Consider the following 118,953-nt stretch of genomic DNA (forward strand, 5'->3'; position numbering starts at 1 on the left):
CTAGAAAACAATACTGAAATCCTGGATTTGCACACTAAGCAGTCCCTTCAGTGGGTAACCTCAAAGTGGCCAGCAGTACAAAATATCATGTGCCATGTCCACACACAAGAACAGGGTCTGTGAGGGGAAATCCTGTAAAATGGGGGGAGATTCTTGGGAATCACCTGTGGAAGTGGCTCTTTGTGTGAGTCACAAAAGGCGTGGGCCTTTCTCAGGAGAGGCAAAAGGCGATTTCTCTGCAGTCGCTTTCTGTGGTGCCATTGCCTCTGCCAGTGCCGGGAGAGGAGGTCGGAGGTGGCTACTGGAGGTGTGGGATGCTCCAAAGGCCGTTAAGGAGCACTGCCTGAAGTGAACCCCCTTTTTTTTTCTGTAGAGATCGAGCAGGAGGGAGTCTCAGGCGGCCGGGGGAGTGCTGATGTAGATATTTATGTAAGTGTATAATTTGTATTTTATACGTGCCGATGTCCTTTGGGCTGAGGCACCACCTGTGTGCGGGCGCCACCTGCCGGCCGCAGCGCCCTTCCCGCCTTTTCCCGCCGCTCTGTGGGACACAGGGATGAGTCGTGAGGGGGATGTGGTTGAGGAGGGAGCCGCCGGGCAGGCTGCAGGTGTTTTGAACTGTGGACAATGTCCACGTGCCGTGTTACATGTCACCCGCATTTATCCCTCCTTATTTTTAAGTTTCTCTAAGGGAGAGCCAAGCTCTCAGCCCCAGAGGAAACATCTTCCCCTCAGTGGAGATGCCCGGTCATCTCTCACTGTCTCCGACTGAGTTAATCCAGAAGGGATTTCTTTTAGGGCACCCTGTGCTCCATTAGCAGTTTTTCCCACACAGGTTTGCCCTCCCACTGCTCCCAGCCTTGGTCTCTGGTTTGGGTGCTGAAGTCACACATTGTTCCAGCCCTCTCTGATGGGAACACACAGCCACGAAAGGTCTGGATTTGCCCTGTGTGCCCCGTGGCACGGCTGGCCTGAAGCAGGGAGCCCTCAGGCGGGGCTCTGTGAGCTGGGGATGCATCCAGAGGGTTCTGGAGGGCTGAGCCATCCTCTCAGACCCACACTCGTCCCATGGAGCACTTGGAGCGACCGGCTCCGTGTGGGCACATCGGGATAAGTGGCAAAGGCTGGGGAAGAAAAGTCTGGGTCAGCATTTCTTATCACAGACAGGTACAGAGCAAGTTTATTTAAGCTGTATTGGATGTACCTATGTAAAAACCAGAGAGGAATATAGCTCTAGTCTCCTCAGTACTATTATGTTTTATTTGATGCTTTATGTCTAATTTCTGCAAATCTAGTGCTCATATTAATTATTTTTGAAATTTTCAATGAGTAGATCCGGGGTTGGTTTGTTTGTCTGCTTATCCCCAAGTAATGTTTATTAAATAATAAATGCATGCAGTTCACTGAGCTGACTGAAGTCACTCCACTGCTGTTTCCCTACTTCCCATGCAGTACTTCTCATGGACAGATGAGGCTGCTATGGAATTGGTTATTTCAGCTGGGGGAGTGATACTTAGGGGACTGTCCCCTCCCTGCTAGTTACTTGCTGAGGGCTCTGAAAAGCCTTGACACAAGTAGTTACTGGTGCCTGGCTTCTTCTAGTCTTGGTCTCTATCAAGTGGAATAACAGAGGGCTGGCTACCCTCGTCAGCCACTTGGAGGCTTTAGGTGATGCTGAAGGTGACCATGAGTTTCACAGTGTGACACTGTACCAGTGCTTCCCTGTTCTGTGCCAGTGTCAGCTCCCTGCCACGGACACATCCAAACTTTGGTTTGCATTTAGAGGGCACTGGGCTGCCTTGAGAGCTGCTTCTCCCTTCTGCCAAGCATTCCTGCCTGGACTGCTCCTGCTGTTTTTTACCATAGCATTAAGCTTGTAGATATTAAAGCACTGTCAGCTGAAATCCCTGGCTCCACCACTGACTTTCAAATTTGTAGCCTGGCCTTAACCTTAACACAAGCAAATGCTTATTTAGGTTGTTTTGCAAGTGTGTGATTTAATGACATTACCAAATTTCTGGCTAATCAAGAACTTTCCAGAAACAACCAATAAATGGCAACAAAGCATATCCTTAAGTAGATTTTATGTACAAAAACTGGGCATTAGCAATCTCATTTTCAGTAATGAGATAAAACCCACAGATTCAGCTTTTAGGATCAAAGATACATCTTGTTCTACACATAACAACACATAGTATGGGATGATGATGTACCACAAGCAGCACACCTGACACTCCCTCAATGAAAAGCAGTGTCTCCAGGCAGAACTATTTGGTACTCTATAAATCCAAAAGAAAATCAGGTTGTATTGGCCCAAGAAAGAGCATCTAGTTAGAGCAGACCCAAACGTTATTTTCCCCAAGGGAGCATGTTGAAGGAACCACATTATTCTCTAGATAATGGACAAAACCCTTCTTTATTATGAAAACTTTATGGCCTTTCATAAGCATTAATAATGCTGGGGGTGTGTGGGTGGGAGAGCAGGTGGGTAGGAGTGCTAAATGGAAAAGCAAAAAGCAGACTTATGAGGCTGTAATTTCTTATGAAATGTTGCTCCATATGATACCTCTTTGCTTTAGAATATTTTAATAGAAGAGAAATACTTTGCATTCTTTAAGTTTTTGCTGGATTTTGTGACTGCAGTACTTCTGAAAGGCAATGGGGAGAGGATAGCTTAGGAAAGCCTTTATTTATCCCAATGATGTACAGTACCAACAGCAGTGGAAATTTCCTTGTGCTCTGGGCCAGTGCCTGAATCTTGTCTAAAATAATCTCCTAGGCTCTGAACAATGTCCCTCTCCAGCTCTCCCCAGCCTCCCGAGATGGGACTCATTGCTGCTCTTCCACAAACATTTTCCTGTGCTGTAGAAATTGGGTTTTCCCTCATCATCCTCTTCGGAGGTCACAGGGTGATAGTGGCACACAGGGATGGATTCAGGGGGATTCCTGGGGTGGGCTCCATGTCAGAGTACCTGGAGCTCTTCCATCTTCTGTTTGCTTGGAAAATTCTGTCATTGAATCTGATTCCTACATTGTGGCTACCAAATGTTCTAGCTGCACAGCTCTGGCTCATGTGGCGGTAATGGTGCTGGGGGTTTTTTCCAGTTTCAACCCTTTTGCCTCACTAATGCTATTGTAAAATTGTAAAATATTCCCCACACTTACTAGTAAGGGTTTAGGATTGACCTGTTCATGAGAATTCCAATGAGAATTTCCATTCAGGGTTCAGAAAACTTTATTAGCACAGTTCTTCCATGCGCAGTGTCCAGAAACTCTTTTATGGAGTGATCAGATTGAAACTTGTCTTCACAGTTGCACAGCTTTTTCATGGCTGAAAGTAAAATCCAATGGGCTGGAAAATTCAGTATATAGACCTCACCAGCCAGCTTCTATATAAATTAAAGAAAGGCTCAATTTTAAAGAATAATAACATTATAAAAAAATAATTAACACGAGAATGAATATTTGCAGCCCTATTAGTCAGAAGCGGGAGAGGTAATGAGCAAGATTAAAATCAGTGCTGGCCTTTCCTCTTTGAAGTTTATGGGCATTTAATGAATTTAAATGGGAAAAGGAAGCTGATAATTGAATTATTTGTAAGAACTTTATTCAGCAGGGTTTGAGTGATTGCTGTTGGCTTTCACTGCTGTGCTCCCCTTTGTCACCTCAACCTGTGCTCTGGAAGCACTGGATCTATATTTCTTTATGTAATCAGGCAAACATGAGGAGTGTGCTATTGATTGCATTGACTGGGAACATGTAACCAGCACCAGGAGAAGGGGATTGGAACAGCAACCAGCTGCTCAGAGCTCAACCTGAAGAGTCAGACAGGAGCAGAGAAGTCTTTTGAAAGAAGTAACTTTTTCAAGAGCTGTCAGGCTGGAGAAATGCTTTTGGCTCTCCACACTGTAACACTCGACAGTTATATGGGGATGTGTGGGAAAAAAAGGGATTTCTGCAGGAAACTCTGGCTGGGCAGTTTGCACTGGTCCATAAAGGAGGGCAGAGAACAGCAGAGCAAAGGCAGGCTCAGCCTACACAGCTAGCAGGGAAAATGCTGCAACATGAATTAATTTTCATTAAAAAGGTGCGTGGAACAGCAGGAGGACAAACTGCAAGATGGGAAGGGCAGTGGGAGGAAGGCACCAGCAGGGGAAATGCTGCAAATTGGTGTTTTGGAGAAAAGGCAAATGTGTTCACCCTGTCAGCTGTGGGAGGTTTCTGTTTATTGCAGGCTGTGTGTGGCAGCTAATGTGTGTGGCTCCTCGTGGCTTTGGGGATTGTTAGTTGGGGTTGGGTTTAGTACCTGAAAACCCTCAAAAACTGTTGGAAAAATCTAACAACTGTGAGTTATCCAGACACTGACATCCCTGCAGGCCAGTGGGCTGCAAAGAAACCCAGAAGGAACTTTTCCCTTCTCACAAAGGTCAATCCGTTTGCCACAAAAACAACAGATGTTGAAAGGAAGTAATTTTAAACTGTAAGGTTTAAATTGGCAGCAGGGCAAGACAAGTTGCCAAAATGTGTCTTTGTTTTGTGTTTCTGAAAGCCTCAATTCCTCCTAGTGGGAGACTTCCACGTTTGGCCCCTGCACAGATACACTTGTATTTAATTTAATCTGCTGTGGTGCAGTCTGAAGGCTCTGGCTAAAAGAAATGTCCTGTGAAGCAGATCCAGAGCAGCTGGCCCATGGAGAGCCCTGCACTGCTCTGCTTTTAGCACTAGAGGTGATTTTTGTGGTGCATCAGTGAGGGCTGCACTCACCAGGTATCTGCTGGGGGTGTTTGCCATGTGGGAAGAAGCAGTGGGATTTGGTCCCTGGAGCTTCCCAAATGCAGCTTTTCTGTCTGGGTGTGAGCACTCCAGTAGCTGCAGGAACTTCACAGTACCCCTTGTGCATGAGCAAAGCTTCAGGAAAAAGGGATTACAGAAACACAGATCTGTGGAAATAGCTAAAAAAGCAGAATTTCAGGGACAATAGGAGAGTAGATGTGAGTTCTCAGTGTACAGGACAGCTCTGAAACTCTAAAATTGCTTTGTAATAAGTTTTACAGGATCCTTTCTAATTATTACACACACGTGCAAAGAAGTGAGAAGTGTTTTGTAAATGTAGTGGTCAGATAAGGAGAGTAATTGAAATGTTAATTCTAATCATATGCTATGCTCATGCATTGATTTTTTAATTCGTGTTATCCATTAATTAGTTAATGCCTGTAAAGTGCATTGAAGATAGAAAGTGCTAGAAATTACTCTGGACTATTGTTACTGTCATTATCCACTAAGTTTAATTAGTTCTTGTACATTTTAAGTGGATTATTGAGATGTGAACTTGGCGAAGATGATTTCATACCAGGGGCTGTGCTCAGAATCCTGGCGGAGCCAGCAGCTGCAGTGCCCATCCATCCAAATCAGGATTGTGCCTTGTTGGTGCAGATTGGTACAGAAATCTTCTGAGGTTTGTCCTGCATGAGCATTGCATCTGATGGCTTCCCTCTCCCCCAAAATGCTCCCTGTTCAGGGCCAGGCTGGCACAGGCTCAGCCCAGCCTGCTGATGGAATTGCTACAGAGGGATGTGTCAGGGGCTGAGCAGTGATTTATGTCCTGGAAGACAAGAAACAAGATTATAGCACAAAGATGAGAAGGTTTTTAATTTCCCTGTGGGACCAGCACATTTCTGTCACCCTTTGAAGAAGGGGAGTTGTCTTTAAAGCAATAGTATCTTTAACAGGATCTGGTTGTAGTTTGTTCTCTTTTCTTTTTATGTCTCTAATCATGATGAAACCCTCTGACTTTGTCCTTCCTTCTTGTCTGAGCTTTGGAAGGTTGTATGGAAAATAACTGTTTCTATTCAGCCTTATTTATTTATTTATTTATAAATAGCTGCTTTTGAGGGAAGCATCAACATCTGATCCTCTTGGAAGAAAACCTTTGGAAGTTTTCCTTTCAGTTTGGTCCAAACTGCTTCCCCCTGCCCCTGTGATAGATCAGGGATATTCTGGGTTTGTGTGAAGTTGAAGATGGTCCAGTTCCAGAACCTGCTTTATTTCCAAAAGTAATTTCTCAGCTGCACATCTTCCCGTGCCTGTTTGCAACAGGGCTCTGTGTTCTGCATTTTTTCCAAGTGTTTTGATTTTAATGGTTATAAGAACCACTGTTAAAAAATCTCCCACCAAACAAAAAAGGCGTTGTAGTGGTAAAAAGAATGCAAACACATTTGCTCTTTTTAAAAAGACATTTATCAAAGCTCAATCAGCTGGAATTTTCTGACACATGGCTGACTTGCAAAATTCTCTTTAACATCTTTGCATTTTTGGCAACATAAGGAAGTACCACTTGGATAACTGCAACTGTGTGAGGATTTTAGTTGACAAGAGAAAAAAGCAGACAATGTGATTTTTTTTCCCCCTAATTATTTTTTGTTAGCTATTTCTCTCTTTTAATTTGTTTCTGTCATTTTCTTTGTCTAAATGTCATTCTGCTGTTAAAAAGAGATGAGGAGCAAGGTTGGTAAGAAGTGATTGAGCAGGTTATGAGTCCAGAACTATTTGCAAATATTGGAAAATTATGTTTTGGAGCCAGTGAGTTTTGGGACAAATTCTAAAATATCTAACTGGTCTCTGCCTCCGTAGCACTGAATTCCTATGAAAAATCAGTGAAGTTTGTTTCCTTTTGTAATCATAACTTTCTGTTGGTCAGTTCTGGGGTCTTGGGTGGTGGCATCATATCCCCAGTGCTTCAGGACTGAGCCCAACTGTCCCTGTGCACAGAGATTAGAAAGCTGCAATCTGTTCTGTAGCCTTGGAGAGCATTGGCTGAGCCAGCCTAGGGAATCTCACTTCAGGGCTGGATCCTCCCTGCTTTCACATGGTGCCGAAGCTGCAGGAGCTTGCTGTGCAAAGATCTTTGTGCACATTGTTTATCTAGTGCTACAAACAGAGAAAATGCTCATCCTCTGAAGATTGGGGGGTGGGGTTTTTGGTGTCCAATATTTCCTTGTTGGAAACAATTGTTTCAACTGCAGTGTATCAGTTTATTTCCAGAACCACTTGCCCTTGGCATTTTTCATACCTCAGCCGTGACAAAATGTACAGCAATGAGATTCTCTTTCCTCTCCCTGTGTATTCCAAACATTATGGTGTGTCTCATCCCAAATTGCTGGGAAGTGGCTGAGGTCAGCAGGATTTTGCTGGCCATTCTCAAGGAATGGTTTGTGCTTTACTTAGATTAAATCTTATTTCTTGGAATTGCTAAGTTGCCTTCTCTGTTTCATTCAGTTTAGAGTTTCCACTCTGGTCTGTCATGCCTGTGGCTGTGCAAGCCATACACAAGGATTTTCTCTACTTTTCTCTAATTCCTGCTCCATTTAAAAACTCAAACAAGCCAAAAAACCCCTCACTCCAATGCCCAGTTTCCTGAGTTCATGCATCTCCTCTGGAATTGATTAAGTAATAATAGCTCAAAGGAGGATGCTTAGAATAGAAATCCTGATTTGGGTGTTCCTTTTTGTTTTGCTGTTCCTGTTCATAAGCAAATAGACAAAATCTCCAATAATGTGCATATCATTGCAGCACAGTGTTGTAATGATGCAGCATGTAAAGTTAGCACTAGATAGAGTGGTTCACTTACCTAATATATTGAACACAACCTAATTAAATATTTAATGGATTTTTCCTGCTGAGAGGAATCAGCAGAAAAACTAAGGAGTGTGTTCCTGGAGATGAAGGTTGCAGAGGAAGGTGATCTGTGGGGATGTTCATTCAGTAACCTCATGAGCTGCCTTTCCAATTACTGTGTGCCTTCCTTCCGAGAGGGGCACTGCATACATTGGGGTGTAGGTGCATCTCAGTGGCCTGAAACCAGAAGAAGAACTTCAAAGCCTTACTGCATGACGTGATGGTAAATGTTCAGTTGATTACTGTTTGCTGAACTGACAATAAATGTGTGTTTTTTTCTTTCTTTAGTTTAATGCCAGTGCAGCTTTGCAGTGAGAAATGTCCACATGTTAAATGGGACACTCAGATTTAACTAAGTCTGCCCCTTTCCTTTGCAGGAACCAGAGGTCTAAAGGTGTATCTCGTAAATTCTGGGGGCACTGTCTTTTTATGGACTGTATTGAGGACAGGCCTCTCCTTTAGGGGTTCTACAGCCCCAGCTCCAAGGGATCCCACTCCGTGGCTGGGGTCTCAGGTGCTATTGCAGTGCAAATGAGTAAGTGAGGCTCAGCATGGACAATACCCTGCAGTCTTTATTCCATCCTGAATGGCACTGTCAGAGCTGATAATTAATCAGTTTCTGCAGCCACTGGTGTCTGCACAGGGCTGGAGCAAGTGAACAGTTTATCTGTTAGCAGGCAGCTTCCTTCTGCAGTCCTGTAGTTTCCAGCTGATGTGAAGGCAATGACTTTAGATCCAGCTGGGCTTTAATTCCAGCTGAAACTTAGAGCTCCACCAGACATTGTGATAGTTTTACTGCCATACCCTTAACTCTCCTTTTTTTGGCAATTTGTCTGGTTTTTCTCATAAAAAACTAATCTGTAGATAGCAATTAAAAATTGGCAAAAGGTGTCTGCTGTCCTGGTGAGGCTCTGTGTTCACTGGGACATTGTGCATGAGCCCAAAGGGCTCTGAGCCAGCTCCCTCACCCCTGTTATTGCCAGCTTCCACCAGAGTCCTGTGAGGAATTGCCAGTGAGCTGGAGACCCAGGGCTTGCTCACATGTGGGATATAAATATTTCCTAGGAAATATTGCAGTCGTTTTTGAACTGCTGGAGCAGCACAGGGAATGCACTCAATAGGAAGTGCCATGTTCCATTAGATAAGCTCTGAATGCTTCACTTCATAGGAGCCCAAACATTGGAGGGTTTTGTTGTTCTTGCTGTTGGGTTTTTGTTCTGTTCTTTTCCTTTTGTTTGTTTGTTTTTTAATTAAAAAGGAATGGGAAAAAAAAAGCACCCAGTTTTAAAGAATAGGGATAAGGAAATGGGAATTATCAGAGTTGCAGCTGGTATAAAGGAAATGAATGTTATCACAGCCACATCTGCTGGAGAGGTTGTGTTACTCCTGCTGCCTTTTATTATCTGAAAGTTAAAGAGCTTTTGTCTTGGAATTCTTCCTTACAGCAGGGGCTGTGCAGAGCTAGGCACCCCTCAGATGAAGGCTGGCTTAGGGCTGGCAGGGCAGCATTACAGGTTCACTTGTCAGGGAATGAGCTGCTCCTGAGCTGCTGTCCTGGCTCTGGAGCCCACACAAGGAGGGACATTGTGGAGAGCAGCACTCCAGCTGCTGTGGCCTGGCCACTGGCTTTGGGAAGTGCTGAGATGGACTTGGGCTTGCAGTGAGGACACGAGACTGATATGGACTGATGCTCAAATGTCTCCTGTGGGTGTTCCTTAGTTTTAGGGTTTGCTTTCCTTACTGGGTTTCCAGTTTTGTACTCAAGGACCCATGCTTAGCTGGATGAATGGTTTTGTTTGTGTTTTTAAACCAGTGTAGTATTTAAAGTGACTCCAGGGAAATCTTCAAAAGAATCTAATTTTGCTTCTCTGTAAATAGGTAATCCTAGTAAAGATGTGGAAACCTTAGGATGGGAAGTTTGGATAATTTGGAAGTCCCTGGAATTGTTTCCCAGTGAGCTGCAGTGTGGAAGTTGTCAGTCAAGCAGCAAGAGACAGGGAGAAATTGGCTTCTGCAACAGAACACTGATGTCTCTGTGACAAAGTGAGTGGTGAATAAATAAGCAATGATTTCACAACAGAGCCCACCATACTGCAGGCAAAACCTGAAATTTTGGGAGATCTGTTGTAAATGACAAAATCCTGCCCTACCAGGGAAGGAGCTGGGTATAAAAGGCCATCACATAACCATGAGTCAGCCAGAGTGAGTGGACGGGTGACTGATTTAAATATTTTTTGCTAAATTAAGATGATTCTAAATGAAAAACAGTGTTACAGACCATTGGAGGTCTGTCCTGTTATAGATTAGTTTTACTTAGAGCACCCAAAGCTTTATAAACAATGCAGTGAGTAATCACTTTTTGTAAAAAGGTTTTATTAACAAGTATCAATAGTGCCTTAATCTCATTCCAGTGCTTACTAAGTATGGTATAAATGCTTAAAGCTCTATTGATGTCTTAGAGGAGGACAGAAGGTCTCCATGTCTGTAGATTCTGTGCCAGAATGTGCATTCTTCCAGGGCTGGGGAAGCAAAGGATGATGCTGTAGGACCTGCACCTTGTCTCACTCCCCACCACAAGGCCATGTACTTTATTGCCATGGAAAGAAGCATCTGGCCCCTGATTAACTCACTAATCAAGTATGAACAGGAAGCAAAGTCCAGTGTTACCAAGTGAAGAATGGGAGCACAATTAAAACAAGCTCACAGATGCTCTGGTTATGTGTCTCTGTTGGATCCCAGCCAGAACAAACTGTCAGCTCTGCAGAAAAGTTGCCAAGCCCTCCACGATAAAATCAACCCCATAAAAATGTTATAATTAATGATTTCCCTCTAACATCTATGGATGCCTTTAAGTTATTGTCTCAGGAATGTTTTCTGCTGAGTTGGAAAGGTGCCTGTTTCCATATTTGATATTGTCTCTAAGGATCAGCCATCAGCCCACTTGTTTAACCTTGGGCAGTTATGAAGCATGTTCATTTACATGAACCTCACTGAGATTAACAGGCAGGTTCAGGAGCAAGGGCCAGCACCTGCAGAAGCAATTTCCCGTCAGTTTGAGTGGCAGTATCTTTTCCTGGCTCAGGAAAAGGTCTTTTCCTTACTCAGCTCCTGTGAGTAATCCCTGATTTGGGGATCCTGGGTTTGCCCTGGAGGAGGCACACACAAGTCTGCAATTGAAATAAAAGGCAAAGTGCCTACGTGAGACCTTCCAGGAGTTTTCATTCTGTTACAGATTCCAAGAGAAAGCTGCAAGTCTGGCTGGGCCACAGGCACTGCCTAAGCTTAAGCAGGACATTCCATTGGTCTCCTCTCCTCTGGGACATCTTTGGTGGCTGCCTGAGTCAGGGTGTGTTTAGTCTGCTCCAAATGCAGACTTCTCTCAGCAGGGATGGACTTGCTCTGTCTCCATCCTTGGCCTTGTGCGTTCCTTCCACCTCCCTTGCATCCCATACAGCTTCTGTGAGCCAGATCAGTGCAGCCATCCAAGGGAAAACCAGTTATTGTTCATAAATGGTGGATTTTAACATTATTTTTTCATTGACTCACAGAGCTGATCCAGCTTACCACACACTTGCATGGTCGCTGGACTATAAGGAAGGTGTAGGTGGCAGCAGGAAGAAGTTCACAGAAAACTTTGCTTTGTGAGAATTTCTGAATTTTGAAATATGGAAGTAAACTTCTCAACAATTTCAAGAAGAAAAAACTTTTTATGTAGCTAGTTTTCTCACAGAATAAATAGAAACTATTCACTACAAGTAATTAAGTAAAGGGGTTTAAGTTGCAACTTCTGAAGTTTTAAAAAGCTCAGTGATTAATTCAAACTGAGTGTCCTCCCTCTCTTCAGACTATTAATTTGAAAACATTTTTTCTAGATTTCTCTTACATTTTCTCCTAGTTGGAAATACATTTATTTCTTTCTCTCTCAGAAGTATTTCTGGGATGAGAAAAGTGCATGTTGCCTGGTCTGGTTTGCTCAGAGTTGGCCATTTACTGTCACCTGGGGTCAGCTCAGGAGCCATTTACTTTCACCTGGGGTCAGCTCAGAAGCAAAGGACAAGGATTCCATCTGTAAAGGCTTTGAATACAAAGGTGTCTGGAGTGAAGGATTTTGTTTGTGGGCAGCTTTGGCTGGATGGCATTACCCATAGCATCCTTTGTGCAGTGGGAGTGGGCATGCAGTGAAGTAGGGAATACTGTGTGGATGGCCTGGTGTCAGACTATTAACCTTCATATGCACCAACACTCTGAACACTGCTGGAGACTGCATTAGGAGGAGTTGATCTATGTTGTATTGTAAAATGCATTATCTAATTTATGCTGGTACAGTGCCTACAGGAGTGGCAGTCCGGGCTGGAAAGTGAATCCTGTGATGGTGAAAGAGCTGGAGGAGGAGTGAATGGATCTTGTGGCCACTAAGTGCTGGCACAGCTGGCACTGACAGCAGGGATCTGGTTTTTGTGACCATGGGACCTTCTTTGAGTGTCAGGGACACTTAGGAAGTGTTGAGGTGGGATCCACCCGGCCAAATGAGGCAAAAGCATTTTTGCCAATGTGCTGGCAAAGCTGCTGGGCCTAGGGATGGACAGAGAGCTGATGACAGGGACACAATGAGGGAACAATGGCAGGCAGGAGACTGGTAGGCAGGAGATGCATGGCTGGGTGGAGAGAGACTCTGTAGGGACAGGACGGGAAGGTGAGGAAGGGGAACTCTCTCCTTGCTTAGGGATGGGGAGCTCTGCCCAGGGAGCAGAGAATGGACAGGCTGTGCTGGAGAGCAGCTGATGTTGGGTGACAGCTACAGACACATGACTGATGGGAAGAACATCTAGAAGCAACTGTAACTAAAATTACTTGAACTTTTCATTTTTAAAACTCTCTCCACTTCCTTCCAATTTGGGAATGACATTTTTCAAGTCTGAACTCCTCTCAAAACTATTTTTGGAAGGTCTGAACAAAAACAGTTTAGCCATCTTTGTGTAAAATGACTGCTAGGCAAGTACTTGGCTATGACATATTTTTGGCAGAGAGCTATTGAACAGCTTTAGGGCCTCATTGGAAATGTCCAAGAGTTTAAAATCATCAGATAATTATTATTGGTTATAATAATCCTTAGAGGCTCCACCCATCAGTCAGGGATTTAAAGCACTGGAGGGTCTGCAGACAGCAATGAAAAGCAAGTCCTTGAACATACGCCAGAGAAATATTCCAGCAACAATTCCTTGGTATCTGCATATCCAGGCATGAGCAGGACCCAGCAGTGAAAATGTTACTGAGCTGGCAAAGCGTGGTCAGCCATGGAGATTTGGTTGGCTGTGGATCCACACTGCTGCTGGCATTTGGCACCTGGTGTGAAGGAGCTGGAAGGATGGACAGGAGCTGCCATCCCCACTGGACAGAGGCTGCAGCAATCCCAGCCCTGCACTCTCCAAACTCATTTGCCCAGACTCTCCATTTCAGGCTGTGGATGAGAATTATTCAGGGGAGTGTTGCAAAAATGCAGCTTTGATGTGAAAATCAGAGTGTTTGTTTTGGGGCAGTTGCGGTCCTCACCACTGAGGTAAAGCCCAGGAGCAGGGAAGCACTTGGCATTTGGGCAGTGAGGTGGGCTGTCCAAAAGGAAAGTTTTAAACTTGCCAGGAGATGGGAGTAATTATGTTGCACTTCCCAGTCTGGTTTTGATCTTGTTACACCAGCGTGAGTGAATGTGAAATTAGATCCTCTCCTTATAGAAATGTTCCAGATTAGTTTCACTTGATACACTTTTGCTTTCATTATTAGAGCTACATTTGTCCCAGAGCTTTGAAGTTTGAACTACTCCCAATGTCCATGCTCCGTGAATTCCCCTATCTCACAGGTGCCTGTAAAATAACACTGAAGACACAAATGTGGAGGTGCTTCGTGTTAGTGGAGAACACGGTGTCCCCTGGAGCTGTTCATCTCAGCTCCCTGCTTTCCATGGCTCCTCGTGATCAAACTGTGAAATGCTGCTCCAGAGGAACACTGGTGACGTTGAGGCAAGTGGACACTCTTCCCTGAAGCTTCTGGACTTTTTCAGTTAACTGTTTATTTCATGGATGGATATTAATTTGAACTTTTAAAAATCTGACATCATGTGACCTTTCAACTCATACACTGCTGAATTAGAAGAAGAAAAGCCTTTATTTATTGCTGCCAAGCTGTTCTTTTTTCAGTTGCATTAAAATGAAATATATTTGGGCATAAAAGATGACAGCTCCTTTTCATGGCCTCTTACTGTATTTTTGCTGTGGCTGGTCAATGCTTTTATCTCAAGCTTTGTTGTTTGCAGTGGAAAAAAAATCAGAGGATTTAAGAGAGTGATAGAGTTTGCAGAGAAAATAAAATTTTCACACAATACTTGGCGCTGCTCAGGAAATGGGATTTCATGCTGGCAAAGCTCTGGGCTTGGTTGGAGCTCTTGTTGACAGTGATGGACTTTGGGGCTCCTCCTGCAGCTGAGCCAACACGCCACCCTCCAGGTATTCCTTGGAACAGGGGCAGAGGATCCTGAGCAGCAGGCTGAACCTGTGAGGGCAGCTCAAGCAGGGTTCCTGTGCCAGGACCCATTCTGGATGGAATCAGAGTGTCTGGCATGTGCCTGGGAGGCTGGAGAATGGACCAGCTGGAAGAACATCTCTTCATGACAGTTGGGAAGGGATAACATGGGAGACTTGAGTGGGGAAAAGTGCAAGTGTTGCCCATGATGGATGGGAGCAGGAGAACTTTTATTGTGGTCAAGTACAGCTGGAAGTTTGAGGAGAGCATTAGCAGTGAGAACAAAGGAACAGCGTTTGATTTAACCATTCTAGCAGCAGCTTTTGGACAGGACTAAGAGCAGAAAATGGTCCTTGGGCTGGTCCTCTGGCATTGGCAGGAAAATGCCAAGGGAGCCAGCTGGGACAGCAGCATGGGACAGGTTCTGCAGCTGCCTGTGCAGAGCCAGCTACAACCTTGTGATCTGCCGGTGCTGGCATTAACTACTTCAATTTTCCCCTCAAGAACTAGAAATCTTCTTTAATGCTACATAATTCTAAAATTGCAGAACTGGAGGTAGGAAAGGCCCATTAAGCGAGGCAGCCTCCTCTGCCCGCAGGGGGGTTGTTCAGGGGGAACTTTGTGATTGAAAAACAGGGATTCAACCAATTACTCACCTAATAGTTTCAGCTCATCCACCTCTGCCTCTGAGATCCGCCGTCTCATCTTGCTTTGTGAGCAGCATGAATGGATTATCAAGTTTCATTCTCAAATCATCTGCAAGGCAGATTTATGCAGAGTCTTTGTATCTCTTAGCGAATTGGGGAATGTGAGTGACTCTCTTGCTACACTGCAGCTGAATATTCTTAAGGAAGGTGTATAATCAGCCCAAGCCTAATTCCTGTGAGGGGTTTAGCTCACGGCATGCGACCTTCAGCCGGAGGAAGGAGCTGCCCCAGGCTCGGTGCGAGCCCGTCCGTGCCTGCGAGCAGCGCCGAGCCCGGGCGGTGATGTAATGTGCGCCGGAGGCACCGCGTTGCTGCGCGGGCGGCTGCCTTTGTGCCTCCGTTCGGCGGGGCGCGGCGCTCACCGGCTGGGACGCGGGCCCGGGATGCCGCCGCAGGTGTGTCCCGGCCGCGGGCGTGTGTCCGTCCCTCGGGTGTGTGTCCGTCCCTCGGGTGTGTGTCCATCCCCGGGACGGCCCGGGCCGCGCTGGCGGGCATCGGCCGGCAGGGGGCGCCCGGGCAGCGCCCGCTCCGCTCCCGCCGCTCCGCTCCCTCCGCTCCCGCTCGTTCCCCGTGCTGCCCGCCGCCATGGTGCGCGGCACCGGCGCTTGGCATCCTCCCCTGCATCCCGCAGCCCGGGGGCGGCGGGCGCGCTGAGAGCCAGCGCGCATCCCTGGCGCTGCGGCGGGCACCGGGCGCACGCAGCTGGCGCTGACCTGTTGCAAGAGCCGGGCTCGTCTCGGGGATCTTTTGTCTAGGTCTTTTTCCTATTTTTTTTTTTTCTCCTTCTCGACGGGGGAAGTTTGCTCCCAGCCCGTGGCCCGGCTTCCTCCACACCCTTTCCTCCTCCTTTTCCTCGTTTTTCCCAGGATCCGCTCCCGGGGCCAGAAGAGGTCTCCCTCGTTACCCCCGGCCCAGCGCTGGAGCCGGGGGCACCCCGCGGGCTCCGGGCTCGCCCTTTCCCCCGGCGGCCCCGGGAGTGCCGGGAGGCTCCGCGAGTGCCCCGGGCTGCCGGGCCGCCACCATGGCCAAAGTGGCGGCGGAAAGTTGCGGAGCAGCGCCGGCCGAAGACTTGTCCAAGGTGTCGGACGAGGAGCTGCTCAAGTGGAGCAAGGAGGAGCTGATCCGCAGCCTCCGCCGCGCCGAGGCCGAGAAGATGAGCGCGATGCTGGACCACAGCAACCTCATCCGCGAGGTGAACCGCCGCCTCCAGCTCCACCTCGGCGAGATCCGCGGCTTGAAGGTAGCGGGGAGGGCAGGGTGGGACCCCTGAAGTTTGTGCGGTGTCTCCCGCCGGGAGCAGTCTCCTCAGGTGGATGGGCTGGGAGGAGCCGCTCCCAGAACCGCATGAAAAGCGGATGAGGACCGGGGTGAATAATGTCTGATCCCGCTTAATAATCAAACTGTCTGGCTGAGGGATGACCAGCTGTTCGGCAGGCTGTGGGGCACAGCTGGTTTATGCTCTGCCCTGGTATTCTTTTGGGCTGATAAAAACGCTGAAGTCTTGTCAGCTTTGTGTTAGACTTCCTTGGTTGTGAGCGAGGTGAAATGATCCTGCCTGAAGTGCACAGAAATAAAGGTTTCTGTAGCTCACGCTGCTTTCTGTCACTATTTTCAGACAGACTTAGTCTGTCAGGCAGGCTGCTGGAGAGAGCTGGTCGTTTCCAGGATGCAGTGCAGCCTGTGGCAGGTGATGGCAAACCTTGGGCTCGGGTTTGGGATGATCAGAACCAATCCCTGATGTCTGAAAGCACATCTGCTAACACATCTCTGATCAAACATTCTTAGCTGTGTGCTCGTGCAGGCTGCAGTCAGAGGCAGACCAAGTGGCTTATCTGTTCTTAATTTCGCTCTCTTGGTGGATGAGAAGCTTAGTCCCTAATGCTTCCTTCCCACTTCTGAGGACTGGGAAGAAAGTGTGGCTATTTACAGAGCAGTACCTTGCTTGTGGATTATAGACCTAGAAAGTTACCTTGGAGTAGGCAGGACTACAGAGCATTTTCTGGCTTATTGCTTTGAGAATTTTCAGGAAATCCCTTCAGTGAGGTGAGCTTGGAGGGAAGGAGAGACAGAGATGCAGTGTGGGCTTTTGAATTATTACAGGAAAGTGCATTAGAAGAGAGTTCTTCTCTTGTAGAATGGCTTTCAATGACAGAATTATTGAGAAAATGTCTTTGATAATAGCATGGCATAAAATAAATAGCTTGTGGGGGAAGACAGTTCCTGCCTCCCAAATTTTTGTGTTCTGCAAAGAATGTGTGTCCCTTTGGTGGTGTCTGAGGGTAAAAAAGACCCACCCATAGTAATATTGAGTAAAACTGAAGCTTATATTTTAAATGAAAGCTCAGTTACAACAATAGTATATTTCTCTCAGTCACATGCAAAAGTATCTGGATTTCTGCATCTTCCAGATAACAAACCAAACACACACAAATTCCTCTCTCAGTTCCAAACTCCTTGAGTCTTGTTTGACTTCCACCTTTTGTTCAGATGCCTCAGCTGGAGCTTTCAGAAAGAATCTGGGACAAGGAGGTTTTTTGAGCCCCATGTTGGTGTCTGGGATCTTCCCTCCTTTGTCCTGTGTGAAATCACTGCTCCATGAGTAAGAATGACCAGCTGGGTGGGTGTCTCCTGCTTCCTGACTGAGGAGTTGTGGACTTCCACAACTTTTTTTATTCCACTGTGTGATCATTTCAAATATCTCTTGCTAGCTGAGGTTTTTAAGGACACCTTAAAGCCTCACTGAGATTTTTTTCCATTGTCAAGTACAGGTTGAAATTGTTAAAGTTCCAAGTTACTTAGAGGCAAAAATCAGACAAACACAGCCATTCATGCACCTAAATCCAGTGGAGTTAGAAAAGCTGAAATGGTGTTTCCATAAGACTGACTTTTTAACAGCTTTGGCTCATCTCTGGTTGTAATGCCATACATAAGGAATGGATATGTAGAATGAAGGGAGAAAGACAAATATGGTCACAAGTCCAAACTAGAAGGATAAAATACTGAGAATTCCTTTATTCTGCTGAAGTAATACTCTGAACATTTTTACTTCAGAGCATTTGCTTCAGACTGTTCCTCACTTAGGGAAGGGCATAGAATGATGTATTTCATTTTGTTAAGGGTGAAAGAATCTATTTAAGCAGATTATTTCGTTTCAGAGTGGTTGAAGCGGTCCTGGTCAAGTGGCAAGGCTTTTTGTGCCAATCAGAAATAAAGTCCAGCAAACCCCATTTCAGAGTGGTTGAAGCAGTCCTGGTCAAGTGATAACTGGCAAGGCTTTTTGTGCCAATCAGAAATAAAGTCCAGCAAACCCCTACCTTTAAAGAAATCTCTAAAATGGTCATCTTTATATGTGACTATGCTTTAGGGAGTAGAGAGGATAAATGTTAATAATTAATTATTTAAGAGAAATTTCAATTTCTGATGTACCTTGCACTTTTATTTAGCAATAACTCACAGGTGAATATTTCTCAGGGGAGCTAGATCATCATGAGAGCACTTACAATCTTTGCCCAATTTGGGAGCTAAATTACTCAGATATTTAGCATGAAAATTAATTAAGCGCCTGAAACTTTTCTGCTGTATCAGATGTTAGAAATTAGCTCCAAGCTAAGGAAAGTTTTTGCTGGACAGCAGCTTTTTTTGCTCAAAGCATGGGGCTGTTACCACATGCCAGATCTACACATGGAATTATTTATGCCTCACTGGAGTGCTTAAACGTGAGTTTGCAGCCGTGCTGTCCACTGGCCTGTGTAACAGTTTAACCTCAATTCCTCTAGACACCCCTCTGTCATGATGATCTTTCTTTTAAAGGACATCAACCAGAAGCTGCAGGAAGACAACCAGGAGCTGAGGGACCTTTGCTGCTTCCTGGACGACGACCGGCAGAAGGGCAAGAGGGTGTCCCGCGAGTGGCAGAGGCTGGGCAGGTACAGCGCCAGCGTCATGCACAAGGAGGTGGCCTTGTACCTGCAGAAGCTGAAAGAGCTAGAAGTGAGGCAAGAAGAAGTGGTGAAGGAGAACCTGGAGCTGAAGGAGTTGTGTGTGCTGCTGGATGAGGAGAAGGGCGGAGGAGCAGGCAGCCGCAGCTCCATCGACAGCCAGATCAGCCTGTGCCAGCTGACTGCCACCAGCGCCTACATCAGAGATGTTGGGGATGGCAGCAGCACCTCCAGCACGGGCAGCACAGACAGCCCAGACCATCACAAACACCACCCAAGCACCAGTCCAGAGCACCTGCAGAAACCTCGGGGGGAAGGAAGCCCTGAGCACCAGAAGCACAGGAGTATCAGCCCCGAGCACCTGCAGAAGCCCAGGAGTTCTGGCAGTCCTGATCATCACCTGAAAGGGCCGAGCCCTGAGCACCACAAAACCATTGTCAAAGTACCTGAGCAACAAAAGCACAGCAGCAGCAGTCCAGAAACTATCCCAAAGCACGTTTTGAGTAGTAGTCCTGAACACTTTCAAAAGCAGAGGCCTGGTGGCAGCCCTGAGCACCAAAAGCACAGCGGTGGCAGCCCAGATCACCTTCAAAAGCACACGCCCAGTGGAAGTACAGAGCACCTGCACAAGGTGAGGGGTACGAGCCCAGAGCACCTCAAACAGCACTATGGAGGGAGCCCAGAGCACCTCAAACACCTCAGCGGAGGCAGCAGAGAAGGGACCCTCAGGAGACAAGTGACAGATGAGCTGTCCCCTCACCACAGGAGTTTGTACAACGGAATGAATGGTGGGTCAATACTTGGAGCGAAAGCTCACTTTGAAAATTGCTAAGGTAGTTTGGGTGTTATTCCAGCTCTTTCTGCAGCAGGAATGATGTTTGATGTGCAATGAAAGGCAACGAGTCTGGTGTTACCATTATTCCTTCAGCAGATGATTTCATTGAAGTACACGTTTGTCCATCCAGCAGGTGTGGGGTAGATTGAAGTAGTAGGGGGAAAGTGCATTTTGAGTGTTGGTGTAGGGTATCAAGGAGAAGCTCTCAGCCCTGACCCTGCTCTGGGGCTGGTAGATGTAAACTGTTTGTCCCTAGGTGGATTTGTGTTTGTAGAAGAGAGGAATTGCATTATGTTTCTTGTCCTGCTTATATCTGAGTCAGCAGAGTGGAGGTGAGTGTCTCCAATTTAATTTCCACCTTCCTAATCTGCTTTGTCTGTAGCTTTAAAGATTTTAAAATTTCCTGTTTATTGATTGAAGGCTTCTTTTATCCTTATCCATAAACTTTGGAAAAGACCCCAGATGAAGAGTAGGCTCAATAGAAATGAATCTGATAGTTCCTTTCAAAGCCTTGAGTTTGCATATTTTTAATCATAACACATTAAAAATTTAGGAAGATCAAGAAGGGATTTCTTTGCTGTTATTGCTGCCTTTTAGAAAGGTTTCCAATGAACATGCCTAGTTTTTAAGTGCAGTGTATCCTGACTGATGAAAATAAATTATTTGTCATAGGAGAGTCACAATGTAATCTTGTTATTTTGAAAGCTACAGAGTTCAGACATCCTACTCTGCTGTAGAAATAACTCATTTTAGACTTAGCAGAATCCCTATAGCCTGCTACTTCTTATTTCTTCCTTGTGCTTTGGGATGTTCTCATGAAGGCAGTTAGTGTCCTAGTTGAAAACCCTTTTCTCAGACCTTTACACTTAGATTTGAAATCCAGCTCTGCAGAAAGTGATGATTTTGCCTTAGCAAATTGTCTTGGATGGAGCTCATGTGTTTCCATTTCATAAGCAGCTGTGAGAAGCTGTGTTGGCACCAGTGGAAGTGACCACTTGTTGGATCTGCTGATGAGATGGGTGCTGTCCTCAACCTGTGTCACACTGGTCCAGTTACTGTTGGGATTAACTTGCACAGTGCCTTCAGTTAGCCCCTCTCTGCAGGGGCAAATCCACATTGTTTCCAGTGAAATGTGTATTTTTGACAGGGCTGACCAACCCCAACATGGTAAGTGTGGAGACTCCTCTTTTCAAAGACTTGGAAATGATTAAAAAGGTGAGTGTGGGACAAATATGTGAAGATGGGCAATGCAGAAGTTATTCAAGTTGGTCTTACACAACTTCCATTAAATGCTGTATTTTTCTCCATTCAGTTTTTTTGTGTTTATTATTGACCTTCTGTAAGTAGCACAAAGTATGGAACCAAACTTCCTAAAAATGACTTGTTTATTGCACCCATGATGTTCATCAGTCCACCACAGTTTATGCAGGAAGGTGATCCAAGGTTTTAAGTATGTATTTTTAAAACTCCCTCACAGGGGAAGGAAGAAATGGGTTTTCTGCTACCAGCACTGTAGGCTTTCTGTTTGTTTTTGATTTTTTTCCCCTAAGTAGCCTTGTTAAGAACCATATTCTAACAGTGCAGTGAAAGCAGTTGTTACTTTATCCCTGAGTTGACTGGCATCCATTGTGCAGCATATTTCAGCTGTCAAAAGATTGGACTCGGGCCACGAGGTGCTGGAGAGGGCAGCTGGTGCTCTGGGAGGCTCTTTATTGACTTTAATCAGAACTTTGCCTGCCCTGTGCTTTATGGAATCACTTTTACAGAAAAGTCCTCTTTGGTTTGACAACTTCTCTCACCAGAAAGTTGTCAAACCTCTCTTCTTTCATATTTCTATAATTTGATGCAAGCTTGAGGTTTAATTCTGACATCTGTCTGACCTTGATCAAACTTGGTAAGACTCTTGACAGCTCTGCTGTGAAGAAAAGGCTTTAAACTTCAGGGAAATACTTGGTCTTCACAGCAAGGCTGGATCCTTCTGGCTACTTTGTGTTCTGATTTTGTCAGCTATTGTAAAGTTGTGGGGAACAGTTAATAAGGAAGTGCTGGTCATTATAAATTGTTACTGTTGTGAAAATAATGTGCAAATCTGCATTTGGATGTTCTGTGTGTACCTAATCCTGCCAGCTGAGTGTAGGCAATAAAAATCCTGAACTTGTTGTAAGGAATGCTGAAATTGTGACAGTGGGAGTTAGGAAATGGCCTGGAAACCTGGCCCTAAACTCTCATGAGCAATAAAAAAGGACAATATTTAGTTGTGATCCCAAAGCCATGCAGAACATGCAGTATTATATCTCATTGGTGCAATCCAGATTGTTTTCAGTTTTGTAGGATCTCTAGCTGGCAGATGTTTGCACATCTGTGTCATGAGTTTGCATAAGTTCTAAACTTATTGTAGCTCTTGTGGGCTGTCACATGAGCAGCAAGAGTGAAGTGCTGGTGCCCCTAAATGATGAATGGCAGAGACAAACATGTTTTGATATTTAAAGGAGTAAAATAAAATATTTTAACTATGTAGTCAGACTTTACCAGAGTCAGTAGGAGCCTGTCCCATCTTCCTTGGTCTGAGCTGGGCTCTGAATCATGTCTGAGAGGAGAAGTTATTCCTCTGCATGCCAAACCTCATTCCAAAAGTGCTGTACTCTACCTGGTACTGCTGTTCCTAATTGGAAGCATGTTTGGGAGCAGCCTGGCTATTCCTGCAGAAATGGGAGCTTCCAGCAGCTCCCATTTATCTGGATTTGCAATCCTGTCAGCTCCTGGTGACCACAGGGAAGCAGTGCATTCCACAGGGTGGTGTTACCTCTCCCGGAGCTGGGGCTGTAGGTAAAGACATGTGGGATGGATCAGAGGGTCTGCAGGATCCTGGCAGAGTGGAGCTGCAGTCGGAGCAGTTGCAGTACAACATTCCAGTGCCATCAGAAATGTGCTGTGCAGCTGGAGCTGCTTTGCAGGATGTGTTTATGCATTAATCATTGGCCTTCATGCATGTTTTAAGCTATGGGGGAAGTTACCTCAGCCTCTCGCTCACAGGCACAGCTGAAGGAGTAAAGGATGAGGTGATAACATTTCCTTTCATAATTCTCCTCATCTTCTATGCTCAAAGGTTTGATCTTGGTATTTTTTCTTGTATGACATGTCAGCTTTCATTTATAAGATTTATAAGGCTTTAAAAATACCCTCTACTTCATGGTTCTCCTACATATTTTCCTGAAATGAGTGTCCTTAGACTTTGGAGTGACAGAAAATGGGATGGGAGAACTAAATCTGGCTTGATGCTTGTTAATTGAAAACACATGTATTTAATTCTAGAGGTTTTAACCAAATAAAACATGATAACAATCTCTTGCTGTAATCACACCTAAATATTCTGGGTAATGAGAACAGAAGTATTTGGGATAGAAAGACTGCTGAAATTAGATGAGAAAATACCAGCAGTAAAAACATTTTGAATAAAGAGCATTAATACACCCTAGAAGAATACTTGACAGTTTAGCTCTGACACAGATATCTGGGGTGTAAGTGCTTCTATAAATTGATCTGCTTTCAGCATTTGCAGTCTAAGTGTTGGTTTTTTAATCTAAGTGATTTATTTTCAACTTTCTATTTTAAGAAGTCCTTTGTTTTACACTGAGCTTTGACTTTTGTGTGAAAGGAAGGTATCCAAAGGCTTTCATGTGTGCTGCTTGCTTCCTGCTGAGGTTATTAATGAAGAGAAGTCAAACTGCTGACTAACACCTCCTGTACTGCTGGAGCTGTGAGGGCTCTTACAGAACAAATGCAGCATCACCTCTCCTTGGGCAAAGGTGTTTGTAGGCTAAACAGAGACTCAGCATAAATTTTGGACACTTTCCCTTATAAATGCACTTGTGAGAAGGAAAATTAAATTAGCAAACACTGCATTGAGTAAAAAGGGGAAACTGCAGTGTGACTCCAGAGAGAAAAAGCTCATAACAATGTTACTGAGTTAACTGATACCCTCTCTGTGCAAGCATTTTCCCTTTGCTGGCTGAAGAGTAGATGATGTCATGTTTCCATGTATGTTTTCTCACACTTCGTGTTTCTTAAAGTTGAAATGCAAATAATCTGCCTGTCATTAATGGCACTGCACAGCACTCTGTGTGTGATTTGACCTGTCCTGGTGGCAGCCAGGGCTGCACAGCTGGGAGCTGGGGCAGCATTTCTTACTTTTCAGAGTGAAACCAAAGGCTACAAGGATCAGTAGAATTTTTTCCCTTGGCAGTATGAAGTGATGTTGTGTTTATTGCAGGTATTTAATGAAGAAGTGTGGAGCTCTGAAGCTTTGTCAATCAGTCTTTCATTTCAACTCTGTAGGTTTGATGTCAGACTTGTAAATTGGTTCTGGCTGCTACACACTGTAAGAAAACTGGGGCATGAGTTGTGAATATGGATGTGACTACAGCATGCTGCATTTATTACCCAACTTGCTTTTGGGGAGTGATTTATCATCTTGAAAATGTGTTTTGTAGTATCAAAACAATGAACCTATAGAAACCCATGTTGTAGGACTTTTGGGAGAGGTTTGCAATTCCATGTCCTTAACTTCTCTGACATAACTCCTTTTGATGTGAATGTTTTGGTGTGCAGTGGATCATCCTTCCAGCAAAACTCTGGGTGTGTTAAAGGCAGAGTGATGCCTCTCCTGATGGAGAGTGGCCTGGTTTCACAGGTTGGATGTTCAGCGCTGATTCCTGCCCAGCTCAGGGGCTGATCCCAGCTGCTGGGGGCAGGGCTTGCTCTTGGTGCTGTGGCACTGCTGCCTGCAGTGGGGTGTGCAGGGGGACTTGGCTGCACAGCCCCTCCTGCTGCAAGACTGAGAGCACCCCAGCACCTTCTGGGGAGTCCCTGCTTCCAAGTTTTATTGGCTTTTCCTTTCTCCCTGGGGCTGCATATCCTGCTACACAGGCGGCTCTGTTTTGCAGTGAGCGCTTAATGCGAATTCAGCCGCTCTTTGACGGGACAGGATAAGAGACATTCCCTTTAAGCCATCTCCAGTGCACCTCGTCTCTCTGGGAGCAAGGTCCTGTTAGTTGGTGCTGCCAGGGATTTGGGAACGGGTCCCGTACTTCCCACAGGGACAAAGAGGGGGAGCCGTGCTGGCTCCGTGACTGGGGACATGTGGCCATCTCTCGTGTCTGGAGTGTCCCTGGAACACCCCTGGCACCCGGGGCTCCGGGAGGGACCGATCGTGTCCCCACAAACCCCCTGCAAGCCCCAGCGCCTGCTCCCAGCTCCGGGAGGGAAAGGCGGGACCGATCGTGTCCCCACAAACCCCCTGCAAGCCCCAGCGCCTGCTCCCCCCGGCTGTGGGAGTGGTACACCTGCGATGGAGCTGACATGTTCATCTTTCTTCTTTATTTCGTTGGGCATTTCTGAGAAACAGTGTGTTTTCTCAGTGGTGAGTGGGAGTTTGTTTTGGTGCATACAGAAAACACTAAAGAAGATGTTTTCTTTTTCATGGAGATTGGGTCAAGGTGTGAGCCACTTGCCTTTACCTCAGAAAGCTCATCAGGAGTTTGCAAGGCTGTTGGTGTTGTCTGCCTGAAATAAGTGGACACATTTGTATATTTTATTTTTTTAGTGCCAGAATGGCAAATCCTCACATTAAAACCTTGTCTGAGTCCTTGCATAGAGAGAGTGCCTTTAACCTGAGCTCAGGACCTTGTGTATCAGTTCTTCACAGAGCTTTTTGAGTTAGTGTTGTGAGTTTAGAACAGTAAAACATGAGTTTAGAAATATTAGTGATTAAGTTGTAAAATCCTCCGAACTATAGCACTTATGCAGTCAGTATATCACAATAATTTTTGGTGAGTGTTGCTTGTTTAAGACATTCCAGTCAGAGTGTCCTGTCTCTTCTGTTCACCTATTAATGGGGTTTTTTTGTTTATTTTAAATTTTTATTATGAAGTTAACAGTGGAGAGCTGTGCAGGGGTTGGAGCTGAATGGGTTAAGAGTTAGGGAAGAGCATGGCAGGCAGTGTAGTGTGGGGTTCAGATTTTGTACTGCCACACACACAAAGTGCAGGGATGTTGACAGGAGTAAGGGACAGCAAGGCACTCCAAATTACAGGGTATTTAATGAGGTATAATAAAGCCTTGTATACATAAGAAAATGACTGGCAATGAAAATTCATTGGCTTCTGAGCTAGTAAGTTATGTCTTAATTAGTAAACTGAAGCACAGCTTATCTTGGGTCATACTGTCATGTGCAGAGATATATAGTTACTGAGGCAGCACTGAGAATTATCTTCAAGTCATGATCTTGATGTAAATCTTGTCTGCCTGGGCCTCTTCACTGGTTCAAGGGTGGTCTCTGTGAAGAGAATCAGCTAGGACTGAAACATAGCTTTGAATTTTGCTTATTGCAGGAAGCAGTACAATAATCTGTTTGAGAGGGAATGAGTTATACAAGTGTAACATGGGGGGTGAAGGGCATAAACTAAAATTGCCTTTAGAAAAATAAGCAGTAATGATATTACTCTGTGCTTATTTAGTGGACTTGTACATTTATTTTTTAAGTGTTTTTAATTCTGCAAGGCACACAGAGGAGGGCCAGGATTGTAACCTGTGTCCATGAGCATTTGGTATGCAGCATACAAGTGTGTGCAAATGTATTGATTGTGAATGGGAAAGCTGCTATCTTGAGCTAGGCTGTCTTAAAAGATGAACAGTTCTGTGAAGCCTGTGAATAACAAATAGTCTTGGTTCTACTCCTCATTTCTGCTATAAAATTTTGGGCATATTTGCATTGTTTCTGTAACGTTCATGGGGAGTGAAGAAGGCAGCAGCTCTGGGCCTGCGTAGCTCAGCAAGGACATGCTGCTTCTACCCTTTATTTTTTTATTTGCATGATTCATGTGAACTTTACTGGTTTGTAAAAGCCCATATAATAAATGAAGTGGTTATTTGGACCAGTGAAACAGCAGAGTTCAAGCACTGTCAAGAGTAAAAGTTGTGTCAGCTGAAAAAGCACAGTGAGCGACGTGGCGACCAACAATATGGAATGTCTCCTAAAGGTCTCCATTTTAGTACTTCCTCAAGGTTACACAAATTATTCCAGAGCCTTTATGCCTATAATATTAAACATCTCTAATCTGATCAGTAGTGAGATAGCTACTTCAGATCTTTGACCTCAAAACTCACCAGGTTTCTTTTACTGCATCTCTCTAAGCTCCTGCAAGCTGTGAAAATTTGCCTTGATCAACTGTGGAGCCTGTACCTGTGACTTGGATTCAAAGAAAAATATCAGTGCTTTCTGCCAAGGGTACAAGGCTGATTCATCACTCTGTGATAAGCTCCCATTTAGGCCAGGTGCAGCTAAGCCTGGAGAAAAGCATTGATTCCTGACCCACATCCCCTCCTGGCTCCTGAGTTTGTTTTTGGTTTACAATGAACAAACTTTAATGATGTTCAAAATCCATCTTATGACTTTTGTGGTCAGCAAACATTGCTGAGGACATTAAGATGAGCCTCTAAAAATAGCGTTGGATTATGAGAAGCAAAAAAAACATTCCACTGGAGGCAGATGAATCTATCAAGCACAACCACATGACTACTGTGAGGCAGAACCTGCAGATTGACTCAGATTCTTCCAAGGATTTGAGCACTTCACTCCTTGCTGGCACCTGACTTGCACTGAGATGGGATGCCCAGACAGAACATGATACTTAAATACCCCTGCTCATGCAGTGCTCTCAATGAAGTCACTTGTCTGTCACTGTCATTCACCTCGTTTGTTTGGGTCCATTTTAGGAAATGATGTAACCTGAAGTTAAATTTTGAATTTTAGGTTTTTGCAGTGTCACTAAGTCCAAAAAGAAAACATGACAAGAAAGCATTCCAGCAATGATTTTTTCCTAACCAGCTCTCCAGCCACTGGGACCAAAGGCTCTTCAGTGTTAACTGAGCAGCAGAAGAGACCAAATCTGTCTCCTCCAGGTACAGGTGCTGAGAACTCTTTGATTCATTCCTGTTGTTGGAATTTGATGTCTGGCCTATACTCCAGTCCACACTGCTGAAGGCTACGTTGTGATCACTTACAACCATAGCATGTGCACCTATTTTGGAGAAAAGATCCTGAGTTTTTATTAAAACAAATCCTAATTTCAGTGTGAAGACATTGGGATTTTATGTGTTTTAGTTTTATGTGTTTTAGCTTCTCCATGAACATAATCAAATGCTAAGGTTTTTTTCACTTTTGAGTGGACTGAAATGTTCTATTCAGCCTGAATTTCTGGATTGGCCAAGAGCTTGGAAGTGGCTGATCAGACTGTCTTGGAAGCGCAGATCCCAGGGTTTTGTGCTGTCAAGCTACTCCATCATCCTGGATTTGTCAAGAATGAGTTGAACAGGGTTGATGCCTTGTATTGATTGCAATATTGCAAGTACAGCCAGTTGTATCCATGGAATCCTGAAAAGGTGGCTGGGGAGCTCCAAAAGGAGATGTAGCACAAAAGGACTTGCATGACCCACTTTCTACAGCAATGCAAATTCAATGTATTTACTTATCAGCTGCCACCTGAAGTTGTCCTTCAGACACTGAAGTCAGTGTCCTGGGCAACATATTCTATTCCACCTTTCCTGTTTCGTGGTGTTTTTATTTTATTCCTTTTTTAAACTAAGGAAACCTGACTGTTGATTCCAGTGTCACTTTGGAAAATGGATATTTGAAGGATTGGTGAAGAATATTTTAATGAGAAACAATTTCTATTGGTGTTGAGAGCAAAATACTGCTGAATTTATCACTGAAAAGCAATGTAGCAAACCTTGCCTGTGTCTGCTTTGTGCTTTGTAGAGCTGCACTTAGCACATGGATTTTAAAGTCAGTTGATGTTAGATATTAATCCTGTGTGTCACTTAAACCAAATATAAGATTTTTGAATATTCCTTGTCCTTGTTGCAGGGGAAACACGATCTTGACTGCAAAGACACAGTCAGATGATGCTTGTTCTCAAATTTAACATTTTAAGTGCCTTTAATACCTCCCCAATTTTGTTAGATTTTGATTTATTTGTTTGTGCAGTGCTGCTCAGAAACACATAATGATGCATAGGAAGCAAAGAGGCTCTGGAGAATCTTGGGGAAGAATCTGTAGTGAAAGATAAAAGTTTCTAGTAGGTTTTTACTCCCTGGAATGAGAAAAATCCAGATAGTATTTGCATTTTGTTTATTAGGAAATGCTGTTCCCCAGGGAAGCAGGAGCACTTTCATGCCAAGCACTGAGGCTTGCTGGTCTGTGGCTTTGCTCATCAGGTGGCAGGAGAGCTGGCTGCTGCCTGAGCCAGCTGCTTGATTTGCATCTCAGCTCATGGAACTGCTGATGTGGGGCCCAAGTGCCAAATTTGTGTCCCATCCTGTCTGTGCACCCACAGTGGGAAGAGTTCTTTGGGAGTTTCTTCACTGCTCCAGAAGTCTCATCAGCAGAGCACAGTCTCAGTTCAGCCACACCCAGAGACAGCTGTTGCAAACATAGAGATAAATTTCAGCAAGCACAGATTTCTCTGTTTTAATGGTGTAAATCAGAAGTGGCTCTTTGCCCTGCAGATTGCAGGTACAGTTCTGTTTCTGAGCACCATCCCCTCCAGCAATCTAAATTCAGGGTTCAGCTTCTGAGGGCTTGAGCCAGCTCAGATCTGTGGAGAACCAGGGGTGGATGGGATTGTAGACCTTTGCTTGGCATGATGCTGGCCTGTCACCTGTGGGTCTGTCCATGTCCAGCTCCATCTGTGTTTATTCCCCATGCCATGGAAAGTGTGCCCTGATAGCAAAGCAGTCAGCTGGGCTAGAGGCTGACTGTGGGGAGTTGTAGGATTTTGGGGAGAGCTCATCAGACATGGGGATAATCAGTCCTTTCACCCCTTTTTGCTCTGGTTTTGTGAATATGTGTTTTTATGTACGTGTTGTGCAGAAAACTTCTCCTTCTGAACACAAAGCCAAATGCTGAAAAGCCCAAACCGAAGTATATGTCAGATGTGAAAGATAGCAAAAGAAATATTCAGTGACATCTATTTTCACAGATTCACAACTTATTCTGAGTTGGAAGGGACTCACAAAGATCATTGAGTCCAACTCTTTAGTAAGTGGCCTGTGTGGAGGTTGGACCCACAGCCTTGGTGTTATGTGCTGAATTCCTCATCAGAGGGAAGGACTAAAAGTCTGTAACACATTGGTCATCAGATTAACAGCATTTATGCCTCTTCTGGAAATGGCCCTTGCAGTATGTCTGTCCTTTTCAGGCCCAAAAGCTTCTGCCTGGTTCGTGCTGCAGAAGCTTTCTGAGTTCCACGGAGTCCTGTGAGCTTCTGAAAGGTCCAGAGCAAGTCTGTGACTCCAGAGCTGGGACTGGGGTGCCCAGGGCAGAGGAGGACATTGCTGTTTTCCTTTGCTCCCTTGCTTGCTGTGGAAAGCCATTGGCAAATCCTGTCCTTGCTCCAACTTGTAATGCTGGAGTTTGACTCTACAGAGAGCCTGGGACCAGCCTTGTGTGACTGAGCAGAGAAAACATCTCTGCCCAGAGAGTTTGGCTGGATTATCTCAGGGAGGTCTGGCCCTGGAAAGCTCCTGTGTGTGGGCTGGGACAGCATCGATGTGTGAACATCGATTAACGTGTGTGAACCCTCCCCTGGTGGCAGCCCAGTCAGAAAAATGGCTTTATGAAGGTGAGACCTTGATGTGTGTAAAGAGCTGTGGGTGTGCTGTTACCCTGAGGAAATGCTTACACCTGTCAGTAGTGCCTGCTTCCTGCTTGCAGCTCTTATCAATACTTCTGGAAGCAATTCACCAACCACAGAAACAGTGTCATCATCACCTGTGTGTTAAAAACATGAGCTAAACAAAAGACAAGACAGGATTAATCAGCCACCACTTAGTGCAGGTTTCCTGAGGTATTGCTGCTGATTATTCCATTGCATCATGTCAGTTTTCTAACAGTTTTATTCTTAGATTAGTCTGTTTTCAGCATGGTGTAAAAACTGGGGCTGAAGTTACTCACGTGCCTAGAAAACACCTTTATGAACAATCAGCTCGAGACAAACATTTTCAATGTGTTTCCTTTCAAAATCAACTTTTAAGGCAATGCTTCCTTCCTTCCTGAATTTCCTGAACTGGGCCACTGGGAAACAAAGCTATTTTTAATTCTCTTTTGTCTGTGCAGCATTCCTGTTAGAAGCCATTAATCTACCTTTTGGATTTACAGGGCTGCTGAAAAGTGTCCTGGCACACAAAGTGATTTACAATGGATCCACAGCTGAAGGGCTGTGGTAGCTTTACTAGAAGCTCTGTTTTCTGACCTGTTCCTCATGGCCTGTTTTCACTCTTACAGAGTAGTTTTGTAGCTGTAGTTGTCTTGATTTGGGAAATGAAGATGCCAGTACCAACCAGAAGCATGGACAGCTCTCTGCTGTGGATTTTGGGCTGCTAACTGGTAAAATCCAGATGAACATTCATCTTCCATCAGAATAAAATTTGAAAATGAACATTCTTGAGCTTAAAAAAAGAGAGAACACAGTATTTTGGCAAGATGGTCATCTGGCCCTCAGCATCCATCAAACAGCGTGGCATATTGTGACTGTGCCAGGGAGGGGGAAGTGGTGCTTAGCAGATCTAAATCTCCACGGCGAGGCTCAGGCTGAACATCTGTGACTTGGCAGATGTGGAAGGGAGGAACTCGGGGTTTGGAGCTGTTCTGGCTGCGTGCCGGCAGACTCTGTTCTAGCAGGTAGGTGGCTGCTGCTCTCTGTCAAACACTGCGGGCTGAAATGTTTGCTCAAAGTCCTGCAAAGCCGGGGCTGCGTTCGAGGGAGCGCTCGGGCAAGGTTCTCCCTGCCTGCCAAAAGCTGGAGCTTTCCTGTGCCGGGCCACCGAGGCAGGGGCACTTCGAGGAGGGGTTGGCCCCGCTCAGGGCTCGGTGCCGGCTCCGGAGCTCCCCGGTGCTGTGACTGCAGCGAGCCGGGGTTTGACATCCCGGGATGGCAGCCCCGGCATTCCCGGCCAGGGAATGTGCTGACAGGACAGCAGCAGCAATCCTGCTCGGGAGCAAAGTCCCTGCAGCTGCAGCAGCTCCTGCCCTGCCAGGCAGCCAGCCCTTACTGGCCCTTGTCAGCCAAAATGTGCTCTGAGTGCAGCCCCTGATTAAAGACACTTGGTACTGCTGCTATTTTCATCTTAATTACAAACCAGAGCAAACACCAGGTTGTTTGTCCTGAGCATGATTTAGCAACCTGTTAGTCTTTTAATTGCTCTGATTGTTTGGTACTTGAAATAAATGTGTATTTTTAAAATCTCGTGGCAGTAACTTTTGGAAAAAAGTCATTGCTTTTCATTTTGCAGGCGTTTTGTCTTTCATGCTGAAGTACAGGAACATATGGTGCTACTTCTGAGGTAGCACTTGTTTAAATATCTTTCCTTGTAAAAATTTCTGCAGAGCCATATAATCTCCTGTAAAAATATTCCTACTGTGTTTAACTTGTTTTATAGCTACTTAATGGGATTATCATGTTTTTATAATTGCAAACTTTTCATGGATGTGGGTCAAGAAATTAACCTCTGAACCCTGAATAAGACAAATGAGCAGTAAGCAGTTAGAAATGCAAAGAGAGTAGTAAGAAATAGTGGTAATAGTATAAAGCAAATAAAATAGTTTATCAAAACACATCCCAGGTATTTTGAAAGGGTCAAAGCAGTAATTTTATTTTTAAGCTGAGCTCTTGGGCTATCACTGGCTGTCAGTAGACTTGGAATGCTCTAATACAATGTCCAGAATCCTCACATGGAAGCCAGTTACATCTCTGTTTGTGTTCAGTCTGGTGAACAGGTTTCCCGAGTCATGGTGTTCCTTCTGCCTGAGCCATGGGAAGCTTGAGGCAGGAGCATGTATTAAAAAATGTCAACCAGCAGCACATTCATCTATGTACAATGAAGGGAGACTGGAAATGTTCCTGAGTGTGGCACAGCCAGGAGAGTCAGAGAAGTGGAATAACTGGAATATTCTGTATATTTTTTGTCTACATTGCTAGACTCTTACCCAGCATGAGAGATGATTAGTGAGAGGCTAATTGGCCTGTTAAATAAACATATTTAGAAATGTATAAAGATACATATCTCGGGAATGATGCAGATCTCAAACCCTTCTCACACAGCAGTGGGAATGCATTCCAGGGGCAGTGTGCCAGGCTCCCTCTCTGCTGCCTTGGACACGCCGAGCCGAGGCTGGAGCTCTTCACAAGGCAGGCACCTCTGGGAATGCTGCAGGGATGAAGCATCTCCGTCTGCAGGAGAGGAGGAGCTGCTCACTCCTGCCTGGGGCAGAGCTCTCTCTCCCCCTGCAGATCCCAGATGGAGCAGCAAAGGCACAATTGCTGGAAGCGGAAAGGCAGGAGTGGGATGGACTGAACAGGATCTCCCTTCTCCTGCAACCGGGCTCGGGGCTGATTGCCATCTCTGGGGAAACATCACTCGCATGTGGAGGTGACTTCTGGAGCTGTAATGAGAGCAGGCTGTGTTTGATGCTGGAGGTTTGGAGGCGCACCCTGCTGAGAGCAGACAATAGAGTTGCTCAGAAAATAGTTTCTGAGGGTTTTTTTGAGAAGAAGAAAGTGGATGAGGTCAGACAGATTCGGAGTTTTATCTAAGAGTGCATAGGTTGTGAAGTGAAGGACTGAAAAAACAAAAATGTTAGAAGGACTCTGGGCAAGGGGAAATGTCATAATCCAGTTGCCTAAAGTTGGATTATGTTGCATTTGCCATGTTTTTGAATAGTATTCCTGCTTCCTGAAAATGGAGCTGTGGGAGAGCAGAATTAGGTTACAGGATAACCAAAGCTCCAACATTTCCAAGTTTGAAATGGTAGGAAAAGCTGTAGGTAATGACAACTTAAATATATCACTTGTTTATGGGTGCTGAACACAACAACTGAAGGGTTTTGTTAATGGCTGCAGTTTTTCAGCCAGTCACAGGTATCAGTTTGGTCTCCTGGCCACCTGATTCTGCTGGCAGGTGGAGAACAGGACATTTATCCCAGTGCCAGCCATGGTGGAGTGACCCTCATGGTGCTGCTGGTCCTCACCAGCTCCCAGGGCTGCTCAGGGTTTCTATTTCCACGGCACCTCTGAGCTCCCCTTGGCTTTTGGTGTCCCCAGCACTTGGAGGAGCTCCTGCCAGTCTTTGCTCATGACTGGGAATGGGGTTTTGGCAGCCCTGGCAGCTAATAGTCTACAAAAGTGAATTCCTTTTTGTGTGGCCTCTCCTCCTCTCCTGGAGTTCTCTGTGAAGCAGGATTCTTCCTCTCTGTGCTGGAAGGCAGAAATCTTTCATTATGGAGTATTTAATTTTTCAAATGACTGCTGCCACTGTATCAGTCTATGCTCTGTGTTAGTTGATCTCTGCTGCTGAATCTGAGCTTTCCTATTAAAAAAGGAGAAAGCAAAATATTTTTTTTCTATTCACTTTTACTAAATTAATCTTAACGATTTATGCAAGTCGTTACTATGAGTCCTTTGATTATTATTCTGGTGGAAAAGCAATTGCATTGGAAAACCAACTAAAAGTCAATTGTGAGATTAAAACCTACAGTTCTAGATCTTTTCCTTTATTTATTTTTGATTGTGGGTGATTTATTATTGAGAGTGAGACAGGGATCTAGGAATTCCTCCTTGTTAGTCCCTGCCTAGCAGCTGTTTGAAGCTTATGGCACTAAGAAGTTCCTACAGGTGCTTTGGGGCTTGGAAAAAAATCCCAGGTGAAGTGAATCTGTAAGGATCTGATGGTTCATTTGATATGTGGCCATAGAGGGTAGCAGCTCATTTAGGGGACCACTTGTCTCATTTCAATTCAGCTAGAAAATGCTCACTCAGCTGCACAAATAGGACTATCCATCTGTACACCTGTTATGGGATCAGATTAATGAAAGTAAAAGCAGTGAATTAACTTCAATTAACTTCAGTTACAAAGGCTGCCATGAATTGCTCAGTAATAATTTAGTCCTATGTTACACAGGTAGAAGGCACCTTTTAGCTAACATGTTAAACTACCCATTTCTGATCCAACATGAATTTTGAGGGGTTTTTATTTTGTTTTCAGCATTGTCAAGGAGCTTAGCTAAATAGCCTTACAAAGGCAGAAGGTTTGAAAGCTTTATTGAATAATTTTTGATGCTTAGTTTTAGCCTTAGGATTATTTCTACCTATAACCCGAAGTACTTTAATCTCTCAGTTTGTCTAAATGCTAATTCTGATAAATTTAACATGAATCAAAGGTATTGTGGGATGGAAAGCTTTCCTGGAAGGTTACTCAGAAAAGAAATAGGTTTGGTTTTAATTGCACAGGTTAATATGAAACTGCCTTTCTGGTTTGCAAACAGAAGGTGATCACCTGTTGTTTCCTGGGAACATCCATCCATCCATCCATCCATCCATCCATCCATCCATCCATCCATCCATCCATCCATCCATCCATCCATCCATCCATCCATCCATCTCCATCCATCCCACTGCCAGGGTGTTTGTGAAGAGTCAAAATGTTTATCAGGGAGGGTTTTTGTATTTCCAGTTTCACTGGAAGGTGCTATGTGCTTTTCAGGGAAATACATGGCTGTGGGCTGCATTCATTCACAGCCACCACACCCCTTTCCCTCCAAGCTCCTGTGCAGGGCTCCAGGTTGGATGTGAAACTCATGGTGGGAAATTTCAAGTCTGTACCCAAGGGACAGTCAGTGCAGGAAGGTGCACTGGGGGTGACATAGAGCTTGTTCTGGAGCTGTACAAATCAGCTCAATATTCAAATGCACAGTCTCTCTGAGATGCCACAACAAGGGAGAAAATAGAATTAATACAAGTGTTGCCAATCCATTACTGTACTGAGGGCAGGCAATCAGCCCTGCTCTCTGCCACAAAGGGATGTTATGGAAGTCTGGGAGCCATCCTTGCTGGGCACCAGGCTCTGCCTGGTGCTTCAAAGAAGAATTGTGTGAGACAATCCATGATTTTCTGGAGATTGGAATTGGGTTTTTCCAGCTTCCTTTTGACATCACTCTAGTGACAACTGGGGGCCAGCAGTGATTGCTAAAGAGATAATGGTAGGCTGACAGCTCTTCTTGAGGAAATGCAGATTTTAGTCACTGATAATTAAAAATTACAATTACTGTGTGATCTTGGGTGGTTTGGAGCTTTTTTTCTCTTAAGCTAAGGAATTTCTTAAAGCATTTCACTGGAAAATGGAACTAGTTGGAGAAACATGGTGATGGTTAAATTGTGGAGAGATTGAAGCACAGGATTGTGCAACCTTTGCATGAAGATCTGCTGTGTTGCAATTACTCCTGTGGGCATCACAGGAACAAACATGGTGCAATGGTAAGCCCAGAATCTTGAGGGTAAATAATTTATTGAATGTATCCTAACATGAGATGTTCTGGTGTTTAAATTTCTTGAATGAAAAGTTTCAGTCAATCCTTTCACTAAAGTTGTAAAAAAGAAAAATCCATATACACTTACAGCCTAGGCTATTTCTTACACATGCAGGAGAGAGATTTGAAGTAGAATCAAGGAAATACTGAACTCAGATTGTTGAGCCTGTTTTCCTGCCAGCAGTGGAGTCCTTGAAGCAGGAATAAGAATTAGGATTGCCAGGAGCAGCAACTGACCTTTCAACACTTGGGGTGCTGTAAGTTGGCAGATCACAGGGGTAGTTCCAAAGCAGAGTTCCCAGCCTGTTCAACCCCATTTTGGTGAAAAATGGGATGTCAGAGGCAGAGGGGACATTTATCTTTCTGCAAAGAACCATTCACACAATGATTATCTTGATTTTATTTTCACAGGAACATATGTTTCATGTTTAATTGTCAACACCTTCCTTAAGTCTTTGCTTCCCACCATAACTAAAGCATGAAAAATCAGTGGGAATGCGGTGAAGGAAACAAGTGGGATTGGAATAAACCTTGGCACAGTTGGCCACATGTAGAACATCTTTTAGAACATTAACAGGGGCGAAAAACTGTGGCCAGTATACCAGAGGGGGAAGGGACAGAGGGATTTGGCTTTAATTTCATTTTTAGTGGGAAGAAGAAATGAATTTGAATGAAAAATTGATCATACACAGTTTGATCCTCTTGCAGAAATATTGCCATTGATTTCTGGAGAAATGGGATGTGCCACCTTGTTTGTCTGTGACTGCTTTTCTCTTGGAACAGAGCAATTCACTGACACTCCAAAAAGCCCCAACCCAAACAAAACCCACCACAAATAAACAAAATCTACTTCACTGCATGGAGACTAAATTAGCTTTTAAATCTCTAATATGATTGTTATGGAGCCATGGAGGCTGAGGAAAGATTCTCTTGAAATTTTGCTGCCCAGACTAACTCCACACTGTTCAGTAGTGGCAGCGGTTAATTCATTTTCTAAAGATCACGTAGATACATGAGGCTGAAACTTTGTGATTTATTTTGAGCTCTGAGGAATATAATGTGAAAACCTATTCAGGTTTTAGTGGCTGGCCAGAGACTGTAGTCAGTTTAATGAGACACAGCTAAATTTACCATGATAAAGTGCTGCTTCGTGCACAAAATAGATGTTGTGGTCCTGTGCTGGTGATTGATGATTTATTACCTTCAAAACTGTTGAACCAATGAGCAGAATTAATTTTGAGTGGATTATTCATTGTTTTTATCCCCTGGAATCTTGTGTGATTGATAAACATAATTTAAAAGAAAGAAAAAAACCCAAACTCAAAAATTAACTATGAGAGATTTTAAGGTTGTGCATTTTAGAACATCCCCCTTTTCCCCTGAGATGTTTTACAAACCTAATGTAGCACCAGTTTTGTGCTGCAGAAGATGTTTTTAGCTCACTTTATTTTGTTCCTTATCAAATTAGTGATCTGTGAAGCTCTCCAGGGACTGAGTGAAGCTCAGTGTATGGATGCTCCCTGTGTGCGTGGTCCTTCATTCCCAGGCAGTCCTGGGCTGATCCCAGCTGACAGCCCTCAGCTTGGAGCCCCGGGCACTGGGACTCCACTCACAGGGAGATGCCCACAGCAGGGCTTGAGCAGCCAGGGGAATTTTCAGCTCCCAGTCTTGTAGCTGCTTTAACCCTTTAACTTCTGGGGAGAAAAACCTGCTCAGGCAAAGGGTTCAGAAAACTGAGAGGAGAATCCAGCCAGCAGGAGATGGAGAGGGGAGAAGTATGTTAGAGGCAAGGAAAACAATTAAATGTGCTGTGGTTTTCTCCCTGTGACAAGCACCCCACGACACAGAGTTTTGGGATTTCTTCTGGTGCAAGCAAGCCTTGAGCCTTCCTCTTGCACTGTGGGGATTTGAAAAAACCTGTGCTGCTCCTCCCGTGGTTCCTTACACTCAGGGCTCTGGAAAAATCCACATTTCCCTACTAGCCTGTGCTGGAGGTCTCATTTTGGCCACGTTGGGTCTCTAAGCTGAGCTGCTGATGGGCAGCTCTGCCAGAGCCCTGCTGGAGCCAAGAGCAGCTCAGCTCAGCAGCGTCGGCCTCGGGGCGTTCCTGTCTGCTGCTGCAACATCAGCTGTGCTTCCCAAGTCCAGGGAGTCAGGCAGCACAGGATGTGTGCTCTGACAGGCTCCACAGCCACTAAATGTTGGATTTAGGTGGAATCTGTTGGTCCTTAAGCAGTTTTGGTCCTTGCCCTACAGAGCTGAGTTGAGCTGATGACTTTGCTTTGGGAGAGGTTGTTTCATAATCCTCCTTTAGGCTCGGCTCCTGTGCAGGTTTGGGGTGACACAAGGGCTCAGCAGTGTCTTAGCTGACAAAAGCAAAGGCTGTGTTTCATTTAATCCTTTATTTATTTAAAAGGAAAGAAGCTGTACTTTTGCAAGCAAGGCTCTTCTCAGCATCTGAAAGCTGAGCAGGGTCAGTCTGGATCGTTACCTGGATTTTTAACCTCTGGAAAGAACACGGGTGAGCTTGTGGTGGAAAAACCATTATAAATACTGAGAGGGTAAAGGTTGAAATATTAAACTGAGATTCTCTCTACTTGCTCTTTGAAATAGCAAAGACCAAGAGCTTGAAAGTTTTTCCAAGGCTTTCTGCAAACATTAGTGGTGGAATTATCATTCATTTTTTGTCAGGAGCTGCTGTGCAGTGCTGCCCTGTGCTCCAAGCAAACACAGCCCTGTATCCAACTCTCCTTTGAGTCCTGAAGCTGATTTGTGTTCTCTTCTCTCATCACAGCACCTATTTATTTTATCACAACCATCCGTACTTCTTCTCTTTGGGCCCCTGTCCCTGCCCCTCTGCTGGTGGTTTGGTAGATAAAATAGATTTAATTACAATCAAAAATGCCTGCTGAGGGTGGGCATGGTGCAGGACTATGTCAAGAAGAATCATTCCATGCTGAGGAGACACCTCCCTTCTCTGACCTGTTTCCTCTCATGGAAATTCTGTTTCCCTTATGCTTCCCTACACATCTTCAGCAACTTCAGTGCTAAAGAACTTTATGATCTGTAAGTCAGTTTTTTGGCCTTCATCTTTAAGTAAATAACTATGAGGTGACTGTGCTGCTCAGACTTGGAGCTGCTCACAACTCCTCTCTCCATTACAGACACCAAGCCCTACAGTGCAACAATCCAGGGAATATTCTGTTGGTAAAAATCAATCATCATATTTTTTCTACATCTCCCTGTTTTGTTATCTGTCACCTTGAATTCATCAGAATGATCCATGTTTGGGTTTTCATCCCGAAATCTGGCCAGGCTGTCTGACAAACAACTGTGGCCATGAGACAGTTTCCTTAAAGGGCTGTTGGCACTCAGTCTTCACCCCTGGAAAAATTGTGAAAAAATGAAAGATGTTGTGGGAGACATGGGTTTGTTTTCAAGGACTAAGCTGTATGCTCAAGGTAGTCATAGAAGAGTGCTTTCAAATTACTGATGTCTGGAATGTGAAATCATCAAACTTCTACTGTGGAAAAATCTTTTTGTATTGGAGAAAGGTATCTGAGGTCAAAAGTATTTTTGTCTTCCTCAGCAGCCAAGCCTCTGTGGGTTCTTTGTAGCTCTCTGAAATGATCCTCATGTGGCTGGACTGGTGCTGTGTGCTCCTCCCTGGGCAGGACAGAACAAACCTGCCCAAACTGAGCCCTGTTTGCTGTTCCTCTGGAAGAGGCTTCCCACATCTCCTGGAGTGTTCTGCCTTATCATTCCAGGTGCTCAAGGCATGAACTTTCAGCACTTCTCAGCCTTGGCTTTGCTTGCAGTGGTAAAACACATTTTACTGATTTCTTTTGCAAATGCTGCTTCAGTTTCTCTTCTGTCTCCATGGTGTACTCCTCACTTTCAACAGAAATAAAACTTTCTATTATTATTGTAGTAATGGGGAAATCAGCTTAGTTCTTAATCTCATGGTAAGTTTAAAATCCCTTATGGGTGCTGTTAGAGGAGACACCACAGTTTGTTACTATCCTTGAGACAGGAGCCCATGTTTATCAAAGCCTTGGAATCTCATGGTAAGTTTAAAATCCCTTATTAGGGGAGGAGACAGCACAGTTTGTTACTATCCTTGAGACAGGAGCCCATGTTTATCAAAGCCTTGATGGGTGATGGTCAAGCTTCTCTTGCTCAGGAAGTGTGAGATGTGACTGATTGAACAGTTGGCAGGCTGGGCTTCATTGTAATGTCAGAGAGATGCTGTGTGTTTCACTGCTGGTAAAGTGTCCCTTCCCTGGATGTTTAACAAACAAAAATGGTTCCTCAAGGTAGGAAAAAGGATAAAACAGCCTTTGGCCAAGAACAGCATATGCATAAAAATGCTACTTTTTGGAATGTAATTAATTAGTAGAATTTGAACTCCTAAAAAGCTGAGTGTTGTCAGCAAGGGATGAGAGATGATCTTGAAACGGGATAAAACTTTGGGATAGAAAACACTGAAGGATTCATAACCTAGTTTAGATGCCTTTAAAAACAAGAAAAGGAGATTGATTATACTTCCTAAAGCCACAGGTATCATTCCAGCTTCTTGTTCTGGAAATTCAGATGGCTTGAGCTTTGTGGTCTTGATTAAATCTTGACAAAGTTCTCTCTCTCTTTCTGATACACTCGCAGAAGCTTTATCCTTATGTCCCAGGGCAGAATTTGAGTTTGATGCCTCCCTGAGGATATATTACATGCCCACTTTGGACTGCATGCTTCAGTTTAGCTTTTCCTGGTTGAAAGGCCAAAAAAATGGCAAAAAAATAGTAGAGAATGAATGAATGTCTTATATTGGAAATCCAGAACAAATCTGAACTGACTCTGTGAGTGTGTGAAGTTGTAGTCCCTCTGTACCTGCTGTGGTGGAAGGCTTGGTTTTAATCCAGAGGGAACAGAAATGAAACTCTTGTACATGAATGAAACAAAAACCCCAAATGTTGGCCTGACTAACGAGGAAGGCAATTTGTTTAATGGTGTGATTTCTTTTATTATTATTATTATTATTATTATTATTATTATTATTATTACTATTTTCCTTAGAGAAAGCAAACTGAAATCCTTCCCCCAGCTGAGGTTGTGCAGGTGGGCAGTGTCAGCAGGAAGGAGAAGTCTCTGAAGGACAGGAGAAAAGGGCACTGTAGGGTTTCCAGGCAGTATTCCTTACATCTAATGCCACGAGTGGTTAAAACAATAAGCAGGTTTGGTGTCAAGTTCTGGAGATGTTGTACCAGAGCCAAGAGAAGGGGAGAAAGGCAGGAAGCACTGGAATGTGCTGAGGGTGTTTCTGTCTGATAGAACACATAAATAGGAACTGTTTCAAAGGGAAAGTAGAGCTGCAGAACAGCAGAACTCTGGATTGCTGTCAGGCTGCTTTGAGTTGTGCTGAGTGTGCAGGCCCTGGAAACACGTCCTGTGTCAGAGCAGGAGAGGAGCACTCTGCTCAGGGTGATTATGCCTCAGCTTTTAGCTTTTCTACTTTTCAGGTTCTATTCTGCTTTAGTGTGTAAGTCTAGACTTCATATTAGGGGGTGGTGAGCTCTCTCCACAGAACAGGTAGACAAAACAATTCCTTCTCTAGCTGGGGACCCAAAGACAGCTGATCCAGATCTCAGGCCCAAGAGCATGAACAATGTGGACTGAAGAGAGGAAACAAGGATGGGACTGCATGGGCTAAAGCTGGAATGGACAATGAACTCCAATATGCAAATGGACCAAAACTTATAAAAGTGTGAGACCCTGTGACCTGTCATCCATTTTGTGGCCATTTGGGTTGTGCTGCCCAAGGTGGATCTATTGAGGCCTGCTATAAATCCCTACTTTATTCTTTAGCTCCATCTAGTCTCTGCTCTGGGCCAGCCTCCACAAGGCATGGAGGAGTCCTGTCCTCCTTGGAGGGGCAGGCTGGGGCTTCCTCGGGACAGATGGCCCATCCCACATCCCTGCTGCAGGGTCACCTGCCGAGGGCACAGCCTGGCCCTGAGCTGCAGGGATGCAGCAGGAAAGGGCCAGGAATATGTTGCAGTGAAGTAGTCTTGCTGCTGACACTGTCTTCACTTGCCTAGGCAGCATCTTGATGAAATCAAGAAAGGCTGAATATGTTTAAAGTTTTGAAGTGGAAAGGAAATAATAATGATGCTTTTCTTGAGGCCAGTTCTTTTCTCAGCCATTTCTTCACTTCTGTCCTCAGTAAGAGTGGGGTCTGACTGCAGGAGCTGGTTTAATCTGATTAGTAACAGCTGGAATACAGAGATTTTTTTGTTTAGCTGTTTATGCATCTTAATACATCTTGTTCCTTTCACTTTCTTTCTTTTTTCTCCCCAAAAGAGTTTTAACAAATGCAAAGACACTGTAATGAGAAGGGAAGAAAATTACTCCTGACCACAGAGCTGTGGAAATTAAATCTCTCCATTCTTTTTCCTTCCCTCTTGCTAGAGAAGGACCTTGTGGATGCGACTGTGCAACCAGCCCCCTGCAGCCACAGGGGATGGGAAATGGTTTGTGTGGGTGTTCCAAATCACCAGATAAAAGAATAAAAATGGAACAGATGAGATGCCAAACCCTTAACTAATTTAAGGTGACATAATGCAAAGGGCTTCTGACTGATGGAGAATTTGGCTACATTTTCAGATCTTCAAGGCATTTCATACATGACATCAAATAGTGACAGCTCTTCTGAAAGCTGCAAAGATTTGGATAGTGGCCACCCCAGCGGCACAGAAGTTTTTCTTTTCCCTCTTCCTTCTATATCCTGACTTTACTGCTTAATAAAATAGTCCATTTTACCTGGTAAGCTCAGCCAGTGTATTTTATGCAATTCCTGATATGGGTTTGACTAAAGCTGTGCTCTACACAGTGAATCTGTTTACCAGGTGCAGCAGAACTTCAAAAATGAGATGAATTAAACTGTGGGGGGAATTTCCTGGGTCTGACCATTCAGCTTTGGGTTTCTAAGTGCAGGAATTCTAGCTCCATACCATACTTCATGGGTTCTTTTATTTGGAAGTAAACAGCTCAGCTGGGATCTCTTAGCCTGGTACAAAACTCCAGCTTGATGGTTTTCTGATAAATGGTCTGTCTCCTGGCCTTTGCTGAAGCTCTAGGAAGAAATGCAAGCTGCATGTAAAGCTGCAAGCAGAATAAGCTGTATTTCACTTTTATAGGGATTTTTACCAGCAGTTATTTTTATTGTGCTCAGACATTAACACCACTAATTTTCCCTTTTGTTCCTTACAGGCTTAAAACTAAAGCTTATCAAAAGACAACAGATTTTCCAATATTTCCTGGGAAAGTAAAGGAAAAGTTTCATGAAGGGGCATCAGTTAGAACAGGATATCCATCATTTTACATCTGGTGGGCTGGGTATGTTGCTTCTGTTTGAGCCTCTCTCTGAGCTGCAGCTTGGGCTCTGTAGGGGTCTGGGTGGGCAGAGCAGTTTTGTGACAACTTCAAACAGGTGAGGGTGTGATGCACATGGGGTTAAACACCTCTGACTCACAAGAGCATCTCTGTTGCTCTGCATTTGATTTGCACCCGAAAATATAGGTGCATGGGCTTGTATAAACCCTGACTGTGAGGTGGTCCTTACTCTGAGTTTGGAATAATTTCATTAAAGAAAAGGAAGCAAATATGTGCATATCTGTGTAGACAGATTTTCCTCTAATTTCATCACTGGGAATTTGCCCTTCACTAAGTGCAGGAGCAGGTCCCTGCTAGGGCTGAACCAGTGAAATAAATGCCTGCAAGTTCCCCCAGAAAGTGGTTTTTGCTGTCAACAAAGTGTTGGAATATTGACCTTGCAGAGGAGTGGGAGCTGCTGGTCCCTTGCTGCTGAGTGCTCCTGCTGTTGTCTCCTGTGGGCTTCACTGGGGAAGCAGTGGCATTTCAGCTGGGGAGGAATCCTGCTCCTCACCTGGAGCTGCCATCAGAATCCCAGGTATTCATAGCAATGCACCCCTGTGGAAGTGCTGCTGTTGTATTTGGGACACTTCAGGTCTATATTTAGCTCTGTTACCTCCAGTGAAAACCCTCACATTCTGCCTGTTAATTTTCCTCAGCTTGCTCACAGCTCATGCCATGTGTCACTTCCTTTTGCCTCCAGACAACTACTGCCATATGTCTGTGGGTTCCAAAACAAGGAGAAGGAAAGAACTTTCAGGCAAGTGATGAGATTAAATTGACACAGTGCAGGACTGGAGCTGAAAGTGTTAGACTGCTGCTGTGCCTTCTCAAATGCCCTTTTAGCAGCTAAGAAAATCTGCCTTTAAAAATGGTTGGGACATGAAAAGAGAGTGACATTTAAAAGTGAGCAGAGGGAGCATCTGCAGAATTCACAACCAAGGTGTGAGTGAGATCAGGAAGAAAGCCCAGGTAAAGCAGTGATCGACCAGAGGTTTTTCCCAGAGGAGGTCACAAATATTTGTCCTTCTGTCACTATTTTAGCAAAAGATTTAAATGTCTCTGGGAGTAAAACCACACTCTGGATGGTGTTTGTTTTAGAAGTGAGTCATGCCTGGGAAAACAAACTTACTCAAGATGCATCCCAAAGCAAAACAAACTTACTTGAGATCAACTTACTTGAATATCATAAATTAGTTCCAGGTCACTAGAATTTTATATCAGTTAACCTAAATACAAATGTATGTGTTTTGTATAAGCTTCATTGTTAATAATAAGTGAAGCTCTGGTCATCTCCTCCTTGGGGACAAAAAAGAATTAATTGGTCAGGGATAACTGGAAAATACTTTATTTCTGAGGAGAGGCAGGGGGGAAAGTGAAAATATATAAACAATGAGTAACTGCAAAAGACAGATTGAAGCTTCATTTTACTTCTAGAAGATATTGGAGCTGCTCTATGAAATGCAGTAGCAGGAAATTCAAATGCAATGAAAGAAAGAAAGATGTTGTTTGAACACATAAATAAAATGTGATACTTAGAAGCAATTCATAGTAGCAAAAAGACTGAAATGTGGCTGTTAAGAGCTCATGAGTGACAGAGCAATCTGGCTGTAGCTCAGTGTGCCAACTCCTGTGTGCTGCAACATCAGCTTGGGTGGACCATTTAAAAGCTTTACCCATTTAAAAGCTGTCTTTACCCTTTTATACCGAAGCTTCATTTCATCCTCAAGTCCTACCCCATCAATTGTTGGTGGTTTTTTGATAGATCAGGCACAGAGCTGTGTTTGTTTGGAGGGGATCCCTCCATGCAGAGCCTGCCTACATTTGCAGTGCAGCCACAGGTTGTGTGCCTGGTTGGACTTGCACTCCTGTGAGCTCACCCTGAGGACGCTGTGGTTTTAAACACTGAGCTTTATTTTAGTGCCCTGGCTGGGTATAATGAAGGGAATTTGGAAGTGGAAATTTGTTTGGGCTAGAGGTGCAGATGTAACACCACACAGATTGCATTCTAAAGATACACACGTACCTCTCTTGTCAGATTGTGGCTGAGCAGTCAGGGAAGAGGTTGGGCAAAAATAAAATGTGAAACAAGGGAGGAGCTCTCCAGCAGTGTCTGTGAATGAGAGCAAAGGCATTCCTTCCTACAAATGCACCAGGATCAAGAGGAAAGAGGCCACAGCACTGTGGGGTCTTGTCTTTTTTTTTTTTTGTTAGGGTTGGGATTAAATGTGTGAGATGGTATTTCTTGTTTGGACTTAGATGTCCAAACAGATCCTAGTTCTGTCATTCAATTCTGGAAGTTTTCTTTACAGCCTCAGGTCAAATGCAGTGTTTTCTTGGGGCTCAGTGCCTGTCAGCACAGAAAGTCTAAAATTCTCACTAACCAGGGTTCCAACACGGGACCATAGAGGAAGAGGTGCAGTATGTACAACCCCATCTATTTTTACACTCACTTGTCTTCCACTCCCCTACCTGCTTACCAGCCTTAATTTGTTTCATCTGAGTAGATTGAAATGAAAAATTAAATAAAAAGGGATTGAGTCAACAATTTTGCCTTGCAGCTTCCTGCAGGGTATGGATTTGGGTCATTTGAAGGAATTTAAATTCTTGACTAGAAGCAGGTGAAAGGTTGGTGTTTTGTCTGTCATTTTGCTGGAAGTGTAATAAACCCCAGGTATCAGGCGAGGATGTTATTGCACTCAGGTTGATAAAGTCTGCATGGGAAGTGCTGCTCAATTCCTTTAAATTACACAACTGCCAAATTATAAACAAGCTCCGTGGAACACAAGGAGTTCTTATGGATGTTATCTCTTTCATTTTGCCATGCTCAATATCCTGCCCTTTATTAAAGCACCTAAGGGATGGACAGTGAGGATCTCTTGCTGTTGCCAGGGGCCTCCTCCACCTCTCAGTTCTTTACTCCTTGTTTAGAATAAAGCTGCTGGCTCTCATGTAGGAACGGCGTCGTGCTGCCAGACACACCTGCAGGGAGGGGAGGTGGCACTTCCACTGATGGGGACATGCACACCATTCCCCCGTTGGTGTCTTCTGAGGGATATGAACACCATCTCTGAAGCACTGGAAACTTTCCTGCTTTGTGCCTCTTTCCCATGGATGTGGGATAAATCCCATCTTGAGACCTCACCGCGGAGCGAAGCCATGAGCAGCGCTTTGGAATGGATTCTGGGTCACAGGGGTTTTTTAAATTTTATTTTATTTTACTTCTTAAGATACAAATTTAGAAACTCATTAAAGCTTTGTCCTTATGGATTAGACATACTTAAAACAATGGCAGGATTTTCTCCAAAGGGTATGATGGAATTTGTTGACAAGATTAAGGACAGGCGAATGGTGTCACCCGAAGCCCACAGGAGTTACTGAGAAGTTCACTGATAAAGGATTTGGATCTGGCCTCCTGAATTTTGCACGTGGAAAGAAAAAAAAAAAGGCAGCTTATTTTCCTTCTTGGATAAGGAATAATTCATTGCTACTTCCTAATAGAAACCATGGGCATTGATTTTCCATGGATTTATGTGTGGTGGTTTACAAGACTAATTTTTACAAATGGTTTCTCTTGGCAGATGTAAGCAGCCTCCTGCTGCACTGGCTGAACAAATGCCATTAAGCAAATGGTTGTCATTAGCAGGTACTTTTTTTAAGCTTCATTTTGTTTAAGCATTTTTTTTTAATCCAAATATCTGTAGAATTGCAAAATGGGGGAAAAAATCCATATCTAGCTCAAATTGCTGAGAAATCTTTGGGAAATTGGGAAATTTATAAAGCATCTTAAAAAGATGGACACAGCTGTACAGTGTTGACTGTGTAATTCTAAATATAATTCTAAATCCTATTAATTCTAAATGCAATTTCGTGAAAAGGAAGCTCAGGAAGAAATATAAATGCATGGGATAAATGGATTTCTTAAATACATAGACATTCCACATGGAACTTACCTGCCCTGAATTTTTAATTCAGTGATAGATCTCTCTTTTCAGCAGTTTCTTTTTAGAGCAACACCTTAGCCAAGGGAATGTGAAAATTATAACCTCAAAGTTCTATTTCTGGAGGTTTCTAACTCAACTTTCAACCATTTATTCTGAGGGGAGAGCTGCTGTGTGAGGTCTCTGGTGTCCTGCCTGGCAAGTTGGGCTCTTCCCTTACCTGCAATTTGGCTTATGGGATTTTCACCCAAATATATACACCTGAAAAATATCTGAATCAGCAAAAGCTTCTCTGCATTTTAGGATTTACCTGATACCTCTGTAGGAGTTATTTTAGTAACAATTATTTGCTAGAGGTCTGTCAGTGTTACCTTTGCCTTGAGGACACTGAAGTTCTGTTAGTTCATGGGAATTGCAGCTGCTGATTTCAGCTCTTGGAAGTGCTGAAAGGGATTTGTGGACTCTGTCTCTCTGGGTGTACCAAAACCTCTGGGTGCTGAGGATGATGTGCTAGGGATGGGATGGGAGATACTTCTGAAATGAGCTGGGATTATTGAAGGAGTTGGGTTTGTCCTGGGAACTATGATCCACAGTGAGACCTTTGCTCTTTTGATGCCAGCTCTGAATGTGTGCTCAGCTACTGTTCTACATTCTTTTATGAAAGTAAAAATTACTTCCTGCAAGTGCTTTACTACACTTTCATAAAACATATACATGATGCTATTTTCATCACACCTTGTTCATTTAAGGTATGTATTAATATCTTCCTAAATATTCATATAATTTAAATTTTACATGCTACTGCCACAAGACAGATACTTCTTCTTTGAGAAACATTTTGCTGTTGTGTATTATACTTCAGGGCAAGGTTAAGACTCAGTCATTCTGCCTTGTTTCTGGATTTAAGAAACAGAAGAGTCATGCATTCAAGAAACAGAGAAGTCATGGATCTCAGCTCTTTCTCTCTTGCTTCTTTTGGTTTTCACATCTGTTGTAGCTTTAATGTGAAATACCTGCAAACTGCAAAATTTCCCTTGATGTAACCTTGAAGAATATTTTTGAGTGATTTCAGTTTCTCTAGGCTTATTTTGTTTCAGTGAGGTTTTGCATCTCAATTGTAGAGCTTTGAAAAGTCTTGAGTCTTCATCTGACTCTTGTGAAATCAAGGGAGATTTTTCTTTATGGCTTCAACGGGAACAAAGCTGGCACTTGGCTGCCTTTGAAAATCAGACCCATAACTTAATAAACAACAAGTGACTGTCAGCATTTGCAGTGGCTGTAAAGAGCATTTACACCATAAATATCCCCATTAGGTTAATCCTTACAGAAGTGGAGGGTTACTGTTAGTCCAGGTTTGCCTGGATGCAGAGGGCTCCTTCCTTGGGAATTTGTCCTGGTGGTGTGGTCACTGTGTTTTGCAGTGTGAGGCTTTCTCTGTGCTGAATGGGGTTGGCTCTGGAGGAGGGAAAGAGCAGTGGAGAGCTCCTGAGATTTACCAGTGTCAGCCCAAGAGCAGCTCCCATGTTTGCTGATGCAGTGACAATGTGTGTTCTGCTCTTGGGAACATCTCCTGTCCCTTCTGCCAGGCTGTGCTTCTTGACTCCAGCTAGAGTTCCTCTAATGGTGCCTGGAGCAATTATTAATGCAGCAGTTGTGTGAAAATGCAAATAAGTGTACTTATTTTGTATGGTATCTAGATAAATATTGGAGCAAAAATCAGATTTGTGCTTTCCCTGGGCTGAAGTGGGAGGAAGCAGAGAACAGCAGTGGCTGTGCTGCAGCAGGGCTGCCCTGTGGCATTCTCCTGTGCTGGGGAATTCCCTCCTCAGCCTTCTCTCTACCCAGGGAGCCCAAGTCAGTGCATCTAAAGAGCACAGTTTGGATGTGGCACCCTGAGTTCCACCCAAATCCTGCTAAAGGTGTCTAAATCTGTTTCAAATCTACCTTGAACCCAGAGGCACCTGTGGGTGGCAGTCACTTGATGGCCACTTGCATGTCCCTCTTCAGAGCCATCACTGCTGCTCCAAGGGTGCAAGTGGCAGGTCCAGACCTTTGGGAAGAGCTGTGGCTCTGCTGTGTTCCCATTTGCCAGGTATTGTGTTTGCACAGTTCCCAGACGAAGGAAGGAATGATGAATCTGACTCTTATGTTCTCAGAAGGCTAATTTATTCTTTTATGATACTGTCTTATATTAAAGAGTGCTATACTAAACTATACTAAAGAATACAGAAAGGATACTCACAGAAGGCTAAAAGGATACTCATTAAAAACTCGTAACTCTCTCTTCAGAGTCTGACACAGCTTGGCCCCAGTTGGCCAATAAGTCAAAACAATTCACATGAAACCAGTGAAACAATCTCCAACCACATTCCAAAGCAGCAAAACACAGGAGAAGCAAATGAGATAACATTGTTTTCCTTTTTCTCTGAGGCTTCTCAGCTTCCCAGGAGAAGAATCCTGGGCAAAGGGATTTTTCCAAAAAATATGACTGCCACAGCCAGGGGCCCAGGGGCTGGGGGCAAGGGTGTTTGCAGATTGTTCCCAGCTTGGGGACAGCTGTGACCAAATTCTCACAGCACGTCCAGGACGGCGTTGGGGCAGCATCCATCATTTCAGGCACTGACTTCACAGCTCCTGCAATATAAAGCAGCTTTCTTGTGTTGGCTTTTCATTTTCCTAAAAGGGAAGTTAGAAAGCTTTTATACCAGAGAGAGAATAAAGAAGACAAAGCTTTTCCTGCATTTTTGGGGAAAATTGCTTCTCTTCACACCTGCTTGCATTGAGTAATTCAAGTAAATCAATCAAGACCAAATTTTCACTCATCCCCTGCATATTACTCATCCATACAGCTTCCTGTTGTGGCTCTTTAGGATGGGGACCTTCCTTGTGCTGGTTTATTAGGGAAAATGTATGTCATGGTCATTCACATCATAATGCTTATTACATTGGGGACACGATCAGAATTAAAGCCTTTAGAAGAAAATGCCACGAGTACTCACTTGCCCTGGAGCTAAATGAGTGAGTGAATAATCTCTGAGATGAACCGAGTAATTAGACATTTTCTCTCAGGAGATGGGACAGACTCCAGGAATAAATATGGGCAATTCCCATTTTGAAAGGAGCATTTGGAAGGGTTACCATTTGTTCCTGTAACAAAACAGACCAGTAAGGAGCAAAACATGTGGGGGACAATTGCTGAAAACACCCGTGGAAAGAAACAACCCTGGAGTGCCTGGCTGGCTGCAAAGGGGATGCAGAGCAACACTCAAAATGCCAGAAGTACCAGTGACATGTCACACAAATAACAGAAGTGACAAGCCACTGATGGCCCAGGACAGCCCCTTCTTGTGCTGGATTAATTAAAGCAAGATGGTTCTGTGTGAATTCTGACCCCTTGAAAAAGGCCCTAAATGGCACCCTTGGAAATGGACTGTTTCACTGCTTCCACACTTGTCCCCTCACCTTTTTTTGCTACAGGATCTAACTTTATTGGAATGTTATTTTTTTATGAGGCAGTGAGATGTCATTATTTAAAACAAAATATTTTGCTTAAATAAATCTTAATGTTAAATCTTCATTCATATGGCCTCGACCTGGCTGCCTTTTTCAAAGCATATTTCTCTTCTGTGGGTCCTCCAGCTGCAAAAATATACAATGTGAATATCTGCCCCAGGGTCAAAGTGATGCTTCTGAGTGTGAAGTTGAGCAATGTGCATATTTATCCAGCTGATAAACATGTCAAATGTAAGAGATGTGTTTGACAAGGAGAGGGGAGCAACATTTTGAGGACATGGAGGCAGATGTCCACTCTTCCTGCTGTCTGTGGCTTTCAGGTGTTTTTGTTGGCACATCTCTAAGTGTTCAAGGTAATAGCTTATGTTAATGGGTGATATGAAGATGTAAGGAAGTTAATTACTTAGTGAATAATTCCCAGTCTCAGAAATTATCAGGCAACGAGAGTAATGAGAATGGGGAAAAATCTGAAGAGAATTTCAATAAACCCAGAGTAAAAACTGCAGAAGGACTTGGGAGTTTGCTAATTGATTGTCTTCATGGAGAGAGAAATCATGTTTAAAATTGTCCATGCATCATTTGTTCTAATGTAATAACCAAAAACTATATAAAAGTAATTTTATTGGGGGGCAAAAAGTAATTAACCTGTCCTGTTACAATGAAACAGATTTTTTTCTAGAGAGAATTCTGCTGGGGACAGCAATTCTACCTTTGATTATGTGCTATTGCATTATGAAAACTGCAATTCAGTCATATTCATCTTTCGTTCAACAGATTTTCAATTTAGTGTGGCGTGAGCTAACTGAGCTTAAACTTGGTATGAGGCTCCTTAAAGGTGACATTTCAAATAAACATATTTTTTCTGCAGTGCTTTCACAGAGGAGCTTTAACAAATGAATGGCAGATGTGAAATAATCTCACAGTCCAGAAATATGACCTGGATGTTTTGAGTAACAACATCCTTAATTTCTCTTTCACTTGATTAACTTTTGTATTGTGGTTCCCAGGAGCAGGAGGAATTAATTCCAGTGTGAGGAGACTCACGCCCTGTGCTCTGGGAGCCTGAGCCCAGGTGAGAAGGGTTTTGGGTCCCTCAAAGCCAGGAGCAGCAGGTGAGAGGCAATTCCTGGTGCAAACTGGGAACTCCCCGGTGAGCAGGTAAAGGCTGGTGTTTGGGACCTGGCTTCCAGCAGGATGAACAGGTACACCAGTCCATAATATCCATTCCAGGCTGCAGGAGAGGGAAGGGGATTGTCCTGGCAGAGCTGGCCCAGCCCTGCTCTGAGGCTGCAGCTCTGAACCTCGCAGTGTTTACAGCTGGTGGGCACGAGGGAGAGGCCACAGTGGTATCTCCTTTTGCTCCCTGCTTTGGGGACCTCAATTGGATTTGGAAACTGTGGGAGGAGGGAGCCTGGCCTCCCCTGGGGCTTGGTGACCCCCAGGTCACAGCAGCACTGGCACAGAGAGCAGGGCTGTGTGCCCAGCTGCCCCATAAAATACATACAAAATACAGATATACACACGATATAAATGTCCTATTTCCACCTCCCTCTGCCCAGGAGTCCCAGAGCAGCTCACTCCTCCCTGTGCTGTGCTCACCTGGCTCCCTCCTTGTGCCAGCTCAGCTACAGCTCCTGGTGCTCCCACCCCCATCATCTCCAAAGCTCCCTGAGCCACTTCCCTGCCCTGTGCCAAGGGAAGTGCCTCGTGGCACTGCACCCTGCCAGGGTGCCAAGGCAGTGGCTCACACAGATAGGCATCAGCAAGGGGAAGTGGAATTGAAACTGCCTTTTAATTTGTGCTGAGACGTGAGCTGGGAGTTATGGAGCAGCAGCATTCAGTGAAATCCTCTGTCCTTAATAGACTGGGAGGGGTGCTTAACATGTAGGGCAAAGTAAGTGCTGGATCTGATTGGATTAGTGGCACATTTAATCTAGGGGATGACTCTGCTGATTCAACAGTATACTTTTTTCTAGGATCAAAGTGACTTTGGCTCGACATGTGATCTGCTCAGTACCCTAAATGAACTGTTGGATGGGTTGGATTTGGTATTTCAACAGGGAAAGGAATTTGAGAAGTTGCAATGTACAGAATGGGAAATTATCTTTTTACAGCATGGGAAAGCTTTTCTGTGATGCAGAATTTCCTCAAATATGCTCCCCAAGCAGCAAATAATAACTCACAAAGATGTTTCCCCAGAATATCAGCACTTACTACAGAATTTGTGAAAACTTGTGGTTTCCATTATATTCTTCAAGCCTGAATCTAAAGGACAAATATCCTTTTTCATGTAAAGAGGTTTATCTGACTCAGCAGATTTGACTGAATGTTCTTACAACAGGAAGATGAAAGACTATGTAAATAGGTTAAGCATGGGCTGAATTTTAGTGGGAAAAGCCTCTTGAGACTTCAGAAGCACTTTAAAAATTGATACTCAAATCACAAGTGTCCTGCATTAGTCCTAGGTCAGTGTGTTAAATATTGAAGAATGAAGTGTCTCTGATTAAAGACTAGGAAAACTGATTTGGATCTTGAAGTAATTGGTGTCTATGATGGGATGTCTTGTTCCCAGGAAATCCCTGTGACACAGGGAGGATCTGAACACCTGGGAATTATGAACTGAGGCAGCTGTTGTTGCAAGGGAAGAGCTTTCAACAAAAACTATTTCCAATTTATTTTAATATATTTATTGTGTGGTTCTGAAATGTACTCTGTTGCTCAGACTGTCCTGTGGGTCAATGAAAGAAACTGCTTTGGTGGCCCCAGCCATGGATGTTGTTTGGGCTTGGGCAGGAACGAGGAGAACAGAGTAGGAATTGACACGACACAGTGAACAATTACACTGAGACAAAATTGCCAACATTTACCCTGTCCAGTGGTAAATGCTCGATGCTCAAGGGATTGTAGACTCTGGATGTAATGGGTGGCAAGGAAAAAACACAACTTCTTTACAGAGAATTCTTTACTGCCACAGAAGAAACACTGTTTATGTTGAGAATGAGGTAGTAAAGATAAGGTTATTTTCTGAAAATAAGATTGCTGATTGTTACTCACTTCCTCTGATTTTACTTTCCCAAACAGGTCTGCATTCCTCTGACTTCCACAAGGAGAGATTTGTCTCACTTGTTAGTTTAAACTGAGGTCAGGTTTCCTTTCTTTGACTCTGCCACCCTCTCTTTCCCTTCCAAAAGCTTCAAATCCAGGTGTGAGTCTCTCCTTCAGTCTCTCTTAGTAAAAGTTCCGGTCCTTTAGATATGACCCTCATATTCTAAGACAGAGCATTAACTTGTGTGTTCATACTTAACTCAAGGAGAAGGATTTTTATCAAAATATAAAATGTCCTCAGTAAGGACAGTAATCAGCAATCAAATCTGGAAGTCCAAGACTTGCTGGCTTTTAAATAAAGCTCCTGATGTTTAGGTGGAAATGATGTCTCACTAAAATGTTGGCCAGGCAGCTCTCAGTCCTTATTACTTAGGGACTTCACCAAAAAAGGCTGCCACAGTCATACACCTGGGTGAGCCTGGTGGGATCCTGATGTTGCTTTTCCTCTTTCTCTGATGATGGGAAGCATCCCTTGGAGTCAGAGTTCCTGGGAGTGTGGGTATAACCCTGCAGAGCATGCTTGGATCACTGACTAAAGGAAGGACTCTAAAGCCAGGAAAAGCCCGTGGCCCTCTAACAACCCCCTTTTCTCACCTCGTGTGTTCTGCAGTGGGAGCACTTTTCTTGCTGTCCTGCCCAGTGTAAATTGTCCCTGTGTGCTGACTGTGGAGCCAGGCCCTGGTCAGCATAGAACAACTCTCAGCAAAACTCAGCCAGCTGTGTCAGCTGCCTCTGCAAGCATTCCCTTGCCAAAAAGTGAAAATCAAACAGGGAATATTGTCTTTGAACAAACAGGTGTGGGAGCAGGGGGAGACTGAGGTGGGAAAACTCACTGGTGCTTCCTGGGGTATGGGATGTGTTCAATGCCTTTTCTGCCTATTTGTAACAGTGGGACAAAAAAAGGTACAACCAAACCAACCCAAAGGTCGACAAACAAAACAAGTGGAGCAGTTCCCATTGCTTCTCACTCCACTTGCTGCCCAAGTGCTTTGGGCGCAGTTTGGTTGATGAGGAATGGTGGGGCTTGCCACTGCTGGAAGAGTTCAGTTCCCACCAGAGCTGGGACCTGAATTTCAGCTGTCCCAGAAAGTTCCCTTTCCCTTGGGAAGAGCAGGCTGGGTAGGGAAGTGTGGAGCTCCCAGTGGCTGCTCTACCAGAGGAGCTGCTGCTGTTGTTTTTCAAAGAACCTCCTTGAATTGTGTTTATTCTACGGGAAAAGTGAGCTTACAATTCCCTGAGCTGCTGGCACCTTTCCAGGAAGGCATTGTTTTGTGTGCCAGCTCTTTCTGGGGTCGGTGTGTCATCGTTGCTGCTCTGGGAAGAATGGGAGGAAAGGAGATTCCTTTTAAGTCTCCAGCCCTGGGCTCTGTTTTTCTGTCAGTCTTCCTTAGGACTGGAAGCTTCTGTGGCCTTTGAAGCTGAGGGCACTTCTCTGTACCCTTAGTGAGACCAGGATTGCTTGTTGCCTTCTGGGAGATCCCAGGGGCGTGCTGGGGGTCATCTTTTGTCCAAGATTTAGGGATGTTGGAACAGCTGTAACCTGCCAAATCTTGGTGCCACAGAGGCAATTCCATACCCATGTAGAGCACGTGGATGCAGGAAACACTGTGGGATGTTCTGTGGTTTTCCAGCTGGGGTGGATGGGTTTCCATCTTGTGCTCAGTGTGCTGTAAAAGGAGTGACAGAGGGGAAATGATACAGGTTTTCTCCTGCAGGTAATTGATACAGGTTTCCATAGGTGAGCATGAAAGCAGGGTTGTTTTAAGGAATGGCAAGAAATAGTGCACATGGATTGGAACTGCTTGTCAGGCTCACAAACCCCAGGAAATATATAATCCTCCTGCAGTAATTTATTGCTACAGATCTTATGTTCATGTCCTAAGTCACACAAAAAACCTCATTCATAAATTTAATTTTGGTCCAATTGTTTCTGCCAAGATTTTCTTTACAGGAAAAAGCCCACAGATTTCTTTCGACCATATCCACTTCCAGCAGTGAAAAGGAAACCAGGCATTCCTGGAATTATTATCAAAATTCCTTTGTCTCCACAGGGCAGGAAGCCAGACTGCTTTGTTTTAATAGCATTTTTCTAGCCTTAAACCTCTGAGGCTGTCTATATGTCTCAATTTTCTCCAGAAATTTTGGGATGCTGTCTGCATTTTGTTACAGCAGCTGCCCTGACAGCTCATTTATACACTGATTTTACCTCCCTTGCCCACAGCACTACAGTATCTGAGCTGATCCCTCTGTAATAAACTGTAGGCAGGCTGCTTTGCTCGTGTCTCTAACATGACTTGCTGTGGTCATACATATGTAATACAATGGGATTTGGAATCCCCTCCCCCCTGACTGTTTTACTTGGAGTTTTCCTGCAGTTTGTTGTTACAGTCACTTCTGTATTTTGTGCCCAGAACCCTGGGAATAATTCTTTTTGTCTTCATTCTAAAAATTCTCAGGAGATTCAGTGCTACTTTGCAAATGCCGGTAGAGAAAAATGTCAGTATTTTTTTTAGTTTTATAGAATTTATTCTATTTCACAACATTACTATATTTTAGTTTAATTAGTTGTATTAATCAGATATTGTAAATGAGACAGTACCACCTGCTTGGGAAATGCTCACCTGTCTGTTTTTGATTTTTACCTGCTGATGAGGCAAATTCTTCTCCTGTAACCCTATAGAAGAAACTTTCAGAGTGTCCAGAATGAAATCCTGGTAATTTGAGGGCAGGTAGTTCATGGCAAAACCCTCCCCTCACATGCACGTGTCCACACAAACACATGCACTTGATTTTTGAGTGTGACTCATCTTTCAGTGCGTGTTGAGTGGCCCAGGGGGGCAGGAGAGGGCCCTGAGGAGCTCCTTGTGCCAGGGGCACGGGTTAGTCATGGGCTGCTTGTAAACCTCAGAGAGAAGGACACGACTGCTTCCAGCAGCCTTTGGAACCAAAAGCCCTGCACGATTATTATTTGTGTGTCTGGGGAGAGGAAATGCGTAAATTGCTTTCCCATTAGTGAATAACCAGGAAATAAACAGAGGAGACCTTGTTTAAAATGTTTGTTTTGTTCTGATGGTGCAGATAAGCAGCTGGGAGAGCTCTCAAGTTGGACTGCTCTCCCTGAGTCATCCCAGCTTTGTCTGGATGTCAAAGGCCTCGTGCTGAACACAGCACTGGAGCCCTGCAAATGGATGCAGATGATTTAGAAACTTGAGGAATTATTGCAACTGCTGATTTGCCATTTTCAGGTTCTAGAGCACTTCCTGCATTTGGCTGATTTCATCCCTGTTGCATGAAACGGTGCTTGGAACATAAAAGAAGGCACTGGGGCAGCCAGCAGCAGTGGCATCAATTCCTGTCTTTGAGGGACAGCTCAGAGGGGATGTGGATTTGGGAATGGCTGTGCTGGGAGCCTGATCTGCATGGACACACATCCACAGGGGTGGACAGACCATTCCATGGAAGGCAATTGAACTCCTTTAGTTAGGACTACATGGAGAGCTGGTTGAGTCTTGGAAGGGTAGTAAAGTGAAAGTGCTTCCTTTTACTCTTTGGTCAGGAAGATGCTCACGTTTAAAGCCCAAGGATCAGCTCCACTAACACTAGGGAGACATCCCCTCAGTGGGGGAGCTGCCACATCTGCCCTGCTGGCATCTGTGGGATCACTGGAGAAGTCTCAGGTGCAGCCCAGGGAATGGGCAGCTGGTTGTTGGGTGTGCTGCCTTGGGAAATCTCAGCTGGCTTTGCTGCAAAGGCATTGCAGATTCACAGCCAGCAGCAAAGGAGAGGGCAAAGGGCTCCATTTGCCATGTCAGGGGGTAAATAATTATAAATCATTAATTCAACAGCTCTATAGCAGGTGTATGTGCCTAGTACAGCTCTCAGTAACACGTGCTGTGCTTTGTTGCCTGTCTTGAGATTACTCTTAAATTATGAGTGTTTTAATCAGCATCATATTAATATAACAGCAGTGTATGTTGATTGCAGTGAGATAACACTGAAAAGGCACTGAGAAACCAGAAGTTGTTTAAGTGGAGCATTTGGCTTCCTCTGAAGCCCTGGCAAAACACGGGTTCCCCTCTCACAAGTGTTGTTCTGCATCAGTCCGTGATGTGGGTTTGTATCTGTGCACTTTCACCAAATAAAGCACAGGCTCATTAGTTCCCAGGCCCTGCTGCAGCAATGTAGGATGCAGCCACAGGAATCTCAGGAAGGCAGCAAAGGCAACAAGGCAGGGAAAAATGTGGGTTTAGGACAGAAAGAATCTCACCATGTGGATAGGGAAATATGTAAAAGGTCCCTAAACCCCATCCCTAGGAGAACTTGGAAGCCTAAATGTGGCAGGTTTGGCTTGCAGCACTGGGAGTCTCTCTGGAATAATCCCATAATCCCAGCATCATATCAGGAGCACAGAGATACTGATCAGACATGCAGATCTTTAGAAATCAGAGAAATAATGAGCTGAAACTGGGGCAGTATCCTCTGTTGTGTGATGTCTGGTCTGCTCTGGCACATGAATCTTTCTGCCCCTAAGGTCAGGATGTTTGGGCTATCAGGAACATGCAGGAGACATCTGTAGAGTTTTCCTAAGTGCTGAAGTAGCCGAGTGCTGATTTCAGCCAGAGCTGGACACTTAGGCTGATTCCTCATCTCTTGGGGCTTCCCCTCCCAGGGATTTTGTCTGGAGGCACGGATGCTCCAGCTGTGGAGTGAGCAGCCCAGGGGATGTGAGTCCCTAGAGAGTGACATGCTTGCACTGATAGATTTTAAATACATTGTCATTTGATTATTTCTTGTCATTATCCCTTCCCCAATCATTCCAAAAGAGGCTTACAGAGGAGATGGAGACTGCACCAACAGCCCTTCCCTCTGCTATTGTGTAGCTGCCAGCTAAAATGGATAGAGCTAATTTTTCCTTGGAATTAGGTTCTGTGCTGAGATTGCTGGTGCAGTAATTTTACAAAATGCTCATCTTTCCTGCTTTAAATGTGCCCAGCTCAGGAGGGACAGGCAGGTGTTACTGTACCACAGCCCTTTAATGGGCTCTGGAGGCAAGAGGGTGGTTTCAGTCCCCAGGACATATTTAATCTTGTAACATCTTTTACTGCATTTAATAGCCTGTCCTACATCTTAATCACTCAGTGTAGAGAAATTAATCCAAACCCTCCTTTTGTCCTGATAATTTTAAATCTCCACTGAGTTTGCCCAGGTTGGCCTGTCTTCCTCTGGCAGTTCCCCAGCTTCTGCCCATGCTTGCTCATGGGAATGCTCCCCATTGCTCCTCACAGAGCTGGGTAATTGTGCACATCTTGCTGCTTTTCCCCTTGGATGCTTACTGCTTTTGTAACTTTTCCTGCTGTGTTCACAGGAGGCTTTGGATGCTGTGTGCACACCACAGTTCATGCAGGATGCTCCTATTGCAGGGAATGAAGCATCAGCAGGATCAGAAATGAGGCAAGGAGCTGGAAACAGAGCCTGAGAGTGGCCCTGCTGCCCCTCCTGCTTTCCTGGCACTGCCTGCTGCCCAAACATCTCTTGGAGCCCTGCATCTCCATCCAAATTTACCCCACGTACACCCAGAACAGGGACTGTTGGCTTCACTCTCGTGGGGAGGAGGAAGAGTTGTGGGCTGGCTGTTCCCCCACATATTCATGTGGCTATTGATCTTTGTTGTGAGTTTTGGCATCTCTTTTGTAGTTGTAACAAGAAAATGCTCAGTGGTTCAATGGTTTCAGTAATGAGAGAGCTTCTATTTCTGTACTCTCAGGAACATTGTTTGAATTTGGGATTGAGTCCCTCAGTTACCCGTAAAAGAGGAGGTTACAGGTTGGATAACTGCCTCCTAACAAGGCACTAGATGAACATAAAAATGATTGAGAGGTTTGGTCTGATTCAGAATTCCTGGAGATGTAGTTTTCAGGTTTGGCCTAAGCTGCAGTTTGCCAGGAAAGCCAGTGTATTATTAACTTGAGATTGCTGTACCAGTAGTGAAATTCTCACCTAAATTTTCTAAACTATGTCTCTTCAACATCTGATGATTGGAGCTTGTGAAATACAATTTTATGAGCTAAGAAAAGTGGCTATGAGTGTCTGTAGAGAGTTGTGGGGATTCTGAATGACCTTTAGTGCATGTATTTGGTGTCTCAGTCAGTTTGACCCTCTGGTTTTTGCACAAATCTTGCTGTTGCTGGGAAGCTTTGTATTTTCATTTATAGCATTTTTTTTAGTTTGTCCTGTGAATGTTCATTTTACAGAGGCACAGCAGAACTGGGAGAAGCTGGAGGTGGCTCTGTGGATACAGTGGGTTCTCAGTGGCCACAGGTTTGCAGGGGACCTTTTCAGCAAGGGCCTTTTCAGCAAAGACCCAGGGCCTTTTCAGCAAGGGACGCTTAAAAGATGCAATTCCATGTGACCAGGAGGCACCGGTGTGAGATGGAGATTCCTGTGTGAAATCAGCTGGAAAAGGCACGCCTGAGAAGAGCCTGGCTTGGGCAAGGGAGGAGATGAGGGCACTGGGTTGGAGAGATGATGGGTGCTTCATCTCCCTTCCTTCCCTAAGCAAAGCTGCTCTCAGCCAGTGCCTTTTCCAGCCTTCCATTGGATTCCATGCAGGAGCCTGCTGAACATCCACCCCCCTTCCCTTCTGCTGTGTTTCCAGGCCAGGGGCTGTGCCTGCTCTTGGGGACATCCTGATGAGCCCAGGAGAGTGTGGTGGCACAGGACAAACCTGAGTGCTTGAGTAAATGGAACCAATAAGGATTTTACCCACCATAAACCACAGCCAGTCAATACCAAAACAAGCTGAAAGCCAGTGGGAAAGGCTTCAGCAACAGCATAATGGGTTTGATTTTCTCTGCTTCCATCAATACTGTGCCAAATGCATTTAGCACAGGCTGAAGGGGAGCTAACAGAGTATCAAACAGGCCAGCAAGGAAAGCCCTGCTGTTGTCACCTCTAGCACCAAAAAACCCCCAACAAAGCAAGGTTAATGTTTCAGCAGCCCATTAGTGTGACAGTGCTGTCCAGCTGTTAGCGAGAGCGTTGCCTCAGCTGACATCTGAAATCATTTTTGGGTGCTTCTATAGTTGAATCCTTTATTCTCCATGCAAGGTTTTAAAACCTTTTTTTAAGCTTCTTTTTTTTTCCAGGTGAGTTCAACTGTAAATTTTGTTGCACCTAAAGCTGAATGTGCAACAAAATCTCCAGCCTAAATCAGTAATGTTCTTAAGTAGAAGCCAACATTACATTTCTAGCAAGTTGTGTCACAGAGAGTATTTGGGTGACCTGGGGCATTCCTTGGTGACCTGGGGAAGAAGGAAAGCCTTGGGAGAGCTTCAGCACAGGGCTGTGTGTGCACAGTCAGCCCAGACCTGCTCACTAAACTGCCTGATCCACAGTGGCACCTAAATCCAGGCAAATGCAAACACCTTGGAGTCTGAGTCAGACCCCATCACTGAATTGGTAAAGACATGGCAAGGGCTGCCTTAAGATAAGGAGAGTATGCTTTTTTTTTTCTAATAAATAGTTAATCTGTGATTAAAAGCTGCTACACCTGAGAAAACACACTGTTTTTGTGTGAAATCTGAATAAAATTCTCTGATTGCAGAGATAAGGTAATTAGCACCTGCCTGTGTGTAATGTGTGCTGAAAAGGGGAAACATGGCACATGGTGCCTGAGAAGTGTCAGCGCTGCCACTGCATCCTGGATATTTGAACCAGCATGTGCCAGCTTTCCCTTTGCTAGGATTCAGTTTTGACACACTTGGTGAACTAGCTCAGCTTAGTTAATGATATTTTTAATTACTGGGAGAAGTCAAGAATTGCTGGATCCATAATCACGAGGAATCTGAGCTTGGGGCCAGAGAATTTCAGACAACAGCAAGAACTGAGAAATGCAAACCCTGCCTTAGTGCCACGGTGCTCACTGTCCCAAAACTTCCTGAGAATATGTGCCTTTGTTGTAAAAAGCTCCTAAACATTCTGGTGAGCTTAATCAAATCCTGCCTTGGGCAGATGTCTTTCTTTCTACATGGTAGCACTAATCCCAGCGTCGCTGCGTCGCGTTGCGGGGGAATTCGGCTGTGCTCGAACGAGGAGTTCTCCAGCACTTCTTCAGTGAGGGATGTTATGTAAGATGTGCAGCCCTGATAGCAAATCATAGGAGACAGGGCTAAAATGACCTTGGGAGGTCTTCTGATCCTGCCCTGGGGAGGTGGACACTGCCAGCGCTGAGTGCAAGGGGTGTGAATTGCTGAGAGTGTAAATGCAACAGTGCCATTTTATTTTTTTATATCTGAGCAAGGTAGCTGAAAGGGGATGGATTGCAGTGATAGCATGTCTCAGTCATGAATATTAATATTGAGGCAATTAAATCTGATGACTAGGAATTCTAGGACAGGGAGATGGTTTGCATGTCATTGAATCTGCTCCCCAGTTAGCAGAGAAACCCTTTCCTAAATGTGTGGAGCTGCCAGGCAGTTACAGGAGGGTTTAGAGTACCCCTTGCACAACCTTAGTTTTCATTTCCCATTTATTGAAAGATTATTTAGTTGTCACTGCAGTATGCTGGGTGTGCATTTGAATGACCAAAATCTGATTTGATGTGCAATTATTAAATTCCTGCCAGCACAGTGCAGGAATCTCAAAGGTACTTCCCAACCTAGTTAATTCTGTGATTCTGGAAGAGCAGCATAACAAATGGAGTTTGTTAAGTTGGATGTACCTCAACCAAACCCTTGCTGCCACACATCAAAATATCCCTACACCCAACATGCTGAATCCTTTGCCCAGGTGAACTGTTGGCATTTTCCCTCATTCATACCCTCAATATTTGAAAATGTTCCTTGGGATGTGGCTCCCAATGATTCTGGAGAGCTCCTTTAGGAACATGAATATCAAAGCAGGAAGTGCTGCTGGTAACAGTGAATTTTGCATTATCACCAAATCATGTTTTTCCATTTTCTGGCCATGAGGATGCGAGGACTGCCTCAGAGCAGCCTTCTGTCCAGCTCTTGGGTCTCCCATTCTGTCTTACCCTCAAATATTCCTCTGTTGGATAAAATCCCTTCCACCTGCCAAACTGAGCTTGTTACTCCAGCTCCTATGAACAAGCAGAAAAGTAGGTTGAACCTCTGGGTTTTTGCCTTCTGTGGGGTTCTCATCCCTTTTCCAGGGATCTAATAAGTGTGTAGAGGATCTCAGACTTTAAGATGTTCTCCAGTGCAGTCCCACAGCTGCCTGTGAGTTGTAAGCCTCCAAAAAACAACAAAACAAAACAAACCCAGAAAGAAAAAGGAAAAGATCAGAATTTAACATGACATCCTCACCCATTCTAAAACAGCAGAGAATAATCTGGCTTAAAGAATATTATGAATTCCTTGCTAGACTGAGACCAGGCAGTCATATAAAAATGGATAAATCCAATGCACAAATATGCCTTTGGCAGCAATGGAAGTGTCTGATAAAGTCTGACATAACCCCAAAATATCTCCTTGCTTCAGGAGTGTGGATGTCAAAAGAAAAAGAGATCAGCTACGTAAATATTGATGTTCTCTTACAACATGTTAGAGTGACAGATGTGGAGAGAGGGTGAATTGTCACTGAATTTCCCTAAGAGCAAGATATTTCTGTGTCTCTAATAGCTCAGAAAATGGTTTTATTTCAGCCCTGGAATGAAGCACTGCACCTTGATCATGTTCTCAGTGATGTTAAGAGCACAGGGAGCTCAAGGAGGGAAGCTCGTTTGGTGGTAACTCATTCCTGAGAATGAGATTTTTTCCTAATTGTTACACCCTTAGCAATGCCTCACAGGGGGAGATGGGAGGAGTGGAAATCTTGTAACCAAGGGCCCCCCAGGGGTCGAATGTGGCAGTAATGACATGAGCCAGTGACTCTCCTGTTTGCACAGCTTGTTCCAGAGCAGAAGAGATGGATCATACAGGACTTCTCATAAACACTTTTAGTGCAACTTTTGTTTGGTTGGGTGTTTTTTAAGTTTGTGGGCAGTGTTTCACTTTATGTGTTTTCAGTTTCTCCATCTGCTATGTCCTTGACTGACTTTTCTGCTCATTTTTCCTCTAAGCTCATAACATCCCAGCATAAATATATTAACAGATCCTGAAATATATATGTGTCTAGTCTATGTGTCAAGAAGACTCACATACATTAGGATTTGCTTGCTCAAGCCTTTGGTAGATGACCTAATTTTCCCTTTTAATCAGATTACAAGAGAGATTTAAGTAACTGTTTCACACTTTAGAAGGGTTAAGAGACACAGAGATTCCAGACCAAACCCTCAGCTGGCATTGGGAAGTTGAGAACTGAGGCAGAGTTGTGTGACTTGAAGCAGCAGGGATCTCTGCTCTGGACTCTCGACAGATGAGTGAAGGAATAAAAGTAATAAGAGGCAGATTTTGCCAAGAGTTGTGTGTTATCTGAGGAGATAAGGAATGCTCAGCCAGGAAATCACAGAGGCTTGGAGCAGAAGAGAATCCAGAGGAGAGCTCACATGGGGGGAACTGCTGGGCACAGCTGGGACATGAAGTCCAAACCCACACTGACACAGCAGTGAACTTCTAACCAAGGAATTTAGGGCTGGCCAGTGCCAGAGGGAGCTCCTGGTCCAGCCCCTCTGACATAACGAGTGCTCAGGAGCCATCTCACATGGAAAACAGCAGAGGGAAGGGTTGGGATGTGCTGGGGGCTGCTGCCTGTGCTGGCTGTGACGTGAGGGAGCTCCTGCAGCTCTTCCCAGCAGTGCCTGTGCTGGGAAGGAGCTGATTTGGTGGGAGGGTCCCTGTCGTTGGGAGTTAATTGAATGAGCTGTTCATCTCCTAAGTGCTCATCTGAGCCGGGCTCAGCAGCTCTCCAGAGATGCACCCATCACTAACTATGAAAATCCTCACGCAGCAGAGCCTGCAGAACCTCAGATTACCTCTTCCTCTTTTATTGCACAAGGCTATTTTTAATCCAGTGCCTGGCTGGGCATTAATCATCTTTGACAAATTACTATTTGTTGTCTTCATGTTGTGTAAATTCCCATGCATATTTTAGCCTATTGCAGTTTTGTAAGAGCAGTAAGTAACACCTGATTTCCCTTATTTTATGGGCAGGCTGCAGTAGTGTTGAGCTATCAGAGGAAATTCATGCCCAAATTCATCTGTCAATTTAACCCAGTGAACAGCTGTGCTGTCAATGCAGCTTTGAAGGGCTGTATCAGCCATCAGCAGTGCCCCGATACCCACGGATTCCATACCATCAATCACCAATTTTGCTAATTACATGGCAGTGTGAGTACAAATGTGTGATGGGAATTGACATCTCAGAGGAAGCTGAGTGGATCACTGAGTCAGGAATGAGTACATGCAGAATTCCACCTACACACAGAGAGGTGCAAGAGTCGCAGCAGTTTTTCTGCACCTTTTTTCTTACACTTGAGTGCTACATTCCTGGACATGTCTCTTAGATCCAGGACTTTAAGAGCAGCACTTCTAAGTGACCCAAGAAATGTTTAATGGGTCACTTAGAAAAAGCTCATGGGTGCTTTTAGTGCCGGATCAAGGATGTCCTCTTCTTATGTCAAGTTCTTGGGAGTGGATTGGGAATGACTCCTGTCCTTCACAATGCACCAAAGATTGCCCTTGCAGAGGTCAGTGAGTGACTGGTGGGCAGAGCAAGCAGGGTTTGCTCTCTGTGCACTTCTGAGGCAGTGGGAGCCTGTCCCTGATGTGTGGGGGAGAGGAGGACATGCTGGGAGCTGCACTGTGCCCAGGCAGGTCCTGCTGTCCACCAGCTGGGGACCTGCAGGCCCTGGGGACACACGGCTGCTTCCCAGCCCAGCCCCGGCTGTGGCAGAGCTGGGGTGGAGCCCAGGAGCTGCTGTGCTGCCAGGGAGGCTGTGTGTGCCCAGAGCCCCGGGACTGTGTGCGGGCTCCCTCTGACCTCAGCTGCCTGCACAGCACCATCTGTCTCCCTGGGCTCCACAGCGCTGGGCTGGTGGGATAGTGCATCATCCATGTGGAGAGCTTCCAGGTGGGGATGGAAAACTCAAGCCTGTGCTGTCTTTCTGTGAGATTCCTTGGGGATGGGTTGGAAAACTCAAGCCTCTGTTGTCTTTCTGTGAGATTTCTTGGGGATGGGTTGGAAAACTCAAGCCGGTGCTGTCTTTCTGTGAGATTCTTTGGGGATGGGTTGGAAAACTCAAGCCTCTGTTGTCTTTCTGTGAGATTTTTTGGGGATGGGTTGGAAAAGTCAAGCCTCTGTTGTCTTTCTGTGAGATTCCTTGGGTCTGAGAAAGGACCACTTAAGGTGCAGAATGACAAGCAATAAGGAATAGATGAGTTGCAGGATCAGTGTTGTTTGCTCTGCCCTGGGAGAGCAGAGTGAGATGTTCCATGGATATGTGAGAGAGGCAGTCTGCTGCGAGTACAAGTGAGAATGCGGCGCAGGCTCTGGCACTGGTGAACACAAGCAGATCTCTGTGGATAATACGAGTTTTTTTCTGTTTGATTTTTTAGAATCAACCTTGTCCTATGTTAGGCAGCTGGAGGCCAGAGTAAGACAGCTGGAGGAGGAAAATCGCATGCTGCCCCAGGTGGGTGCCAGCCCCGCGGGAGTGCCCGGGCTGCAGGGGACCAGCAGCCCTTGTCCCTGCTGCCCTGGAACACTCAGACACCCAAGGGCTCTCACATCTGTTTGCTCATCGTGCTGTGTTTGACTAGGGGGTTCATTTAAGGCTGTGACAATGCTTTCATTAATGATTTTTTCCTTTGCAGGCTTTGATATCTTGTTAAGAAAAATTTCCTGGAAACTGCTACTTCTAATTAATTAATTAATGGTTTGGGAATCACAGTGAACTGACCCTTTGCATTCTGGTTTTATTCCAAGAGGTTCTTGTTAAAATGTCAACTACTTTTTATAGTTAAATAGTCACCAAATATTTTGCTCTGAAAGTACAAACATTATAATTAATAATTGGGTTATATTATTTCTAATACTTGGAGGACTATATTAGCTACATTAATGCAAGGCTGAAATTCAATTGAATAAATTAGCAAATACGGTGTTAAAGGTTTTCCTCACATGTTTCTAAGAATGAAAAAATTTTAAGTCTGGTACAAATGAATCAAAGACACTTGTAATCTTCATATATGCACATACTTATTAGAATGTGTTTCTATTATATTTCATGAAATAATTCTTAGAAAAATCCATCAGGTCTTCAAATGTTGTTGCCCACTGGAAAAGAAAAGAAGTTGGATTTTGTTTAAATTGAACACTGGTCCTTGGTCTGGTGAAGAAAAGTGCCTTTTGTTGGACTTAGTACTATTGTTTGACTGTAAAATCCAAGGTAACAGTGATGTATAAGAAGTAATATCCACTGGCTCAGATTTATTGCTTTTTTCCTGGGGCAGATTTTAGGTAAAGTGTGGTGGCTTTTCCCCTCACCTTTCATGTGACAGTTGGAAGGGCCTCTACAGCTCTTTGCTTGGTGGCTTTTCCCCTCACCTTTCATGTGACAGTTGGAAGGGCCTCTACAGCTCTTTGCTTGGTGACCTTGGGCACTTTGCTTCTCTCTACCCTAATTTTTGGATCTGGAAAAGAAGGACAGAAAGAAATGTCTGCTCATTAACATGTAAACAGTTTTTAGTAGGAAAGACAAAGGTTGATCCTCAGTGAAAATGAATATTATTTTCTTTTCAAGAATGGTTTTCTGGGCAAATGTCAACAAACCCACCCAAAAATACTGTGTGGTTTGTCTTGGGTCTGGAACAACACTGGGAGATAAATTGTGCAGAACATTCTTCATGGGCCAAATCTTTAGAAGTGTCCGTGTGTTTTATGTTTGATTTGTCTGGATTTGAGGTGCTGAGGCAGAACCCACAAAAAGCATTTCCAAATCTTACCAAAACCTGGAACACCCACCCTGTGTGCATTGGGTTCAGTGAAAATACCTTGGCTGGGGTGCCAAACCAGGGAATAGTCCCAGTAAAAACAGCCTGGCACCTAAGCCTGTAGCTGTTGCAAAAACCATTGAAACAAAATATGCTGAGGGTGGGGTTTTGAAGGGGAAGAGCGAGGAGAGCAAGCCTGGAAACTGCTTTTTGTTTTCAAAGAGCCAGGTCAGTTTGTCTTATGTGTGGTTTTATTGGCACAAGGATCTGTGGTAGAGTTCTGAAAAATTACCTCATATCTCTGGGTACTTCATTCTAAGACTTAATGAGTGGCAAGAGTTCACATTTCCTGGCATATTTTACTCTTCCTCCTGGTTGAAGTCATGGCTTTGGGGAGAGGCAGGAAGTGCAGACACCGAGCTTATTCTGACTTTGCTCTCATCACCTCAGTGTTGCATTTACCCGAGTTTGTTTTGGGGGTTTGTTATTCCTGTGGGTCCCACCTAGAACGTGCTCACCTCAGTGGTGATCAGGCCCTGTCACAAAGACAAGGATGCAGGGTGGAAATGCATAAACTCCTGGCACTGGTTTGATTCATTTAATGGGAGGAATGGGAGTTTGTTGGGCATGAAGCCAAGCCAAGTGCTTTTGACAAATAAACTGAAAATCTACAACAAGCTCTACAACTGATGAAGGTTTTTGGCACGGCCCTTACTCAGTTTCAGTGTCCTGCCTTAAAATTTCAGCACTGCCTCCATGAGAGATGCCTTTTGCTTTTTGGATAGTCCCTCTCTGATGGGGTGCTGGGGCACTGGGAGGGTTTGGGAATTGCAGAATTGCACTTAGGAGAGAGGTGAGAACTCACAGCCCTGAGTGTGACACCTCTGCTGTCTCTGCTGAAGAGCCCTGGCCTTGTCTCAGGCTTTTTTCTCTCCTCCTGCCACACTTTTCTTCTTTTTCCTCTCTGTTTTCAGTATCCTTTCTTCTCCCCCTTTTCTGCTTATGTGCCACTCACAGAAATGCACTGACACATTTGTCGACACCTCTCCAGACAAATCATTCTGTTCCTCTGTCACTTAGATGTGGTTCTTTTCCAATTTCTTTTGCTTTGCTTGTCTCCCTCCATATGTATTAGTTTTCTTTTCAAAACCCCACAGACCTCTAATGTAAAGGTTTTATTAATATTTAGTGGCAAGGGCATTTCCAAAGCAAATGGTTTTAATGCTGCCATCGCAGTTCAAATGGAACCTGAGTCTCAGCTCACTCTGCTGTACCAAAGGGCTGCTTTGTCAGGGGAATTGCAGTAGCACCACTGAGTCAATATTTTAGTTTGATCAGGTAATAGAAAAGGTATAAAAATGGGAATATTCACTTAAGCCTGTTAATGTCACTTGCTGTGCTGCACAGTTGTTGAGAAGGTGGTTCAGAGCATAGGAGGGGGTTTCAGAGTTACAAAGACTTGCAGGTTGCTGGTTTGGTGAGAGCTGCTCTTTTGCTGTTGTTGTTCTGTTTTCCTTCTCTCCAATAACAAGATATGATCCAGACCTTTCAGTTTCTGGCCACAAACAGGACTTTTGAGCATGAAAGCAGATACTTTCCAAGATTAATGGCAAGCAGCTGGGTCTTCTGTTGGGAATGCCAGACTGTGCTGGCTGTGACCAGGCCGAGGGGTGAGCAGCTTGCCCTGGTGCTCCTCAAACACTCCTGTGGGCAAGGCTGTGTGACAGCAGGGCCTGGGGGCTGCAGGGCTTGAGCAAGAACGCTTCTGGTTTGCTGGATGGAGTTCAGGCCAGAGCAGTTCCCCGTGGGGCTGAGGCAGGAGCAGCACACGGGCTCTGGCAGTGCCTTCTGCTGACTCAAAGCACACGTGGAGCTTCAGCACCACTGGGGACTGGGCTGTGCAGCTGACACTGAAAAGGAAAATGCAGCATCAGCAGTGCTCTAACCACCTACAGCGTGGTGACCCTGGCTGGAGGCCAGGTGCCCACCAAAGCTGCTCCAGCACTCCCTTCCTCAGCTGGTCAGGGGGAGAAAACACAGCAGCAGGCTCATGGGTTGAGATAAGGACAGGGACAGATCACTCCCCTGCTACTGCCATGGCCAGAACAGACTTGGCCTGGAGAAATTAGTTCAATTCATTACCACCCTAATCACAGCAGGATAATGAGAAATAGAGACTAAATCTTAAAACACTTTCCCCTCACCTCTCCCTTCTTCCCTGCCTTGGCTTTGCTCCTGATTTTCTCTATCTCCTCCCCATCAGCAGTGCAGGGTGGACAGGGCATTGTTTCCTCCTTAAATATGTACCTTGTGTGCACTGAGCTGCAGGCCTGAGAACTGGGAAGCCATCCCTAAAGCCTCCCCATTACTAAAACCCTAAGTCTTCCCCCACCACTCAAATCTTGTCACACCAGTCCACTACACCAGGACATAACACCTATGCTGCTGTAATAAGGATGCTCAGAGATAATTAATAAAACATGTAGGGATCAAAGATTGGATTTGGATCCAGCTGCAGCTCCCTGGGCTGTGACAGCCCCGTTATGTCAGTGAGTAGCTTCAAGCCTGGAAAGAGGAGTGTCCTGCCAGAGTTGCTGTGGTGCATGACTGCTCCCTGTGCCTTGTGCTGGGGAAGCCAGAGCAGGGTCTGGCATCCACACACCAATTAGCTGAAGATATCCCTGAGTTTATGTGGGGTGGAATTTCAGGGCTGATCAGCTCAGCTGAAATGCTCTGGGAATGTGGACATCTGTCATATAATGACAGTGAATGCATTTGCAAAAGACAAACTTGGCAAGTCACCCAATTTAAATTGCTTCAGTTCTTATTTGTTTCACGGGAGGAGGAGGAGACTTTTCCCCTTCCAGCTCTTTGTCCTTGTAATTCAGCTTTCCCTGTCAGTGAAGGGGAGGGAAAACATTGCCAGGGTGCTGCAGACAGAGTTCCAGTGGGGCTGGAGTTGGGATGCAGGGAATGAGCTCCTGGTTCCCAAGCACAGGGCCAGGAGGCAGTTCTGCTGCTGGGCTCAACTGGAGCCCTCCTGCTCCCTCCCACCTGGGCTCTGCTGCCTCTGTTTCCTCATTCTTGCCTTTCCAAGGCTTCTGGTCCTTTCCCATCTCTTTTTGCTGTATTTCTTTCACTTGCACTGTCCTTCAGGCCCTTTTTTGGGGGGTTTGCATCCTTGTTAGTCCATTCCAGTTCTGGCATGTTAAACTGAGAAATGGCAGGCATGACTCTGAGACACACATTAGTTTATTTCTAAGCTCTTCCAACATTTCCATTTCCTTCTTTCTTCCCCCTTCCATTAGATTATCACATTTTATTTCAACCCATTTCCAAATCTTTCAAAAACCTTTCACTGAGGTCTGTGTTTTTTATTTTTCCCTTTTCAAGATATTTTGTAATTATAAATCTAATTAGAAGATGGGAACTGTTTGGTTAGTGCTTTTTTCCTAAAAGCTGTGTCACTCACAGTGCCATAGTGTTTGTCTCCTGCCTTCCTTAGCATGTAGAATAGGGAATCCTTCAACCAAAACGTAATTAAAAGCCATGGAACAAACTGATGTTTCCTAATCATGTCATCAAATATTTGCTGAAAGAAAGTGAATCAAGAGCACCCACTCACTTCCTCCATGTGCTCCCATCACCAGTGTAAATTAACAGGCCTAAATTCATTAGTAAAGGGCTCCTCCAATTCCCAGTGCTGAGGTTCTGGGCAGAGCCTTTATCTCAGGTGTCCATTGTGCTTGACAAGACAAGAGCTCATGAGCTCCAAGTTACCAAAACACAAGTTCAAGAAAGACTTGGTGTACAGAGAGTTGCAGCTCTCAGAGGAGAGATATTGATTTTTTCCAGTTATAACTCTAAAAGTCTGGAATTACTTTGTTCTCAGGGTTTTCTAGTAGACTCTACAGAATCTTCTAGATTTTACATGTGTGGTCTCCAAGGTTTGGAACTGCCACAGCCCAGAACATTTTTCTCTTGCCTGTTCATTATCAAAAGAGGTTTCTGAAGGGCCTGCTGGAAAAAGCTGTTTCTGAGGGGATGAAGCTAGCAATGGTTTTGGCCACTCAAAAATCTGAGTGTGCCTCCAACCCACTGTGAGAGTGTGTGGATTTTGGCAGCAAGTTTCTGCTGAGGTCTTTGAGGACAGGTGAAAAACTGCAGTGTTTGAAGAATATGTATTTTAATTGACAGGAATGTTCCCTAAAAAAATGTCACTGTTTTCTTTAGTGTGTTATTAATCCAGCAGAGCAACATGCTGCAGTTATTACTTTCTGGTTTTCCTTTCTCCTGCCTGTTTGAAACAAGCTGACAAACACTGTCTGTGTTTGCTTGGAGCTGTACAGGGAAATTGAGGGCTGGAAAAATCAGGGAAAAAAGCTTTGAAAGTCAGGTAGTGATTGAACTGGTGTGGCAGCTAGCCAGCAGGAAGGATCTGCTTCCCAGTAAAGCACTTGCCTCTGGGATAAGAGGCTGCTGCACAGTGAGGTGGGGCTTGGATGGGGAGTGAACAGAGCAGTGCCCAGCAGGCAGGAAAATTCTGCTCTCTTGGAAGCTTTGATGAGGTGACTGTGAGTGTCCTTGGGGCAGCCATGGACTCCTTCTCCCTTCCTGCCTCTCCCTGTGTGCCAGGCACCTCTGGAGGGCTGGCACGTGGACTGAGCTGGGCACTGGGCTGGGCACTACAGTGGCTTTCATTCATGACTGTCCTTTTCAACAATATAGATTGGAAAAAATGAAGCTTTCTACTGACTTAAGTAGAAAAGCTCATGATTAATCTTCTCCATCACAAAATACCCTGTTTTACACAGGGGTCTTTATTCTGACCCTGACCAGGGTACAGTGCAGGGTTTGTGGGAAAATAGCCTGAGTAGTAACATTTTAGAGTTAGTGTGAGTGAAATGCTGAATTTCCATTCATCTGGGCTTTTTGTGAGGTGATATTACAGGGCTGAGTCAGATTTCCTGTTCTTTCTATTCACTAGAGCCCATTTTGGCATTAGATATTTTGTAGATTTACTTCTAACAGCAAATGGATCTGTGCATTCAGGGATCCTGATCCTTGTGGGAAGCCATAGACAGGATATAGTGTGGGTTTTACCTGCTCTCTGCAGTGGGATGACTGCACACAGATCCCTGTAGGCTCAGAAGGGCCATGTGCACACTGCTGTGCTTGGGCACAAGGGCTGCCCAGGGCCAGTAGGGAAGGCTGCTTGTATGGGATGAGCAAAAAAGTCAATTATTTCTCAGGTGCTGATGTTGTATAGTGCTGTTTGTTCACAATTACTCCAGATTTTTAAAGTTTATAGACCTTTCAGCACGACAGAGCTATGACTTCATCCCTGCTGTCTGATTTGGATCCACTTTCACAGTTTGCTCCTGGATAAGAAATGTGGAAAGACATGGAAAGATCTGTCACAGGGAATATGCTTCCAGTGGCTTGATGCAGGTGCTGCGTGGAGCTAGGGAGGAGGAGGAGGAAGGGAGCAGATTTCTCTGCCCATCCTCGAGGTCCTGCTCAGGATCCAGCTGTACTCAGTGACAGGGGCCTCAAGTCAAGCACACCAAGGGCAGGTTTTGTGGAAGGTGAAACATGTCCGTGCTCCCCCTGGGAAGCAGCAGCTGTGCCAGAGGCTCTGCAGACCTCAGTTCCTTGTCCCCCAAGGCCCCATGCTTTGGCAAAGTGCCTTTTCCTCCTGCTTTGCTTCCCTGCCTCAGGAACTCCTAACAGCAGTGCAGGAGTGCTCCAGCTCACAGGCTGGGCATCCCCATCACCCCTGGAAAAAGCTTCCTCCAAGGGAGGCAGAAGCTTTACTGCCTCAGTGGAGTCTCCTCACCTGACATGAGAAATCCCTGAGCTGGGGAAAGGCCTTCAGGGCTGCAAAATCTGCCTTACTTTTCAAAGAAAACTTATGTCTCTTATCAAGGACAGGGGAGGGAAGGAGAAGGATGTCCACAGGGGAAATACTGATTTTCAGTCTCCTACCAATGTGTGCTGGCTGCTTGAAGCATTGTGTTCACAAGTCTCTCGTTCTCATGAAAGGAGGCAAAAATGTGCTACATATGGCAGGGAAGAGGCTGTGGAGCACAGCTGCCTGGAGGAAGGCTTGGACTCTGAGAGCAGCACCACTTGCAGGAGGTTTGGATTTTAATGTGTTCAGGAGGCTTTACATGTGTAGTCTGTACTCATTTTCTCTGCATTTTAATGGCAATATTAGTATTTTCTATTCCAAACTGACAAAATCATTGCTGCCTCTGGAGTTAGTGAAGAAACAAAATACCTTTACTGGTAAAAGCTCCAAAGCTGACAGACTGAATTTATCCTAACCCAGACTTGTTACAATCTGCTTTATTACCCCTTTTCCTTCAACTTTCATTTCCTTTCTCAAAGCACAACAGTGCTGGCCAGTCACTAACAGATCTATAAATCCTTCCCAAAGCAAAGTAAGCCCTAAAACCCCTCCACAGCTCACAGCAAACTGCTCCAGGTCCCTGCTGGGAGGGTTGCAGGGTGCTGCCTGCTCAGCCCCAGTGTGTGCTGCTGCTGTCAGCCTGGCTGTGAGATCCATCAGTGCCCACTCTCCTGGCTTACCTGGATCCTGTGCTTGGCACGAGGACAGCTTTGTCTATGAAATGAGGTTTCAGATTCAGGCTTAATGTACCTTTTCTATGGCTTTGGCATGTGCAGCATTCTGGGGTTTGGTGGTTTTTTAACATATTTAATTTTTTAGTTTTTTTTTTTTTTTAAAGATGTGAGGTCCAGTCCAGATGACTGCGGGGGTCGAGTTGATGTGTTGTGGGGCTGGGAGGGTTCTCTCTGCCCCTTGGCACTGCTCTGAGCCTGCACCATTGCTTACAGTGGCCGTAGTGTATCCCAAGAGCATTAGGAACCTGCTTTACTGGGTTACTTTCCAATGAATTTTCAGGCAGACTGGATCTGTGAAGTTCAGCCTCGTGTCTTTGCTCCGTGCCCTTTTTCTCCCACACCCACCTTCATCTTTTCCTATTGTTTAGATTAGAGACCCCCCCAAAAGCTCTGCCCTGTGCTGTGTGCTTGCTCAGCAGGGCAAATGACTGCACAGGGGGCACTGATCCTCATCAGAGGCTCTTTCCACTGTCATTATTTTTCCTTCAGAAACGCATTTCCCACACATTCCAGCAGGAATTACTGCTACATTATTTCTTAATGTTTCCTATGGTGTTTGTTACTCTTTAAGGGAGGAAATTTCCATCCCTCCGTCTTTGAAACGTTTTGCTTCTTTGTATTTCTCTCTTTTTTCTCCCCCCAAAGTTCTGCATGAGGAATGGAAGGAGGAGCAGGGCGGGTTGGGAGCAGCTCGGGAGCGGGGCCGGGGTGGTCCCGTGGCTGCCCACGGATGCAGCAGGGGTATTTTTAGCACTCCTGCTTGCTCAGGTTACCTCACTCCAGGAGATGCTTTACATCCTGCAAAGGTGGAGGTGACTGGGCTGGAAGAATTTAGGCAGCTTGCATTTTTTTAGCAGTGTCCTGAAGAGCCCTTCCAGGTGTCCACTGGGAGGACAAAGCCCCTGAGGTTGTCACTGCTGGGGACAAGCTGACACCTCTCAGGCCAAGGGGGCCTGGCCTGGAGGAGCTGGAGGCAGGGAAGGAGGGAGCTGGCAGCCTGGAGCTCCTGACTCCTTCCCTGGTCGGCTGCCACTCAGCTCGTGCTGCAAACCTTCAGCAATGTTCAAAAATACGAGTTCTGTTGAAGGAGCAACCTCCAGAATTACAGAGATAAAATTAGACCTTCTAAAAACCTTACACCGAGATTGAAATTATCTCTCTAAACTTTGTAGCACTTCTGAGAGGCGATGTACACACATAAGAAATTTTGTTACTATGTCCTGATTTTCCAGGGAGATGCCCTTGAGGGCCACATTTGGGTGACACTGCCTCAATGGCCCTTGGTTACTGTGGCACAAAAAGAGGGGGGGCTTGGAGTAACACCCACCTTCAGCACTTCTCAGCCTTTTGCAAAAGAGCAACAAATAACTGACATCTGTTTAAATCAGTGACCAAGGCTTTTGTGTATTAAATAGTGTTTAATTTTTTGGAAGGATGCCATTAGGATGCCAGGAGGGGCGGAGGGGAGTCACTGCTCTGCAAACGAGCCAGCCAACGTCAGTGGACATGGCTCAGCCTCTCAGCAGTCTGACTCAGTGGTAAATGCTCTGAAGGTAACGCTGCTCCTCTGGTACAGTCCATGCCAAACGTCCTGTGTGTCCCTCAACACGTGTGTATTGTCCTGGCAACATCCCCGTGGGCACCACCGGGATGTTACTGTCATGAGTGGGGTTGTTTCTGTTTGTCACTCATTGCATCTGTGGACTGTGTGTTTCCTGGGCAGGGTCCTGCCCTCCCAGCCGTGTTGATTCCAGCTGTAGCTGCTCTCCATGTTACATTTGTAGTTTTTCTTTGAGGCTGGAAGTGGTGTTTTGCTGAATAAGGAAGCCTTTCATTGTTTCATGTTTGTGCTCCAGTGGAATACATGGGATTCCTGTAACCTGTGCAGGGGGAAAGACTTTAATGCAGAGATAAAGCCAAGGCACACAGTATATTTGTGTTAAAAATAGCAAAGACCACAATCCCAAGGTCAGTGTGTGAACTCCCTTGGGAACAGATGTGTTTTACCCTGAAGTCAGGGTGGATTGCAAGGGCCTGTGTGCCATTGATATACAGCAGTTGACACAAGTAATCAGAAGGGTAAAGTTTCAAGTTCTCCCTTCTGTCAGCAGTAAAACTGTTGCAATTAAAGAAACTTAGAAAGTGTTAAAGATGTCCAAGGTTTATGGGGTTTCATGGGACTACAAGTGGCTGAGTTCACTGTGGCCCTGCAGCACAGGCACCAGTGGTGTCCGTGTTCCTCTGCAGGGGAATAAAACTGAGGGAGAGCTGAGCAGAGTGAGGACAGTGTATTCCTCCCTCCCAGTGCTGGCTCAGTCGTGGTTGTCTGAGGCTTTGGGCACCTCTTCTCTCCTGTGCTTCACTCATTTCTAACCTGCTTTAGGTTCATTGGGTGTTATTCCCCACCTATGCAGATGTTGCAGGGACATACTTGGAGGGGGAGGTTTGCCCTCTTTCTGGAAGGGACTTCTGCAGACATTTGCTCAGGTTTTGAGCTCAGCAGTGCTGTTGCCTTACCTGGACATCCGAGTTCCTGCACAGGGTGACATTGGCTTCTCCTTGGTGGGGCCTGAGGAAATGGGTTCATGCAAGTGAAGCGAGCACAAATTACAGCAATCAGATCCCTTCCTGTAACACAACCCCGGGCACAGCAGCGCTTCCCTGCAGCCAGCTCTCCTGGCATTCCAAGGGGACAGGCAGCGGGGAGTGCCCCAGCCCCTCTGCTGGTGCCCTCTGGGTGCCTCCCCAGCGTGTCCCTGGCAGCAGCACTCTGCCCAGCAGGGCACCGTGCTCACCTCCCACAACATTCCCTGCTCCCGAGGAGTGCCTCCTCCACAGTGCTCCAGGTCCTCTCTGCATCTGCCATGTATTTCACCTGCTGCTGCCGAGAAAATGAAGCTATGCCGGGTAATTTTGTCGAGAGATCATGTGTCATTATGGAAAAAAGCCTTTTGTAGTTCTCTTAAAATCCCCCTTGGCAAAGGCTCTTCCCTGAAGAGAGCATTTAACGAGGTGCTTTTGACAACCTGTAATAACAGCTGGTCTCTGTAAGTGAAATATTGGAACAACAGCTGATGCTTTGCTTGCTGAAATGGATTGATAAGAAATACACAGAGTTTAGTTCAATATGATGTGAAAGCTGAGCTTTAAGTTCACTAGGAGGTACTGCAGCAATTGATATGAATGAAGTGTTGGATCCAAATGGAGAGTGAGCTGTCAGCTCCCAGACTGCCCCATCCCCAGGCAGGAGCAGACCCTGCTGTTTCCAGGGTGGACACAAGGGTTTGGTCCCCCCTTTCTGGGGAGTGCACACTCTGCAGGATCAGGTGCAGGAGGAAGAACCAGCCAGCACCAGGAGCCTGTTTTTTTGTACTAATTTGGCAACTTGGAATTCCTGCAACAAAGAAATAGTCTCTGTTATAAAAACCTCATTGTTTGTGCAACCAGTTGTGCACAGCAAGAAACCTAAAGAGCAGAAATGTGTTTTCAAGGGACATTTCCATTAGAAAACAGAGGAAGGAGTTGTTGAAATACTGCTGTTGTCTTCCTGGCTTTGAAAAAAATGAAAAAAATATTGAAACAATTGCCTGGACTCTCCTTCTGGTGGAGGAAGTGGGGAACAGGAGCAGAACTTTGGCATGCAGTTGGTTGGCTAAGGCTCTTCCATGACCTGCTATGCCAGGGAGGATGGCTGGAAGAAGAGGGTGCCACGTGTGTGCCCCCATGCTGGGCCTCTTGTGTCTGACCAAACTGCTTGTGGTGCCCCACACAGGTTTGCTTTGCACTGGGACAGCTGGGAAAATGTGCAGGGTAAGTTTAAGGTGTTTATTTTTATATTCCATATTGAGCCTGGAAACACCTGAAGATGCAGAGTAATCTTTGTTTAAATGCTGACAGTACGCCCTTGAAGATTTTATATGGAAATGAAGTCAATTACTGTTTCTGTAATGCAATTACTGTTTCATTAGGAACACTGTAGTGTTAACATCTGGGTTAGTATTGATCAGAAAAATCTATGTGTATAATATATCTGGGATAAAGTACTGTATGACTCAGCTGACCTGAATTTATCCTTCATAAGAATAAAACTTGGCAATTGTGATGAAGCCTGACAGCCTCAGTTTCCCCACCTGAACAATGGCCCTTTTGTATTTTTCTGCCTGTGATATTCCTTCACAATTTACGGATAAAACCCCAGTTTGTAAGTTATACATATTAAATAGCAATCCATAAAAATTCTTGTGATGTAAGTAATGCCACTTCTAAAATGCTCAATTTGACATGATCACTTCCTTTGTGTAAATCTCAAATATATACTTGTATCCCACCTCGTCCCTTTGTTCCCCAGCCATTCAAAGCTCTGCTGCTGGCATTGAAATGCTCCCTTTTCCTCTGACTCTTCTAATCTGTGCCTGATTTGACTATTGATATATTATTATACTTTTAAAATAGTTGGTTATTTCCTTTCTGGTTATGTCTTCTCTTACACCCACCCAGTCCACATGAAAAGCACAGGGGATTTGTGATGAACTAATTATAATGTTTCTTTTCTTTTGCATTCTCCTTGCAGTTCCTGCCAGGCTGTAACTCAGTGTTTAGCTGCAGCCTGATGCACTGTGGGTGTTTCACAGGAAACATTTGCCATGGCATCCTTTTTCCTGTGAAAACAGTGGAACCATGACAAGTTTCACTTTGAGCTCCAGAATTGTGAAGCGTGGTGTTGACTGGTACCAAAATGCAATCTGGTACCAAAACATTGCAAAATGCAAATATGCATGTGTAATTCATGCTGTAGGAACCTCGTGCTGGTATATGATAGTGCTGCTATTTTATTGAGATAACAGAGGTGGGAATTCTTTCCTCAGGATGTGCAAATGGAATTGGTGCCTCCTCATCCACAATGTATTTGGGAATGGTTTTGCTTTGCATTTCTAAGCATGTAGTGCCTTTTGAGAATGTAGCCACACGTGGCAGCAGGTTAGAGGTAGTTCATGGTGTATTAGAGAGCATGGGGGTAATTCCAAAGCACAGGAATGTCTGGAGGGGTGTTATTCATGATTTTTCTCAGGTTACTGGGAAGTTTTTTTTGCAGTTCTCTTGGGAAGGGAGGCCAAGGGAAGGTGGGATACACCAGCTGGGATTGGGGGTGTAGCTGGGCTGGAGGGCTCAGGGAGCTGAGATTTCCAGGGGTATTTCCTGCTGCTCATGGGTCCCATAGGGCTGGAATGCTGCTGCAGCCAGCAGATGTAAAGGCTCTCACCTGCAGTTGGGTGCAGGTTCCTGCCTGGCTTCCAGGGACATTCCTGCATCCTGCCCCTCTGCTGTGTTGAAGTAAGCTAAAAAGGAATCTCCATGGCTGCATCGTGAGCCTCACAGCTGTCCTTTAGCTGAGGTTTCTGCTGGAATTTGGAATTATTTTGAGTGACATTTTGACCCCAGTTTGTCACTTGTGCTGAGGACATGGGCTCTCTTGAATGGGTTTGTCCCTTCCCAGCAATCAGGGGTCACTCATTCAGGTGGGATAAGGGGCTTTGGGAAGAGTCACCCCTGGTTTATTACTGTCAGAATTAGCTGCATGGTAAATATTGTCTTAATATTTATTGAGAAGAAAAATTGTTGAAAGTCGTGGGTAGGTGCTATGTACCTGCCTACATCTCACAAAAGCTGTCCAGGAGATTTTCCTCTTTGCTAGTATTAAATTAGGAAAATCAGGAGCCAGAGGTTGGAAGGAATAGCCAGATCCAGCCTGGCTGTGTCACAGACACCCAGTTTGGGAGGTGTCACTGAACCCCCATTTTTCACACTCTCACCACTGCAGTGTTTCACTGCACAGCAAACGTGCCTAAAGCACACAGGTTTTTTTAATGATGGTGACTTTGGATTCCTGGCTGCAAGATTTTGGTCATATGGCAAGTTTGCAGGGTTTGGGTCGTGCCCACCCATTGGAATTAAAGACAGCTCCCTCTAAAGACTTGACTTTGTTTAGCCCTGTGCTTTGGCTCTGTAGCCACATTGCTTCCAGTCTAAATTATTTCTGGTTTTCGTGCTTACACTCAAGTTTCTTCAGCAAAGGCTCAGAGAAACTGGGTTATTTCCCCCTCTCTTGCACAGAATCACAGTAGGACCTTGGGTTTGTTCTGCCTTTGCTCATCAGCTACAGGAAGTACCTTTTCAGGATGTCAGCTTCCCAGGATCCAGCTCCTTTGTTTTTATTCAGTGCCAGCTAATGCAGAGTCTGTTCACTGCTGGACTTTAGGCACTGGTAAAATAATGAATGATGACAATGGAGAAGAGCTTTTACCTTTCTTGACAGTCATATTGCTGTTGGCCTGGAGATTAGTGGGTGATTTAGTAGCAGTTACAAAAAAATAATCTGAAATTGTGATACAATTGATAGGAATCACCATTCTTGTCTCTAGTGGTCCCTGAGAGGCCTGGGGACATGACATAAGCTGCTGTTCTTGTGCTTCTATTCCATCAACCTTTCTATAAATCATTATAAAATACTTCCCTGAGTGTTGGGGGTTTCACTTCTCTGCTTTTTTAGTTCCAGTATTGAAACACGGGTGTTAAGCACAGTGAGTGCAGGCACAATTCCTCTGACCTCAGGGAAGGGCTAGTGGAGTAAACACTTCTAATGCCTTGCTTGATTTTAAGAGAACAAGTAACCCTTTGAAAGAGAGAACAGCTCTGTGGTTTTTAAACTGGAGACGTTTAGACACCTCTGGGTGGATCTTTGTGCTTCTGAATCACATTCTGCAAGAGATGTGGTTGGGGAAATAGTTGGACAGAGTTTCTGTTGAGGTCTGCAAACACCCTCAGTGTTGTGTGTGGAGCATAAAATATCCCAGTGATGCACGTGCCAGTTCATGTGTCCCTGTTTTTAATCATTTCTACCTGGCAGCATGTGCTTTCTGTGTTCAGAAGTGTTGTGTCCCTTGAGGGACAGTCTCTGCTCCTGTTGTGTGTCCCTGCCCTGTGTCCTAGCTGTGCTGCATGGTGTGTGTGCCAAGCTGTGGCATTCCAGCTGCATGTCCATAGGAACACCAGTGCTCCTTAGCTGGGAATAATGACCTCTCTTTCCATCCCTCCCTCTAGGTTGTGTGGAGGAAACTTGGAGATGCTGCAGGGTCGTGCCCTGGAATTAGACAACACTTGGCAGGAAATCAGTACAAAGGACCCATGTAAGAGGCCCTGAGCACATCCTCTCTCTGAAGAGCACACTCTGCACTGCCGGGAGAGGGGAAGCACCGCCTGTGTCCGCCGCAATTCCCAGCTGACCACGGGGGTCTGCACTGCAAGAGACTGCTGGAAACGGGGACATTCTGCACAGGGGTCTGCCAGGAGCTGTGTGGCAGTGTCCCCCAATCCTGCTGTTCCAATAGCCCAGCTAATGAAGCTCTGCGCCCTCACTGCAACACTCCACCCTTAGAAGCACTGAGGTATTGCCATCCTAACCAAAAGATGTTTGGGATTCTGCAGGCGTTACGCGAAATAAGTTTTATTTTGGTTAGTTACAGTGAATCTCTGATAGGTCTGAACGAGTTTTCCACTGGATTTAAGAGAGGTTTTTCAGCAGACTGGAGAGACACTGAAAAACTGTGCCTTTGGTCTCTGCAGGCTTGAGAAAGTCGCTTCTTAGTAACTCACACTTCAGTCTGTAAAGGATCCGTTAATGGTGCTTAGGCAATTTCCAGGTGATTTTTTTGCTTTGGTAGAATACCTGCCTTTGGAGGTGCTAAAAGACCATAAAGTCCTAACCAGCCGGTAGTGTAGCATAACTACAGTACTTGTAGTGATCCACAATTTCTTTCTAAATGAAAGTCAAGATAGCTTTCTTTTTGATTCACTTTGATGCACATCTTCTGAAGAGGTGTAAGGTGTTTAATGAACGGCCCTTTAATGAACAGAATACTTAGGCATCATTATTACAGGTCTCAAGTCAGGATTTCCATTCGAATTTATTTTGGAAATTATATTCCAATTGTCAGGATGCTAATTTCTACTGTTTAATTTAGAGACATGCTGGTTTGTTTAACAAGAGCCTACAAGGATCTAAAAGATTGCACTGCATTATTAAAAAAAGCTTTTCTTGCCACTGTAGCGTTCTTTCAAAGAAAAAGGTTTCATTATCCTCAGAGCATGCCTTTCATTATTATGAGGCAGAAAGCTCTTGTTCAGATTGCCTGAGATTTGACCAGACGGCACCCTAGATGTGCTTAGTTTATTTTTATCTCTGTGTATGATCCTAGTTGTGTGTATTGAATTACAACGATAGATATTTTGTGTATATCTTAAAGCAATGATAGTTTCATGTATGAATGTGCAACAGGCTTGTGACTGAATGCTGTTGCTTAACTTTTTACCATAGCTGAGTATCAAAAAGACTAATAAAAATGAATTAAAAAAAAATAGGAATGCAACAATTCCTGGGTTTCTGGTTTGTTCTTGGTTACTAAGATTTGAGCCAAAGTCAGAACCTCTGTTTTTCTGAGCTTGGACTGTATCCGTGGGCTATTTGCAGTGAAATGTAGCTCTGTTGCTGTACAATCTTTTGTTATATAGGAGTATGATGTAAATCTGCTATCTGTCTTCAGAAAAAGTGTGTTAATTTGCAGCAGTAATTCTGTTGGTTTCTGTTGTTATTTTCACTTGGTACCATTCAATGTAAGGCCTCTGATCCAGCGTTGCTTTCTTGGGAAAACTCCTGTTCACTGCTTCTCCTTGAGTTGGAAGTGCAGAATCCAGCCTTCTGTTTTGAACCATTGCCCTCCTGCGTGCTTTCTGATCTAACCCCAGCCCAGCCAGCTATCTGTTCTCTTCCCAGGTTGTTTTCTCCCCTATATTGTTTGCAGAGTTCAATTGTTGTATTCCTATCTCTGTGTGTATGAACAGCTGTAACACCTGTACTTGTGCCCGCACTCTGGACGTGCAGGGGCCAAGCGAGGGACACTGGTCTTTTGACACTACACTTGTGTAAATTTTGATACTGTATTAAAACTATTTTTTTACAGTTCTGCATACGATGGGGTATCAAGTATTGTGTTCATCTTAGCAACGGTAATAAATTATAGAATCCCACCCTTGTTTGCTCTCCTTTACTGACTGAAGCTCTGAGCTGCTTGGGCTTACAGGCAGGAACCATTGAAAACGTTTCCTGCTTGACTGAGAAATTAGCAGCACACTGCATTTTTCTTCATTTTCTGGCCAGGTGTCTTTAAAAAATGCCAGCAATGTGAAGTTGCTTCTCTGTTTTCTGCTGAACAAAGAACAGCTGTAGGTAATTGTGCAGGGGTTGTGACCAGGTGCAACTCCTTCAGTCCTCAGCTGTGCTGTGTTTGCAGCCCCAGGACAGCTGTGCTGGTTCTTTCCTCCTGCCCTCCTCACAGAGCAGTCCTGGGGTGCAGGCAGGAGAATGTGGAGCTCCTGGAGTCTTGTTCAGGTAAGGGGTGCTGGTGGGGCTGGCAGTGTCCTGTAGTGTGTTGGTGGCCTCCTGTGTCACCACATCCCTGTCCCAGGATGGGTTTGTGTGGGCCAGGGGAAAGGGCTGGCTCTTAGTGCAGAGCAGAGAACTTTCACTAAATTTTCTGGAGAAAAGAGATGCTTAGTACAATCAATATCTTTAAACTAATAAATCCCATGGGAACTCCTTCAAGTGCACCTTCCTAAGAGGAGAAAGTGGGCAGTGTGTGGAGAAGGGGGTCAGTGCTCTTGGGAGAGTCTGTAGCTTACTGAAAGGCCTCTGTGCTAATGAATAAAAATTGCTGTAGTACTTGGGACCTTCAGCTCCTCTGTCTTGCTCCCTGCCCCTGTGGTTAAGCCTTTTTCAGTGAAATTCAACTGTGCCAAGCCTCGTTGTGGACTCTTTGTGCAATTTTTAGCAGAACTCTGCTTTGGTTGAAGATTTGCGTGTGTTGTTACGGGGCCTTTCCCAGGATCTGAGCTGAGCCTGAATGAGCTATAAATTCACTGTGTGAGTGAATTTTAAATAGCACTTGTGTAGTGCATGTATGGAGTGGATTTTACCTTCAGTGCTGCAGGAAAGCTGCTTTGCCAAAGGGTTAGAAGGTAAAGAATGGCACTTTGTTTTCAGCAAGTGACTGGTTTCAGTAGAGCCTGCTCCCCAAAGGCTGCAGTTGATGGACATGTTTATGAACGTGGCATGAAGCCAGCGTGCCCTTTGTAATGTTTTGAGCAGAGCTAGCCCAAACAGCCTCTGTGGCCTGGGGACAGCGCCTGGCCCGGTGCTCCTTTGTGCTACCCAAACCTCTCAAACACCAAATGCCCCCAGGCTCTCTGTGTTGCCTCCCCAACAAATACCAGCCATGCCAGGGCGCGGGTTTATTTAATTCCCCAGAAGTTTTTGAAGTCCTGGGGTGGTGTGAATTCTTTATACTGATCTCACAACTTTGATACAGAAGAAAATGTCTTCTCCCCACTTTTAAGTGGAAAAAAGGTCTTGATGAGACTGTCTTTTATTTTGAGCAGCATGGGCCAGCAAATGCAGCTGCTGGGTATGGAATGCCAAAATCTCTGTCTGTCTCCACACTTGTGTTTTCCAGGCTCAGGTGAACCAGCCATGAATGTCCCCAAACCAGCACCAAGCTGCCACTCTGGTCATCCCAGGTCCCCAAGGTAAGAACAGCTGACTCGATAGCAGCTCTGCCTGGAATGAGTAAATAGAGGCTCTGCATTAATTAATCAAGCAGCAAACAGGGATTTGCTGGGCTGATTTGTGGTTATGGGACTTTCTAGCACGTGAAGGAGAGGATGTTTGCCAGAGCTGGCAACTTGGGTCTGATATATGCAATACTGGGAGTGAGGTGGAATGGAAACTGCCAAAGGAGGAATGAACAAATCATCTTGCTTGGAATCACTCCTTTCTTAAAGAAAAAGCTCATTTCTCTGTGCAGGAGAGGACGTTTGCCAGAGCTGGCAACTCGTGTCTGATGTTGGGAGTGAGGGGGAAGGGGAATGCCAAAGGGGGAATGGGCAAATCATCTTGCTTGGAATCACTCCTTTCTTAAAGAAAAAGCTCATTTCTCTCCTGCTTGGTGGCTCCAGACTCCTCCTGTTTGGTTGTTTTTGTGGTTTTTTTTTAAATCTCAGAAATAGCATAGCGTGGTTGAGATTTTCAGTGTGTGGAAGGTCAGAGCAGGGGAAGGCTTAGCAAGACCATGTGGGATTGGTAGGGGTCAAGCAACACAGAGATGGTAGTGTGAAGGAAAATGAACTTCTGAATGCTCTTACATAAATAAAAATATGACTGTGTTTTGAAAGCTTAAGATAACACAGACTGGAGACAGAAATGGTACTTGAATCTTCCTTAACTGTGAAAGCTCAGACAGTTCCATGTGAGTAATTGTAAAATTGAGGAATATTGATGGGGATGATGGAAATAAGTAAAATCACAGAGTCCTGTGATACTGATATGAGGGCTTTGCTGGAGTCAGGCTCTGGGGAGCTCCAGCCTAGTCCAAGCACCAGTGGCTCTCCTTGTGCTACTGGCTGGTGGGGAAGGTCCCCAGAGACTGCATCACATGCTTCTGTCTGAAACCTCTTCCTAAACACCTGGTTCACAAAGACATGCCAAAATAATAATACTGAATTATTTAACGTGTTTGTTAGAACATGATAATTGCTCTCCTCTTGAATAAGAACTTGTTATAATGATCTCTTCAAAGCTGGACACTGGCTGTGTCCCTGAAGTTTGAAGTTTCTTTGGATTTCTTTGCCCCTCACTACTATGTACAGGTTGAAGTAGATTTAACAAAATATTTTTGAGGCTGCAGATTAAAAAAAAAAAAGGAAAAAAAAAACTCTGGGAGCCCATTGCCAGCTTCTGGAAAGAAACAGTACAAAGGGAAGGGGGATGGGGACCTGCCCTGCCAGGGTCCAGGCTGCTGCAGGTGGATCTCGTGCTGTGTTTGGGAGGGAAAGTTGATTTGCAATGAGCTCACCTGTGTGTGGCAAACACTGAGGGAGAGAGAAGGTGGTTTAATCCTTCCACAGGTGACTTCATTTTCTTTTTCTCATCCTTTGTGCTAAATGCTAGGGGCTGGGATTGGCTTGTGAGCAGTGGTGTTCCCAGGCCTGAACACCTCCACTGTAGAGCAGGAGGGGTTTGATGGTGTGTTTGGGGTCTTTTTCCAAGGAGTGTGGGAAATCCCTGGTGTGACACAGGGAGGGCCATCCTGGCTCAGGCCAGTGTGCTGAGCCCTGTTAAAGCACAGCTTCACTCGCAGCTTAAGTGTAAAGGTCAGAGTGAAAGGAAAATGTTCTCTTGGGTTTGGAGCTGGCCTTTCCAAGTAGGATCCGGTTTGTTGTCAGAGCAGTGGGATCGGCCTGAACATCAATCAATGGTGTGGGGCCGTCGAGCTGCTGTTTTAGACTTCACAAGAGAGGAAATACACTATCTAAAAATACAGCTTTTTCCTCCCCCTGCTGAGGGGGAAGTCTCCACAGACTGCTGCATACTCCCATTTAGGAAGGCCCAGAGCCCACCCTACCCAACCTTGAGAATCCCAGGAAAAGCACACCATGAAACATGGGAATGTTTCCATGGGAACTGTTCCTCTACTCCTGCTAATAAAACAGACCTATAACACCAGTGACAACAGGTCCCAGTTTCTGCACCAAACTACAAACAGGGAATGCTACAAAGGGAGCTGGTAAAGAGCAGAAGTGTAAATCAACAGAAGTGCTAAATTAGGTATGTGAATGCCTCTCTGTGAGAAAGCACAAGCAGATAAACAAAGCCCTTGGGGAAAAAAAAAGATCATTTTAATTACAGCACATCCAGCCAACATAAACCCCGTGGATTGTGTGAAATCAGGTTTGGTCCTCTGATCCACAGCAGGAAACCCTGTAGCAGATCAAATGTGTTCAGGGAGGCTGTCCTGCTAATTGCTGCTCCTAGCTGAGCCAAAGCAAACTATTTAGACAAAGGAGAGAATTCACTTTTTATTTAGAATTAATTATGAAATAGCATGTCTTGATGGGTTTCACAATCACACTACATTTCCTGGGGAAAAAAAAAAGTAGTTCTAATCCTGTGAAATAATTGGAGAATTAACCCATTGCTTCAGGCTGGAGCCCCAACATGTGCATACAATTAGGTGCAAGCTGAGTGATGTCATGAATAAGGCCTTTTCTTCAATCACAACAAATTGTGAAACTCATTTTAAAGCTTTCCTTATGAGCATTCTTTTATGTTCTGATGTTAAAACTGTGGGGGTTTTTGTTGTTGTTTTTTTTTTCTTTTTTTTTTTCTTTCTTTCTGGCATGATTTTCATGCTTCCTTTTGGTTTTTATTTTTTAAGCCTGTTGTGGCCATTTTGCAGCATCTCTTTGGCTTCTCACTAGAGATTTCAGAGTTTTGCACTGAGTATTTTGGGGGTTGGATGTATTGCTTGGGTACTCTCACTTTATGCTGCTAAGCATGAACTGGAGGTTTCAGTTTCTTCCTGCACTGTTCCAGCACCTATGGGTTGTCTTGGAGCAGCTTATCTGCATTTGTAGCCATGGACAAACAAAGCCAAAGAGGCAGGGAAGAGGTTGTGTTGGTACCCTGACAGAATGGAATATGCAGAAATATCCATGCAGAGCATCCATAATCCATATGTGTTTATGTTAAGTAATAACTTTACTGTGTCCAGGAAAATGTTTCTGCAAACGCTGATGGAAAACTGAGGTGGATGGGAAGGCAGGTATGTGCCGCAGAGAGCAATAAATGTTGTGCTCTAAAGGCACTTCAGAGGCATTTTCAGGTGCAAAAATGAGCAATTAGTTAAAAAAATGCAAATAAATGAAAAATAGACAACTTGAAGCTTTCCCAGCTGCTTTCTTCGGCTCTTTTGAAGCTGCCTTCTCTTTTCTCAGAGGACAGTTCCATGTGACAGCCGGCTTGACTTTTCCTCTGCTAATATCCCTACCTTAGCAGGAAAAAGGAACAATGGAGAGAAGAGGCAGCCAGTGATCAGTGCCCAGACTGGTGCTGATAAGGTTTTATCTTGGATCTTGATTAATTAATTGATGCTGAGGTCTCAGTCAGAAATGTGTTCGCCTAGTGGAGGAAAATACTGAGGGCTTGGTCCTGCCGTGTCCCAGGAGTCACTTGCTGGGATCGGGGCAGGGGGTGTTGGGGTGTTTCTGTCCCCTCAGCTCCCTGGAGCTGGTGTTTACAGTGGGCTTTTTCACAGCATGCAGCCGGGATGGCAGCACCAGCACCTCTTCAGAGCCCCATCTCCCCTCACGACTCCCATCTTACCTCGCAGCTCTCCTCTTTCTCTCCTCACAGCACCATCTTCCCTCACAGCCCTTCTCTCCCCTCTCAAGGCGCACTATCTTCCCTCACAATTCCCCTTACAGCCCCATCTTCTGCAGTCTCCTCTCACAGCCCCACTCTTCCCTCATAACTACCCCATCTCCTCACAGCCTCATTTTCCCCGTAACTCCCCTCTTTCTCCTCACAACTCCTCTCTCTCCCCTCACAGCCCCATCTCCACCATCTCCTCTCTCTCTCCCCTCATGAACCCCATTCTCCCCTCTCTCTCCTCACAGCCCCATTCTCCTCTCACAGCTCTCCTCACAGCTCCATCTCTGCCATTTTCCCTCACAGCCCCATTCTTCCCTCACAGTCCCATCTCTGCCATCTCCCCTCACACCTTCCCTCATAGCTCCTCTCTCTTTTCTCACAGCTCAATTTTTCCCTCATGGTCCCATTCTCCCCTCGCAACTCTCTCCCCTCACAGCCCCATCTCTGCCATTTTCCCTTACAGCCCCATTCTCCCCTCACAACTTCTTTTCTGCCATCTCCCCTCACACCTCCCCTCAGGGCCCCACTCTCCCCTCATAACTCCTCTCTCTCCTCACAGCTGAATTTTTCCATCATGGCCCCATTCTTTCCCCCTCTCTCCCCTCACAGCCCCATCTCTGCCATCTTCCCTCACAGCTCCATTCTCCTCTCACAGGACCGGGCCTTCACTCCCAGCAAAGGTACTTGCAATAAATACAGAAAATACTGATCTGGGAGAGTCTGGAGGTGAAAAAAAATAGGTGGAATTTGGAGATTTCCAGTCCTTTGTGTCATAGAGGGAGAGAACTTTTCTTGGGCTGGATGGAATCTACATAAATGAATTGTGCTTCCACCTATCCCTGTGGGTAACTCAGGAGCTGTTGATGTCACAGACTGAGGAAAACTTTCTGAATCCATGTTATAAAAACAGGAGTTCTAAGTAATATTTGCTGCATTTTAATTTTCTATGATAACAGAAAAAATATATATATAAAAATCAGAGTGATTGCAAGAGGGAAAGATGTTTAGTCTAATTACCCCATGCTATTTGTTTGGTTGGGGAGGAAATATTAGGCAGACTTTTTTCTTTTTCTTCCCTGGGAGTAATTAAATATGCTTCCAAAAAGGTTTTGGGCTAAACTGTCTATTAACCACATTTTTAGTTCCTATTTTGCATATTACTAGCCTCAGAATTCCAGTGGCCTGACCAAGAGGAGCTGAAATTATATCAATTAAGGGACAGTATTAGAAGAGAGCTGTGTAACCAAAGTAACTCTCTGCTCAGATGTGTCCTGTGAGTTTTCATTCTTTCCAGATACATAAAGATGTCCAAAGGGCAGCAAAAATGACTGCAGTGCTGAACTATAACTGCACACACCCTCAAGTTTTTATTCTGTTTTCAATTACTTGAGTGATCCTTACAATATTCCAACATACCAGAAAATTAATGCTGGTTTACCAGGTATTCACTTTAAAAAAGGCCCAAATCCCTTCACGTTTCTATTGCTGCTTTACACAGGCAGTCCTGTTAACTGGGATTTCATGGGTATAAATCACTGGAAAATTACCTCAAAACGATGCATTTTCTATTCTTGTTTTGGTGTGTCTGTTGCAATTTCCTGAGGAGTGAGTAAATTACATGGAAATTGTCACAGGTAGTGATTAAAAAGGATTAAAAATCAATTTCACCTTGCAAGTTGGTAGAGAGAGGTAACGCTGTATGGGGTTTACTCTGGGTGTGTGGAGCCTGGGCCTGAAATCAGGCTTATTTTGTTTGGTCTTAGCTTAATGTTTATGTTAATATGTGGTGTGATTTGCTGTGGTACTACTGGAAGGCATCTGGGAATGCTTGGTGGCCTTTGCTTGGGAACATTGCTCAGTAAAATCCTGCTGTTTGAACTCTGCTCCAGAGGGAAGGTCCCCCCAGTCTGCTGCTGACTTCAGCCCTTCAATCCTTCAAACGATTTCAGAAAAGGAAGGTACATCCCAAACAGCTTCATTACCACCATTTTTGTTAACACATTTTCCCTCAATTTTAAACCTTCCAACAGGTGTCTGTTTGGGTTGTTTTGTTTACATCAGTGTGAAATATTTATTGACGTGAAGAAATGCCTTCATCTCTTTGAGAGACAGGTTTGCTTTGCATGTATTCCTGCTGTGCACAGGAACATTTGCTGCTGATTAGAGGGGTACAGCTCTGTTTGCAAAGTGCTTGCATGAGCAGATTTCTCCCCTTTGCCTTCTGGTTTCTCTTCCCAACTGGAGCTTTCCAGGTGCAAAATGGTCTCCACTCAGAGAAAGACCATCTGGGTTTTGTCAGTGCTCAGAGGAATAAAACTTTGCAGCTGAGAGCAGATTTCAGTTCTTCTCCTTTCCTGCCTTGGGTCAGGATTTGGTTTTGTGGCTGTGCCAGGCAAGTTGGCAGAGGCTGCTGGGCCTTGTGAAGTCATGCTGGGCTGTGGCTGGGGCAGCTCCCCGCTCCTTTTATCCCACAGGAGTGTGTTTGTTTTGTGTAGGAATGTCAGAGAAACAGCTTTTCTTCTGCAGACGGTGACAATAAACATTGCATTTTGTGATGCTTTAGCTCAAAGTCCAACCTGTCAGCATGGCCCAAAGCAAAGACGTGGATGAGGGAGAGAAATAATGCACAAAGGAGAATTCTCTGACTTCCTTTGCTGTAGTGGGTGCTGTGGACATCCCTGGGATGTGTTGCCAGGTTGGTTTTGATCACTCTGTATGTGTGTCTCCCTCCTGGCCATGGAGCTCCTGGTAACCAAAAGAGGTTTCCCATTTGCTGGCAGGGGAATGAGTAATTGCTGAAGTGTAACACCTCAGTAGTGGCATCTGGGAGATTTTGGTCTGTCATGTGGAGGACCAATGCAAAAACATTTTCTGTGCTTTTGCTGTGTCCAGTTTTACCTGGTGAATGTGGGAGCTGCTTTTTTGGGGCTGTAAATGTGGGCTGATCTCTGAGGCCCCACTGCTGAACAGGAGCTCTCCCTCTGAAGGGAGCAGGGCAGCCAGAGGTGGGGCAGGACTGTCACTACAGCCCTTGGCATGAGCTACCATGAGCAGCCATTTCCAAAGGACCCGAGCAGCAACTCCAGAAGCAGCTCCGCATGGCAGGAGAAGCAAGGAGACCCCAGCCTGTCTGCACATGGTAGGTGACAAAGTTCCTCAGCTACTGATATGCTTTAAAGATGTGTCTGTGTACATATATATATGTATATGTTTTAATTTTCAAGAATGCTGATTCTTACCTGGTGGTTTGTACAATATATCACTTGTTTGTGCAAATAGATTTTTACCTACTCCAAGAATTACCCTGGCAAAGGATTAATAAATTGCAGGAGACAGGAATGAAGAGGAAAGTGTAACCTTTAACCAGAGTATAAAGAAATAATGGATGTGGAATTTTTTTTTTTGTTTTCACCTGTAATGAATGTACAGTGGTTTTCTCCATTACTAGCTGTTGGCTGTGGAAGTGAAAATATAGAGGCTGGTGAGGCAAGGCCATAGAAATGAGGAAATACTAGTACATAAACCCATTTGCACTAAAATATTACACTTGTCTAGAAGATAAGTAACACTGTGTGTTAGCAGTGGTAGCAGAGTGATGGTTTGCTATCAGACCCCATAATTTATGCCATGCAGAGTGTTGCCTGTGGAGTAAGGGCTTGATAGATCCTCTCAGCCATCCTGGTGTAGCGGGAATCGAGGTTTTGTTTCGCTCTTAACTCAGTGGATCAAAGAAGTGGAGCCAGAAAGCAGATTTGATGATTAATTTGCTGGGTGTGCACATTATTATTGCTGCAAATCTGTATGGCTTAGTCCACCTGAGGATTGTGTGGTCTCCAAGTGACTAATGACATGTGCCTGCTTGCTCCAGGGGAGTTGGTCTGTTCCAAAAATCAGTATTTGAAGAATTTTCAAGAGTCCCTCCTTGGGGCTTGTAGGGTGGGCAGCTCAGCCACTTCTGAGATGGGTGTTCAAAGAAGGTGGGCCCAGGGTTTCAGTTTTATTGTCTGTGCTCACTCTCTAAGTGGTTTGTGTCAGTGTGTTTTGAGCTTAAAGGAATGCTGCTGAATATGTCACAGGTTTTTAGAAGTGAGTTTGATACTGTTGTAGGGCAAGAGATCCCTGACTGGTGGGGTTAGCCTTCAGTAATGCTGCGTGGCCATTTAGAGCTGATGGTGCAGCCACAGGTTGTTAAACAATTTTAAGCAGGCCTATCTTAAAAGCTTGTAAAACTAACATTTAATGAAGTGAAACACAGATCAATTGTAAATTTTGTGCAGCGGCTCAGCTGTATTGATTGCAAGGTTCAAAGACTTTCAGTATGGCCCTATTAAACACCTATAATGTTAGGGTTGAAATGACGCTTGGCAAATGCTAACAAGGTTGAAAATAATTCCTGCTTTCCGGTCAGCAGGGAGGGGTGGGAGCTGCTTGGTCACACGGAGCTGCTCCTGGGTCAGTCTGGGCTGGAAGGAGAGGGAGCTCTGTGCTGGTGCAGCAGCAAAGGCAGCGCTGCAGCCCCCGTGCTGCTGAGTGTGCAGGTGTGGGAGCTCTCCCTCAGCACTCCCGTCTGCCTTTCCCCGCGGGGATTTTGGCTGTTCCACGCGGACAGGGTTAAGCCTGGGCCAAGTGTGACAGCCGGGGAGCACCTGGCCCCTCCGTGCCCAGGGTGCTGTGGGTGGATGTGCGCCGTGGCCCCGGGCACGGAGCCGTGTCTGCCACAGCGGTCCTTGGCAGAGCAGCTGAGAGTGTAATTTAGCTGTACTTGGCTTCGGCACGCTAAAAGCTGGATCCTGGCTCCAGCCCGGTCCCCTGGTGAGAGGTCTGTAATTTGTAACCACTCAAGGATGCCGGCGGCTTTTCCTCTGCTCCATGGATGTGTGCCAGGCTCTGCAGGCTCGGCTGAGCCGTGCCCCCTCCTGCCCAGCGGCGGGACGGGAATGGGAAGATGTATGATCAGGCAGGCAGTACGGCAAAAATAAAATCAATACAGATCAACTGGAGGGTTTTAATCCTGCCTTGTAATGACTCCTTATCTCTCCACGCCCCATATTCGTTACAGCGTGGTGTCACTGAACGCTGCTCACTTGCAAATCAGAATGTCCCCGTGCAATGTAGTGACTATAAATGTCATACCCACACACTGGGAGTGCCCCCCTTGCTGTGAGAATGGGGGGTGTGCATGGAAACAAGCCCAGGCAGCTCCCCGGGTGAGCACAGCAAGGCTGGGCCTTGGGGAAAGAACAGTCTGGGTGCTGTGTTTGACCCTGGCAGCCCCAGCCCCGGGTCGGCTGGCATCCCACACTTCACACCTGGCTAGGAAGGGCTGTTCTGTAAAACAGCAGCTCCCTCTCCTGCATACATTCTGACAACAGCAATTAGAAACACAGCAGCACACCAGGGAACTGCTAAATATAGAACGGCCTGAAGGGATGAGCTTATGTTTCCTGGATTTTTTTGGTGTGATTTCCCCCCCCCCACCTGCCTCATGGATGCTGCAGGAGAATTTAAAGGTCAGGTGACCAAACTACTTCAAAGAGGAAATGGGATCCCTACTTCTGCCACTGTGGTATAAAGAATAGGAGTCAGGGATTTCCATCGGGAAATAAAGGACCATTAACTCAAAATGAGATTTTGCCAGCCTGTGGTGGATAAAAGCTCCTGCCAGTTCTGGGCTAAGGAGGAGGAAGCAATGCTGAACTAGGGGAGCCTGAGGGCTTGAGCAGAGCAGGACATTGGTTCTGCACTGGACCTCTGAGAAAGGAAGGCTTTGCTGAGGCCCAGCCCTGACCTGGCTGGGCCCACAGTGCTGTGGGACATCACAGCTTCTCTACAAGAAATCCTGCCTTCAGGAAATTATTTCCCTTTAGGAAATGCAAAAAGAACGAGCACTTTAATTCCTGGATGTCTTAATTCAGAATGAGTTGTTTTCACTGCTGCAGTAACACAAATCTTGCTCGTACGTAATATATTATTTATTTAATGAAAGCTGAATGAAAGAGCTCCCTCGCTCCTTGTCTGTGGTGTGCAAATGTCTAGGGAGGGTTTGGTGCTTGCTTCAACAGCTCACGCTCCTAAAGACTTGACATCTTGTTTATTTTGCCTAAATAGATGCATGCTATTTCCGGGAGCTGGTGTTGGGCTTTTATGACAGCCTTCATACACAGTTTCATTTTTAGTGTAGGAGAGGTCACAGCGTTTTGCCGACTCAAAGTACCTGACACTGACAAGAGGAAGCAAATTTCATTAAATAAAAAAGGGGTCAGCACTGCACAGGCTGATTATTTATAAATAGTGCCACCAGTCGATACCTGATGGTTTATTGGACTTAATGAAACTTCTGTAGCCAAATGTGTATTTTAAGAAGGCGTTTGACCTTGGGCATCTCTCCTGCTGAGGAGATGCTGTCTGCTGTGTCAGTGGCTCAGAATCAATAACCTCCAGTGCTGTCCTGTTGAGAGCTCGTGTACTTAAGGGTGATATTGTAAAATGTGACAATATTCTGCTGACGAATGACTTGATACCCATATCCCTGTGGGGAAGGGTGGGCAGGGCTATGTGGTGACTCTAAAAATGCACTGATAATGAATAAAGAAAAATTCTGCTGGGGATTCCACTTTATCCATTTAGCACTTGGAGCTGCTGCCCTTGTGTCAGCCTTTATCAACGCTGTCCATGGGGGTCTGGGTGAGACCTGTTTGCTGTTGTGATTCACAAATTATGTGAGATTTTTAGGGCTCTGGAATTCAAACTTTGCTATTCTCCTGCTTTTAATCATAGCAGCGGGGTGATACCCTATATGCAGAAATAATGTTTGTCCTGTACACAAAAATCAGTGTCCAAGTCTCACTTTAAGGACTGGCTGGATGTTTTAGGCTGTTGCCTATAAACAGTTTAAGGGTGAACATCAGGAAGAGAAGAGCTGCCTGATCCCAGAGTAAATGGAGATAAACTGGCAGTGGCTGCATTTATTGTATCAGTTGGAAAAGATCCTCAAGCTAGAAAAATTTTCTGCCGGTAAAGGCCAAAGCAAAAACTTGAAGTTCCTTTTAGGTAAGGCAGTTAGTTCATATAATGGGATGTACATTGGTGGACACATGGGTTTGTTGCCTTGCAAAGGGCTTTTTAAAATATTTAAGGCTCCAGACTAACTGAGATGCTGCACATAGGGGAGCTTCCAGCACAGCAGGTTGTTGGCACTCCTTAATGGGCTGGGCTGAGCTTGGATTTTCTGGGTTCCTGGGCTTGGAACAGAGGTGTAGATCAGAGCTGAGGTACTCTATACACTTAGTATGAAATACTTGTTGGAATATGTAGCCTTTCACCAGGATAATGCTGTAATACTGTTGCTTCCCTGGAAACATCCCTAGCATGGCTCCAAACCCCTGGCTGTGGAAATGCTCCTGTGTCTCTTGCTTGGTGCAGGCTGACAGGAAGAGAAGCAGTAAATGCAAGTGTACACATAGAGGTGTAATTGCAATTTTCCAAAATAACTTTTTTAATAACATCTTTTAAATACTTTATGTATTAAAGAGCTCAGCGGGTCTCTTCTTAATATACAGTGTGATTAATTCAAATGAGAAAAAACAGTCATGCAGACAGGCTTTTCAGCTAATGAACAGGATGTGTAAAATATGCTCTACCTCACTAAGGTATTATTGTCATCTGACATTTTTGGAAACTCCCATGGAATTTATTTTACATTAGTTTCTGGTAGTGCCAATGGAGTGGGTGAATTATTGCCTCTTTGTCTTGAGACTTGAGCTGATCCTCTCTGTAGATTTTTTGGAAGTTTCTTTTGCACAGTTTTGAGTTAGGCACGTTACTAAGAGAATTGCACACAGGAAAGCTTATCCCAGCAGCACAGGCAGAAGAGACACGTAGCTGTGAGTGAAGGCAGTAGACTTGTAAGGCCCATTTTCTGTGCTAGTCAGAGTCAGAAGCTGTTGCCTGCTTTAGTCCCCTGTATGTTATCTGGCTGCCAAACCTGCAAGGATGTCAATGGTACCTTCCAGATGGGAAGTGAGTGGGGCTTTGTGATGATCAGTAGCTGCTTTCTGGCAGAGGCTGGGGGTGTCTCCAAACAGAGCCTTCCCAGAACACAGCCTGTGTGTGTGAAACGCTGTGTGCTTTGCTCTTTCAAAGAAAAATGTTCCTGAATGAAGGGGAATCAAGCCTCCTTAACATGTGCTTTAAGTAAGCTCTTGCAAATATGGTTCTAGTCCAGAGTGAGTATTTTCCAGGACTTGGGTGTGGGGTCAGAACAGGGCCCCTCATCTCTTTCAGACATTTGATATGAATAAAGCATTGCTGTGCTGAAATAACAGCTTGCAGGCTGAACTTAACATATGTAAAACCCCAACTTCATCCCCAGCCTGAACAATGAATGTTTTCAGGAAAATATCTTGAAGAGAAATTCCCTTAATAAAGCTTAGTTGATGGTTTTCTTCAGAGAGCTTTGATGTTGTTTGAATGTGTTGCTGAATGTGTGTCTGTCCTGGACCATGTGCAGAGCATCTCCCAGTATTCTCTACCTGAAATATCAGTAAACTTATCTGGCAGGAAGTCCTTAATTTCCCTTGCTCAATCAAAAAGCAGATTTTGCTCTCTAGCTTCTGAAGTCATCTTATTACAGAAGAGATTTTCTGCTCTGAAAGAAAACAGACAGAAGAAAACAGAAGAGGAGTTGCTAAAGAGATAAATGACAGACTCAGCCTTAAACCCTGAACTTGCAATTTATTTGCAGCAAATGTTCAGGGGGTGCAAAGACAGGACATCTGTTTCAACTTATTTCCAAAGCAACCTGCTTATTCAGCTGCAGACATCCCCACCTGCTCCTCTAATGAGCTCGGATCTCACAATATTCCATGTTCCTTCCTTTGAACCTGGGCAGAGCTGTCTGAAGCAGGGGAGCACTTCCTAAAATTCAGCATAGAGAGAACCCTCTGCATATGTGCTGTTGGAGTCTCTCTGACTCCCACACTCCTGGAGTTGTGATGGCTAAATTAAACATTAGTGTACAGGCTCCTAATGTAGGATGTTGTGTGTGAAAGTGCAGCAGTTCTGGGGCTGGTGAGGGGCCTGGGATCTGGCCTTGAAGACAGAATTTTTCAGTGTGATCCTTTTCTAATGCACTGCTGCCATTTGACATTTACCATTGCCTGCTTATGCAAACTAAGGGGTAGCAGAAAGATACTGATTTCTATTTTTTCCCTCCCTGTACTTTAATTTCACAAAGTAAATACCAGAAAGAACTGCTTTGCAGGTGCTTTTTAGCACAGTGAGCATAACACTTGGGGAATGCAGCTGGAAGCCTTGGCCAAGGCTGCAGAGTCACTGTGTTTCAAAATGCATATGACTTTGGTGGATGCTCTGGGCTGAGTGCTCACAGCCTGCAGAGGTGCCCGTGGCAGTGGGAACGGTGCTCCAAAGTGGTGCAGTCATCTGCTCAGACAGCCTTCTTTGGGAGGAAGGGAACGCCCTTGGAACGTTACAGAGGGGACAGAGCCTGGGCCGAGTCCCCTGCTCTGAAGGTGTCCGTGGCAGTGTGGTGCCTGCCTTGCTTTGGAGGCTGGGGATTGGGAGTGGTGTTCCATTGTGCCTGAATGTTCTGAGCTGACTTCTCGTGACCTGTGCAGAGCACAGTAAATGGGGCAGCAGGGGAGACAAAGAATGGCTTCTGTAGACTCCCAGGGAAAGATTCCTGCTTGGGCAGAAGTGTTCCTGGGAGCCTCGCTGTGTGTCCTTCCTTACACTGTGCTATTTTTTGCTCTCCCTGCAGTCAGATATACAGATCTCCTCATTTGAGAGGGATCTTTGGTGTCTGTTTTGTGCTAAACGTTGTCACTAATGAGCCATTTTCTTGGTGTGATGCCTCTTGCCTTATATCAGCCACTGTTTCCTGGGCTAGTCTTGGCAGGAGAGGATAGCTCTCTGATGGATTCCCAGGAGGGCTCTGGGATGGGAGCAACAGTGAAGGAAAAGGAGTGAAAAACTGTGTTGTGCTGGCACCTGCCACTAAATATTCTGAAATAATTTAAACAACTTGATAGACTCAGTGCACCAAGCCTTCCAGCTGCTTGTCCAGCAGCAAATGATGTGTTCTGCCCCTAGAGCCGTAGTTTGTGGGTGTGTGTGGGGAGCAGTGGGCAGCCCCAGCCCTAAGCCAGGAGGCTCTGGAGCACGAGGCTGGATTCAGGCACAGGGCGAGGCAGCCCAGTGGAGCTGAGGGAGCTGCATGGCTGTTGTCTGTACAGCAGTGTGAAGGTGAGCTAGGTGTGAGCTGGGAGAGGGGATGGGAGTATCCAGCAGTGATGGTGCTGTCTGTAGTCATGGACCAGAAAGAGAATTTCTGGAACTGTGAAAATGGCTGCTCAGTGCCATCCCAAATATCAATGCCTATGGAGGAGACAGATTTACTCTCCTGATCAAATAATCTTCCTGCTTTTGCCATCCTGAGCAAAGACTTCTGTGTTGGTTTTTAATTTCCCACTAATTTTTCAGAGGATCAGGGTAAATATCAACAGTGCTTTTTGGTGCCAACAGAATCCTGGATACGAGACTGGGATGTGCTGTGGTACTGGTTGCAACCAGTTCTGGCTGTGACGGCTGGGGGCACCAGAACTGCTTTAGCAGCTTTATTTGTGTCTCTGCTCCCCTGTCAGAGCTCTGGGTCACATTTGTGAGCCTTGCCACGTGCCAAAAGCAAGTGGCAGTGAGACCGTGAGCCATGTGATCTCTTCTGGTGTGAAATCCAGAAGCTCTGGCAGGGAGTTGAGGATTTTGAGAAAGCTTCTACATCTGTGCTGGGTTGAAGGAATCTGTGGGTTCTCTGTAACAGGAAATTGTGTCTGCATGTTGGACCTGACTGCATGAAACCCTGTAGCAGTGGCAGATTGAAGGATGTGTGAAAAAATATGATCTGCAAAAAGCAACTAAAAATTGCACATAATGAAAGGGGATCTGCAAGGACACCAAAGGAATCATCTTTATCACAGTAGTGATCGTCAGGTCCTCTCTGCTACCCACAGATCCAGAGAACAGAGCTGTGACTTTCTCTGGTGGAGTGAGCAGGAGCAAACTGCCCCTTTCTCCACAAGAAAAAACCAGCTGGCCGTGGTGTTTGCCGGTTGCACAGAGCTCAGCACTTGGATTGTCTCTAACTGCAGGCCTTCCATTTGTAAAAAAGCATCTCATGGTAATTAGTTTTATTGGGCTTGGCCAGCTGCCAGGTGAAAAGCTGGATAACACAGCACTGGCATGGTGCTCCACAGGTCCAGACATGCTCCATTTCCAGTAGCTTTTGGAGTCTTTAGTGACTTGTATTGCACAGTTATTGCATATCCTGAATCTGTGGAGGCAGTACAATGCATATCCAAGTGCCCTTTGCAATGCCCAGTATTAACATTTATGGTATTTAAGTTGCTGTATAGGTAGAATCAAGTTTAATGATTTTCTCTTTGTAAATGGGGTGGATTTTTCCTCTTATTGGCAGTTAGGCTTGCTGGGGCAGAAAAGTAGATGGGAGCGTGGAATTACAACAGGTTGTAAACTCAGTTTAGCACCAACTATATATAACTATACTTAAGAAATGACAATAATAGCAGAAAACTATGGCATGATAGAAAAAATGTGACTCTTCCCTGGAAGAATGCCTTTGCTATTTGTAGCAAATTTCACATGCTTAGTAACTGAGTTCTACATTGATTTCTGTAAATGGTACAGTAGATCATGAGGTGGCATTTAGCACATTAAATGGAGTAAAGAGAAGAAGTGGCCCCTCAGAGGGCACTCAGGGCCCTGATAACTCTTCACTGGGACCATGAGGAGTGGAAGGCTGTTCTAAAGATTCTGCACACCATCAAAACTCACCCCTTTCTTCCCAGAAAAGGCCAAAGCACAAACACTTGTCTGGAACCTGGGGCTGGGCCTTTGACCAGGAACTGGGACATGCTGCAAGGGGACATCCTTAGGGAACCACTGATCCCTGCGGTGTGTATTGCAGCTCTTCCAGACCAGACCTTTTCCAGACCCACTACTGCAGTTTTTCCTCTAGTGACTAAAAAATTAAATATGCTCAGCAGATCTGAGACCCACTACAGCACTCATCCTGATGGGGAGGAGCACCAAAGAAAGATGAATAGCAAACTAACAGAGTGGGATGTGACTGAGTTTTTGTATTTCCTTCTGAATGGCTAAACAGTTTATTCACTCCTATTTAGAAATCAAGATTAAAATGGGACATCTTCAAAAAAACGCAGTCCATTGTGCCTTAGGAATTTGTTCCCTTGTGTTGCTCGCTAGCCTCGGCTGTAAATGTGGCGTTAACTCTGATGGGTGCTGCAGGAGCTCAGAGGATGATGGCTGCAGGCTCACAGCGTGTGGGACTGGCAATGTCCCCACAGCTCCCGGTGTCCCCACACCTCGCAGCCCACATCCAGCACGCACCCACCAGGCGTGGCAGATGCCAAGGTCAGCTTGTGCCCGTTTAACCACAGGACACGCTGTCAAATTCTGTCCCGTTTAACACAATTGATTAACTCTGGTGATATCTTTACCATTACCTCTATCAGGCAACAGGTCTCCATTTAAGTTTTCCTTTAGGAACAACACAGTTCTTGATACCTCAGCAGATTTCAGCTTTGTGTAAGCACTGTGATAACTGACTGTAAGGGGCTGATTTTATTCCTGTAATATTCATGTTAATAACAATAACTTTTGAGAAACCTATTAAAAGTCTGCAATGGTAATTTAAAAGAAAGGTCATATGCACCATTCCCATTCCATAATGATCAAGTTAGTAACTTTTGATGGGTACATTAAATGATGCTGTCATCCCTGGGCAGATCACAGAATGAAAACAGGTTCCTATTTCATTCAGAGTGTAACACCTGCAATGAAATGCACCCCTGGCTAAAACAGGTGTTTCCAACAGAGGGAAGGTTTGCTGTTTAAAATGTATCCAGCCAATACTGTGGGTGTCTGCCAATGGACAGCAACCCATAATCTATATATAAATTAAACAAAACCTCTTCATGACAAGAATATTATTAAAGCTGCAAAGTCAGACACTTGGAGGTGAAGAAATGCCAGCATCAAAGTTTCCTGGGTGACCTCAGTTTGTCCTCTCCTTTGGTTGTGCACATGCATAATGATTCAGTTTGTAATTATACAGCCAGAAGTTATTCCTTTTCAGGTGCCATGTCCCCATATTCAGCACCTGAAATGCCCTTGCTCCTGGGGCTGTGCAGTGCTGGGGCCTTGGCTCTGGACTGTTGTTACCTAAACCAAAAACGTGATTTATGGAACAGCACCAGTCTTATGCTCTGGGCTGTTTTCCTGTGGATTTTCAGCATCCTGTTAAAGCCAGCATTGCTGCATTGTGGGAATGGGGCTCCACACCTGCACAGCTGCTGTCAGAAATGGCCTGTGGGCTTTGCATACAACACTGTAAGGAAAGATTATGCTGGAAATCTTTGAGGAGTTTCTCCTGGTGTTCTGGGGCTCTGTGTCTGGTGAGCCCTGGTGGGGTTTTAAGCTCATTTGAAAATAATGCATGTGCTTTATAAGGCAATGCGTTTCCTGGGGGATTTGGAGCATCGTTCTGGCAAGAACAAAGAGGACAAGTTCCTCCTGTCTTCTGCTCCAGCATTTTAAACTTCTTGTTGCATGTTTCTGATCCTAGGCATGTAAAAGATTAAAAAAAAAAAATTGTATCAGGAGTGTATTGTGATGAATCTTGCACAAACAATGGTAATAAAAGATTAAAAAAAAAATTGTGATGAATCTTGCACAAACAATGGTATTTGCAGCTTTCAGAGTGAACTAATTTGGTATGATTTCATACCTCCTTTCACAGACTTAGCAGCACTGCAGCTACAATGTCTGATGGTGGCTGCAGATCTCACTGGCCACTCCAGCAGATCTGTCCCTCGCTGGTCTGCTGCTTTTGTGCCCAAATCCCTGCCAAGGCATGGAGAGCTCTCAGCATGGCTGGAAGGAGCTCAGCCTCCACATCTGTGTGTGTGTAAGGGCCACGTCTGCTCCGGAGGTACCTCAGCTGCCTTCAGCTTGCTGCTGAGCTCTGGGCTGTGCGTTCAGCCTCTGCCAGCAGTGCCTTTCATTCCTGAGCAAATGAAACTGGGACTGCTCTGTGTAACTCTGCTGTGCTTCAGCCAGAGCTTCCAGCAGTGCTGAGGGCATGAGATTGGCTAGAGATCAAGGCTGTGCTGTGTCCTCAGCTTATCTTTTCTGTCTGAATCGTCTCAGTTTTTGTTCTGTGTCCTCTCTTCTCCCTGCTAGATGTGAGGGTTGACTTTGTACCTCTCTCTGTGCTGCTGGGGCAGGGGGTGTCTCAGCAGGTCCTGCTTGTGCAGGGCCCGCCTGCCTGTGACCCAGGGACCAGTGTCTGCAAGGGCTTGCTGATCTCTGTGGAATCAGAGCACAATATGCATATTGAAACATGAGAGGACAGCTCCAGCACTGAAAATGAACAGGAGATCAGCTTTTCTGTATTAGCTCTTCATCTGCTCTGACTCTCATATTGTCTGTGCACAGTTGTCTCGTGTTTGAAATTTATTTGTTGTATTGTCAACAAAAAGGGAAAAGCCCTCAGTTTTATTCAGCACGGGATTTTTGAGGGAGGTGTTAGAGATCATAGATAAATTTCAGATTTCTAGAACAAATGTGTAGATTTACACATGAAAAGTTCAATTGTTTTCTGTTTAAATAGAAGGTTTTGTTTAATACTTGAGTTTACTCTTGCTTCAGAAGGCAGAGGAAATCCTGGTATAGGGCCAGACACAGGGAGTCATAACAGAAATTATACTGAAATTAGACATGAAATAATTTTAAAAAAAAATCTTTATCTCTGGAGCCTGAGAGAATGGTGCCTCTCTAGTGAAGGCATCACAAAAGGGAAATTCAGCCTCACTGGAGAATATTTAATTCCTCTGAGACAGAAGGGAAAGTCTGAGCAGAAATATTTTTAAAAGTGTCAGTCTGTCTCTCTCTGATCAGACTGTGCAAACCCAGCACTTCTAGTCTGGTGTGGGAGTTACTCTGCAGTTGTAAGCCTCTGGCAACAGTCGGCCCAAATATCAACAGACACTCCATCAAACCCCTTGAAGACATAGACATAAATTTATTTACAAGTTTATTCCTTGAGTAGTCCACATGCAACAAATTTAGCAAGGTTGCATCCTGGCATAAGAAGTTTGCAGAAACTTTGAATTTTGAAGTTGGCAGAAATGGAGCAAAAATGTGAGGGTTTGCAGATCAAAGTGAGTGGCACTCACCTTCCGGGGCAGGCTCTGGGTCTGCTCTCTCTGCAGGTTTTCCTCAGCTCTTACTGGGGCTGTGTGAATTATCCTTCAAATGTGCTTCTGTAAAGGAAATACCATTCCCAGAGGCAGGATCAAGCTGCTAAAGGTTGTTCAAAGAAAAAATAGCACCGGTTTTATTTACAGAGACAAACCTCAGCCCACGAGGTCTGTAGCATCAGCCTGCCTTTATCCCTGTGGTAGCAGCTCGGAGCAGGGATGTGCAGGCAGAATGGGAAAGGGCTTGGCCTGGTGTCAGGGAGAGCTGCGCTCACTCGGTGTTCGCTGCTGTTCCCTTTGGGTTTGCTCACAGGGGGCTGTAATCTTGTAAGAGACTGTTTCAGATAGGAATCCAAAATAGGGAAGGGCATGCCTAAATTGCAAAGATCTAAAAACTCATGTGAAGTTTTGCTTTTCCAAACTCCAATGTTGTCAAACTTAGCAGAAAAGTGCTATAAACGTGGTGTAAGTGAAAGCCACGTCAGACTTGTGGTGTAAAGCCTGCTTGAGACAGGTGTCTGAAAGACAACCAATATATGCAAGCCACACTGGCAGCTAAGGAACATCCTCATATCCTTGGACAGAAGTTTATCACCTTTCTAAGCTCTCAATGTTGATTTATTTTTTTTCCTGGCTTGAGCTGGTGACTGAATCTTAAATGCTTGCAGAGGACCAGCTTGCTGCCATCTCGTTGGCATTCTGGTTTGCTGCTTGCAATTAAATCAAAATGTTTCTACGTGTCTTTCCCAAAAGACAAGAACCTGCTTGCAATGAGATTCCCGGTGCAGGGATCCAACTTCCCACTGTGCTCACTTCGTCTGACCTTTGGAGCATGGAAGGTTGTGATGCACCAGCCTGCAGGGACGGGCACGATGTCTCTTAATTGTGCTCTGTAATCAGCGGCTCGTTTGCAGCCCTCTGCAATGACACAGCTTTGTCCTCCAGCTGAGGGCACCACGGGAGGCCACTCTGCAGGCAAAGGCACGAAGGAGGATCAAGTACTCCCGACAGCTCTGTTGAGATGCTGGGAGGCTCCTTGGAGCTGTGAGAGGGACCTCCGTGTGTGTTTTATGGTGCATTGATTGGGAAAGGAAGCATAAAATACTGCCTAAACTTCTCTTGGGAAGCTTCCATGACCCAAGGCAAAATGGACCCAAGGGGCTGGGGTCCTAAAAAGTATTAATTCCCTTATAAAGATGTGTGTGTGACCTCGGATTAATCCAAAGCCAGGAGAAATAGGTCCCACTCAGTGTTTTGTGGGAGTTTGCAGGCTCATAGGAAGGAACCTGTGATAGACACCACAACCTGTGATACACACCAAACTCTGCAGGCATTAAGCTGGGTGAAGCAGGGGAAGCCTTCATTGAATCATTGGGGGTGAAGGAGCTGCAAAAGTTTTCCACCTCTCCAAAAAAAGGAAGAGTGAAGGACCTGTACTTTGGCTTTGCTTTAGTAAAAGTCTGTGTGTAAGCTCTGTATAGAAATGGAGGCACTTCAGAGTTTTGCACAAGAGTCAGTAAAAATGGCTTCTGAAGAAATGGCAACCACTGGGGATGGTCCCAGAGAGATGTGACACTCCTTTGCTTCTTCAAGGTGTCTGTGGTTGAGGTGCTGCTCTGCCTGGAGAGCTGAAAATGTAAGGGCAGAAAGGGCAAAATAATCCCAACATTGAACCAAAGTGCCACATGCTCAGAAATGGGTTGAATAAGACACTCTGTGACCAGGAAATCACGTTTTGGAGAGGCTGAAGTAGAAAAGCTCAGTGCTGAAGCTGCTTCAGCCTTGTGCAGGAGGTGAGCCTACAGTGGAGGATGGCTCCCTGAGACCTTCCTGCAATATCTGCCTTCCAGAATCCTTTCTCACATAAAACAATCAATCATTCCCTGCTTTGATGGATTCTCTTGAAATATAATCTGCATAAATGGTACTGCTGCAACCCTGCCTGGATTGAAACACATAATGTTGTAGGATGGGAAGAAATAGCTGTGTTTTTCTTCAAGGCAAAATTTCTTATGTTCTTGACAGCTTTGAAAAAAAAAATGGTGGTGTATGTGGAGTGAAAATCTTTGATAGGGAAGTGAAATAAAAGTGAATTATAGCTCAGTTGTTTCACTTTTTAAAGGTGAGGTCTTAAATTTCTAAAGTGGCCATCCAGATGCTAAAAGGCATAACTTTGACAATTTATTACAGCCCATTTTCCCCTTTATGTCCTATAAAACACTGTGGATGTTCTTGACCATACACCTCTGTCATAGCATGTGAGACATACCTGAAATGTATTAATTTCCCCCAGCCAGGGGCCCACAGGGCTGTGCTTGCTTTAGCCTGTTTTACTGGTCCCTGTGAGGAGCAGAAGTTGGAATGAGCTTTAAAAAGCTGAGGGGTAGTGATGCCAAACCAGAAAAAGGGTAAAAAGGTCATGTAATCCATGTTCTCCTGCATGGAGTGGGCCCTACAACAGGCCTGGCCTCCTGTGGGCTGTGCTGGACCAGGAAAGCAGATCTGTGCTGCAAATGGAGTTCTTGTATTTTTATCCTTTATCGTGGGGGAAACTCATCTTGATGTTGTAGAGACTGAGCCTAATGAACACAAGGAGGACAAATGCAAATAAAGAAGAGTCATGAGTGGTTCTCTGCCTGGGAGGGGAGAGGAGGGGGAGCTGAGAAAGCAGAATGAGGAGTGGCTGCTCCTCTGCCACCCCTGACTCCAAACCAGGGTTTCAGGACAGGGACAATGTTTCTCCTGGGGTTAATTCAAGCCACAGCTGCTGGGCACTGGGGAGGGAGGACGTGGCTGGATAGCCCAAGGCTGTTGTGTGCTGCAGAGCAGATGGGCTCTGCATGAGCTACAGGTTTCAGAGCTGGGATGGCTGCAGCCCAGGCAGGGTTTGGCAGCTGCCAGTGAATTTGTTGTACACGTGGTGAAAAGTGGGCCAAACGATGAGAAGGTGTTTCTGTGCATGTCCTGGTCAGAGCAGGTGTGTCTTGCTGTGCTTTTGGCAGTTTGGCTGTGCATGTGTGGCCTTACATTTCAGGGGAATCAAACAAATCTGACTGAATTGCCCTCAAAGTGCTGCAGGGAAGTCTGGTTGGGCAGAGCTCAGCACAGGCTGCACTGGGACAGCAGAAATAAGAGACCTCAGAAATAAGATTAGGGCTCTTACATGTGATAAATCAGTAATTTCTTACCTGCCACAAGGGAAAGCAGTGTGCTATAGAAAATACTGATGTTCAATTTACACTTAAGCATCTCCATATTACATGTATTTATTAACCAGATATTCTGGTTCATATTAAATGCTTTAAACATACAGTGAACACATCATATAGCCAATATAATAAATATATAGCATTTTTTCTTACAATAAAATATTAGTTTTATTTATATTTATTGATATATTTATTTTTATATAATAAATATATTTATTATATATTTATAATATAAAATATTTATTTTATTTATTTAATATTAGTTTTATTTACTACACTTTATCTTATTAACATGAGTTTTAATTAAGTCTAGTAAAAATGTTGTCTCCTGTAACAGTTTGGTAGAGAAGTAGGTTCCAGTAGTAAATGCATTTAATCTCTTTGGGGGAAAAAAAAAAGTTTTATACATTCGAGTGGTGAGCATTAAGGACAACATCTGGGAAGATCTGATGTTGGGTTAGAAATCAAACAATCACATTGTTCCTAAATAAATTGATCCTGCATATATGGCCTTAACCGGACATAAGGCTGATTTATAGTGGGTTACTTCCATACTTCAAATTGAATGTATAGACATATTAATCAGTTTCTAGAGTGCATCTGGGATAAGGTAACTAACAGGCTGAAAAAGGAGCTTTCCCAAACTGTCAGTATTTTTACTGGTGTACATTGGAATAGCTCTGCCAAGACGTTATGGTAGATGGCCCATGTCTAAAGACCTTTCAGTGTAATGGGAATTTTTCCATTGCTTTCTCTGGCATTTGATTCAGGGTCCCTGGAATTTGGCTGAGAAACTCACTAAAGCTGTACAAAACCTGTTTATTTCTATTGCTGCTTAAGCAAAGCTACCTGATATGGAGCATAACATGATTCTGGAGGTTTAGTTGGGTTAAACTCTTTTTTGTGTGTGTGTGTTCGTGGATTCAGACACCTTCTCAACTATCTCCAACTCTACTGAACTAAAACTCCTGGCCTTAAATGTGGAAGTTTTGTAGTGTGAATTAGTACAGGAGCACATTTGGAAGGCTCTGAAGAAAGTCTTGGGTGTGTTCATTTTTGTTATTCCTGCAGTCTTTGCAGAGATGTAACACCCAGTCAAATGATGTGGGATCACTTCTGAAAAACTCTCTGTTCTCACATCTTCTATACACATCCTTTTTCTGTATCAGGTAAGAGCACAAATGCTACCAAAAAAAAAAAAAAAATTATTGGTGAAATAGTGATTTTTGCTGAGAGAAGTTCAATCAAAAAATGACAAAACATCTTTCCCATCTGTTTCCCAAGAAGTACAAACCCTGTCTTGAGATAAAAAAAGTGATTTATTGGTGAAAAAGTGATTTTTTTTTCTGAGAGAAGTTCAACCAAAAAATGACAAAACATCTTTCCCATCTGTTTCCCAAGAAGTACAAACCCTGTCTTGAGATATTGTTCTTTTTCCATGCTTGGTGACAACAGGGAGCCTGATTCCTTCTCCTGAGAAGAGTAATAGATTTTCTTCTTTTAGACTGGGACTGGTATTTGAAATGCTCTTGGGGTGCTTGCCTTCACTTATCTTGTGTTTCTTATCTCTTGGGCCTGCCAGTAAGTCACTAGAAGGGTTTTTGTGTGTTCTGAAGGGATTTTTTCATTCCTTTCCATGTTATATGATGTCTTTATCATTTCTATCCAGGGCAGTAACAGGGCAGTTCTGAGAGCACAAGGCTGTGTTGCTTGGGAATCTCAGCTCTGCACACATTTGGCACACCTTTGATTTGTAGGCAGAGATTTTTAAATCTATTTTAGGGTGTTTCTTTTGCAATAAGTGCAGAATGGCTGTCACCATGAAACCCAACTCTTGTGCTAGGGTTTGTGGAAACATGAGCCAAGAATAAATGTATTTTACTGCTTATGGGTAGGGCTCTGTTCCAATTTTGTGTGTTGTGCTCCGATCAAACTGCTGAAGGCAGCCTGTGTGAGAGTGCAGATGTACTGACATGCTGCCTAAATTAACATGTCCTCACTTTTTCTGGGGTCTGAGGGTTTTTGGGGTAAATACTGAGCTTGTTTGTGATCTACAATTGGTTTTGGTCAGTTACATTGATGGAGGGATGGATGTTGGCTCCTTGGGGAAGGATCTGTGGCCCTCCCTGACTCAGCTGTGTTAATTTGCAAAAAGTTCTCCCTCCCTGAGCAAAAGGTCTGAGTTTCAGACCCAACTCTTCCAGAATCACAGTAAAGAGTGTCCAGATGGATGTCAGGAATGGGATAAAACCTGGCTCACAGCCTGGGAGAACTGCACAGGGAGGATATAGCCAAAATGTCCTTCTCTGGCTTTCCTGACACTCTCCTGGCCCTTCCAGCTCTCTCCCCTTGCAAAAATCCCCATTGTCCTTTCTCACCTTTCCTTTCCAACTCTTTATTGCTTTAGTAATACTGAAAGGATCTCCTGCTCAAGCAGCCAGACAGCAGCTTGTAATAACAGAGGCACAAAACCAGCACAAGAGATTTCCTGGTTTGACTAGGATTTGTGTGCAGGAAATCTCCTCCTGAGCCCGTGTGAGTGCAGAGGAACTTTGCAGCCCAGCAAAGCCCCAGCTCCCCTGCACGAGCAGGATAAAGGAGCAGTCAGTGTGTCCCAGCCCTGTCCCACTGAAGGCTTCTGGGGGAGCACTCAGCCCCTCACTCTCTGCGAGCCCTGGCTGCCATCCAGGGCAGCACCAACGTGGGACCAGCATTCCCTGACTTGCACCCTCTGGAAGTTTGCTGGTTCTCTGCCTCCATCTGATGAGCTGGGTGTGGAGGAGGGGAGCTGTGGATACTGCACTGCAAAGGGAAGCAATTCCAGGAGGTGCCTGGGAGAGGCTGAGGAGTTTTCCATGGCATTTCCAAACCAGAGCGCTCTGGAGCTGTTCCTGAGTTTATTAGCACTGAGCCCTCTTAATTCCAAGAGGCTGCTCCATGGCCACTCGGGAGATAAGGGAAGATTAAACAGAGGAGCATAAGTGCTTGAAGATGAATCCTTAATACCTGTGATGAAAAGGAGGCTGGATTAAGTGAGAGTTACACCTCTGTGAGCTTCATTTCAGAGCAGGGATAGCTGATCTCACCCTCAGCTTCCCCCAGCTGCCACTGGAAATCAGCTGGAGAAAAGTTCAAGCCATTCTGGCATTAAGCTAAAATCTCTTCTGGAGGTTTACATTTAAAAAAAATAGTTGTGTAAGAGACTGAGTGGAATATTGATCGAGACTCTCAGGATCTGGTGGCAAAAGGATTGTTTGAAGGGTGGCATGACTTTTGTAAACACACAAGGGATAAAAATGATGAATGATGAATGCTCTGTCAAAGAATTGCCTTTTTAAAAAGAAGATACTCCTTCCTGTAGAAAGCCTCTTACAGAGAGCTAAAGAGAAGTGGTAAAGTGTGAGAAATAGTCCTGGTTCTTTTACTGCACTCTGAAAAATAAGGACAGAACTTGCTGAAATAGACAGGATCCTACTGTTGGTGGGAAGGGCAACCCTGGACAGGAGGAGTCTCTCTTTCTTTGGGCTGCACTCCATCCTGGCTCCAAGCTCGTCCACAGGGAATTCACCTGCAGAAGGCATGCTGTGGGCATGGCTGCATGCCAGTGGCTACTGCAGTGGTGGGAGGGTTTATAACAAAACCAAGAGGATTGTTGGGGTTTTGTCCTCTTGGAAAGTCCTCACAGGAACAAGAAAGTAAATGTACAGGCAGCTCTTAACTGATGCTGCAGCTGCCCCAGGTGTATCAGGGTGAACTGGCTGTCCCTGAAAGCAGCAGATAATCCATGGATGAGGGATGGGCACAGAAGTGGCTCTTTCAAGAGTTCCCATGTTCCAGTACAAGCTGGCTTGTGCTGGGCAATTAATTTGGCTATAAATAAGAAACGCAGCTGGGTTCCATGAACAAGTCCCTGGCTGAGTGATGGTAGGATGGATTTGAATACACACAGGGACTTCACCCAGTCATGTCCCACCCTAGGCTGCAGACATCTCGCTGGTCAGGGAGCTGGGTGGTGTTAGAGTCACACCAATGAGCTGTCTGGCCCAGGACATTCAAACCCTGCTGTTTGAGGAGAGTCTGGACAATGAAACATGCTGCTGTCACACGGAGACCTGGAGTCTGTGTTGTCTCTGTTTCAAATCTGCTCCTCCCTCTGTAGCATTCCCCTAAGTAACACTGAACATGGAACAAAGAGGTGGCCTCTTCTCTTCCCCCTTTCCAAGGATATTTGCTGTTTATTAAATGGGATCTGACCTTGACCTTGCCTGTTTTGCACTGCTGCAGCTGATGAACACTCGAGTCTTCGACCAAAGGCTTTACTGGCAGATCTGCCACTGGAAGAAGTCTGCTGCAGCTTTGCCCATGTCTTGACTGCCATACTCGAGCCTGTTTCCTAAAGTTTACCTGGGGAGAAAGCTAAAATAATGTTTTGGTGTGGCCTTTTGCAGCAAAATGGTGTTGTGTCACTCCTGGGGAGCCAATTGCCTTGACGAAGGTTTTAGAAGGAAAGAGGAACTGAAGCTCACAACTTTAAAGGGAGTAATGCTGATGTATTTATTTCTAACATCTTTGTTGGAGCTCAACCATTTTAGGACAGGAAAGAATTGTTTTCACCTTTGTCTGCATTTTGTCATTCTCTGAGGTTATAGAACCCCCTGCAATGTGCCTGCAGCCGTCACTTTGGGGCCTGTTTCAATCCACACTCGTGCCTGAGTGGGTGTCAGTGTCCTTTCCCTGGCATTGCCTTCCCTGCAATCCTCACTGAGGTGCCATGGATGGCACCACTGAGCAGAACGTTGGCTTGGTCTGAGCTGATTTTCTTGCATTGTGGTGCTTTAGGCCTGGCAGCAACTGGTACATTATCTACCATTGGAAGCCAGGAGATTCCAAAGGGAGGGACCAGGCACATCCCACCTGAGGGAGATTCAGCCGATTGCACCACTCTGTGCAGGCTTCCCACAGGTTTCCAGACCATTAAGTGCATGAAGATGACATCAGTGGTCTAAACCCACAAGAGCCAGGGATTTTGGGCTTTGGGGTGAAGCTCAGGTTTCTAAAATTCATGTCAGTGCCTCAGCAGCCCTGTCTGTCCTCCACACAGAATTCCTGGGGAAGTTGGAGCAGTTGGCACAGCCCAGTGCAGGGCTGGACTCTGTGCTGCACCAAGAGTTGTCTTTGATGTCTCCCACTGGTTGCTATCGTGACTGCTGCTGCTGTCAGGGAGAAATGTAGTGCAGTGAGCTGCAGACACTGATCTGATTATTGTGACAGACTATGGAAATAAACCTTTCTCTAAGAGCAGAGTTTTGACAGCTTTTTCAAGTGCATTCACAAAGCTTGGGATATTATACTTTATTTTCTTAGTGCTCAAAGTGAAAGGTTGCATGTGCTAGATGCACTTGGATATGTGAAATTAAATGCATTATGGAAACAATAATTTTGAGCCAAATGTATACCTCTGAAAAACTTGTTTTCTGGCTATTTTTTTTGGGTCTGCCTGAGATGGAGTTAATTTTCCCTGCAGTGCTGAGCTTTGTCTTGGTAGCTAAAAGAGGTTGGTCAGACCCCAGAGCTCTGAGCAATGGTGGCACAGCGTCGGGGCTGCCTCCCCAGCATTCCCCTTCACCAGCAGCCTGGAGAGAGCATGGGACACAGCCAGGACCAAAGCTGATCAAAGGGATCTCCCATTCCGTGTGACATCAGCAGCAAGAGCTGGGAGAGAGTAGGAGAAGGGGAGGAATTCATTATTATGTTGTCTTCTGGAGCAATCCCTATGCATCCTGAAGTTCTACAGCCTGGGAAGTGGCTGGACATTGCCTGCTGATGGAAAGAAAATAAATATTTTGTTTTCCTTTGCTTCTCTAAACTGCTTTTCTCTTGATCCATGAGACTTTTCCCACCTGATTTTCTCCCTGCCCTGTTTTTCTGGGGGGAGTGATGGAGCAGCCCCTGGGGACATGGCATCCAACCAGGGTCACCCCACCACACAAAGGGACTTCTCCCCTTTGCCTGACACTGGGATCAGCTTTGCAAAGGCAGCTGAATGCCCTGAGCTGGAAGTGACAGAACCTCATTGCTCATGGATTTATACCTCACAATTAATTGGGCTTTGGAAAGCCTTTCCTGCAGGACAGAAATTAGTAGGGCAAGAGCTTTTTAAGAAAGTCAGTTTGCAGTCACTAAAGAAAGGAAAAATTACTAATTATGTATGCAATCTGTTCTGCTGGTGAGACAGTGATGAGCTTCCTACAGAATTGTCTGTGGAAATATCTTTGTCTTTTTTTGGAAACAAAAACTCTTGGAGAATACTTTGGGGAAAGAAAGGTCATGGCGTTTGAGAGGCAAAATGGAAAACGACAGTAGAGTGATTTTTCCCCCCCCCCACAAACCTCAGATCTGCAGTGCCTGGGCTACATTCTTTTGTCAGCAATTTTCTTTCCCCTCCTATTTTTGCAAGATAATTTTAGTATGAACTTTGTCATGACTTGAGAGGCACGAGAATTGCCTTGATTTCCACCAGCCTGTACTGTACCTGTCCCCTGCCCTTTTGGCACAGCCCCTCTCTGTGTTGTCCCTTGAATAATGAGCTTTTTCAGGGATGCTGGTGGGAATGGCTTGGCTTGGGTTTGGTTGGCTCCTGCCAGCAAACCCAGAGCCATCAGCTGGGACAGCCATGGAATTCCCTGATGAGGTGTCAGGTGTGGTAAGCTGCACCCTGGGCTAGTAGGATTATCTGTAGAGAGGCCATTATCCAGCAGAAAATAAAGAACATTTATTTGTATTCATATTTAATAATGAACCATAAGCTGCATCAAATCAAACAAGGATTCCCTGTTGGACAGGCAGCAGGTACGAGGGCAGTGTGTGTCAGGGGGGTCTCTGTACCTGGGTGTTATTATCTGCTTGCACAATTTCTTGCCAGGGAAGTGATCTTTGAAAATAAAACCCAGCTGTCTGCTGGGATCTGTGTCTGTGAAGGGCAGTGGGAGAGGGACGCTGCTTATCCCTGACCTGCTGGATTGTGTCACTCCTATTCCTCAGCAGAAACGTTCTCCCTTTGCAAGTGGAAAAAGGATGTCTAAAGAAATCTCTGCAGAGCTGTGACCTGCGCTCCCAGCGGAGCTGGGGTTAGCAGCACTCCTGTCTCCAGCTGTGAGGAGTGCAAATGGGCTCTGCCAAGCCTTCCAGATCTCTGCCAATTTTGTCTCACAGTTCAGTTGGTTGTTTTTTTTAAGATTTGTTACAGAGCATTTCTTTTTTAAAGCAAACCAACGCCATGAGTCTTGCATTTAAATAAATGTATGTGCTCAGGTAATGCAACTAATAGAATAGAAAAGTAAGATTAGAGGTGATTTGGGTAATTTTCTAGTCTGTGGGAAGGCAGAGTCAACTCCCTCCACACACAGTCAGGGCGAGAATCTGAAGTGGTCATTGCTTTGGGGCATTACATAACAGGAAAAAAAAAAGGGTACATTTTGTACCTGGATTACATCCCAGGTGGTGTGGTGGGCTTGGGGAAGTGCTGCTTGGTGCTTGTTTTTTTAGCTCCTCTTCCCTCTTACATTTGTAATGCCTCTTGCTCTGACAGGTAAAATCTCTGGCACTCTGCTGCCTTCATTTAAACCTTTTTTCCTTGGAGAAATTGGAAATGTGCTGTATCGAGAGTATCCAACTCTGTTACCATTGGGAACCACCTTGTTAACAACCGAACAGTTAAATCTTTCCCTTCTATGGTTGAAAGATCTTCATTCCTCACCATTCCCAATTACTCCTGTCCTTCTGCCATGGGCAAACATGTACCTTTGATGGGATAGGGAATCAGCGTGGCTCATATATAGAAAAGCTGCAAATCTTGTGTCTGTATGAGACTGGATTTACTGGGAGCATCCTGGGGAGCTGATGCACTAAGAGTCACATGAACAAAGCATGGCCAGCACTGGTGCAAGGGTCCCTAATCCTCCCTGGCCATGCTCAATGCCACTTTTGAGGGACTTGCTGGAGTTCAGGAGCACCTACATCACTGAGGTTGATTCCTCTGTTTCACTTGGAGCACTCAGAACTGTCCCTGGCAAAACAAAATCTGAGGGATTGGATTTGCACTCAGTAAGGGAAATATTACAGCTTGCATTAAGCAGTAGGGATTGAGGTATGATAAACTTTGCCATTTTTCAGGCCTGTAACATAAACAGTGATGGGTTGTTCTTATCTGTGCTTCCAAACAAGGTTTTGATCCCACCCAGCACATTGCTGTTCCAGCTGAGGGCGGAGGAAATCAAAGATAAGATGCCGAGATGAAATGACCTTCTCCTCCTTTCTCCCTACAGGTGATTTACATTTAAACCCAGATGCAAACTGAGATTTCACGGCTGGTGTTCTTAGTGTAGACTAAACCAAAATCTTGGATCCAAAGCTTGTCAGTGTTCAAAGTAAATTATATCATAGTTTATTCTCCTTTCTGGCAGAGGTGGAGTGAAATTCTCAGGCAGACATCTGTGTACAGTGAAGAAAGCTCCATGGAAATGCTGCTGTTCACTGGACTGTATATTTATTTATTCAAGTCCTGGAAATCTAGATGAAAGACAGGAAAGACAGAGGGATTGTCCTAATGAAACTGGCAACAATAATTGTAATGAAACCAAAATTGTTTAGGTTTGAAACAGAGTCATTTAGGTTTGTCCAAAGCTTGGCATTGTTGGTTCTGTTCCTTTCTGACACTGCAGATGTGTTTCTGCTAAACCATTACGTGTCTAGCATTGATTCCATTAAAAACACACTAAGACTGTGGGAAGAGTTTTGTCACAGCAGTGAATCCCTGAGAAGAGCTGTGTGTGACATACCAGGACAAAATGGTTATTTCCATGTTTAAGCAGTGTCAGCACAAGGCACACAGCCCCCTTGGAAATGGGAAAAATTGGGGATTGCTACGAGGCTCCTTCATCACCCTTCTTTACCCACTTGGTGCTGCTGAGAAAAGGGTTGTGCTGCAGTGAGGATTTTGCTGGAGCTGGGAATGGAGCTGCTCCCTCGCCAGGGCAAGGAATAGCTGATGGCCATGGCATGAAAGGAATGCCATAATTATCTCCCACAGCCTGTATGGGAGTGCTGGTATGGAATATGTCCCTAAACCAGAAATGTGCCATCTCTAGTGTTAGGAGAAGTGCTGTTTTTGTTATGCTTCTCTTCCTCAGAACACAGGAGAAATCATAAGAGCTGCCCAGACAAAGGCAGAAAAGGGGATATTTTGAGTGAAAAACCTTTGGCTTCAGATTTTATTTCCTCCACTGCTGCTGAGGATACACAATAAATCTTCCCTGATTATTTTCACTTGAGGCAATGGTGCACCAGAGTGATGTGTTAAAGCTTACCCTGGTGCAACAAATATCCTCAATTTACTTTTTTATAAGCCTGCTAATTTTCACAGATTTCTAGAAAGGACTGTTTAGGAACTGAGGAACAGCTGGATTATGGAAAGGGATATAATCCCCTCCTCCCCAGCACAGAACCTTCAAAATATCTCCAATGAAGAAGCAGAGAGTCAGACCAATGCATTTCTATCAGAGAAGTGAGACCCATCAGAGCTGATCCTTCATCAGCTGCCACTGGTGCAGCACTGCTTGTCCTGGGCCACATCCAAAAGTTGTGTAGGTGACCGGGGTGGCACTTTGCATCCTCTAGTCCAGATTGGAGATTTTTGCTGCGAGCTCTTTGAGCAGAAAGGAGATGAAATATGGTTTCTTTTTGCTCAGAGGGGCCCAAAGGTCTTGGAGGAAAATCAATTTGCTTGACAGACTTGGCAAGGAGAGCTCTCAGCTGGTGGCTGGCCTCTCTCCAGGCTCTCCCCCACCCAGGGACAGGCAGGATAATTGAGCAGATCTTGTTGCAGCAGAGCGGGATAACGTATTCATGGATGTCCAAGTGACTGAAGAGCTCAGTGCGTAAGCACTCGGGAGAACAAATCTGTTTGGAGCTGGCTCTTCCTGCCTCTGGAGACAAGGAATGTGTTTGACCCTGTCCTGTGGCAGGCACCACTTCAAAGTCACTTTGAAAGGGGGCAATGGAAAGCACTGGGATGGTTCTCAAATGTCCAAACACTGATTTCTCTCAAAAGTGCCCAAGATTTCCCTTCAGTCTCTGGATATACCATGAATGATTTGTTTTATCAACAGCTAGCTGATTTTAACATTTTTCCTCAGTTTTTTTTCCTTATTGCTTTAACTTTTTAACCTTCTTATCACCTCTAGCTGTGTGTGTTTTGGGCGCTTTTAAATGAAATTTCAACATTGCTCTTTCTCAAGAGAAAGCACTGCTGTTACTTTAGCAGCCTTGCAGACGTACTGCTATCACTGGTGTAACACAGCAATGGAAAAATATGACTCTCCTTGAACCCTTCTCTGTTTGTTTTTACTGTCACTCTGTGTCTTGGGATTTAAGGAACTGAGAAAACCTTCCCTGTGTGCAGTTCCTGGGAGGAGCCAGTGTGTGCTAGCACAGGTTGCCCTGGTCTGATGGACAGAAGAGTTTTTCAATTCTTTCCAATCCCAGTTAGTGGCTGTGATAGGGAAACTGAAGGAGAGGGAAAAGGGGCTTTTCTCCCTCTCCAAGTGCCCCATGTCAGCCCTGCCTTCAGCTCTTTGAGCACCTTGTGTTTTCATAGGAAAGTGTTGTAAAAAGCAAATTTGTTGTAGGAATGTGCCTGGTGGTGTTGGCAATGATTCCTGTGGTTTCTGTTGCATTTCTAGGATGGAGGCCTGCTTTAAATTCATTACCCTTTCATTAAGTTTGTTCTGTGGGGCTTTCATTCACTGCTGTCTGTGGGACCCAAATAAATGAGAATCAAAGAAAAACCCCTTCAAAAGAAGGGTAACCACGAGCATTACACATTTCCTTGTTTAGCAGAGAAATGATAAAATCATTCTGAGTATATGGGATTGTAATTACACAATGAAAATATTAAGTCCTAAATGTCCAGCCTCATTTCTAACCTGCATTTAGAGGAATCTTGCCGTTGTCCTGCTTGGGAGAGCCAAACACCTGAAAATTCCTGCTGTGAGGGCTCCCTGCCGTGTGGCTCAGCTGCCTCTGGGCTGCACAGGGCAGGTGGGACAGCTCTTGGGAGGGGTAGAGCAGAGCAGGCTCTGGCACTGCACATTTAAGGGCTGTTGTTGGATTCTTCAGATGACTTTAGACAAAGTCAGCAGTGATTTAGCAGAGCTGATTCTGCCCTGAGGAAGAGAAAGGAGTAACTGACCTGGGAAGATAATTTCCCTCTCTTTTCTGTGATCCTGTTCCTGTTTCAATCTCTGGGACCCAAAACCGTGCAGCATTTTGCATGTCAGAGTCAGCCTGAGATAAGGTTTCTGAATGGAAACCAAGTTCATCCAAGAGTGTGGGAGATGAGTTTGCAGAAGATGCTGAAGTATTACTTGACATTATTAACTTGTGTTTTTAATCATAAGATATATATCTGAGAAACTTGATGGCATCGTCTTCTTCCCTGGTAAAAAA

The 118,953-nt window shown here is 45.0% G+C and overlaps 1 protein-coding gene and 2 long non-coding RNA genes across 9 annotated transcripts; 2 read left to right on the forward strand and 1 right to left on the reverse strand.

The window, feature by feature from the left end:
• Window positions 1–5,400: 5,400 nt before the first annotated feature.
• On the reverse strand, window positions 5,401–15,719 carry LOC120506021. The gene is made up of 3 exons (XR_005628400.1): window positions 15,608–15,719; window positions 14,844–14,943; window positions 5,401–5,602 (listed from the first exon to the last, which is right to left on the reverse strand). It is a non-coding gene; the product is annotated as an uncharacterized LOC120506021 (long non-coding RNA).
• A 50-nt stretch (window positions 15,720–15,769) lies between these two features.
• Window positions 15,770–83,686, forward strand: CCDC85A (coiled-coil domain containing 85A). 7 transcript variants are annotated; one of them, XM_039717090.1, is made up of 5 exons: window positions 15,780–16,134; window positions 18,705–19,620; window positions 66,581–66,657; window positions 76,039–76,158; window positions 81,704–83,686. In XM_039717090.1, exons 1-5 carry the CDS (start codon window positions 15,916–15,918, stop codon window positions 81,791–81,793), a joined length of 1,422 nt encoding a protein of 473 aa, XP_039573024.1. In that variant the 5' UTR covers window positions 15,780–15,915; the 3' UTR covers window positions 81,794–83,686. The 7 variants fall into 7 exon arrangements, with proteins under 7 accessions (XP_039573018.1, XP_039573019.1, XP_039573022.1 ...); XM_039717084.1 differs by lacking the exons at window positions 66,581–66,657; window positions 76,039–76,158; window positions 81,704–83,686 and adding exons at window positions 20,815–20,882; window positions 26,860–27,822 and having other exon boundaries at window positions 15,770–16,134; XM_039717089.1 differs by lacking the exon at window positions 76,039–76,158.
• A 290-nt stretch (window positions 83,687–83,976) lies between these two features.
• LOC120506003 lies at window positions 83,977–110,937 on the forward strand. Its single transcript, XR_005628396.1, has 3 exons — window positions 83,977–84,047; window positions 85,168–85,240; window positions 109,856–110,937. It is a non-coding gene; the product is annotated as an uncharacterized LOC120506003 (long non-coding RNA).
• The last annotated feature ends 8,016 nt before the right edge of the window (window positions 110,938–118,953 follow it).

Source organism: Passer montanus, unplaced genomic scaffold (genome assembly GCF_014805655.1).
Source record: "Passer montanus isolate IOZ18808 unplaced genomic scaffold, ASM1480565v1 scaffold37, whole genome shotgun sequence".
Lineage (NCBI taxonomy): Eukaryota > Metazoa > Chordata > Aves > Passeriformes > Passeridae > Passer > Passer montanus.

Coding starts and splice junctions, on each gene's coding strand:
- CCDC85A (XM_039717090.1), top strand. CDS start 15,916: ATGGCCAAAGTGGCGGCGGAAAGTTGCGGAGCAGCGCCGGCCGAAGAC. Junction 16,135..18,704: donor GCGAGATCCGCGGCTTGAAG/GTAGCGGGGAGG, acceptor TTTCTTTTAAAG/GACATCAACCAGAAGCTGCA. Junction 76,159..81,703: donor CAGTGGTAAATGCTCTGAAG/GTAACGCTGCTC, acceptor CCCTCCCTCTAG/GTTGTGTGGAGGAAACTTGG.